Raw genomic sequence first — 144,179 nt, 5'->3', positions numbered from 1 at the left:
AATTCCCATCAAACTGGTTCCACATAAAATTTTTACATATTTTTTGTCAGATGAATGAAAAATCAATGGATGTTCTGTTGCTCCCCATTTGCTTTGTTCTGCCTTTTTCATCATTGGTCCTAGATCTTTTGCTTCCCAATTTTTTCCTACATATAAAGACACATGTGGTACAGAATCTGTTACATTGAACCATTTTTCCACAAATCCACATTCAGGTATATTCAGAGCTGCTCCCTGTTTACCTATTATAATGTGCTGCAAAATTATTTACATTTTTTGTCCTTCAGTTTCTTCTTGCCATTTCTTTTCAATTTTTTCATCTCTTTCGGGATCATATATCATTGTACAATGAAATTCTGCTTTTGGTAACTGTGCTTCTGGAATCTGTGCCTCAATAAATTTTCCCCATTTATTAATTGTCTGTCTCACATCTTGTTCAATTTGTCCGATCCAATAAACATTTGCTTTTGGTTCTACAACTATCATTTGAGGTTCTATCCCTATTGTGTCTATATATACTCCTTCAGGGAAACACCAAATTTGTAGCCCCAATTTACACAATGCATCTCTTCCTAACAAATTAACAGGAGTCTGATTTGACACAAGAATGGGCATAGTTACACTTTTATTTTTTGTTTGTAGACACACTGGAGCTGTCATTGGAATTAGCTGCATTTGTCCCAAGAATCCTATTGTCTTTGCGATTTTCCAGACAAGGGGAGATGTGAAGCATAATTTGAATTTACACACGTATAAACAACTCCTGTGTCCACCTATTTCAATTTGAAGAATAGGTTCTTGATCAGCTTTAGTTGTTAAAATTGGAAGCTGACTCTCCCCTCTAGGATTCTCTGGGCACCCCTAATATCCTTGATTTGGACCTCCCCAAGGGTTTACTGGGCCCTGTGATGGACGCTGGGTGGGCTGCTGCCAACTCTCCCCCCTTCCACCCCTAGGTGGCTGTTGCCATGGATTGGTGGGACAGTCAGTTTTGTTATGTCCGAGTTGTCCACATCCCCAGCACAGTCCTGGATGACCAGTATAAGACTTGCCTCTTCCTCTCTGCCCTCTTTGTACTGGTTTTCTTTTCCATCCCATTGGCCCTGGCTGTTGAGCATAGACATTAACGATGGGTACAGGGATCTGGTGTGCATTTGGGGGGACTGCTGCAGGTGGGCTTAGCTGAATAACTGGTGGAGGAGCATTTACTGGAGACATCAATGTCATTTGGTCGGATTCTTCTTTCTTTATTGGAGCTTTGAATCTTTTTCTTGTTCTTTTTTGTCAGCTCTTCAAGTTGTAACGGAGTTAATTTTCTCTGTAGCTCTTTTTCTTGGGTCTTGAGCTTCTGTTCATTTTTTCTGAATTGCTCTACTGCATGAGATACATGGTCACTGAACTCTTTGTGTATTTTAGAGTTTAAGCCGACCACGTCCTCCAGCGTGCTCTTTACAGCTTGTGGCATGGCCTTGTGGCATGGCCCCAAGATGGCGCCGCTGTGTTCGGACGCCGTTCGGGTCGCTCCGCTGAGATTTTGCTTAAACTTACTTTTTTACCTACTTTTACTTTCTCTTTTTACACATTTCACGTCGGCACTGATCACCTACAACATAGAAACACTTTTGGACATTGGAAACCGCTACACCAACCTGCTTCAGGACACTTTATCCACGAATCCTGCGTGGCCTCTAGAGATTCTTCGGAACGCGGAGACGAACAATAACCCCCCGAGGCGACGGATCAAGAAACACCGCGGGAAGCGCGCTGGAATTCGAGTCAGACTCAGGAAAAGGGCTCACAGTCCTCCTCTTCCAAGCATTCTCCTTGCTAATGTCCAATCCTTGGAGAATAAGATGGACGATCTTAGAGCCAGGATTAGTTTCCAACGGGACATAAGGGACTGCAACATCCTTTGTTTGTCAGAAACGTGGCTTTCGTCCTCGGTCCCGGACACTGCTGTAATGCCGAGTGATAACTTCTCTGTCTTTCGGACGGACAGAACAGCAGAGGCTGGTAAATCCAGGGGTGGAGGAGTATGTTTCATGATCAACAAGAAATGGTGTGATCCCAGGAATATCTCCATTCTGTCGCGTTCCTGCTCGCCTCATCTGGAACATCTTTCCATTATTTGCCGCCCATTTTATCTGCCCCGGGAGTTTTCATCGATCATTGTTACTGCTGTGTACATTCCACCACAGGCGGACACCGGCTTGGCTTTGTCTAAGCTTCACGATGTGCTCAGCGGCTACATTAACAAACATCCTGACGCTGCCTTTATCATCGCGGGGGACTTTAACAAAGCCAACCTCAAGCAGCTCATGCCGAACTTTTATCAACATGTATCCTGTCCAACTAGAGGACCAAACACACTGGATCATTGCTACACTCAGTTCAAGCATGCCTACAAAGCCCGCTCACTACCGGCTTTTGGCAAATCAGACCATGCCACAATTTTTCTAACACCGGGATACAAACAAAGGCTCGTTCAGGAACCTCCGGTGCAGAGAGTAGTGACGCGCTGGTCCTCCCACTCAGAGACTATGCTGCAGGCGGCGCTTGATGACGTCGAGTGGGACATGTTCCGGGCGAGTTCTTCTGACGTCAGCATTAAGGATGTAGCATTAAGTTTTGTAAACACGCTAACCGAGCAAGCTACAGAAACAATAACCATAAGGACATTCTCCAATCAGAAACCGTGGGTGGACAGAACAATCCGTGCCGCGGTTAACACACGCACTGCCGCTTACAATGAGGCTCTTCTGTCTGGGAATACGAGCGAGTACAAAGCATCGTGCTATGCTCTCCGACGCGCAGTAAGAGCCGCTAAACACAGATACAGAGAGAGAATTGAGTCTCATTTCCAGCTCAACGACTCTCGACGGATGTGGCAGGGACTGAGGACCATCTGTGACTTCGGAAACAAATCCTCCGCGGAGGTGAGAGCAGATCCGTTGCTGGCCGACGAGTTAAACATCTTCTACAGCCGCTTCGATGGCAGCGGCGGCGGCGCGTCAGGAAGCAGCAGGCAGAGCAGCGATGATCCTGTAATCACCGTATCGGAGGATGAGGTTCAGAGGGCGTTAAAGAGAGTGAACGTCAGGAAAGCAGCCGGTCCTGATGGGATAACCGGCCGTGTTCTGAGGTCCTGCGCCGATCAGCTCGCTGGTTTGTTCACTTCCATTTTTAATGAGTCCCTTGCTACCTCCGTGGTTCCCACTCCAATTAAAAAAATCCATTATTATCCCTGTGCCAAAGAACAATAAACCCTCTTGCCTGAATGACTATCGCCCAGTTGCCCTCACATCTATAGTCATGAAGGTTTTTGAGAGACTTGTAAAGAGCCACATCTGCTCCTCCATCCCTGATACTTTGGACCCTCTTCAGTTTGCCTATCGCCCAAATAGATCCACGGACGATGCCATTTCTCACGTTCTCCACTCTTCCCTCACACACTTGGACAGCAACAATGGGAATTATGTAAGGCTGCTATTCATTGACTATAGCTCAGCTTTCAACACTATAGTCCCCATCAAGCTGGCATCTAAACTCACAGACCTCGGCCTAAACTCCTCACTCTGTGACTGGATTCAAGACTTCCTCACCAGCAGACCTCAAGTGGTGAAAGTTGGCCAGTTCACCTCAAACTTCATCACTCTGAACATAGGAGCCCCACAGGGCTGTGTCCTGAGTCCCCTGCTCTACTCTCTCTACACACATGACTGCGTGTCCTCTCACAGCTCCACATCCATTGTCAAATTCGCTGATGACACTGTGGTTCTGGGCCTCATCTCCAACAACGATGAGACCGCATACTTGGATGAGGTAGAGAGACTCACATCATGGTGCCAGGACAACTGTCTCTCTCTGAATGTGGGGAAAACTAAAGAGCTGATCATGGACTTTAGGAAGAGACAGCAGCAGCCCTACTCTCCTCTCAGGATCAGTGGGACCCCTGTGGAGAGGGTGAGTAGCTTCAAGTACCTCGGTGTAAACATCTCCGAGAACCTGACTTGGACTACACACATCCAAACACAGGTTAAGAAAGCCAGGCAAAGACTGTACCATCTGCGTCAGCTGAGGAAATTCAGGGTCTCACCAGCAATCCTGAAAACTTTCTATTCAGGGACCATAGAAAGTGTATTGACTCAGTGCATCTCAGTGTGGTATGGAAACAGCTCCAATCAGGACTGCAAAGCACTACAGAGAGTTGTGCGCTTAGCTGAGCGCATCTCAGGGTCTGCTCTCCCCTCTCTGCAGGACATCTACCTCAAACGCTGCAAAAATAGAGCTGTCAAAATCATTAAGGACTCTAATCACCCTGGTAACCGACTATTCACTTTGCTTCCATCTGGTAAGCGCTTCCGTAGCCTGATGGCAAAAACTGAGAGACTTAGGAGGAGCTTCTTCCCCCAGGCCATCAGGCTCCTAAACTCTAACTCTGTGTCATAATATCACTTGACTCCATGTAATATCACCATATCAATAAGTTATTCATAATTTTTCTCTATGTAAATATCATATATCAATAAGCTATTCATAATTTTTCTCTACCTCATATTGCTGCTATTCAAATACCCTGTACAACATTTTGCACATTATTTTTTGCACATTCCTCTCATTACTATTTGTCAACAACATACTGACCTGCACATTTATATTTATATTTTTTTATCTTATCTTATCTTATTTTATCTTATCTTTTATTTTATTTTATGTTTGTACTTCTTCTTAATATTTGTATTCTTTATAATTGCACTGTCCTTGGAGCGGACCTGACCTACATTTCACTGCTGGTTATACTCTGTATAATTGTGTATGTGACAAATAAAACTCTTGAATCTTGAATCTTGAATCAATCACAGCATTTCTAAACAATGTTGAATGTTGCCATGAATGGGTCTCCTTCTGGATTCCCTTCAGTTTCTTGCTTCCATCTTTTCAGCTGTCTCTGGACATATATGGTTGGATTTTCTGTTTCCCCCAGATGTTCTCCCTTTAATGATTTAGGGTCTAGTCTGATCGGGTACTCAGCACGCAGTGCCTGCCACACTGCTGGACGGAATGCATCAAAAACAGTTCCATCCATATAGTGAGAATCCACAGCTCTGTTCAAATTAGATGCTTGAAGAATTTCTTCCATCTTTGCTCCTCCCATAATCTTTGCCAGAAGTGCTTTATTGTCCCCCACAGCTAAAAGTTTGCCCATAGTTTCTTCTTCGAACACCTTACTCCACTTTCCAGCCCCCTCATGGATGTCTGGAAGGCGAGTGACCAGCCCCTCAAGGTCCTGTGTGGCCCAGGGGACATACTGTCCCTGTGTACCCTTAATTAAAATTGGGAGTTGTGCGGCCAGTGGTATAAGTCTTCCTTTTTCTCTTCCTTGTTCCCATGTTCCTTTATCAAATGATGACTCCTCCCCTTCACTCACTTCCTCTCTGCTTTCTAATAGTTTACTTCTATCTTTCACCATTTTATGTGCATCTTAAATTCATTTTTCTGTTTGTTTAATTTTCCTTTCTATTTCTTCTTCTATAGCCTCTGCCTGTGCTTCAATCTCCTTATCTTCTCTCCTCATCTGCTCTAAAGTTTCCTCATTTCCTGTTTTCCCTTCATAGTTTGCTTTCATAATTTCTAATGCTATGTGTGCCTGTTTATAACAATCTAATGGTAAATATCCTTCATTCTTTTTATTTTGTTGCCTCTTTGGTCTTACATCTGTTTCTTTTTGTTCTTCAAATTCTACTTGTCCTTCCATTTGCATTTCTCCAGACACTTCTACAGTACCCTTAAGTATTGGGAACTGTCCCTCTGGGGGCAGATATGGGGGTGGTTTAGAAAACAACTCTTCTTTTTTCTTTGTCTCTTTGTCTGCCTCTTTTAGTATTTTTCTTGCCTGTTTTATACTTTAAAATGAGTCTTCTCCTTCCTTTTTGAACAAGGCTAGCACTTCCTTCTCTTTTTCCCTTTTTACTTCTCGTTTTTCTCTCTTTTTACTGTTGCCTTTAGTTTTATGATTTTTTATCAGAGTTTCCATTTCCTCACACAATGATACATCAAATGTCCCTTCCTTTGGCTATTTTGTCATCATTTTTTTGGTTCTCTGCTGCCATTTGTTTGAGAGCTTTACACAATGGATATTTTAATCCTAGTATTTCCACCGGAGTGGCTGCCATAATTTTTCCTATAATAAGAAAATCCTATATTTAAAGCTCAATATATATTTTATACAACAATTTAATTTATTATTATTTTTTGTTCAAATAATATATTCTCCACCCTACTTAAATTATTATTTGATCAATTTCTCCTATTTTCTTCAGTATCATGCACTTTTAGGCCTGGTATTATTATAACACTTGCACATTTTCAATATAGAGTGTGTTCATACTATAAATTCTAATTTTTAATTTGTATTTATTTATTTATTTTTTATCACTTAGTATCCAAAAGTGCCAATCAATCACTTAGACATTCTTTGTTTCTGTTCTAAAAATCCTTTTATCAACAATTCAAATTAGATGTTAATTATTACAATTTAATTATTTAACATAGAACATATACTTCTATTATATTCTACTATCTGAACAGCATTAGTCTCTTAAAATTTCCTAAATATTCTCCCTATCTTAATCCCACAACATATCCATTCAAATGTGTACGAAAATCTACAATGCCAATCTTGATCCAATCTTTATTGAAACAATTTTCCTAGACACATTCACTCCATCTAGTCCCTTATTCACATGGCTCATACACTCATCCTTTGTCCCTTTATTTATAGGGCTAATAAACTCATTCATCCCTCTCAGGTGCAGCACGAGCTGCGTCCAACACTCTGCCAGGCCCCACTTAAGGGACGGCAGCCCTTGCCCACCTGATACGGAATTTATTTATTGTCTCATACAACCACGGTCATTCACACAGACACTGACACAGACAGACACATTAAAACAGACTACACTACACTGAGTGACCTGTTGGCTCTACCCTTTCACTGACACACTTCCTCAACACAGTAAAAAAAAAAAAAAAACAGCAGGAATGTTTTTGCCTACCCGTACAGACCTCTATATATTTTATTACAAATAGAGCGGTATCCGCAGGACTTTGCGAGCTTCCCTATACTTTATCTGCTTAATGTTTATTTTTATCCTTCAAGGCCCTCTTAATAATAAACACAGATCATTGCATGCAATTAGTTATTCTGGAATCAAAACCCCTATTTCTTTTTGTTCTTTAAATTTGGAAGAGCAATTTTAAGTGTCCTTACCACTAAGAGCAGATCAGCAAACAACACAAACTTATTATATACGCATAAACTGCCTACCTTTTTTCTTTAGTGGACACCGTTTGTGCTGCTCGTCAAAGCCCACTCAAAGTGGTCGTCCACCTTTGTTGCTCCTTTCCAATCCTGTTCGTGATGCCAATTTGTCGTGTCCTCCACCTTCTCTAAAGAATCACTCTTGAAGTCTTGGGGTTTTGATGCCAGAATTTAGATTTTATTATTTATTATGATTTAGATTTATTTTATTACTGTGAAATTCGTAGTGGTTCCTTTTCTACACCACTTTTACTTTTTTTTTTTTATTGTTGAGCAGAATGTCAACACATTCAATACAAATTCAATTACAACAAATACAAAATAATTTAAAATGCTAGGCGGAGATTTAACAATATCACAGGAATACATTAAAGAATGCACAAACTTGCACAATTCGAACAGCTTTTTTGTTTCTTTGAGGGCAATATGGACTCAATATAATGTTTCACTTCATTTTTAAATGCTATAAAACATGGAATTTTTCCTGAAAATTTACATTTATGAATATGAAATTTGGCCATTAAAATAAAAAAAAGATATAAAAAAAAAAGTGTGGGTCTGTTTATCTCTAGAGTTTTCAACAATGCCTAAAAGAATATCTTTCCACTGTAAAGTAACATTTTCGTCAACATTGTCAGCAATAAAATCAAGTACATTTCGCCAAAAAAAAAAAGACACATAAGGGCAGTGCCAAAATAAATGAACAGCTGTCTCTGGCTTCTGTTTGCAAAAGCTACATCCTACATCTACATCTTTTTTAAATTTAGTTAAATCAAGTTTAGCAGGATATATTCTGTGAAGAAGTTTATAAGACATCTCCTTAACCTTTTGTTTGTTAAGAGATAGCGATTGGGCAGCAGCCAGACTTTTTTCAAGTCAACATCACTCACAAATTGATTCCAGTATACAATTGCATTTGGTTTCGAAGCAACATCCTTCTGGAAAAGGGCTCTTATTGATCTGTTGTAATTAATACAATGATAGGAAAAACATATTTTACCTATAGAGGAGTGATTGGGTGAGAGTTGAAAATTTAATATTTTTTGCTGTTTAAACAACATACAATTTTAGGAGAGACAGCACCAAAAACAGTTGTCAAATTCCTTTGGCGGTATGGGAACTTTATATTTTGCTAAGAATTCCTCATATGTAAAAAGAAGACCATCTGAATGGAGAGCTACAAACAGACTGCTACATCAGGGACTGTGGCAGCACAGCTGTCACACAGCCATCAAAGCACAGTACAAAAAAACAGAGAGTATATGTGCAAATCTGTTGATATCATAAAACTGCTAGCCAAACTAGGCCTGCCTTTCCGCGGTCACCGTGAAGATGCTGATGCAGAAACAAGGGGGAATTATTTGAGTTTATGCGATTTTTTCTCAAAATACGACCCTGATTTCAAATCCATGCAGTCTAAATATTTTAACTGCACAAGCAGAGATTTTCAGAATGAAATTATTGCATTATGTGCAGAGCTCGTTCGTGAAGAAATATCCAAGAAAGTACACGAGACAGGTTTTCTTGCTGTTATTGCTGATGAAGCGAAATCGTCAAAGACTGAGCAACTTTCTGTTTGCATAAGATACACTGATGGGCTTCAGATTAAGGAGCGGTTTATTTGCTTTGTTGACTGTTCCAATTCTTGTGATGCTGCAGGGATTGTTTCTGGTATTAAAGAAGGATTGCAGTCGTGTGGTTTGAAGGACATCCCCATAATTGCTCAGTCATACGATGGAGCCTCTGTTATGTCAGGGCATTTGAGTGGAGTTCAGCAGCGAATCAGAGAGGAATTCCCCTTTGCTGTGTATGTGCATTGCATGGCGCATACACAGGGACTAGATGGCTCGTTGAATCGTGTACAGTGAACAGAGACATTAAAACGTCTCTAAATGTGATTGACAAACTGTACTCTATGTTTGCAGAGCCAAGCAATCATTTCAGGTTTTTGATGATGCAGAAGACACTGGCTCTTAAACCAAAGGAGAAACGAAACACGTTGGGCATGCAAATACAGATGTGTTTATGCTGTCAAATCACAATATGCTGCATCATTCGCTGTTTGAAAGAGATGGAAGAAGAGGGAGAAAAGTGGTCTGTGGAGGCAAGTGGATTGTATCACCACATGATAAGTCTTCGCTTCATTACTTCCATAATTATTCTTGAGGAAGTTCTCAGAGTTGTCCATGTAACGCACAAAAGACTGCAAGGTGCAAGTACAACCATGGCTGATGCAGCCTCAGCAGTAAAGAGCCTGAGAACACATCTCCATCGTTGCAGAGAGGGGAGTTCATGGGAAGCAATGTGGATGCAGGTGAAAAGGTTTTGTGAGGATTTTACTGGTGCAGAGAGTTCCCCTCAAACTGGAGGAAAACGAAAAAGAACCTCACGAACACCTGCCGGGCTTTCGCAGTACTTAGTACCAACCACACTTGGCCAGCGTGATGAAAATGAGATGCACTGGAAATCAGAATCACAGACGTTTAGATGTCAGTTATATCTTCCCGTTTTAGACACTATGCTGGCTGAATTGGACAGGCGATTCTCAACTGATGCAATGGCCCTGAGCGTGGCCTGTGATGCCGTGTTCAGCTGTGACAAAAACGGCATCGGTCTTTTACTAAGCACGTATGCAAGCTTTAAGATCCACCCTCAGCTTGTGACAGCTGAAATGGACCTTCTTAAATGTGCGATCCCTTCGCCGATCACCCTTGAAAAACTTACAAATGAAGTGCGGAAGGATCAGTATCCAAACTTTTACCGACTCCTCCAGCTCGCTCTCACGCTGCCCGTTAGCTCTGCTGCATCAGAAAGAAGTTTCTCAGTGATGAGAAGAATCAGAAACTGGCTCCGATCTGCGATGTCTCAGGACAGATTTTCCGATCTTTCCATACTGCACATAGAATATGATTTGACTGCAAATTTATCAGGAGAGAAGATCGTGGACATCTACGCAAATCGGAAAAAGAGGCGGATTCTTCTACATTAGGTAAGATACACGTTTTTATTCCACTCTTTGTATAGCCAACCAGTCATTGTTGTAAATGTATTTTAAATGAAGAAGAAAATATATAGGATATAAATAATTGAAAATGTAGAAATATGGTATATACGGTGTGTAAAAAAATAAATAAAAATCAGAGCTCATGGTCTACCGGTAGGTGCCCCCCCAGGCAAAAATGTGAAACTCCGCCTATGGACGAGAGTCCAAACAGCTGATAAAAAAAATCTAAATCCAAGTCGTACTTGTTTTATAACTGTTTTGGATTGCTTTTGCTTGTAAACAGTGCTTGAACTATGCATATTTCTCTGCTGATTCAGACAACATTTGAAGTTTGAAGTTCTTAATGATGGATTTGTTTCTTTCAAACATGCAGCTTTTCGCTTCACAATATGTTAATTGATGGTGTCGTGTGGATTATTGTAATGTTTTTATCAGCTATTTGAATTCTGATGGTACCCATTCACTGCTGAGGATCCTTTGGTGAGCAAGTGATATAATGCTAAATTTCTCCAAATTTTCAGGTGAAAAAACTAACTCATCTGTTTCTTGGATGGCCTGAGCGTGAGTAAATTTTCATTTTTAGGTGAACTATTCCTTTAATGCTACTCCATACGTTCACATTCTAGAGATATATGTGCTTTCAACTTTGTGGGAACAGTTTGACAATACTCCATCAAGGCAATACTCCACCTGTGCACAAAGCGAAGTCAAAAAAAGAAAAAGGTTTATTGAGTCTGGTGTAGAAGAACTTGACTGACCTGCAACAAAGCTCAAACCTGAACCCCATTGAACAGCTTTGGGATTGCAACTAAATGTCTGAATGGGAGCAAATCCCTACAGCCATATTCTAACATATAATGGAAAACTTTCAGTGAAAATGCTCAACAAACATACTGTATATGGGATGTTGTTTGGATGGCCACATAGTTTTGGCCATATAGTGTCATTTTCAGGCATGTTTTTGTAGCATTTTGAGTGCTTGTTTGGAATGAAGTGGATCGATGCTACAGTAAATGGCAGTGATGTAAACATAACTGTGTGTTTAGATGAAAATTGTGCCAGGCTGTCATATTAAGAAAAAGAATGACTTCTGTTACCATAGGGTGGAACTTATCCAGGTCAGCTGACCACACTGGGCATGCAACAGCTGTACGATCTAGGAGTGAGGTTACGAAAGAAATACATACAAGAAGAGCCCTTCCTCACACCTTCTTTCAGTCCTAAAGAAGTTTAGTGAGTGCAGTTGATGATTCTTTATTTAAATATATCATTCTGCACCATTTATGCTACAGACAAGAATGGCACCCTAAACTTTGTCTCGAGGAGAACAACACTTTACAATAAGGTCCCATTTATTAAAATTAGTTAACTACTATATTAACATGAACTAACAACAAAAAATACTTCTAAAGCATTTTTAAATCTTAGTTTATGTTAATTTAACGTTTACTAATATGTGACCCTGGACCACAAAACCAGTCTTAAGTGTACATTTTTCAAAATAGAGATTTATACATAATCTGAAAGCTGAATAAATACGCTTTTGATGTATGGTTTGTTAGGATCGGACAATAATTGGCCGAGATACAACTTGAAAATCTAGAATCTGAGGGGGTAAAAAAATCTAAATATTGAGAAAAATAATATTGTTTATTATATTAACAATAAGGTTGTCCAAATGAAGTTCTTAGCAATGCATATTACTAATCAAAAATGAAGTTTTGATATATTTACAGTAAGAAATTTACAAAATATCTTCATGGAACATGATCTTTACTTAATATCCTAATGATTTTTGGCATAAATGAAAAATTTATCATTTTGACCCACACAATGTATTTTTGGCTTTTGCTACAAATATACCCCAGCGACTTAAGACTGGTTTTGACTCACCCTCATGTCATTCCAAACCCATAAGACTTTGGCTATTCTTTGACACACAAATTAAGTTAATCATATTAAGCAATTGTATCTCTTCAAAACTCTCTTCATTGTTCACCCAATAATGACAGAATTTTCATTTTTGGGTGAATTATCCCTTTAACTAACATAACTAATTGGACCTTATTGTAGTTACCGAAAAATCTAATAAATTATCCTTATATACATGAATATGTTTATGGCTCTGAATTGCATCATTAAGATGAAAGAGTAAGATGGAATATCTGCCACTGATTTACAGCATTCGCTCTACCAACATTGTCCGCACCATTGAGTCAGTTAAGTGTTTGGTGGCAGGACTGTTCCAACAGGAACAATCAGGTAAGGTGGCAGCTCAGCTACACTTCTTTGTGTGATTTGGTTGAGTAATAGTTGAGATGAGCATTACACACTCTGTGTTTGCCTTTCCGTGTTTGATTTTCTCTCACTCTAAGGTGTTGTGTACATCCTCACCGATAAGGCAGAGAAGGAAATCCTCTATCCCAACTATCATGGATGCAAGCTGCTCAAGCGGCTCATTGGGTAAAACCTATTTTGATAATTAAACTTGCTACTTTGATAATAATGATGGGTCACCCCCTTGAAAGGTCTGCATAAAGCAAAGTCCTAATCTCATCTGAACACCTCTGGTGTGACTTTAAATGCAGACCTTGACCCGAAAACTCATCACCAAACAACAATGATTTGTACATACACTATATGGAGAAAAGTATTGGGACACCCCCTTCTTTAGAACAGAAGAAGGCACTTCCAAAACTGTGGCAACAAAGATGGAAACATAATTAATGTATTTAAAAACTGTATTTCCATCTTAAAATGACTGTACCCATATACGAGTCATTGGTGTTTGGTGATTAGTTTTTGTCTAAAGGTTTGCATTTAAAGTCACACCAGAGGTGTTCAACTGGGATTAGGACTTTGCTTTATGCAGACCAGTCAAGTTCTTCCACACTGACTAAATCAATAATTTCTTCTTGAATCTTGCCTTATACACAGAGGCACTGTCATGTTAGACCTGAAAAGGATTCTGTCCAAACTGTTGCTATAAAATTAGAAGCACACAGTTCCCTAGAATATCATTATATGCTTGAACATTAAGAATTGTACTCATGGAAGTAGTCAAACCTGTTCATTAGAAGGGGGTGACCCAATACCTTTGTCAATATAGTGTATTATTAATAGTAATTAAAAACATTATTCAAATTCAAGAATTAGAAGGAGATGTATCAGCTCAGATGTTCCTAAATATTTAATCTTCTTTCCTTTTTCTATTTATTTTTTTTAATTGAGGTTTTGACATTATTCTTTGTTGCTTAAAAATATTCTAATAATATACTTTAATATCAGAAAACATTAAACCTTTGCTGTGGTGAAATACAGTAATGTTCAAATATTTGGGGTTGGTAAGTTGTTTTGTGTGTATGTGTGTTTTTGAAAGAAGTCTTATGCTCACCAAGGCTGCATTTATTTGAGCTGAAATACAGTAAAAACAGTAATATTGTAAGATATTATTATTGTTTTATATTTTAATATATTTTAAAATGTAATTTATTCATGTGATGACAAAGCTGAGTTTTCAGCAGCCATTACTCAAGTCGTCACTGTTACATGATCCGTGATATCCAGGAATCATTTGAATATGCTGATTTGGTGTTGAACAAACATTTGATATTATCATCACTGTTGAAACAGTTGTGCTGCTTAAGATCTTTGTGGAAACTGTGATACATTGTTTTTATAAATAAAAATAATCTATTTCTTTAAAATAGAAACATTTTGTATGTTATATGTCTTTTTTTGTCACTTTTGATCAATATAATGCATCCTTGCTGTATTAAAGTATTCTTCTTTTTTTTAACCAAACAATGATATCCTACCAGCCAATCTCATACTTTTAAACAGTAGTGTAAATGCCCAATAATGGCTTGTAATTTGTTCAACACCATGTATTTGTGTCTGACTTTTGTCAATCATATGTAGTCATCGTTGGGCAGAATCGTCCACAGTCCCTGACATTGCTGCAGACCTACAGAGCATCCAGAGAGGTTAGGGGTCGATCCTCATCAACATCTCGACTTCATACTAATTAGAGATGACATGGTGGCCAGAGAGGTAAAGTGCCTGATGCATTCTACAGTTATATTGGATCGGATTTGGCCTTGTTTATCAAATACAGTAGCATTATATTATTGATCCTAGGCCCATGGCCTGCCGCTTCCTACAGCTCTGGAGAACTGGAGGAGTATCGTGGAGCAGAGAGCAGTAGATATGATGCGTCACATCTATGAGCCCAGTAAGAGGTGAGGAGCCAGTGAATCCAGCAAAAAAAAAAGTCTTGAGAAGTTATGGTTGAAGCTTATGTTTTAAGGCCTCTGTAAATGTGTTCATGTGCTTTTGTTTGACCTCAGGCAGAATTTACAGATGTGCGTGGGGCCGCTTTTCCACATACTCCTAACCAACATAGAGGACAAAAGCCAAGGCGCAACCTCTAAACCTGACAGGTGTCTTCTTTTTGAACAACATGTCTATTGTTTTTTACTATCGTTTTCTACTTTCACGTCACTTGTTTTATTATTCAAAACCTGACTTCTTTGAAAGTCCATTTACGTTTTAAGACCACTGTGCACTTGTTATTTCCAGACAGTAAAAATTAGTTGCTTAACTTGAGAGGTGCTGCCCCACAGTGGTCAGACTCCAGGATCAAGTGCGTAAAAGTCCATTTGAGAACAAGATCTTTAGAGCTGCTATTTGTGTGTTTATTGATATAGAAAGTTGTTCCTGTACTCTGTGCATGACATCACACTGATGCCATGTCTCATGGCTTTGGGGGTTTTTGACATGAAATGGCCACCGTATGCAGCTGACATCACACTGGAGCTATACCAGCATCGTCAAACTAACCAGCATTACGTTAAAGTATCCTACATTGACCAGGTAACACACACACAGGAATCGGGGTGTAAAATGTAGCTCAGATGTTTGGGGTCAGTACAATTTTTAAATGTTTTTGGAAGAATTCTCTCTGCTAACAAAGGCTGCACTTATTTGATCAGAAATACAGTGAAGCGGTAATATTGTGGAATATTATTACAATTTAAATGAACGGTTTTCTATTTTAATATATTTTAAAATGTAGTCCATCTTGTGATGCAAAGCTGAATTTTCAACAGCCATTACTCCAGTCTTCAGTGTCACATGAGCCTTCTGAAATCATTCTAATAGGCTGGTTTGGTACATATTTCTTATTATTGTCAGTGTTGACAATAATAATTGAATAATTGAAACATTTTAATTGAATAATATTTAAAAAAAAAATTGTGGAAACACGTTTTTTTCAAATTACTTAATGAAAAGGAAGTTCAAAAGAACAGCATTTATTTTAAATGGAAATCTTTTGTGACATTGATCAAAAGTGACACAATTTACAATTTAATGCATCCTTGCTGAATATTAGCACTTTTTTTTTTTAACTATCCGTAATGTAACTAAATAGTGTTCATTTAGGGGGGAAAACATTTTGAGGCTCATCTACTCTGACTTCACTGAACATTAGCAGTAACTTCTTGTTTATCATTAAGTGTCTTTAAAGGGGCCCTATTATGCTCTTTTACAAAGTCTTGATTTTGTTTTGGTGGTGTACTAGAACATGCTCTCATGCTTGGTGTGCATTATTTTTCACATAATTTACATTACAATATTTTTCTCCCCAGCCTGGCACAAACGGCCAGTGTTGCCAACTGATTTTCAAGGGAAGTTGCTAAAGGAACGTCGATTTGTTGCTAAATGTTGCTAAATGACGTGATGTCATTGCGCGATGACATCATTACGTGATTACGACGCAAAATTGTGTCACTATATCAAATTTCAGCATAATATATATATATATATATGTTAATTTAGATTTGTTCATAAAATAATGTAACGTAATAACTTTTTAAATACAACATTGAATTACTGAACACTTACAGATTTTTGAATAATTACAATTTAAGTTTTTCTTTTATTATTAACTAGTAAACTAGTAAAACTACACATTCTGAACAATTATAGTTTTAAGCAGTGTATTATCAGTTAGTTAGCCTGCTACACTAAGAAAAGTCTGTAAAAATAGGGCACAATCTACTATGTTAATGTGAAGGAATTTTCCTTATTGATTTTTCAGTTTTTTTTAAGGTAATTTTAAATGATGCATTGTATTTTGTGTTTTTTTTTTTGTGTTATAGGGTTACAACGGATAATGAATTATGGATAATGGATAATGTCCTGGAAAATTACTAACTTTTCCATTTTTCTAGATATTTTTCTTACAATGTAGGCTACTAACTGATCAACAATCACAGGTACAAGCTACTAACAAGGTGTATCAAATGAACAATTATTCAATTATTATTAAATTGAACAATTGCAAATGACAGCTAACTTAATTCATGTGATGTGTGTACTGCTAAGCATCTTTGGTTTCCTCTTGAGTAATTTAGATGAAAAATGTGTGCATTTTTATCGTTTGAGTCGCTTATCAAAAGTTGCTAAAAGTTGCCAAATTAATTTTAAAAATAGCTAAATTTGTTGCTAGGTGCTTTTGGAAAAAAAGTTGCTAGGGTAGTGTGAAAAGTTGCTAAATTTAGCAACAAAATTGCTATGTTGGTAACACTGCAAAGGCTCGATTAGTTCCGGGTTGCCTTCCAAAAAACGAAATGTGTTTTGATTGGTTAACTGTCCCAGTGCGTTGTGTTTGGCGAACATCTTAGACAGTAGTGCTTCGTCCCAATGTACCTACTTATACTACGCCCTTAAAGTATGTACTCTTTTGGTGAAGAAAATGTACACACTTTTGAGTGTGTAGTAGAAGAGTAGGCAAGCTTTGGGACATACTATCACGTCACACAACTGCGTCTTTAACGGACCGCTCTGTTGCACCTATTACATGCACCCTGTCACCATAAACTGGCCTGTCAATCATCTTGTCACAGTTAACATCCTCCACATTTCATTTCATTTCACTTCCTACCATATTAGAGAGAAAAGAAGTAGCTCGTTGATCTGCCAGTCGCGGGTCTTTCATGTGGAGAACTCTGCTCATATTTTCTGCAGAATGATGCATTTAAAAGTTAACGACCAAATGGATGTTTATAAAAGTTCACATTGCGATTACAGATTAAATATAACACGGATAACAATAAATAAATATTTTTTACCAGGTTAAATGTTGATTATTACGGATCCACACTTCAAAAATCGACCTGAAATAGTAGACAGAGTTATACAAATAGTATACAACAGAGTTGTATGACTTTTCAACATACTATGCTTTGGGACACACTTATTGTAATCTCACATACTATTTAGGATGGATAGTATGAACATTGGGACGCAGGGTAGGTGTGTTCGACTTGCAGAATGATCAGTGTATGACATCAAAGTACAGCGAGAGCGATAAGAGAGCAGATTGATCCTTATGCTTTCGAATCGCTCTTGCTGTACTTTTATGTCATACACTAATCATTCTGCGCAGCGCTGCTTCAAGTCGAATACAGTGTTTCAGTATTGCCCTGCCCCTTGCCAAAGCAGCAAGTTCATCAATATTGCCATATCAATTCAAACCTCGAGAATATTGAGGTCTGCGCAGAACCTTTGCACGTTCAGATATTGCAAGACATATTAAAGTGGTAACATTATTGTTGTTTTTTTGGCTAAATTACATTTTAGATAGGATGTCAACAACAGCTTAAAAATAACTGCATTTACTATGTACAGATAAGTGCAACGGTAATATGTATTATGTTCTTTAATTCTAACATGAATTGCAGTGAAACTGTTACACAGTTGAATTTATTTACACCATAGTCCCACAGATTTACACTATTTGTGGCGGCATATATATGCAAATTCATTCTCTGCCAGCAGGAGGCGCTGTTGGAGTGGGATAGATCGAGGTTTCCCTGGTAACACTGTACACAAAACAGATCTCCGCTCACAAACGCTGCTTTATCATTACATGCAAGATGAAATGAAAATGACTTCCAAAATGTTCTGAAAACAGTCGGTTTCCATCAGAAATACGGTGATATAAAAACACCCGCACTTGGTTCTGATTTTGAAACATGCAGTGCTCAACCCATAGACTGTAAAAAAAGATTGACGATGCGTCTCCGCTTCCTTCCACTATAGAAAAGTGAAGCCAAAACATCTCAGTATGGCCGCTGCCATCGTGAGTAAATGACGTCATTTGGAGCCTGAGTCTGCACAGTAGAGATTCGTTTGGAGCCCGAGTCTGCGCAGTAGAGATTCGTTTGGAGCCAGAGTCTGCGCAGTAGAGATTCGTTTGGAGCCAGAGTCTGCGCAGTAGAGATTCGTTTGGAGCCAGAGTCTGCGCAGTAGAGATTCGTTTGGAGCCAGAGTCTGCGCAGTAGAGATTCGTTTGGAGCCCGAGTCTGAGTCGTGAGGTGCAGCCGCGGAATCAAACTCCCGCCCAAACTCCCACTGACCCAATCAACCATAACGACACGCCATGTTTTTATAGCATCAAATTACTAGCTACCACAAAAACAAACAATTTAACATATATCAGCGTGATAACAACTACCTTAAATGACCAAAACCATATTTTGGAAAATTGTATTGGAAGTGTAATTTTTTTTGTTATTACTCAAGTCCCATTCCAAGCATTTTCAAGCAACCAAGCATTCTCCCCAACCCCCAACCATTCGAATTTCCGTAGGCGGGATTTATTTTTGTGATATCACAAATTCAGGAAAACAACTTTGTAGTTCAAATGAGCCGTTCGTTGTATTTCTTGAAAAGGGGTTTTTAAAAATTTAAATATCTCCCTTTGGAGTGGACTTTGAGATTTGTAACTTTGTAGATCTTTTTATGCCCAAACATACACACTACACACTGACTAAAATTCAAAAAGTGAAAAAGCATAATAGGACCCCTTTAATTTCCTTCTTAATTTCTTTAATCTTTTTCTGACATCTGCCCATATTTGAAGCTGTTATTGTTTATACCTACAGGATCAAAAAATCCCAGGCTGCAGTGACGTCTACTGCCCACTGCAGGAGTTTAAGGAGGCACTGGCTGTTTGTGTTTACGCTCTACCTGATGAACGTTACTATGCCCTCTGTGACAGTGTTGATGACCATCCCAAACTCTGACCTCTCATTAGCTCTCAACTCAACCTTGCCCCAGAAAACGCACAGATGTTTTGCACCAACCTGGTCTCTAGAGCTCAGGTCTCTCCTACAACATGGATTCAAGTGTTCATATTAACAAAAGAGCAATATCAGAAGTCTTATGTTTAAATTGTCAGGTCCTTTCCTATTGTTTAAGGAAACACGGCACAAACATTTTCTCATTTATGCCAGTAAACAAATTCTTTCACAGATTGACATTATTAAGCACGCATACAATTCACAGTAAAATTATTGATAATGTGTGTGAATTTGTGCACAACTATGGGAGTAAAGGTCTCTGCACACTGAGTCCGAAATTTTCGCATGCGTTTTTTCGCATTCGCAATCTTAAAAATTCGTCACGCACAGAGACCTTGCACACTGAGTCCGATGCGTTTTAATTAATCCGTTGCGAAAAAAAAAAAATAAAAAATAAAAAATAAAAAAATCGCAAAACTATACAAAATGTCTTTAAGTAGTGAGGATGATTTTGTTGTCCTCTCTCTTTTTAAAAAAAGAAAAAGAAAATATTGGGTCCATCCAATCCTTAGATTGCGCAGAGAGGAAGGTTCCACCTCCTTATCAAAGAGCTGCGGGATTATCTCGAAAGATTCAAAGTTTATTTCAGGATGTCAATGCCTCAGGTTGATACTTTGCTAGCGATACTGAATCCACATAATAAAAAGAAGAGCACCAATGAAGACCACCAATTTCCGTGAACCAATTTATCCTGAACAGAGACTGTCTGAGGTATGGACACACACACACACACCGAACTGCGGCATCGGAAAGGTGCGCGCCAGGCATAAAAAATAGGCTACAGCAGTTCTTTATATTCTGTATTCCGCAATTTGTTTGTCATAAAATGCTCTGTGCTGCAAGACGAAGTGTATTCATTTGTCTGACACTATTTTGGATTTTGGCTTTCGCTTGTACGGTGGCTCTGAATGGTCAAAACACCTTCTCAAAGCATCTCAAAATGCTTTATACGGATGCGAAAAACGCAAAAAATCGAACCCGATCCGAATTTTTTTTTGACGGACGAAAATTTCGGAGGCAGTGTGCAAACGTGATTGACAAAACGTGAGGTCGTATTTAATTTTCAACGTGCGAAAATTTTGGACGAAAAATTCGGACTCAGTGTGCAATGGCCTTTAGTGTGGAATATCTTCATTAGGTGCCTTCATTTCAGAGTATCAAGTCATCTGAAATGGCTACAGATTTTGCTGAAACCTCAATTTTAACAATATTTTATGTTGTTTTAACATTGAATTAAGTGCTGTTAAATTTAATATGCAAGCAGAAATGGTGAAAATTTTCTTACACATTCACAGCTGATATGCACATTAAATTAAGTTACGATAAAATATGTGTTTTAATTGTATTCTACATTTTATAGTTTATTTTTTACTTTGAACATTCAGTAGTGTAACAAGCCAAAATACCACAGTACACAGATAGACATGAAGCAAAGTGTAAATTTTAAAATGCAAAATTTATTTATATGGCTATTTGGTCTTTCTACATTTTCAACTTTGTGTTTTCAGACAAAACACCTCAACATTTAAAACTTCTTCATATAAGTCCATTGCATTTTATGTTAAAGAAGGATATGCATAAAAAGTCAGACAAGGAATTATCAAAAGAGGAGGGCGAAAAAAAAAGAAAAAAAAAAAAATCACATTAGATATTTTGGGATTCCCTTATTTGAAAGACAGTCACTGTCTCATTTTGAAAAGCCAAATATTTTCACAAAATGGTATATACCAAAAATAATGGTATTTCACCAATGTAGGTTAACCATTTTGTGATTTTTAGAATAACCCTGACCTGAACCTTCATTTTAAAATTCCTGACTAATTTCTGTAATAGTCTTCTAAAACATTGCCAGACCACAAAACATTAAGGGCAGTCCACCGGCTCTACTCCAACAATCATTCAAGTACATCCCAGTCCATCGCATCTTTCTTAGGTTTCAAAACAAAGCGAACATTAAGTGCACTCAAGATTATGTCATTTATAAAAAATAATCATAATAACAATAGTAATAACAACTGCAGTAATTACATTAGTAGTAACAAATTTAAAGCATTCTACACAATTCTCATTATACATATATCACCTTAAACCACCAGGCTCCGCCCCCTGAGAAATACACCATGGGTTCAAGTTATGGTTCAACACATCTGTATCAATTGCTAAGCAACTTCAGCTTAGTTACTTAAATAACAACAATTATTGTGAGGAAAAAGACAATTTAAACCATTATAACATTATTTACATTAATAAATTGAACCTCATTGTCATACATCACAGATCCTTTGTATTTACAGCGTTAATATTTAAAGAAACAAAGCTTTGCTCCTCTTCATTTAATCCTGTGGCTTTTTATCTAAAATTTAAGATAATACATTTAAATTATCATGGGAATAAATTCAAACACAAATGAAAATATTAAGACATCTCTGGATTACAGACTGACCTCACTGAGCAGCGATGCACTGGCGGCATTTATAGATTTTAGGATTATGTGTCCTTATATGATTCCTCACATTTCTCTGTCTGAAGAAAGTTTTGCTGCACAACTGCAAAAGAGAGAATTAAATATGAAAACCAGATATAGAAGTACAAAGCCGAAGTGGGAAAATAACTTTTATAAAGCAGAGAGACTGAAATGGAGTGACCAAGGAGAAATGGGATTGAGAAATTCTGCAGATTCAAACCCACGCTGCTCTATCAATATGCTGGACGTGCGCATACTTTTTTACAATAAGGACAATAAACTTTGTTCAGTATACAGGCATATTGCAGGGAAGGGAAGGGAGCACCTCCAGGACCTCAGGAGACATTATACATACCGGGCAGGGCCAGTGTTTGCCTTCAATGTGCCTGATCCGGTGCATAATAAGAGCATCACAGTCCCTATAGGAGGCTCTGCACTGCAGGCAAGCATGTGGTCCACTGGAGACCTGCCTGTGAGGACCTTTCTGTTGTTTCAGACGTGCACGTCGGATGGATTCCAGTAGGACGGAACGCCGACTGCTCAGAGGAAGCAGCTTATTTACATTCTACAAATGGCAAAAAAAAAGATAAATATTCTATCTTTTTCAAGTGTCATTTTCTGTTTATTACTAGTTTAAATTTAGTATCATTCTTTCCAACTATTGACATTCGAGTACTACTTCCCTAAACCAGACTCCATAAAAGTTTACAAAACAACAGTTATGTAACATGCCTTTGTCATAACAATAAATATCAGCATCTGCTAGCATAAGAAAATGTATCACCTTCGTCTTTGTAGGTTCTTTTTTGACTTTACAGCTCCTCTTGCTGACCTGGGGGTGTCTAGAAACTCGGCTAACCTTTGACCCTTGGAACACTCCTGTTTCATCCCTCTCAGTCTTCACTTGAAGAGCAGTTCTTTGGGAAAAGGGTGAGTGCCTGTTGCCAATTCCAGCCCAGTGAGGCCCATTTAGACCTGTCCGGTCTGGCATTATCCTGGCCCTCACCCGATCTCTTTTCACCATGCCAGGTGATGAATCACAATGGGAACTATTTCCACGAGTTAGGTAAATGTCCACACTCTCCTCCTCCCGTTTAATGCCACTTGGTGACCGACAGAAGCCAAAAAGGAAGCCTTGATCCAACAGTTTGATGGGTGGTTTGGTCTGACGCTTACCCAGGTCCGAGGAGTCGCTGGTTGGGAATGGCTGGGTTAGGGGCAAGGGGTCAGCTGGCTCTTCCTTTATAGTTTTGTAAAGGGGATGACTGTGAAGTTGCTGATGGTTGGAAGTATCCCAGTTCACAATGGCATACGGAATTTCAGGACTCTCTTTTCTGTTGCCGCGTTCCTTCATTTTTCTATTCTCCTTCACCTGTGTTCCTCTTTCAGTTCTGATGTGCTTTGCATGTGGCATTCCTGTAGCATGGTTGCATTTTGTTTTGCTTTCTATTTGTTTTGAGCTCTTAGGTTTCTCTATTGGGGGGCGCCCAGGTTTGTGCCGCTTTGTGTGCTGCAACTTTGTTGTGGATACCCTTACTGTGCGATCTGCTGTTGGGCGACCCCTACGTCCTGTTGCTTTAGGAGAAGTTCCCTGGGGGTTGTAGGCAGTATTGCGACGATGAATAGGTTGCAGGATGGCACTTTCCGAAGATTCCTGTTTTATCCTGGGCATAGTGCTTTTTGAAGGGGAAGAGGCATTATGTGCTGGTACTCTAACTCGTCGTGCAGGGTGGGAAGGTGCTTTATCTTCATTTCTGTGATGGCGTCTGAGCGGTCGATCTGTTGCACTGGACTCTGTCTGCAGCGATGACCTACTACGAGTAGCTCTTGCAATTGGCTGCCCAGCTTGCTCTGCAGGATCATGTCTTTTCCTTTTGGACCTTTCTTGGTTCCAAGGTTCTACTTTCACTGGTCTGTTCAGCAAGTCCATTCTGCTCATGTCACAGAGGGATAGAGTAGGATTAACAGTGGCAAGCACCCCTAAACTAGTTCCAAAACTCAATTGGACGCCCTGTGCACGAGGTTTACGTCGGGCTGTGAGTGAATAATCACTGACTTTTAACTTTCTAAGTCGTTTTTTCTGCCCCCAGCCAGATAGTTCCTCTGGACCAGGTACCAGGGATTTCCTCTGCAAACCAAGGAAGCTAAGAAGACGGTATTTCTCCTGGGCACTTGGGCTGTGCACCTCATCCTGAGGGACTGTGTTACATACTTCCTCCTCCATATCCTTGTACTTTACCTTTACTGAGGTAACACGGGTCAAAGAATTTGCCTGAGATTGGGACGGAGTCACTGAGAATTCACACTGGGGCTTGTATGACCGGTAGGAAGAGGACTTCCTCTTTCTCTTGGTGGAAAGGTCAATTTTAGGCAGGAGTCTGCGCAAAGCAAGAGCAGCACCAGGTGAGGAACGAAGCAGACGGCGTGATGGAGAGGAAGAACGAGTAGAGGTACAAGGAGATGTTGAGATGACTGAAGACGTGGGGTGGGAGGATGATTTTCTCTTGCAGGATGGAGATTTGAAGTCCATGAGCTTCATTCTGCGATTTGGGCTGCATGGAAAGCCATTTTCCTCCAGCTGAAAACTGGAGGGGACTTGGCATTGCAACTGAGGGTTTGAGGTTTCTGATTCATCTGTGACCTCATCAACAATGTGCTCTCTGTGCGGTGCTTGAATGTTCCAGGAAGACCCAGAGCCTTCTCCTTCCTCATCCTCTCTTCTCCTCTTGAGTCCCACTTTCCCTCCTGAAGTTGAGGAGTGGTCCTTCCTGAAAGGTCCAGGAATTGAATTATTTGATTCCCCAGGAGAACTGTGCATTCTGGAACGTAACTGACAAGTCTCTCGTTCGTTTTTGATAGCAGAGCAAGCCTCAAGGGCAGGCCACATGCGTAAATGGCGGGCCATGGCACAAACCTCTGTCAAGATGTCCAAATTCAGATTGAGGGTGGAAGTGTATGAGAACTCAAGTAAAGCAAGCAAGCTCTGCTCACTGAAACCTAAATGAGAAACCATAAATGATAAGTGATTAATGCCCTGAAGGATAAAATACAAGATATAAATGTGCTGTCATAGGATAATGACTGTCTAAAGGTTGAGGATCTGCTGGAACACAAATGTGGGAGGCTCATTCTTAAAATGTATTCTTTTTTTTTTATGACTCCAGTCCTGAAAATTACAATTTTAACTTTCCTTAATAATCTAGGGTTTCTATGACCGTGGAAACCCTGTAACAAGTAAACTAAATAAAAAAGTTAAAATATGCTCAATTTCAATAATGCCCTTTTTAAATCGATGTGTAAACAAACAAACACTGATTTTGAAACTGGTTTATTTTGAATATATACTGTACCATACCTGTGAGGTCAACATGTGACTGGGGATCAGCGGCTGAGTCCATTTCAGTAAATAACTCCTGGAAGTACTCGCTCACCGCTGCAAGGACTGCTTTGTGGGCGACGAAAGACTGACCACCACCAGTTTTCAGTGTGATATCACAGAAGAGCCCTGCTTCCCGTTGGCTATTGAGCTTATTTAAGACTTGATGACTATGTGATTCCACAATCCTGGAGATAAGTCCCACATCAGAACACTGGAGATAGAGACAAAGTGAAAGTAAGAGATCAATTCCAAACAAGCAAGCAATCCTGACTGAGATGTGGATTAATATGTTTGAAAACCCAATCTTACCACTGATCTCTCAGACTGACTACGTTGACATTCCTCACAGCCAAAGACATAGTCTCTGACTTGAAAATACATTCCTAAAATAAAGAATAGAACAAAATAATTACAGAAAAGGATCTGTCTATGCAAAAAAGAAAGTCAGTGCTCTCAGACCACTCCTAATTACACAAGTAGATCAGTTCTGTGTGTAACTTCTGTGTGGGCATCACCCATTCTCTTTCACTTTCACATTACAGACTACATTGATTAAGACTGCAAACTATGCAGCTGACAGCTAACACAGAATCTCATTTAGCAGCAGGTGAATTTTGTGCTCAGCAATGAAAATAATAGCACAATTTTGAACAGAGCTCGGACATGCTCATCTCATGAGTTAACACTCCAGCTGAATGAGAAATTTGCCAAAGTACCAACGCCGGTACCAAATCGGTACAGAAATTTACCAGCATTTCCCCCTAGCATTTTAAACACTGTTGAGCAGATTCTTAAACACATCTGATTGGCCATTCTGTTCTCGTGCTCAACAGTGTCTGTGATTGGCTACAATGATCATCTCTTCAAAAACATGTTGTAAATGCACCTTTCACACTCTTCAACGAGCGCTTACACAGATACACACAGGAGTGTTTGAAACAGGTGTCTTATAACCAGATCCCTAATATATCCGCTGTTACCTAACCCTATGCCAAAGGAAAAAGAGGTTAAGCATGGTAAACACATTTTTACTTAATTTTAAAGGCCTGTAGCAAACTTGGGTTTACTTAAAAACATAAATTAGGGTCTGAGGCTAAAATGACTGAAAATGCAACATGGTTTATGCAGCATTTTATATTCCAACTGAAACAGAGGGGAAATGGCAAATAAACATAAGATTGAATGGATTGAATACTGGCATTAATTTGAAATCTTGCTTCTTTATACAAATTTGATCCTCATATCATATACATTCATAAATTTCACTCTCAGTTTAATAAATCAACGTTGCTAATGACCTCACAAAATTAATCAGTCATCAGCATTTTTAATCCACAAATTTGATCTACAACTATCTTGAATTAGACTTCAGCATTTTATCCTCATTAGAAGTACTTGTTATTCTAATTTGTTACAAGTTCTCTGAGCAAACTCTTAGTTTTTGTGGCACAGAAAAATACCCCAATAAACCGTATTGAGAAATCTATCATGGTGCAATTCAGTGAAAACATGACAGCACACCGAAAACTCGTATTATTACTTTTATTACTCCCATCACAACAAGTCCTGATTTACCAATGTGAGAGTGAAGCAACACATATGCCATCCTGCAAACTATTCTCAAAGGACTGTGGAGCGGTGTAGATTAGAGGTTAAAGATCTAAATTAAAGTTTGTGGGTTTGATACCCAGAAGGGATAATCCATGAACTTTTATTACCAGTCAGGTGACAGATCACAAGACACATAACCTATTCCAGAGGGACAGTCCCTAAAAAAATTGCATTGTACATTGAGCCGAATACTCAATGGTCATGAATCATTATGGTCAGCAATCTACAAGTTTAGGTATTTGGTAAGTTTTATAATTTGGCTATAAATGTGGAGCAATCTCTGCACGTCTTCCAGAAAATCTCAAATGCATAAATGGTTATATTAAGCTTGCTTAAATATACATTTCATAAACCATTATTTATAATACAATTATAAATAGTACCACTGTTTAATAACTAATTAAAACTCATTCAATTTCACGATGATTTGATTCAAAGTTCATACATAAAACTAAATCAAAAGAGACACTTAAACATAATGCATCAGTTGTAAAAACATGTCATAAAAATAATAATACTGTAAGATAAAATGACAAACCTTCCCACCAATAGTGCTCTGCCACCAGTCTGTATGTGTCCTCGAAGGTGTGGTGCGACTTGCCTGGTCCTTTTTCGTGGAAAGTGGCTATGGACTGGAGTCGCTTATCCTCAGCCAGCACCTCCCGGTACTGGACGAAACCCTTCTCCAACTTTCTACGGTAAAGAGAGCCGCCGATGACCTCGAAGAAGGCAGAAGACGCGACGGACGAGCTGCCGCCATTCAAATACCTCTCGCGTTCAGTGCGAAAGGTGTCATCAGTGTCATACCGAGCACTGTAGGTGCATTCACTTGCCATTTTGACCAGGTTTCTTTCTCAAGACGCTTCTACTTTCAGTGCAGCTTGGTTATAATCGTTTCTCCTTGTGTAAAAAGCAGAACTTTTTAACTGCGCTTCATCCACCGACATTGAGACGTTTCTGCAGTCAGAGATGCGTCTATGAAGTTTTACCATCGGTTGAAGATTCGCAGCAAATATGGATATTTAAGTAGCAAGCGTAATTAATAATATTACGAATAAATAAGATAGTCTCTCTTAACAGGTCTCAAACATCCAGGTTGCTGTTTTGAAGAAGAATTTGACTATTAGCTGAAATATTTTACAGTAAAGTCCATCATCTTTGGTGCTTAAGGTGTACCAGGCATTTTCATCACATACTATCAAACGTAAAAGACAGCAAATCCACGAGACACTGAATTCACGACAGAGGTGCAACTTCCACTATCAAAAGCCATAAATTAATCCCGACCACTGATAATAATTAAAATAAATTATGACAAAAAAATTGGAGACATGGACGGTAAGTTTCTCAACAGCCTGGTTGTCCTGGGAAACCGAACTAGACGCAATCACACAGAAATTCTCTCACTCTGTCAAACATGCAGTGGCTGCCATCCATTAATATGATATTATTATTATTTCGCCGGGTACTTTAGGGCCTCTTTCTTCAGATGTAACGGCACTTGAGTCAACAATGTGTCACGAAACGCCAACTAAGTCATAATCGGAGATACGAGCGCTCAAACGTCTCGGCGGGCGGCGGTAACAATCGCACGGAAGGGTCTTCCTCTCGCGCGTGCAACTTGTGATTTCTTGAACTCGGTCTAAACACGCCGCGGCTAATCTGTCGCGCAACCTATGCGCGATACGCGGGGGTCTCCCCGAAACACATCGAAACGGAACGGCGGCCTCCGAAATCAGCAGTATCATCCGCGGGTTCCCCTTAACGTGCTCCGCGTCCGATCGTGTAACGTTAAAACCAGTCAGATGATCAAATAATCCAATTTTTAACTCGTAGTCCTCTGTTGGTTGCCATTCGTCAACCTAACTTCACCTCGACGCCCAGTTGCCTCACCCCCTCCCTTCCTCGATGCCAATTGGTTGGATCTTTAAAGAACAGCGACTGCAGACAACGCCATTGGCCCTTGAAGCTGTCACTCAGCGGGCTGTTTTCCCTACATGAAGATAGGTTGTTGACGTCAGCGTTACCTTACTTAGTGTCAAGTTTATCAACATGAAAAAGGACAACAGTGCGAAAATATTGTTTTGCTTCGACTCGTTTTAATTTGAGCCCCTCATATGAAGATACACATTCTCGTGTTTGTCTGCACGATTAATGTGTCTATAGATTTTGTCCCAGTTAAGGTTATTATTTATTAATGCATTGTGCAATGTATGCATGGTTGCTAAAATCTGTTCTCATTTTTGTATATTTCACTAAATGAATAAAGAGGAAAATACTCAAATAAACGTATATTTTCAACGCAGTGCTGAACTGTGTACCTTTTATTATTAAAGTATTATAAAAACAACACAATTAGGAATTATTTTAGAGGAAACAAATATTGTTTTATTGTATGAATGCAACTGTAATTTTCACTTTAAACAATGTCATATTTATATTATTGAATTGGACATGGGAAACAGCACACTTGACTTAATTATAGTATTTTTGCCTGTGTTTGTCTGATGTTACACCAGTTATTTTAATGACATCTTTAGTGCTGCATATATGTAATTGACACTGGTATGCAAAGAAACAGGCCCATATTACTTTTTACATGATTCAACATAACTGTCCAATGAGGCATGTCAATGCAGTCATTGATCATTCCCTTACTCAAGACTCTATAGCATTATTCAACTAATTTCCCTGCATGATGCGCTGAAACTTCCTATTTCCCTTAAATATTGGCAAGTGTATATTACATTTTTGGGAAATGGTGTTGTTTAGTGAAGTGCAAACTGTGGTAATTTGTTTTTGGTTTCTTCTATGTAGAGTAGCAAACAAAGAACAAGAAAATATATACTGTGGTGAAATATCTTAAAAACAAACATAAGATGACATTCTATTATGTCTTCAATAGCAACCCTCACAAATAACGAAACAGTACTTGGAGATATTGAAAGAGAAGGAACCGGCATCTTATGCAATGTAATGGTAATCGACTGTCAAGAATCAGTGCAGGATTACTGGTAAAGAAGAGTAATATCTAAACAACAATAGCTTTCATGAAGTCACGCTGTCTCATTACAGAACAGCCTGTCATTTGAACATTGTTGTTATATACTGAAACATCATCAGCTTCGGGTTGTCAAACTCATTTATTATCCTTCTTCTAATCATTGGGAACATAAAGGGAAACAATAAAATATTGCTCTACCAGATCCACAATGCAAGGCGCCATGAAAGTGCCACATATATCTGCCACTGGAAGAACATACCAGCCTGCTAATGTGCTTTGACATGGTTATGTTACATGTATACTCCTCCATTTGTTGATAATGATAGGATGACTCAACCAACCACATGACACGGCTCAGTTTGTTATTGGCTCTGCCATGCATGAAGTTTCCACATACTGTTGTGGACCTTCCATGATAGATTTGGTTGCTCATCTAGTTCTGTCAAGGTTTAATAAGAGTGCACGGTTAGTCTACACTACCTAGACATCATCACTGTAAAAAAAAAATCCACTGTAAAATAACAGTAATCTACTGGCAGCTGTGGTTGCCAGCACTGTACCGTTAATTTACAGCTCTTCATTTTTACAGTATGTTACCGGTATTATACCATGTGGTAACTCATTTCATTTCAAACCAATTGCTTTAAACCATTCAAGTTTTAAAAAAGCTAGTGTTTATATGGTGTTAGTACAGTGAACTTATTTCATTTGAGTCCATTAAGAAGAAATGTTTTTTAATATAAAACCGCAAATATTAAAGTGTAATAACAAAGCAACCAAAACATGGCTTTTACTCACATCTTTGTAGATTGTCATTAACTAGCAACAGCACATATTTATATAGTAAAATACTTAGTAAAGAGACTGTCATTGTAGCAGCAACTCCACAATTACTGTCTTTAAATAGAGCAGCAGAACATCAGTGTTTGTGGCTCATCATTGACTGAAGCACGGGCTCTACTCTCCAGCACAATGGTGACCCAATAAAACTACATTAAACTAACAGATCTCTCTTGTACAAAAACAGATTAATACACATTAATAAATATTTAGTCTCCTTATCAGTACATGACTTTGCATAACTTTTTTTTCTATAAACATTCACTAATATTTTGGTGAAATTAACTTGAAATTAACATTTGTTAAATCTGACTTATGTTTTACAGTATATTGCTATTTTTTCCTTGAATTAACTGTAATCTGGCAGATCTGGTTGCCAGCATGTTACTGTTTTTCTGTTTATTACTGTTAAATTACACTTCATGCTGGTTTTTCTTCATCTTACATCTTTAACCCTTTAAACCCCACAACAAAATCCTGTTTTAAATGAACACTTATAATGTGTCCACAGTACAGAGTAACACTGAATCAGTGCTGAAGTTAATAAGATAATTCTGTGATTAATTGATGATTGTGCATTAGTGATGAACACCTGCTGTTAACAAGCAGAATCACTGAATGAAAGAGAAACACAAGAACTGCAACTGACTTCAGCCATAGCTTTAGATGAAATCAAATGAAATAAAAGTCATTAAATCTCTCAAAATCTGATTAAACAACTCCTAAAACAGCATCACCAGCTGCACTTATTACCAGACTGACTTTGTTTCTGTCAGATGTCTACAGAAGATCTTATTGAGAGTTACAGAGGTTTAGATTTTTTTTTTTCACTACCATGATGGCGATAAGTGTTTACTTTAGTTGGGCTCTTGAACCTTGACTTTTTAACATTAACTTTTCTTTGGCTACTGTAACAATGTGTTTTTGAAACATGTTTGTTATAGCAAAAAATCTAGTATTGTTGTTTATAGATTGATAAGTACAATCATCCTCTTGCTCCTGATTCACTGATTTTATCCGGTGTCTCTTTTCTTACTGGATGTTGTTACGAGAGCAAAAGAACAACCAGTCAGTTATGAATGACATCACATATTAAAAAAACAAACAAACTTTGTTGTAATTTAGAAATATACATCAAGAATCAGCATATGAATCACAACAATGGTGACTATCCACAAAATAAATAAACATCAACTCTAAACATCACAGAACACTACTTAAACTCAACACAAAAACAAAAATAAAAGCATAGTAAGAATTCAAGAAAATAAGTGGACAATTCAGCAGCAAAATTCATAAAAGGGTGAGTTTTGTCCTCATTGCTGAGATTCATATGCTGGTTCTTGATGTCTCTCTTTGAGTGTAAATAACAATAGTTCAAAATATTTTAAACTCAAACTGTTTTCAAATCCTTCTGGTTGTCACAACACTGATCAATCTCATACTCTAAATCACTGGGAAAATCAAACAATATAACTCACATCTTTGTAGATTGTCATTAACTAGCAACAGCACATTACAGATGTCTGTAACGTAAGATGCCTACGACAGCTGATCTTCCTTGCTGTGACAAACCATGTGTCCCCCCATGTTCGAGAAACTGCAATTGCCTAGATGGAAATCTGGTGCAGTCCATGAGGATGAGATGCGCTGTAGTATTTAAAACAGCTGGTGGCTACAGAAGATACCGACTGCTATTTGTAATATATTTTAATATACCCCCATCCCATTTAAAAAAATAAATAAATGGCAACTTGGGGAAAAATCTTAATTCAACATTTGTAAAAAATGGTTTAAATGCATTTAGGAACAAATAATGTTACACAGAATACTGAAGTGGGTTCTGAACAGGGAAATACAAAAATTAAGTGTAAAACAAGTTACTGCATTTTTCCTTAAAGCTCCTTTTGCAGTTATGTTTAAGAAAATGATCTGTTCCATTTAACTTGTTTGAAACTTAAATAATATGAGTTTAATAAATCAATAATACAGGATAAGTTCCGTTAACAAGCTTGTGTAGTACAAAATCAAAATCTGTTAAGGACAATAAAAAGTAATTTGTATAACATAACATCCTACAATATTTTTATGGAATTTTTTCCAATCATGATATGCTATAAAACTCAGTTTCAATCAGTCTGAATACAGCAAAAACCATCCAATCCAGGCAAGTCATGATTTAACACTTTTTTTTTTTTTTTTTTTTAGAATCACAAAATGTTCAAGCAAATCTTTACAAAACCATCCATTACATACATTTTTACTTCAAAAACCTCCCCATTCTTAAGGAAAATTCAAACAGATGGTACTAAAGTAAAACATTTCTGTCTATAAGATAAAAAAGGAATTTGTGTCATGAGGGGGTAGGTTGTTCTGGAGAATAATTACATGTATTTTTTTCCCTCTTCAAACAGAAAACAGACAAACACTGAAAATGAAAGCGAAGATGAGTTTTTGAAACATAACCTGCAAGTTCATAACTCCATATGTCCATGGGATCAGGTGTTTAAGGTACTGGTTTATGAGTGTACTTTATCTCTGAGGATGTGAGTGCTAATAAAGAGGGACAAAGAACCACAGTCAGTGTTTATGGCTCCTGGGGGTTGACGCTGGGTTTTGTGTCCACTTTGTGCTCACTGCTCTGGGCAGAACCATTGGGAACACCAGTCTTGGACCTCTTGGATTCAGGAGGTTTGCACACTGGGTCACTGGGAGGAGATGGTCTCTCTATAATAAACAAATATTTATAAATATTTATAGACAACGTGCACAAATATACAAACATATAATTCACATGCTTCTTACACAAAAATTATCCCAAGTAATGATAGCAAAATATGCGCAAATAAGATTAAATAAGGTCCTCGAGGCAACTCAAAATGAGACGGAAAAACTAATGCTCTTCTAAAATGGAATTTTTATATAAAAAAAAAAATTGTATATGCATATTTAAGCAAATACTTAAATTTTTTTTTTTTTTTTTTAAATATCTTTACATACAAAGCAAAACCTAAAAGAAAGAAACAAATGGGTCTACTAACCGTGCTTGGCTTTCTCAGTGGAAGATGGGGTGACAAAAAGAATGGAGGATTTGGATACAATTGGAGTCAGTGAAATTCGTCTGAAAGAAAAGGACATATTTGATCTGTAGTGCACATTTTTTTTACTGCTCAGATCATGGATTAAGCTGTAACACTAAATCTACATAAATTCAGGGATACATGTATGGGGTGCCATTACAGTCAAACCAAGAAACTCTATTAAAGTTGCATAATTACTGACAATTTTGTTGTCACAAACACTACTGTTCAAAAGTTTGTCTGAAAAAGTTTTTTTTTTTTTTTTAATGCTCACCAAGGCTGCATTTGTTCATTTAAAAAAAATGCAGTAAACAGTAATATTGTGAAATATTATTAAAATTTAAAACTAGCCTTTTCTGTTTTAATGTATTTGAAAATGTAATTTATTCCTGTGGTATCAGAGCTGACTTTTCAGCAGACGTTATTCCAGTCTTCAGTGTCACATGATTCTTCAGAAATCATTCAGATATGAAGATTTGGTGTTGAAGAAACATTTAGTCTTATCAAAGGTAAACAGTTTTACTGCTTAATATTTTTGTGGAAACTGTGGTATATTGTTTCAGGATTCTTTGAACAGAAAATTCAAAAAAATATAATATAATAAAATCTTTTGAAACATGCGTCCTTACTGAACAGAAATATTCATTTGTTTAAACAAAAAAAAAAAAAAAAAAAAAAAATGTACTGACCCAAAATTAGTATTAGCATTTGGTTAAAAAAAAAAAAAAAACATGTAACATCAGATCATACTACAGAGGTGTCGCCAAACCTAGGAGTTGGTCCTTTTGGAGTTGAGGTATTTTTGGAATTGAGGGGTCCAAGAGGAGTGCTGGGGGCTGTAAGAGGTGTCAGGGGTCCTCTGCTGGATCCAGGGGTGGAGGGAGCAGATTTGGGTGTGTTGGGGGCAGTTGCAGGTGATTTGGGGGCAGTTGCTGGTGATTTGGGGGTGCTGGGTTTGCCCCAGCCCTCCAGGGTATTGAGTGTGATCCTTCTGGGCTGAGGTTTAGTTTGCAGTGCTTGAGGTGTGCGTTTCTCTTCTGGAACAGATACGCTGGGGGTCTTGGAGGACGCAGGGCCAGCAGATCCCTCTTTCTCCTTTTCCTGTGCAGCTGTGTTGGCTTGACGAGGGACCGGGGAAGCAGTCCTGCCATTGGCTGAGGGTCTCTTGCCTTTCTTCTCATTAGCAGAGGATGGGGTCACCATCTCCAGTGGAGGTCGCTCCTTCAGTGGAGTGCCCAGCTCACCTTCCTCAAATGACACGAAGGAACAGTAGCCATCAGTGGATGAGACAGCCAAGACAGAGCCATCACAAGACCTGTAGAACAATGTTCATAACAGCAAATGTGTTAGTCAATAATTGTTATTCCCAAAATTATTCTAGACTCTTGATATCTGCATTTTCTATAACCTGAACAATAAGACTGGTTGGTCAATTGCCAAGGATTTCATCACAGATAAAAGTTAATCTCAACAGGCTCAAGTGTTTCAGGCTACCCTCTTCTGTATGCATTTGTGACTCACGATAAAAGACAGGGTTTGGTTGCATTGGCTACATAGAAATTATTGTGAATTTCCCAAAAGCAGAAACAATGGCCATGATTTAAGTAAAACACATAAAAAACGAGATGGGGTGAGGGGGATTCACTTAATCATTCCACCAAAATGAGTAAAACCAAAGAATATAGTTCTGATATGCAGCAGAGTCTGGCAGGGGTCAAAGCCTAAAAAATTAAATAAAAAATTCAACAGCACCAATATCACAAGTTTCAAGAAAGAAATCCTCTTCTGTCATCCAAAAACAAATTCCAGCATATTCAGTTCAACTTCAACAATCAAGTATGAAAACCAATTCTAGTACACCCCAAAAACCAAATCAAGACTTCGTAAAAAAGGTCCCCTTTATGGTTCTGCCGAGGCCATTTCAGTCCCCTGACATGAACCACAAGAAAACCTAAGCGGAGAGTGTAACAACATGGAATTGGGAAACTGAAGGATCTGGAGATTCTGTAAGAAGGGGTGTCTGATCTCTTGTCAGGTGTTCTCCAAAATCATCAGGCATTATAGAAGACTCAGAGTTGTTATTTTATCAAAAGGAGGTTGCAGAAAGTATTGAATAAAATGGTGCCATTAATTGTGGCCAATGTGCATCATTAAAAAAATCTAAATGAGATTTTAAAATAATATAAAATTTAAATATGTAAAAATATATAACATTTAATAAAATTATTTTATTATTGACAGATTTATAAACAAATACTGAGTCTTATTTATAAATAAGACTCAGCTTATTTTCACATTTTTATGTTACCAAATACACTTGGTCATTTCAGGCATGCAACATTCGGACGCATTTTGTGGACAGAAGAACCTTCCTCCTATCACCATGTAGAACAAACCACAACTTAAGTCATAAAAACAATACACAAAACAAGTCTGTGAAACCTACCAGCTGAGATCACTCAGCGTGTGATAGTGGATGTTGGACACGTATCCAAACGGCAGCGTCTGTTGTGTATCGTAAAAGAAGATTGAGTCTTCTGATGCAATCGCAAAGACCAGCCGATATGGCAAATTAAACGTGTTTGACACTGGCTTCAGTGAACCATCTGTGGAACATAAAAGAACAGTACTGTCTTTCCAATGCATGCATGTGACATAAGTAGAACAATAGTTTGGGAAGGGTATTTGTGTGTACCTTCAGCTCTTTTTGTCCTCAGCTCATAGTACACGGGGCTGCAGCGCACAGCCAGTGTGGCTTTAGATGGACAGGGCAGATGAGCAATGGGCCTGATACACAAACACATATCAAACACTAAGCATGGTTACACAAATCTAGATTGTGTTGGCAGTTGGGCCAAGTGTTGAAAACTAGATCCATTTATCAAAAAATACAGGAGTCCCAAAATTGTATGGTTTATTTATACCACCGTTCTGTAAGACTTTATAAATGTTTTTGAAACAATCTTGTAATGTTCAGCAAGAATGCAGTTATTTCAGTAAAAATGCATAGTAATATTGTGAGATATTACTACAATTTAAAATATCTATTTTCTATTTGGATATTTACAATTTCAGTTCAATCCTGTGATAGCAATGCTGAATTTTCCGCAGCCATTACTCCAGTCTTCAGCGTGTCATGACACTTCAGAAATCATTCTACTGGTCTACTGGACTAATATATTGTGGAAACCGTGGTACATTTTGATCAATTTAATGCATATTTGCTGAAGAACCCCATGCATTAATCATTTGATTGGCAGTGTATATGCGATTATGCATAGCTTTACAACTTAACATACACATGTATAAAGATTACGCTTTCGGGGGAAATAAAAGTCATCAAATAAAACACAAACCTCTTAAAGCTTTTTCTAGAGAATACGTATGTTGTGTTTGTAATATTCTCTCCAGCCTCGACACACCCAGCTAAAAAAAAAGGGGTAAATAAAAATATTCTTTATTAAGGAATGTACATGTCAATGGACACCAGGCCAAAAAACACACTGTGAATGTTGAATAACGTTCTTAAAAAGTTTGTTATAATAACCACTCTCACATAAATTGCATAAGCATACACAGTATACACATGTAAAAAAGAAGAAAAATGTGTACCTGGTGCAAGGAGGAATGACCCATCTGGTGTGAATGTGAGACGTCTGAAGAACGATCTCATGCTGTCATCGTGGAACATTCTGTAGTTCTTCACCTGCACAAAGGAGAGTAATTTATACCACAACAATTAAAAAAATAATTAAAACTTAGAATCTACTTACTAAAAAAAAGTAAAAACAACAACACACTGTTATTGATGTAGATAATCCCTTAATGAATAGCAGCTTTATAAAAATAAAAAAAATAAAAAAAAGACCAGCTGATTATAACAGTGGCACTCACCTCTCCATCTGCAGCGGCGGCTGAAGTCATCTTACTCACACAGTAAGCTTTTTTCCTGTTGTGAGCATTGTACACACGCATCACCCTAAGAAACAGAGATTTTACATGCTATCAGTATGCAAAACCATGTAAAAGTTTTATTCTAAAATCCTCATTATAAAACTCGTCTATGATAATCTGTAACGGCTTGAAATTAAGCAATTAAAATCACACACTAACCTGTCGCAGCTTAATGTGCTGATGTACTGTCCAAGTGGGTCCCATGTTACTCCTTGCACATAACTCTTATGATCATTAAAAATGCACATCTTTTGACCTGCAAACAAAGCAGGCACTGAATTCAATAACCACAAAACACCCAATAAGTTTCTGCTCAGTTATGACAGTGAATGTTGAAAAAAAAAAAACAATTCACTGTCAATTTATCCTGACACATATCACTTCTATAAAAACAAAAATACGTATGGAATTCCTTAGTCCTGCTTGAGGTTTCATACCCTTGTTGACATCCCACATGATGGCAGTGTTGTCCACAGAGCCCGAAACCATGAAATTCCCATCGCTGGTCCATGAGATATCATATACATCCTCAATATGTCCCCTAACAAACAAAGGCAACAACATGAGCATTTAAGATTCTACAAAAGTAAATGACTTAAAGTTGCAATGAAATGCAATTAGTGGCAGATATTTTCTTTAATATTCTGACATACATAAAAATAAAACAATAATAATAATAAAAAAAATAAAGGCCGGGGACTTGGTTTATGCATTGGTTATTGATTGGATGGAGGCAGATCGAGTGTGAGCTTGCAGAAAAAGGCAAGATTTAAGCGGACTAAATAATTGAAAAAGTCTAGCATACATTAACAGAGAGAAGTCTGTCATTTCACAAGAAGACTTTGACATTTTGACTAAAAATTACAAATCTTGAAATAACAAACAGACAATAAAGTCATTAATATCATTCATTTAATATCATGGGTCATGGGTAATATCACTTGGCAGTATGTCACTTCACTCATTTAGAAAACAGATCATGTGAATTTTCATTTCATGCCATTTTTAATGTAAAAGACAGCGAAAGGGGATATTTTAAGAAATAAAAAATAAATAAGACCTCAGCGTTTTGACGACGCTCCAGCTCTCTTTATTGAGCTGATCATCTTCGTCTTCTTGAAAGGTCAGGGTTTGTTCAGGCTCCTTATTGTCATTCAGTTTCCAAAGCAAGACCGCAGCATCTTGAGAAAAATACATTTAATTAAATCGTTTAAAAGCACTATAAGCAATTTCAACAAACTTACCCGGGTAATGATCTGACTTTAAACTCACCATCCCCTCCAGAAGCCAAGACCTCAGCGGTGGGTGAGAACCGCACTACGTTCACTGCTTTAGTGTGTCGTGCCAAGTTAGACAAAAACTCAACAACCGCTTTCCCATCAGGCCCTTTATCCACACGCCACATCTAAAAGAGAGCAGCTCTCATTTTATAATCTGTAATATATCATAAGTGTTAACTTAAAGAGCTAACTATGATGTATTAAGTGAAGGCAGAGGATCTCTTAACGTTACCCGTACTGTGGTGTCCACCCCAGCTGTAGCGAGCCGCTGTATCTTTCCCTCACCGCTCTGCTGGAAATCTAGACTGTACACCGGCTCCTTATTATGCCAGGCAATCTCACAGGTTACCACCTTCATCCTGACACCTGATGGACAAGGATAGAAAGAAATACAGATATTGTGATCATGCATTAAGATGAAGGCAGGAATATGAGGGAAATGAGGAGGGAAAAAAAAACTGACACTGGCAAAAGAAAAGAAGAAAAAAACACTTATCTTCACAAAAGTAAAACACTTTTGTCACGTTACTGAAACAGTGGATCTGAAAGCATTGCTATGATTCTATAGTAAACAACACTAACACTGAAGACATAATAGGCTTAAAAGTACATCATTCATGAACATAAAAACAAACTATTCAAAACTAACGTAGTAATAAACGTTCTCGTAAACAATGACATTAATGTGGAACAAAGAACTATTACCTTGGATTATAAACGAATATTACAGCGTAATACGGACCTACTCATCTAACACACGAGTACTTATATAACAGCATGTAATCTTAATCAATAACAGATGAAGTCACAATTCGTTTAATTAAAAACTTACCAGTTACCTCGATAAGCAAACTTGCAAAAGTTGTAACAATTGTTCAACACAGTTTCTCTGTGTATCTCTCCCGCTTTCACCCAAACAGACGCCTTTCCCGCGCAGCTTTCCGAGAATAAGCACTTCCGGTTTCGAGGGCTGCCAGATCCTACAACAAAAATCCGACGTTGGCCTCTCACTGCGTCCCAATGTGCATACTATCCACCCTATCTGCCCTAAATAGTCATGTTTATAGTATATTAAAATTACTAATATAACATATAATTTAAGATGGATAGTATGCACATTGGGACGAGACTTTTTCCCATTCTTCTTTTAGTTTTATGGCGGATTAAATCTATAACTTTCCTGTAGCTCAAATATTAGAGCATGGCGCTAGCAACGCCAAGGTCATGGGTTCGATTCCCAGGGAAAGCAAGAGCTGATGAAATGTAAATACTGTAACTTGAATGCAGTGTAAGTCGCTTTGTATAAAAGCGTCTGCTAAATGCATAAATGTAACTTGTTAGGCGCATACCGCCACCTACTGTACCGGAGTAAGAAGCATGGCCTATGATTCGATTATAAGCTATTACTTTACATACAGTGGGGAAAATAAGTATTCAACACTTGAACTAAATGTTTATTAAACACATTTCCAGTGCAGCAATTCACATGAAATTTTGACCAGATGGTGGTATTAACTCAAGAAATCTACATAGAAAAAAAATATTCAATATTACAATCCATAAAAAAATGTTGTGTTATAAAGTGAAATGACACAGGCAAGTTTTTCCAGTTGAGAGGTTAGTTTACTCAAATATTTTAATTCTGTCTTTTACTAATCCTCATTTAATTTCAAACCCTTAAGACTTTGGTTCATCTTCAAAACAAAAGTGAAGATATTTTTTTAGAGATTTCTGTCCCTCCACTGAATCTTTGATGATTTGATTGTCTTCTGATATGAACACTTTATACTTCCAGAAACGTTGGGGTATTTTGTTATATGCAATAAGAACTAGAATTTGTAATTTTGGTTATTCTTTTTAACAATTATTTAACTGATAAAAGTTCAAAGAAAAGTCTTCCAGTGTTTTCAATTACCAATCATCATGGACTTACTCTCCTCTTCATGATGCACTATGTTTTCAATAGGAGACAGATCTGAACAGCAGGCAGGCCAGTCATGCACATCCACTCTGTGTCTACAAAGCCATGCTGTTGTTGCACATGCAAAATAAGTTAAAAATATGAAAAAATATGAAAAAAAATAAAAAATTCTTGCACGAATAATCATGGACTTCCTGGGTCGTTTTGATGGCTGCATATCTCTGTGGAATCCCAATATATGCCTCCATGTCAATTGTACTGTCGCACATATGCAAGTCAGCTGTGGGCTTGCATGTACCTTGATGTACCACAATACAGATGTTGGCTTTTGGACCTGTCACTGATAAAAGTCTATATGGTACCTTACGTCTTTAGTGCAGAAAAAATAATGTATTTTTTCCCCAAAAAAAATCAATCGGAAATGTGGACTCATATGACCACAGCACATATCTGTTCTCTCTCCCTGTCTGCCTCCATCTCTTCTTTGTCCATCAGTCCCAGCTCTTCTAAGTCTTTCTGTCCCTCCGTCTCGCCTCTCTCCACTCTCTCACTCTCTCCTCTGTCTTCCTGAGCTTCATTTCCTGCATGTCCCTCCTCTCAGTCGGTCCTATTTCATGCTGCTCCCCCATCCTCTCTGGTCTTCGTCATCTATTTCTCTTTCTGCCTCATCTTCGATCACATGCTTTGATAAGAAATAAAATAAAACAAAACAAGACATTTAAGATGCAATATATGGTTCAAAATGTTAGTAAACAAAGAAATATAAAAAGTTAAGACAAAAGATACAAGTAGAACAGAATTACCCACCACCAGCAATCTAGATTGTGTGAAAAATGATCTGTACTGACATTTAAATCTGATCCATCTGGATCAGTACACAATACAGGATCAATCTTGAAGCGCATATTGCAGGTTAGAGACCCAGTGAGGCCATGTATAAAAAACAATAATGAAGGAACTACATTTTCTTTCAAATATACTTATAAATACGCTACTGAGGTTTCTGGAGTTGTTTTTGAGAGAAAATTTTACTTCTGCATCTGAAAAAGTCAAACCTTAAGTGACATAAAGGGAGGGAGAGCGGTCAATTTAAACAATAGGAAAACTACAGCTGTGTGGATCACAATGACAGGTGCATGACGCCACTGTTTTTCTTTCTTTTTTTATTATTCTAAAGTGAAAAGAATGAATAGCAATTTTATTTCTTTGTGCAGATACAAAGGACTCTTAGCAAAGTTAATTTGTAGTCGAGTTTGTGATCATCAGAATCAATGGCACGGATAAACTTTAATTATTATTAGAATAATCCTGGCGTGTCCTTGCTCTCTTGGCCACATAGCAGGCTCATAATTGTATGGCTGTGGTCTGTCATACGAGTATGAATAAAAATTAAAACTTTCCCCAGTGTCTGAACTGTCATTGTGATCCACTGTTTTCCTATTGTTTAAATTGACCGCTTTCCCTTTCAGATGCAGAAGTAAAATTGTCTCAGAAAAAACGACTCTAGAAGCCTCAGTAACATGTTTATGAGTATATTTTAAAGAAAATCTAGATCCTACATTATTTTTCTATACATTGACTCACTGGGTCTCTAACCAGCAATATGCTCTTTACTAGAGAGTCAAGAATGAACTGATGTTGTGATGTGACCTACCTTCTAACAAACCTTCAAATAGCCACACTATCTTCTCCAGAACCGCATGCACAGCTCAAATGGGGACTGGAACTGGGCCACCCACTTTTTATTTTCCGGTCTGTACTTTCCCCATAGCATGAGGGGAAAGTACCTAAGGGCCTTCAGTTTCTCCACCTTAACATGGAAAAGCATATAAGCAAACAGAGATTTCCAAGGCAAGGTTACAAAGTCAAGAAAGGCATTATTATTATTATTATACAAGCGGTCTTTAAAAAAAAGAGAATGGTCAGTACACAAGAGCAACTCCAGGAATTTCCTTTCTGGGGTAACTGAGGCATATGCAAATAAGAAATCAAACTTTCTCTCTGAAAGATTCTGTTCAGCCCCCTATATCAGTAGCAGCCAGTGATTTACACCTACTCCACTGCATGACCAGTGAACCAAAAGAAAAACCTCTTAGTGTGAAGTTGCCTTCAATAATGGGCCTGAATGGATTCAAGTTGTAGGCCGGGCTAAAATCAGTGTATTGTTTTGATATTTATACATAGGCTAGCTCATTATTATTTGAAATATTGCAAATGCAGTTGGGTTGATGGTATCATGACACATAACTACATGTTGTTGCTTCCCTGCACAATGTAATGTAAATAAAACTCTATATTTATGTAATGTTGACAGGAACCTGCAATGCCTGACCAAAAGAGAAAGACAAAATGTTTATTACCAGCAGGGCACTGTTGTCAAAGATTTTTGCCTGATTGTGGGACCTTTTGACATTTTGTGCCCATTCCTTGGCTTTGGTCCGGAATGCTTTCATACGGGCCGTCTGCCTGGACTTCATGTCCAGCAGCTTCCCACACTGAGTAAGGGAGAGAGACAGAGAGAGCAAGAGGGAGATGGTATGACAAAAAAAAGGTTCTAAACTGTGATCAAGTCCAGTTGATCAAGTATTGAAGATATTCTAGCCTTCTATTAAGGGCCTAAATAATAACTTGGATACCAAGTGAATGCAATTAATTGAACAGACAGACTATGCAGCTGAGTCAACGCACCGGCATGTTTTAATAATATTAAAGGCATGATGCTAGAAACCAATTTAGTTATGTATCCATATTTTAAAGGGAAATCCGAATGTCCATTATCTGGCCACAGACATTATACCTTCAGTTGTCATTATTGCATGCACTAGTGGAGATGTTGCCATTTTCCTGAATTGTGAAATCAAAATATGGATAATCTCAATGAATTGAGTTAACCACAGTTGAGAACCACTGCAATAGAACAATGTACTGTCTGTAATAGACAGATTCAATGTCAAATGTGCAGCCTTGTAAGAGGATGTTATTTAAAGGAACCAACAGTCAAACATTCAAAGAAAAAACGACGCAAATCGCCCACGAATGTTGCTTTCACACCAAGTGCAAAATGATTGCTCGCCTTCTGCCAATTCACGCCTGCATGCAAGGTGGCGCCGACCAACAATGCATTTTTTCTTCATGTAACGTATGTATCTCGTGTGGGTTACATCTTCCGCTGCTCAATAGACAACATTAAATTAAGATAAATAACTTTTGTTTCTTTATCAGAAACACAAAATATCCATAGCATAAACGTACCTATTAAACTCACCAAAATCTGCATTGAGACATTTTTAGAGCGCCAGATATTGGTTTCAGTACAAAAAGTTATGTTAAAATAAAATACTAATCTCTCACACAAAAATATTTTATTTTAAATGACTAAATATATTTTTTTAATTTCAATTGCTGCCAACCACAACCCCGTGGACAGGAAGTAGGTGGGGAGGCATGACTTGGTCATCGGGTTCCTTAGGGGGGCGAGAAGGCTAAATCCTCCACTGCCCCCCTCTATACCCTCTTGGGACCTGTCTCTAGTGCTCAGAGCACTACAACAGGGCCCTTTCGAGCCTTTGCAGACAGTTGAGCTGGAGTCTCTTTCATTGAAGACTCTGCTCCTGCTGGCATTGACCTCCATCAAGAGGGTAGGGGACCTGCACGCATTGTCGGTCGACGATTCGTGCTTAGAGTTTGGGCCGGCTGACTCCCAGGTAATCCTGAGGCCCCGGCCTGGCTATGTGCCCAAGGTTCTCACTACTCCCTTCAGGGACCAGGTGGTGAACCTGCAAGCGCTGCCCTCGGAGGAGGCAGACCCATTCCTAGCTTTGCTTTGTCCCGTCCGAGCGTTGAGATGCTACGTGGACAGGACGCAAAGCTTCAGGACCTCAGACCAGCTCTTTGTCTGTCATGGAGGCCGGCAGAAGGAGAATGCCGTCTCCAAGAAGAGGATGGCCCACTGGATAGTGGACGCCATCACCCTGGCTTATCAGGCACAGGGTGTGCCCTGCCCGTTCAGGTTGAGAGCCCACTCTACTAGAAGTGTTGCATCTTCCTAGGCGTTGGCTCGTGGCGCCTCGCTGGCAGATATTTGTAGAGCTGCGGGCTGGGCGACCCCTAACACGTTCACAAGATTCTATAGTCTTTGTGTGGAACCCACTCCTCCTGTGTTCTCACCTCAAACGGTTAGAAGCACTGAGAGGCCCGGTTTTGGGTCGGCTTGCTAAAACTGCTCCAGAGAGTCCGTACTGTAGACCCTGTCGAGCTCCTCCGTCCCTCAGCAGCTAGACGTGGCGGGGCGTCCTGCGCCAGGCCCTCACTCGATGAATCCGTGAGAACCGGTAGAGGGCTGGGTTCCATATGTGAGACCTAATTGGATCCCATATGTGTAAAGCCCACGGTATAGCCTCAGAGCCCGTGTTTCCCAGGCAGACATTCTGCCATTATCCAAGAGGCTACAATCACCTTTAATCTTCCATATGCACCTAAACGGTTGTTCATATGCGTAAGTGCTTCTGAACCTCCTTCGGGAAGGGTGGGCTTCCGCAGCGTCCAGTTCCAAGTGGAACGGGCACGTTTTCCCAGTGTTATCCAGTCTAACTGAGTGGGTAGTGCCATAGCAACAGTAACTGGTCTTCTGTGGTAAACCCTGACCTGCGCCAAAAAATAGGGGCGCAGGAGGCTTCCACAGGACACTGAAAGGGGCAGTATCCGTGGCCCTTTGATAGGGATCCCAATTCGTCGGTCACCGACGTGACTCAGAGTGACCGACTGATAGAGAACGTCTCGGTTATGTATGTAACGTCACATCACATCACATACATCACATCCCGTCCCGTCGCCACGGCTGCTGTACCACCGCTGAGCGGCCGGGTCACCGGCTCGGCTCCTCAGCGAAAACCTGAATATGCGCTGCACCTGCTGCCTACGTATACTCACGCTGTGATCAGCAACAGCTGGATGCAATAATTGCATGCCAATGTGCATTGGCTCGTTTAGTTACATTCGAAGTGGATTGGTCTCTCTAAGCGAGATCCCAATTCGTCGGTCACCGACATGACGTTTTTTTTTGCAGGTTACCCTTTCTATATAGGCAGCTTTACTACAAATACCATGGTATTTATTTAGTAAAGCCATGGTTCATTTTCATATAGGATATTAATGTTTAGATTATATTTTGGTTCATATATAGCTGAATCACAATAAAGCTCACCAGCACTTAAACTAGTTTGATTATAGTAGCCTATTTGTATAATTAGTTTAGCCTTCTCCTTTCAGTAGGTTGTCTATGTGTAGTTTTATACTTGTTTATACTTTTACCGCAGAGGTAGCCTACAACATTGTTCTCCACTGTAGGTTATGTCTCAACATATATAGCAGAATGACAATAAATATTACTTGACCTAACATAAAAATAAAATTCAAAATGCTTTAATTTTTGGTACACAATATTGTCGCTATCCACAATACATTTGCATTTTAGTATTACAATATATTGTGACGCGATATATTGTTATACCCCTGCATTGTTTTGAATGTTGAACAATTGTATCAATATACATGTATATTCTATATCCCGCGATCCAACAGAGGATAGGAAGTACGGAGAATGGATCAGTTTTTATAGGGAAAGCCTGCCTAATTAAATGTTTAACCATGTCACCTCTGATCTTTTAAACTAATCAATCATGTTAACAACTTTACAGCACTTGTTGTGAATTTCACTGACACTGTAGTAGGGTCGCTTTTTGAAAACCTCAAATGGTTAATTATAGAGATAGTAAGACAGAAACTCACCTGTTCCCCACTCACTCATATTGGTCTGAAAAGGTAAAGAGGTGTTTCGGGTCTCGGGAGACTAGCGTAAATTGACCGACAGTGCCATCTGCTGTTTTTGGAAAAGAAAGTTGCTCAATTGTATTTGTGAGAAAATCTGTCTGCGCATGTGAGAAGATCAAGCCAAGTCTCCTCATAAAAAGGCAAATGAGTCTCACAGTTGTAGCACACAATACATATATTTGTCTATATCTCTGCATTTTCTCTCAAATAGAGTTATGTGCACTGCCCTCCAAAAGTTTGGAAACACCCCTGGCAAAGTGTGGTCTTGGACGATATCAGCATAAATCCTTATAATTTTTTGGTGAAAATACATTAAAGTAACTTCACATTATCATTGAAGACCAGCAATAAAACATAATAATGGCAATATATACATGTCAAATTCAGACATGCCCCTTTGCCAGCTGTGATGCCTGCTTACTGGTTTAAACTTGGCCCAGGTTTTTAAAAGATTTTTGGGTCAGCACAACTTAAATACTGTAGCTTCAACAACTGATTGCCAATTCAAAGTCAATGTTTGAATAAACTGACAGCTCGGATGCCCAGATTATGCAGAGCTGTAATAGCTGCTAATGCTGGATATTTTGATGAATCGAAAATTTAAGTTTTTTCTATGTATAAACTGTTTATGTAATAAAATATGTTTTCGTAGTTTGTGTTGTCCCTTATCAGTGCAAAATTATCACAAATTAAAAAGGATTCATGCCAATAAAAATCCCACTTTTCTAGGGCGTTTCCAAACTTTTGGAGGGCAGTGTATATGCAAATCACTTTGTGTTTGTTTGAAAGTCAAGTTTTTTTTTGCAAAGCAATTGGCTGTTTCATAAAAGACGCTAAAAAAAAGCGGGGATTAAAGTACAAAACCTGACTTGAAATAACCTAACAAATCAATCGGGACTAAAGCGGTTTCATAAACGATAATTTAAATTCACGCAATCTCACTAATTCGATCCAGGTTCAATTAGTCAGGATAATTTGATGTGCACGCTTATTTTTAAGCAGCCCTTAATGTTGATCGTGGATCAAATCGATCCACCATGGTAAACAGCGAATATTTGTGCTGTTTAATGCATTTGAGACGTTGTGTTTTCCTCAGTTCATAACTGATACGTCGCAGGTATATTTTTAATCTGCAAATGTTAGAAAGTCATGCAAATATATCAATTTTTCTGTCAGGAGTGGGCGAGTCTTACGCAAGCGAACGAGCGCTGCTGCGCGCATGCGCGCTACACAGACGGAGCAGAATAGAATAATAGCGCAAGAATTCAGAATAAAATATACCTTCTGCTAAAATATTTGTTGTTGGACATTAAATGTGACACACAGAATTTGAATCCAACATATACATTAAAACATGTATTTTTATGATAGCAGTAACTGTAAATCAAATATAAGTTGGCTAATGTGCATATTAGCTCAAATGAATTAAATGTGTGTTCCTCTTATCAGTTAAAATGTAGTCTGATTTCTATTATTTATTTAAATGTTTAATTCAGTGATTTTGACTTTTGATTTAGTGTTTTTAATGCTTTAATGCTTTAAAGAGCCATTTTAGATTGTAATGCTTTAATGTTCTAATAACCATAAAAGGTATAGCTGTCATAAAATCTGAGAGAAAGGCTGTATGGCTAGAAACTGCTGATCAACTGAATGTGCAAGTAGCAACTATGTTAAAATGTCATTAAGTCAAGTCAAGTGAAAGTGAAAGTGACGTGACATACGGCCAAATATGGTGACCCATAATCGGAATTCGTGCTCTGCATTTATCCCATCCAAAGTGCAAACACACACCCGGAGTAGTGGTCAGCCATTTATGCTGCAGCACCCGGGGAGCAGTTGGGGGTTCGGTGCCTTGCTCAAGGGCACCTCAGTCGTGGTATTGAGGGTGGAGAGAGCGCTGTACATTCACTCCCCCCACCTACAATCCCTGCCGGCCCAAGACTCAAACCCGCAACCTTTGGATTATGAATCCGAATCTCTAACCATTAGGCCATGACAGAAGTCAAGTCACCTTTATTTATATAGCACTTTTAATAATATAGATTGTGTCAAAGCACTTAACAGTATACAATTGGAGGATAGAGTGTCAGTAATGTATAAAAATAAGATTAAACACTCAATTTTCAGTTAAGGCATTTCATTATTGAGTTCAGAGATTTTATTGTCTAGATCAGTTTAGTTTAAATTACGGAAGTTCTAAGCGGCCATGCATTATTCTAAGTTTTCTGTCTTGTTTTCTCGTGATCACGACTTAATTTTCTCGTGATCTCGACATTACGAAAGTTGTTTTGTCGTTATCACGACTTAATTTTCTCTGTGTATTCGGCATGAGAAAATGCTATAGAAGCAGCATCATCGCAGCATCATGGATGATCGTATTCGCTTTTACTTTGATCAGGGACTCACTCAAACTGAAATAGCTCTGTGTCTGTCAGTGATTGACGACTTACACATAAGTGTTGGACACTTGAGAAGGAGGCTGTCGGGTCTGCAACTTTATCACCGAAGACAATATAGCGACCCTGATTTTCTCACGATAGCTACAATTACGTCGTGAGAAACCGGTTTTTACGTTGAGATCAACAACTTTCGTTATGTCGAGATAACGACAAAACAACTTTCGTTATGTCGAGATCACGAGAAAACTAAGTCATGATAACGACAAAACAACTCATTATGTCGTGATCACGAGAAAACAAGACAGAAAAATTATAATAATGCATGGCCGCTTAGAACTTCCGTATTAAATAGTAGCCTATCTGCAAAATCAAATTGATGATAATCACTAGAAATTAAGTGTCCCCAACTGAGCAAGCCAGAGGCGACAGCGGCAAGGAACCAAAACTCCCTCTGTGACAGAATGGAGAAAAAAAACCTTGGGAGAAACCAAGCTCAGTTGGGGGGCCAGGGGGCTGTTCCATAAAAGACGCTAAGAAAAGCGGGGATTAAAGTCCAAAACCTGACTTGAAATAACCTAACAAATCAATCGGGACTAAAGCGGTTCCATAAACGACAATTCAAGTTCACGCAATCTGACTAATGCTATCCAGGTTCAGTGAGTCAGGATAATGTGACGTACACGCTTATTCTGAAGCAGCCCTTAATGTCGATCATGGATCAAATCGATCCACCATAGCAAACAGCGAATATTTGTGCTGTTTAACGCATTTGAAACATTGTGTTTTCCTCAGTGCATAACTGATACGTCACAGGTATATTTTTTACATCTGTAAATGTCAGAAAGCCATGCAAATATATCCATTTAGCTGTCAGGAGTGGGCGAGGGTTATGCGAGAGAACGAGCGCTGCGGCGCGCATGCGCGCTACACAGACAGAGCAGAATAGAATACTAGCGCAAGAATTCTGAATAAAATATACATTCTGCTAAAATATTTGTTGTTGTACATTAAATGTGACACATAGAATTTTACTACATATAAGTGTATTTTTATGATAGCAGCAACTGTTAATCACTAGCTCAAATGAGTTAAATGTGTGTTCCTCTTATCAGTTAAAATGTACTCTGATTTCTATTATAAATTTACATTTTTAATTCAGTGATTTTAACTTTTGATTGTGTTTTTATGCTTTAATGCTTTAAAGAGACATTTTAGATTGTAATGTTTTAATGTTCTAATAACCATAAAAGGTACAGCTGTCATAAATTCAGAGAGAAAGCCTGCATGGCTAGAAACTTCTGATCAACTGCATGCACAAGTAGCAACTATGTTAAAATGTCATTCGCCTACATTTTGGGCACAATACATTAAATACAGTTGGTTGTAGCCTATTTTTATTTATTTGATTATTTAAGGTGTATTTTCTGTATACTTTTATTTTTGGACCGATAATAAATTAAACTGACTGTATGTGAGAGAGTCAGTGGTAATATGGATGCGTTCCTATTGGTCAGAGTTAGAGGAGCTCATCTTAGCCTGACAGTTAGCCTGCTCCGGACCAGGGGGCTGTTCCATAAACCAAGATTAGAGTATAAGCCAGGCTTATTTCGGTTAGTCAGGCTTATTTTTGGTAGATTCGGTTTCATAAATCAAACTTAAAAAAGTTCAAACTCAGTTACCCCGGCAACTTATGCTGGCAAACTAACCTGGTCCGGAGCAGGCTAACTGTCAGGCTAAGCTGAGCTCCTCTAACTCTGACCAATAGGAACGCATCCATATTACCACTGACTCTCTCACATACAGTCAGTTTAATTTATTATCGGTCCAAAAATAAAAGTATACAGAAAATACACCTTAAATAATCAAATAAATAAAAAATAGGCTACAACCAACTGTATTTAATGTATTGTGCCCAAATATGTAGGCGAATAACATTTTAACATAGTTAAATCAGAAGTTGATCAGAAGTTTCTAGCCATGCAGCCTTTCTCTCTGAATTTATGACAGCTGTACCTTTTATGGTTATTAGAACATTAAAACATTACAATCTAAAATGGCTCTTTAAAGCATTAAAGCATAAAAACACAATCAAAAGTTAAAATCACTGAATTAAAAATGTAAATTTATAATAGAAATCAGAGTACATTTTAACTGATAAGAGGAACACACATTTAACTCATTTGAGCTAGTGATTAACAGTTGCTGCTATCATAAAAATACACTTATATGTAGTAAAATTCTATGTCACATTTAATGTCCAACAACAAATATTTTAGCAGAATGTATATTTTATTCAGAATTCTTGCGCTAGTATTCTATTCTGCTCTGTCTGTGTAGCGCGCATGCGCGCCGCAGCGCTCGTTCTCTCGCATAAGCCCCGCCCACTCCTGACAGCTAAATGGATATATTTGCATGGCTTTCTGACATTTACAGATGTAAAAAATATACCTGTGACGTATCAGTTATGCACTGAGGAAAACACAATGTTTCAAATGCGTTAAACAGCACAAATATTCGCTGTTTGCTAGGGTGGATCGATTTGATCCATGATCGACATTAAGGGCTGCTTCAGAATAAGCGTGTACGTCACATTATCCTGACTCACTGAACCTGGATAGCATTAGTCAGATTGCGTGAACTTGAATTGTGCTTTATGGAACCGCTTTAGTCCCGATTGATTTGTTAGGTTATTTCAAGTCAGGTTTTGGACTTTAATCCCCGCTTTTCTTAGCGTCTTTTATGGAACAGCCCCCTGTTCTCCTCTGGCCAGGAGATAATTGTTTATTTATTGTTTACTTAATGTTTTAATTAAAATTTTGAATATATAAATGTATTTATTTCTATTTTATATTGTTGTAATTTCTAACAATAATAGTATTATGTAGTTATTAAAAACTATAGGTATTTAATTATATTTTTTGTTATTTTTTTTTATTTTTATTTTTATTGCATTTAAAGTCGAGGTCTTCACTAGGGATATGTCCTCGGGGCTCATCCAGGTGTCCCGGCCTCCGCTGATGATCAGGGAGACATCATCTCCCGGCGCCGATCCACCATCTGATCCGGACACGGACTGAGAAACAGAATAAGAAAGAAACAGACAAATATTAGCGTAGATGCCATTCTTCTTACGATGTAACGAGTACATTGTGTGTTATGGAGAGTGTTCCCGGTTCCGGTTGATCTAATTAATGCAGCCTAACAATCCTTTAATGGATTTGAATAATAGAAGCGTATTAGTGTGTTATGTGTAAGCCAGGTTAAAGAAATGTGTCTTTAATCTGGATTTAAACTGACAGAGTGTGTCTGCCTCCCGAACAGCATTAGGTAGATTGTTCCAGAGATTGGGCGCTAAATAGGAAAAGGATCTGCCGCCCGCAGTCGATTTTGATATTCTAGGTATTATCAAACAGCCAGAGTTTTGAGAACGCAGCAGACGTGGACGACTATAATGTGATAAGAGCTCGCTCAGGTACTGAGGAGCTAAGCCATTCAGGGCTTTATAAGTAGTTAACAAGATTTTAAAATCTATACGATGTTTGATAGGGAGCCAGTGCAGTGTTGACAGAACCGGGCTAATATGGTCATACTTCCTGGTTCTGGTAAGAACGCTAGCTGCTGCATTTCGAACCAGCTGTAGTTTGTTGATCAAGCGTGCAGAACAACCACCCAATAAAGCATTACAACAGTCTAACCTTGAGGTAATAAATGCATGAATTAGCATTTCTGCATTTGACGTTAAGAGCATAGGTCACAATTTAGATGTGTTTTTGAGATGGAAAAACGCAGTTTTACAGATGCTATAAACATGGCTTTCAAATGAAAGATTGCTATCAAACAGCACACCTAGGTTCCTAACTGATGATGAAGAATCGACAGAGCTGCCGTCAACTGTTAGATAGTGTTCTAGGTTATTACATGTGGGGTTTTTAGGTCCGATAAATAACACTTCTGTTTTTTCAGAATTTAGCAGTAAGAAATTACTCGTCATCCAGTTTTTTATATCGACTATGCATTCCGTTAGTTTCTCAATTTGGTGTGTTTCACCGGGCTGCGAAGAAATATAGAGCTGAGTATTATCAGCATAACAGTGAAAGCTAACACCATTTCTCCTGATAATATCTCCCAAGGGTAACATGTAAAGCGTGAACAGTAACGGCCCTAGTACTGAGCCTTGAGGTACTCCGTGCTGCACTGTACTGTGATCGATATGATACCTCTTCATTTACTGCTACGAATTGATGGCGGTCAGATAAGTACGATTTGAACCATGCTAAGGCACTTCCACTAATGCCAACAAAGTGTTCTAGTCTTTTCAAAAGAATGTTTTGGTCGATAGTGTCGAACGCAGCGCTAAGATCCAGTAGCACTAATAAAGAGATACAACCACGATCAGATGATAGAAGCCATTAGCCTACATTTTGGGCACAATACATTGAATACAGTTGGTTGTAGCCTATTTTTTAATTTATTTGATTATTTAAGGTGTATTTTCTGTATAATTTTATTTCTGAACTAATAATAAAGTCAACTAATTGTATGTGAGAGAGTCTAAATATTTTTCATAAGTGTTTTAATTTTCTCTTGTTTTATGACTATTCTGGAGAAGACGAGTCTGCTGGGGAAGGACTTAAAAAATACATAAGTAAGTACATAACTTACATAACTTAATAAGCAAGCAAGTTAATAGACAGATTTTGGTGGAATTCATTGTGCTGTTGTTGTTAACAAGCATGGTTTATTTGATCTGCCTTTGGATTGTAGGTGTCCTGGGGCCTGTTCCATAAAAGACGCTAAAAAAAAGCGGGGATTAAAGTCCAAAACCTGACTTGAAATAACCTAACAAATCAATCGGGACTAAAGCGGTTTCATAAAGGACAATTCAAGTTCATGCAATCTGACTAATGCTATCCAGGTTCAATGAGTCAGGATAATGTGAAGTACACGCTTATTCTGAAGCAGCCCTTAATGTTGATCATGGATCAAATCGATCCACCATGGCAAACAGCGAATATTTGTGCTGTTTAATGCATTTGAAACATTGTGTTTTCCTCAGTGCATAACTGACACGTCACAGGTATATTTTTCCTCTGTAAATGTCAGAAAGTCATGCAAATATATCCATTTAGCTGTCAGGAGTGGGCGGGGCTTACGCGAGTGAACGATCGCTGCGGCGCGCATGCGCGCTACACAGACGGAGCAGGATAGAGTAATAGCGCAAGAATTCTGAATAAAATATACATTTAGCTAAAAAATATTTGTTGTTGGACATTAAATGTGACACATAGAATTTTAATCCTACATTTAAGTGTATTTTTTATGATAGCAGTAAGTAACTGTTAATCAAATGTAAGCTGTCTAATACAGCAATAGCTCAAATGAGTTAAATGTGTGTTCCTCTTATTTAAAATGCAGCTTACAAAACATTCTTTTATTTTATTTTTTCCTGTAAATATTTTTTTTACACACAAAACAAATTGTTCTCTACATTACGGAAAGTACTTTTTTACAACTATTTACAAGATATAAGTTTACAACTATAAGTTTAGGTTTAACATCAGAAAACAACATCAATTTTAAGCCCAGCCCTGTCTCCATATCGGGCGTATTACAGAAAGATCCTAACTTTAAAATCTTATCTTATCTGTTTGGTAACCATGGTAATTTCAGTTAGGACCACATTTAGGACAAAAGCTATTACTGAACAGCATTTCCTAAGTGCGTTATCTTATCTTAACTATACAGAGAGAAAAGGGGTATTACAGAAATCTCCTAACTTGACAAAAAAACCCTAAAAACTGTCTTAACTTTAGGACAACCCCATAGCTGTTCTAACTTCAAAATTATTTGAAAGCTAATGGAAAAAAAATGCTTACAACTGTGCTGTCCGACAATGGTATTACATTTATTAATAGTTGAAAATGAAGAACGAAGATGTTTAATGGTAGAAAGACTCTTGGAGGACCTCGAAGATGTTATATTTTGATGACAAAACACTTATAATTAATTACAGACTGCCACACAACATATTACAGTTAGCACAGGAACTGCAACCAGCATTATAGAGACCAACAAAAGCCATGGATTAATTCTGCCATGGATTAATTAAGCCATGGATTAATTCTGATATAAAGACTCTCCTTAAAGAGAAGAAGAGGGTTTTTAGATCAGGAAATAAGGAGGAGATGAAAACTGTGCAGAGGGAACTGAGAAAGAAGATCAGGGAAGGAAAGGCATGCTATAAGAAAAAGATGGAGGATCAGCTGCAGCAGAATAATGTTAGTGGTGTGTGGAAGGGGCTCAAAACCATCACTGGTCATAAGGAGTAGCTCTCAGGCGGAGGGCGACCTGAAGTGGGTAAATGATATGAATCTATTTTTTAATAGATTTGATCAGCTATCCAACCCCCCTGCTGCAACCACCCATCTACTCTTCTACAGCAAGCTGCTCCAGCCCAGCCTCTCTCTGCGTGGATCTCAGCTCTCAGTCTACCAGTCCCCACTCCACCCACTGCATACTGCCCCTTACAGAAGCCCAGGTGAGAATGGAGCTCAGGAAGATCAAGGTGAGGAAGGCTGCAGGCCCAGACGGCATTAGCTCCAGGCTGCTTAAAACCTGTGCAGACCAGCTGTGCGGCATATTGTTGTACATGTTTAATCTGAGCCTGAAGCTGGGCAAGGTGCCACAATTGTGGAAGACATCTTGCGTGGTACCTGTACCAAAGACGTCGCGCCCAAAAGATTTTGGGGACTACAGACCAGTAGCACTGACCTCGCACCTGATGAAGACATTTGAGAGGCTGGTGCTTACTCATCTCCGACCTCTAGTGAGTCCATCAATGGATCCACTTCAGTTTGCCTATCAGCCTGGCACTGGATTGCCTATCCTCCTAAATAGGGCTCTTTCACACTTGGAAAAGGCTGGGAGCACAGTGAGAGTCATGTTTTTTGACTTCTCTAGTGCTTTTAACACCATCCAACCTGTGCTTCTGAGGGATAAGATGGAGTACATGGGAGTGGACCATCATCTGGCTTTCTGGATTTTGGATTACCTCACAAACCGACCACAGTATGTGAGGATTCGTGACTGTGAGTCTGAAATGATTGTCTGCAATACTGGAGCACCGCAGGGAACGGTCTTGGCTCCATTTCTCTTTACACTCTATACTGCAGACTTCATGTTCAGCTCAGCAACCTGTCACCTGCAGAAGTTCTCTGACGACTCTGCCATCGTCAGCTTGATCACAGAGGATGATGATAAGGAGTACAGAGGACTGAGTCAGAATTTTGTGGATTGGTGCCAGCAGAACTGCCTCCAGCTAAATGCGGTGAAGACAAAAGAACTGGTGGTGGACTTCCGCAGGCACAAACACACTTCTTTCTCACCAGTGAACATTCAGGGAAAGGATATTGAGAGAGTGGACTCATATAAATACCTGGGTGTTCATCTGAACAGCAGACTGGATTGGAAAGACAACACAGACGCTATCTATAAAAAAGGACAGAGTAGACTCTTTTTGTTGAGGAGATTAAGGTCTTTTGGAGTTCAGGGAGCCCTATTAAAGACCTTTTTTGACTCAGTCGTGGCGTCAGCCATATTCTATGGAGTAGTCTGTTGGAGCAGTAGCATCTCTATTGCAGACAGGAAGAGATTGGACAAACTGATTAAGAAGGCCAGCTCAGTTCTGGGGATTTCTCTGGATACTGTACAGGAGGTGGGAGAAAGGAGGATGGTAGCTAAGTTATCATCATTGCTGGAGAATGAGTCTCACGTCCTGCATGAAACAGTTACATCTCTGAGCAGCTCCTTCAGCGATAGACTATTAAGGTCTCTGCACACTGAGTCCGAAATTTTCGCATACGTTTTTTCGCATTCGCAATCTTAAAAATTCGTCACGCACAGAGACCTTGCACACTGAGTCCGATGCGTTTTAATTAATCCGTTGCGAAAAAATTCGCAAAACTATACAAAATGTCTTCAAGCAGTGAGGATGATTTTGTTGTCCTCTCTCTTTTAAAAAAAACAAAAAGAAAAAGGAAATATTGGGTCCATCCAATCCTTAGATTGCGCAGAGAGGAAGGAGAGTTCCACCTCCTTATCAAAGAGCAGCGGGATTATCTCGAGAGATTCAAAGTTTATTTCAGGATGTCAGTGCCTCAGTTTGATACTTTGCTAGCGATACTGAATCCACATATTAAAAAGAAGACCACCAATTTCCGTGAACCAATTTATCCTGAACAGAGACTGTCTGAGGTATGGATACACCCACACACACACACCCCGAACTGCTGCATCGGAAAGGTGCGCGCCAGGCATAAAAAAATAGGCTACAGCAGTTCTTTATATTCTGTATCTTTGTATTCCGCAATTTGTTTGTCATAAAGTGCGCTGTGCTGCAAGACGAAATGTATTAATTTGTCTGATACTATTTTGGATTTTGGCTTTCGCTTGTATGGTGGCTCTGAATTGTCAAAACACCTTCTCAAAGCATCTCAAAATGCTTTATACGGATGCGAAAAACGCAAAAAATCGAACCCGATCCGAATTTTTTTTTGACGGGCGAAAATTTTGGAGGCAGTGTGCAAACGTGATTGACAAAACGTGAGGTCGTATTTATTTTTCAACGTGCGAAAATTTCGGACGAAAAATTCGGACTCAGTGTGCAATGGCCTTTACATCCAAAGTGTCTGAAGGAGCGATATCGAAGGTCTTTTCTCCCTGCTGCTATTAGACTGTACAATCAGAGCTGCTCCCGGTGAATCAGTCTCCATATTCCATACAGATATATACTGTTATATAATGTTATAATATCTGAAATTGTATAATAATTACAATATTTTACATTTGATATTACAATACTATCTTACAATACCAGTTTTTTGTCTTAGATTTGGGTGTAATAGCAACTGTGCAATAACACCATTTGAGACTACACCATTATCTTCATTATATCATTATTTCATTGCAACAGAACTGTGCAATAATAATATTTTAAACTGTGTAATGTTGGTAATAATGACTTTTTAACCTGTGCAATATTACCTCTGTGCAACTTGTTGAAATTAGTGCAATTTGTTTGTTCGGAAGTGAAATTATTGTTTCTGTTTTTATTTTTTCTCTTGTATTTATGCACTGTATTTTCCTTATTTTTTATTTTTATTTGAACAATTTCTTCTTGCTGCTGTAACAAAGAAATTTCCCCGTTGTGGGACGAATAAAGGGATATCTTATCTTATCTTATCTTATCTTATCTTATCTTATCTTATCTTATCTTATCTTATCTTATCTTATCTTATCTTAAAAGTGTCACGGAGCATTACTGGTTGTAGTGCAAGTGATTAATGCCTTACGTTTTTTTGCAAAAGACGATTTTCAAAGTGAATTAACTTTTGTTTACCTCATCAGCAGCTCTGGCAGTGTTAGTTGCTTGGTAACAGACCTGAGAGTGGATTGTCCAGCTTAATTATGCCATTTAAGATTTCCTAACTAAGAGATAAGATACTATTTTGTAAGATAGGATAAGAATCCCAAATCAAGTTAAGATTTGCTTCTGTAATACGAATTTGCGAAAAAATCCTAATTTAACATATCATATCTTAAGTTAAGACCTAAGATAAGAAACTTTCTGTAATACGCCCACAGGAGTCTTCAGGAGCTGAAACTCTTGGTGGTAAATGGCCAGCACCTCCTCAGCGACTCGGAGGACAATGCGGTGGACAGTGGAACAAGGCATGTCCAACACTCTGGAGACCACTTTGTATTATGTACAACTGGCCAGACACAAAAGAAACAATACGGTCTGGATTATAGCACCCCATCCAATGTCATCGTTCACTTCTCAGAAGATCCAGCAGCACCATCAGGGCCTCCCTGCTCAGCCCAAAACCATTAAAAACCTGTCCAGCACTGGCACATTCATCGTTATTCTGCAGTACAGGGATCTGTCTGATTTAGGGAAATAAGGAAAAGCGAAATTGTTTAGAGCTATGACAAAGTAATTAGTAGAAGAAATATTTAGGTACTTTAGTAAACTACTTGTAGTAAAACCACATTACCACAATACCAAAAAACAGTCATATTTAAAGTGAGTGAAAAGTGAAGTGAAATACTGCCAAGTATGGTGACCCATACTCGGAATTCGTGCTCTGCATTTAACCCATCCAACGTGCACACACACAGCAGTGAACACACAGACACACACACCGTGAACACACACCCGGAGCAGTGGGCAGCCATTTATGCTGCGGCACCCAGGGAGCAGTTGGGGGTTCGGTGCCTTGCTCAAGGGCACCTCAGTCGTGGTATTGAGGGTGGAGAGAGCGCTGGACATTCACTCCCCCCACCTACAATCCCTGCCGGCCCCAGACTCGAACCCGCAACCTTTGGATTACGAGTCCGACTCTCTAACCATTAGGCCACGACTTCCCCCATTTAAAACCTTAGTTGAAGGAGTAGTTTACCCAAAAATGAAAATTCCAAACCTGGAACAACTTGAGGGTGAGTAAATGATTAAAGCATTTTCATTTTTGGGTAAACTACTCCTTCAACTAAGGTTTTAAATTAAAAGTAATTAAAAGTATTATCTTACATCTATATACTATACAAGTGGGGCAGTCGTGGCCTAATGGATAGAGAGTTGGACTTGTAACCCGAAGGTCATGGGTTTGAGTCTAAGGTCCGGCAGGAATTGTAGGTGGGAGAGTGAATGTCCAGCGCTCTCTCCACCCTCAATACCATGACTGAGGTGAGACCCTTGAACAAGGCACCGAACCCCCAACTGCTCCCGGGCGCCGCAGCATTGGCTGCCCACTGCTCCGGGTGTATGTTCACTACTGTGTGTACACTTGGATGGGTTAAATGCAGAAATTCTGAGTATGGGTCACCATACTTGGCCACACACCACTTCCCCCCTTCCCTTAAGGTATTGAGAGTAAAAGTAAAGGTATACAGTATTGTTCTGAAAAAGAATTGCATTAATATTACATTTACATATTTAGCAGACCCTTTTATCCAAAGCGACTTACATTGCATTCAAGTTACAGTTTTTACATTTTATCAGCTCTTGCTTTCCCTGGGAATCAAACCCATGATCTTGGCGTTGCTAGCGCCATGCTCTACCATTTGAGCTACAGGAAAGCCTGCTTCACTGTAACTGCTGTATATTACTGCTGCACTACTGTGTATGTAGCATTTTACTTCTGAATATGTTCAAGGTTATTACATTTAAAGTTGTCTACTTTATACTGTTGGGTAGTTTAATCTACAACAATGCATCATGTTGTAAAGGACCATATTTTTATAGTGTTGATGTCCTGTGAGAAAAAAAAAGAAAACTTGGTATTTCACATTTGTATGAGAATACTTAATGAATTTCCTTACAGTCCACCACTGATTATTTTGACAATGAAAATAACAACATCTATTGTCAGAATGTTAACAAATTGTTGCTAACTATATCAAAGGCTGCATCTGAAGGATTTAGGGAAATAAGGAAAAGGAAATAAGGAACCGGTCATACAGAGCACTGTTCAGCTGTGACAGCTGCCACTGAACATTGAGCTGTACAATGCTTACCGTATTGACCTGAATATAAGACAATGTTTTTTTTTTCTTGGAAATACATCTGTAAAAACGCGGTCGTCTTATATTCAGGGTCTAGACCAGGGATAGGCAACTTCGGTCCTTTGACATGTCAATAATACATCCACAACAGGTGGCGCCAAAAACGCATAAACCATGAAATATGTAATGTAATGTGTGCTGTAAAGATCGCGAGTGAAAACAAAAGAAAAAGAAAAGCTTACAGCGGCATGAGTCGTGACTGTCATGTTAGCCTGATGGGAACAAACTTCCTCTGTAAGTGATTTTAAAACATAAGACAGTACCAGATTTGACGACTGCAATAAGATTTCACTTCTACTGCTAATAAAATTTTGGTAGGCTACTATGAGATGGATAGCCTGAATGTTATATAATTCAGATGGGCTACCTGTTATTTTTATGGTATATCAAAAAGTGTATATTTTTAATTGTCGTTGTTGGTACATTTTTAACCAGTATTTACCATACTTTCAAAACAAAAATGAAAATAGGAAAAATATGCAATATGAAAATAATATAAGAAAAAATGTGTTTTACAGAGAGAGAGAGAGAGAAAAAAAGAAAGGTTTTCAAAAAGACTTTTTCCAAAAGGTAGGCTACATCTGGAAAAAGGGGGGTCGTCTTATATTCGGGTCAATAGGGTACTTGGCCTCGGTCTTGGCTAATCACCGTCATGGCATAAAACATAAAAACAAAAAAAGAGCAATTCTGGCTCCACCGATCCTTTCAGGATGGAAGCTCTCCTCTGGCACCGTTGCTATGCGACAGGAGCGGCAATCGGGAACACCTGGTGGAAATCCTGCGAAGGATCCTAAATGAGTGGGTGCTTCTCAATATCCCTCCTCGCTTCCTCACTCCTCCGTCCTCCATCCTATGACCCGGAAACCGATCGAGCTTAGCCATCTTGAAGGACATCTCAATTCTCTAATTGCACCGTAAGGAGGCGAGGAACGAGGAGTGAGGAGCCTTCCAAAGGAGCTATGAGCGAGGATACACAGGTGTATCCTATGCGGAAGTCTTTTTCATCGAAAAACCTGACGCACGTGTAAATGCTCCTCCCCCTTCTCATCTGTTGTTATAATTTTTAATTTATATTTTACCTTTGCAATTTAAATAAACCATACATGTCATATATTTCAACAGGGCATCTTGCTTTATTAATGTTTATTTTGAAAGTCTTAAAAAACAAACTTTAACAACATAAGGGCAGATCCATTTTGCGCAGCTGATGACGCTCTAAAGTGATGCTAAAGGGAGCGAGGATATATAATTTCACTTGATTCAATTCCTCCATCCTCGCGTCTTTTATGTGCATCCTTCCCTCGTATCCTGAAGGGGTGGAGCTAAGATGCGAGGAAAGGACGTAAGGAAAGGAAACGAGGATGCACAAATAAGAATTGAGAAGCACCCAGTGTCTCGTGCACATCGGAGGGTCCTTCGTGCACTTCGGAGGCGTGGCCTTCCAAGTCCGTGGACTTCGAAGTGTGTACACTTAACTTTGGGACACAGCTATTGGGACACAGCACGTCCATGGCCGTTTCTCAAAAGGAAGGCTGAATCCTTCGGAGGTCGCATTTGTAGGCTGCATACGTCATAAAGAAGATCTCATTTTAGAATATTAACAGTTATAAATTTGACCATTATTCTTAGTTACGCGTAAATTGCTGTAATATGCTTATGACTCGCGAATATAATGCTTAGTTAACTGAAATAAACCAGGCTTGATGACGTATGCAGCCTGCAAATGCAACCTCCGGAGGATGCAGCCTTCCGTTTGAGAAACGGCCTACACCTACATCTATGCGTTAAACATCAAGGAAGAAGAAGAAGAAAATGCCCCTGAACTACAGGTGGCGATAATGAGTTGTCTACACAAACGACGTAGTGGATGGTGACGAAGAAGACAGAGTTGAGCGCTCGTTTGTTGTTTAGTACCATGAGTAATAAACGCAGCGTTTACACTTTTGAGGATTATACATGTTCGCCCGATCCAGTATTCACAGTGGAGAGGGAATGTCTGGAGCCATGTCCGGCACCGATAGTACTAGATAACGGCTCGTTCCAGTGTCGCGCGGGTTGGGCGTGTGGGGTTTCTCAGTTGGATCAGCCGCGGCTCGTGTTCAGGTCTGTAGTGGCGCGCAGCAGAGGAGCCGCTCGCAGTGACGCGCACGTGGGAAATGACATCCCAAACCTGGAACCGCTGCGCTGGACTTTCAAGAGCGCGTTTGACCGCAACTTGGTGGTAAACTTTGACATACAGGAGCTCATCTTTGATTACGCCTTCATGCACCTCGGAATAAGCACCCAGGTAATCTGTCTGTCCATACGCGATTTGCAAAATATAGAAAGCGTTTTGTGTATATGCATACATCCACACATGCACGTTTGTGTACTATGATGAGAGATGAGACTATGAGGTGGATGAAGGATTTGCAGAGATAAACAGTTGGAGATGTTTTTGTCAAGTAGGTTTTTTTTTTGTACATCACAAACAGTTACAATACTTCTGAGCCAGGTCTTCAGCCTCTTGCGATGAAACTTTATGCCCCAGCATATGGAGGACCAAACCTACCGAAATAAATAAATACATAAATAAATGTAATAATAGGAAAATAAATAAATAAATAAATGACTTGATAAAATAGACTTGGTCGGCATTGCTGGGAACGCTCACAAAATCGTCATATCCGTTTATGCCGTGGGGGAAACAAACCATTCGAATTAATGCGCGGAGACCGGGGGCGGACTGGCCATCGGGAGCACCGGGAGAATTCCCTGTGGCCTTGCAGCCAATTTGGCCCGCTGCTCTACATGTTTTTGTTTTTGTTGCCTTCCGAATGTACTAACGTGATTATTTCCGAATCCGCCATTCAATAATAAATTATGGCACCATGGTTTAATTAATAAACCTTGGCAACCACAAATTAACAATGGTTTTACACCATATAGTTCACCATGGTATTTGTAGTAAAACTCTGGTTATGCAATTGGTAATCATTCTGCCAAAAAAAAAAAAGACATTGTTACTTTTACCATAGGCCTAATAGTACCATGGTTAATTTTCCTTATAGGACAAGACATGACCCATGATAATGCAAAAACATGTTCAGTGTTAATATTTTTTTCTATAAATATATATATATATATATATATATATATATATATATATATATATATGTATATGTGTGTGTATATATATACAGGATGTAGCTATTATTGTACCAATTAAGTAAGATAAAACAATAACATATGGTCCTAATGTAATATTTTTTCCTAAAATAAAAGTATACTATGTGCAAACAAATTATAATGATGAGGTTGTTTTGCAACAAGGTGGAGATGTGTTGAGGAAACAAAATAGTGAAAAAAGTAAACATACACATAAGGGACAGAGAGATGTCAGGGAAAATTAAGGGAATAAAAAGGAAAATGGAAGTTCAATATGAAGGTAAATTTGGTGCAAAACAACTGAGCGTCCGTGACAGCAGAATTTGTAGAAGTAGAGAATAGCCACACATGTGTATCAGTAAACTTGAAGCCACAGACAAAAGTCGCAAACTTGTAGATTTTTTTTCTCTCTCCCACAAACACAACACAATAGTTACACCTTCTCGAATCCTTCATTGCAGATACACAAATCAAGAAACTCGTACGCTCACATGTTTTGCTATTATTGCTGCAGTGAATATGGTGCAAAACACATTCACACACCTGCATCAAAAAATGTGAAGTCGCGGACTAATTTTATGCATCTGCAAATCAGTATGTGAATTCTTGCAATGAGATTTGCACACTTGTAGAATGTTTTCTTACATATATATATTTTATTTTTTTTTCTTGGATGCTTTTTCGAACACAAACGCAAGTACATAACGACAACGGCTTGAATCTGCTGCTACGAGTCTTAACACTGTTTTTCACCTGCAAATCTGCATATCTGTGTGACAAATGCAGCAAAAGTGATTTGTGCATCTGTAGAGGCAACAGCGAGCACTCTTTAGAGATCAGAGGATTTTGTCTAGCTAGTTTGGGCACCTATCAGCAGGGAGGAAAAAAAAAACTTCCGGAGCGGAGAGCGGCAAACAATAAAGGTTTTTTTCTTTCTTTTTCTGAAATCACTCACCGTTATACTGTACAGTATATTTGTTTATAGATTAAATATTAAATGAGTTTAGCTCCAACCCTGATAAAAACTCACCTACCTGTAGCCTTCTTGTAGTCCTAATCAGTGTTGTGGGGCAGTCGTGGCCTAATGGATAGAGAGTTGGACTTGTAACCCGAAGGTTGTGGGTTCGAGTCTCAGGTCCGGCAGGGATTGTAGGTGGGGGAGTGAATAACCAACACTCTCTCCACCCTCAATACCACGACTGAGGTGAGACCCTTGAGTAAGGCACCAAAACCCCCAACTGCTCCCTGGGCGCCGCAGCATTGGCTGCCCACTGCTCCGAGTGTATGTTCACTACTGTGTGTACACTTGGATGGGTTAAATGCAGACCACAAATTCCGAGTATGGGTCACCATACTTGGCCCCACACCTCTTCCCTTTCCTTTCCCTATGTTACTTTTTGCAGTAACTAGTAGTGTAACTAATTACTAATAAGATTTCAGTAATGATATTATTTTTTTTTCTTATAATATTACAGTTACTATCCATAAAACAGCATAGTTACTTAGTTACTTTTGATGCCTCAACCCCGCTGGTTTAAAATCAAACAATCAAATAATTCCTGGATTTATTTTCATAATTTTCACGACCCGCACATGCATGCGTGATGTGATGGAAAAGCTTGCATTCAGCAGATGGAAATATTGCATTATATTGATTTTGTCGGGAAAAAAAGATGATCTGAATACTGTTGTGTAAATTTTGGCTTTACTTTACTCTGGCATGGCGCCGATGATGCCAGCTATTGTGCGTTGCTCTTCAGTTTTCGTATTGTTTTTGTTTGTTTTTCCTGTTTTTTGTTTTTCAAGTAAGATCAGTTTTACCAGGGATGATCTGCTGAACATTCGGCAGAACACACCACAAAATCTTCTACCGGTTTTTGATTTTTCGGACGTTTTGCTGGACATTGTAGTTGGCGGAGCCGTAGCTCTGGTCAAACGCTACAGGAGGTGCAGACGGGGGAAGAGAGCCGGAGCGCTCGTGAAACTTCGTCAGCGCGGATTTCGAACGGCGTTGCCTAGCATCCATGTGGCGAATCTCCGCTCTCTACCCAACAAAACGGACGAACTCCTTCTGCTCTCCCGGACAAACAAGGATTTTTCTAACTCTGCTGCTTTTTGTTTCACGGAAACCTGGCTGAATGGCAACATATCGGACAGCGTGCCTCATCTGCCTAATTATCAGCTGATCAGAGCAGATCGGGACACGGAATCAACGGGGAAACCGCACGGCGGTGGGACGTGCTTTTACATCAATGAGAGGTGGTGTACAGATGTAACTGTGTTAAAGAAGATATGCTGTTCAGATCTAGAAATGATCTTCATTAACTGAAAGCCGTTCTATTCGCCGCGGGAGTTCTACTCGTTCATTCTCGTGAGTGTCTACATTCCACCGCAAGCGCACGTGAGCACAGCTTTACAGAAACTCACTGATCTGATCACAGAGAGTGAGCAACAACACCCGGACTCTGTTTTAATCATTCTCGGGGACTTTAATAAAGCAAATCTCTCCGGGGACTTTAATAAAGCAAATCTCTCCCGTGAACTGCCAAAATACAGACAGCACATCACATGTCCCACCAGAGACAGTAATATATTGGATCACTGTTACACAACAATAAAGGAGGCATATCACTCTGTTCCACGAGCAGCTTTAGGACTCTCTGATCACTGTTTGGTTCATCTTATTCCGTCCTACAGGCAGAAACTTAAATCTGCAAAGCCTGTATTAAGATCTGTTAAAAGATGGACTAACGAAACAGAGTGGGATCTACAAGCCTGTTTCGACCTGACTGATTGGACTGTTTTTGAAGCTGCTGCAAATGATCTGGACGAGCTCACAGAGACTGTAACATCTTATATCAGTTTCTGTGAGGACATGTGCATTCCTACCAGGACTCATCTATTCTACAACAATGACAAACCATGGTTCACTGCCAAACTCAGACAGCTCCGTCAGGCCAAAGAAGATGCTCACAGAAAGGGGGATAAAGTCTTGTACAAACAGGCCAAATACACACTGGAAAAGGAGATCAGAATGGCAAAGAGGAATTATTCTGACAAGCTCAGGAACAAATTCTCTTCCAGTGATCCTGCTTCAGTGTGGATAGGAATGAAGGATATCACCAGCTACAAGACACCATCCCCCAGCACTCTGGAGAATCAACACCTGGCAGACGACTTAAACAAGTTCTTTTGTCGTTTTGAACGATCACCCCACACCCGCCCAGAACACCTCTTCACACAACCATTCACACCTCCAGCAACCCCTCTCTCCCCACACCTACAATTCAAATCAGTGAAGATGATGTGTGCCAGGTCTTCAGGAAGAACAAAAGGAAAGCACCTGGTCCAGACGGTGTGTCACCAGCCTGCCTAAAAATCTGTGCTGATCAGCTGGCCCCCATCTTCACACAGATCTTCAATAGATCACTGGAGCTGTGTGAAGTCCCCTCATGCTTCAAACGCTCCACCATCATCCCCGTCCCAAAGAAACCCAAAATTACTGGACCTAATGACTACAGACCTGTGGCTCTAACGTCTGTAGCCATGAAATAATTTGAAAGACTGGTTTTGTCTTATCTCAAGGACATCACTGGACCCTTACTGGACCCCCTGCAGTTTGCCTACAGAGCAAACAGGTCTGTAGATGATGCAGTCAACATGGGACTGCACTTCATCCTGCAACATCTGGACAGAATGTCAGGGACAGGGACTTATGTGAGGATCCTGTTTGTGGACTTCAGCTCCGCTTTTAAAACCATCATCACGGAAACCCTTCAAAATAAACTAACCCAGCTCTCCGTCCCCACCTCCATCTGCCAGTGGATCAACAGCTTCCTGACAGACAGACAGCAGTTAGTAAAGCTTGGTAATTTCACATCCAGCACTCGAACCATCAGCACTGGAGCTCCTCAGGGCTGCGTTCTCTCCCCATTGCTCTTCTCCCTCTACACCAACGACTGCACATCTAAGGACCCCTCTGTCAAGCTCCTGAAGTTTGCAGACGACACCACACTGATCGGCCTCATCCAGGACGGTGACGAGTCTGCTTACAGACAGGAGGTTGAGGAGCTATCTGTCTGGTGCAGTCTTAACAACCTGGAGCTTAACACGCTCAAAACTGTGGAGATGATTGTGGACTTCAGGAGAAACCCCCCTGCACTCCCCCCACTCACCATCATGAACAGCACTGTGACTGCAGTGGAGTCATTCAGATTCCTGGGCACCACCATCTCTCAGGACCTGAAGTGGGACATTCACATTGACTCCATTGGCAGGAAGGCCCAGCAGAGGTTGTACTTTCTTCGCCAGCTGAGGAAGTTCAACCTGCCACAGGACTTACTGAAACAGTTCTACTCCGCCATCATCGAATCCATCCTCTGCACCTCAATAACTGTCTGGTTCAGCTCAGCTACCAAATCTGACCTCAGAAGACTACGGAGGGTAGTCCGGACTGCTGAGCGAATCATTGGTACAACCCTCCCCACTCTCCAAGAACTGTACTCATCCAGAATGAGCAAAAGGGCTGGCAAAATCACTCTGGACCCCTCACATCCAGCACACAACCTCTTTGAACTGTTACCGTCTGGTCGACGCTACAGAGCTCTGTGCACCAGAATGACCAGACACAGGAACAGTTTCTTCCCTCAGTCAATACATCTCATGAACACTCAATAATAAACGTGGAACACACAACTAATACATTATCCATTCACCACACTCACTTATTTTATTTTTATTTTTCTCATTTCTAATTTGCACATACTTGATCTGTACATACATAGTTGTCTATATTATATATTGTTTTTTTTGTTTGTTTTTTTTTGCTGCTTTGTACATTGGTTATTGGCTATTTTTTGTTATTTTGTTTTTATTACCTGTGTCCTGTCCTGTTACTGTCTTTCTGTTGCACTGTGGAGCTTCTGTCACTACAACAAATTCCTTGTATGTGTAAACATACTTGGCCAATAAAGCTCATTCTGATTCTGATTCTGGCATTACATCCCTCTGATCAGCATTTGGTACATTATATTACTGTAATTAAAAATCTTCTGAAAAATCAAACAGTTTCTTACAAACTTATGTCATTTGATAAAATACATAATGAAATGTATAAGTAATGGAGAACTTACAATTAGCTTAAAGCTACACATGACAATTAATGAGATTGATAGTAACATTCAAGTAGAAGTGTTGTATTAATCACTATTGAGTGTTTGTAATAACTTCTGACTGCGATCCAATGTGGACTTTGGTCAAATGATGAGGCAGAAATATGTTATTAGTAACATTCTAGAAGAATTTTATGCGGACGATACACAGTTACAACTTCTGTTGGGCTTGAAGAAACAGTAATGTAACTAGTAGTGCAACTAATTACTGTTGCCAGGAAGTAATAAGTAAAGTAAAAATATTACGTTTGAAAGGAGTAACTAGTAATGAGTAATATATTACATTCTTTGAGTAACTAGCCCAACACTGGTCCTAATTAAGTTATCTGGTAGAGGTGTGTTTGATTAGAGTTAAAGCTAAACTGCAGGACAGTGCCCTCCAGTACCAAGTTTGCCCATCCCTGCTTCAACTCACAAAGAGGCTTCATAAAAGTTAAACCCGTTAATTACATAGATTATTATGAGAGTGTCATTTACAAGATGATTAAATATATTTGTTAAAATATTTAAAAAATTATAAACAAATGTACAGTATAACAGTGAGTGATTTCAGAAAAATAAAGAAAATGTACCTTTATTGGTATTTGCTGCTGTCTGCTCCAGAAGATGCTCGCAGTTTTTATGATTATTATTTTATTACCCCCTGCTCGTTCGGGTGCCAACGGATAGGCACCTAAACTACACTGTAAAGAGATTGCTGTAAATTTTACAGTAGATGGACATATTACAGTATTCTCATTTAAAATATTATTCCTGTATTGTCAATATTAGTACTGTTCAGTTTATTTTCATTTTTTACCTGTATAAAACAATCTAATTGCAGTACAACAATATATGACATATTATTTTTACAACCCCATAAAGATCACAATAACACATCAGCATTTGTCTTTATAATATTTTTTAATTGTTGAACTTGTTCTTTTTAAAAATACAAATTACAAATCTTCATCTCTAGCATGCGCTAGCTGAAAAAGGGCATCACCAGCATGGCAAAACAACGGAAGTTCTAAGCGGCCATGCATTATTATAATTTTTCTCGTGATCACGACTTAATTTTCTCGTGATCTCGACATAACAAAAGTTGTTTTGTCGTTATCACGACTTAATTTTCTCTGTGTATTCGGCATGAGAAAATGCTATAGAAGCAGCATCATCGCAGCATCATGGATGATCGTATTCGCTTTTACTTTGATCAGGGACTCACTCAAACTGAAATAATAAAAATAAAAATATGGTATAAGTACCATCCCAAATACTGAAGGTGTTGTGTGTGTGTGACCGACTACATTGATCCATGATAGAATACTTGTCATGCATATTCATACTCGGACATTTTAGCTCTGTGTCTGTCAGTGATTGACGACTTACACATAAGTGTTCGACACTTGAGAAGGAGGCTGTCGGGTCTGCTAATTTATCGTCGAAGACAATATAGCGACCCTGATTTTCTCACGATAGCTACAATTACGTCGTGAGAAAACGGTTTTTAGGTTGAGATCAACAACTTTCATTATGTCCAGATAACCACAAAACAAATTTTGTTATGTCGAGATCATGAGAAAATTAAGTCGTGATAACGACAAAACAACTTTCGTTATGTCGAGATCACAAGAAAATTAAGTCGTGATCACGAGAAAACAAGACAGAAAAATTATAATAATGCATGGCCGCTTAGAACTTCCGTACAAAACAGATTTCACAGAAATAAAATACAGTAAAAATTTGTTTGAGGTGTGGTGTTAAATTTCAGTAATTTTGGCAAAGTTGACAAGCTCTCTGATGAGAAACACCACGAGGGGATTCAGGCTGATGCTTTGTCTTTGCGCACTCTTTCCAGAATTCCATCGGATCTGTGACTCTGAATGGCATTTGGTGCCACCAGGTTTGACTCTCAGAATGAACCTGCAAGCAAAAGGAGAAAAAAAAAATCAAAAGTGTTTACAGAATTTGCCCTAACTGCCAGATTTTGTGCTTTATGCACTTTGAGATTAATTAAAAATACGATATACTCTCTGAATGCACCTACAAGGAAGGTGCATAATTAGTAGATAATCCATCACAAATCAATGAATTTATAATCCATTTCTCATAATGCATTCCTGTAGATCAAACAGTAGATCAAAGTCAAGTCACCATTATTTTATATAGCACTTTTTACAAAGCAAATTGTGTCAAAGCATCTTTACAGTATTAAACAGGGAAATAGTGTGTCGTTCTCCTCTGGCCAGACGAACCAGCAGGTTGTTCCATGCTGCAGCAGAGTCAGATTGTGCAAAGGACTCATCTGGTTCCTGTGGTCTTGTCCCGATGGCCGTCTTGGAGACAGGGTCTTCACTGGGGATTGTGGTGGCTTCTGCCAGTGCTATGAGGAATCATTCTCAGAGTCTTGGGGTTTTGATGCCAGAATTTAGATTTTATTATCAGAGACAATAAAACCGAGAGACCCTGCAGTGAATCTCCCGAATCTGTGTTCGTACCCTCTTAAATACATTTTCTTATACAGCCACACCTTATAGACACAAATACACTTTGACAGACACAGACAATGACGCATACAATAAAACAGACTACACTTACACTCTTCCTGAGTGACCTGTCAGATACTTCCTCTTTCACTGATACACTTCCTCAACACAGTAAAAAAGTAAAACCCAGCAGGAATTTTTGCCTACTCCTTCAGACCTCTGTAATTTATTACAAACCGAGCGGTATCCGCAGGACTTTGCGCGCATCTCTTTTCTTTATCTGTTTAACATTTATTGTTATCCTTCAAGGCCCACTTAACAATAAACACAGACCATTGCATGCAATGTATATCTGCTCAACGTTTATGTCATCCATCAAGGCCCTCTTGACAGTAAACACAGATTTTTGCATGCACATTCTGCCCTTATTCACTGCTATCCATCAAAGGCCCTCTTAACAGTAAAACAGATCTGTGCATGCAATTATTTCTTCTGGAATCAAAACCCCCTTTCTTTTCTTTTTGTTCTTTAAATTTTGAAGAGCAATTTTTAAGAGTTGTTACCACCAAGGGCTAACTGGCAAATAACACAAACTAATTATATAAGGATAAACTGCCTACCTTTTTATTGGCCAATTAATTTGTGTTGCTTGTCAAGTAAGCCCAACATGGTCTTTCACCCTCTGCTCCTTTCCAATCCTGTTTGTGATGCCAATTTGTGGTGGCTTCTGCCAGTGCTATGAGGAATCATTCTCAGAGTCTTGGGGTTTTGATGCCAGAATTTAGATTTTATTATCAGAGACTATAAAACCGAGAGACCCTGCAGTGAATCTCCCGAATCTGTGTTCGTACCCTCTTAAATACAGGTTTTTCCCTAAGGCGTGTTCAATACATTTCCTATATTGTTATTGTTTCTAGGAGACAGTCTCCATCTGTTTCCTAGAGCAGACAATAGGCCCCAATTTATGTTACGTTAAAGGAAGAGACCCTATCGTGTCAAAACAGGATGTGCAGCTTTACCTTAAACTGTACGTCTGCACATTCCATTCTTCTGCAGGCCTCTACACATGCAGGCAGATACAATTTTATAGTAGTAGCATAACTTGATACATAAATGGCAATATTCACATTGATTACATATGAATAATTTGTATTTTGATTAATAAAACTCTTCTACAGGATCAGTCTATGGGGCTCTAGGTGTCCTGGCTGTAGAGGTCATCTCTAGGTGCTGATCCACCATCTGATCTGGATACAGTCTGGATCTGGGTGGCTACGGTGACCTCGGAATAAGAAAGAAACAGACTAATATTAGCGTAGATGCCATTCTTCTAACAATGTAACAAGTACATCAGGTGTTTTGGGAAGTATTCCCGTTTCTGGTTGACCTAATTAATGCAGCCTAACAATCCTTTAACGGATTTGAATTATAGAAATGCGATAGTGTAAAACAGATTTAAACTAGATTTAAACTGACAGAGTGTGTTTGCTTTCCGAACAGTGTTAGGTAGATTGTTCCAGAGCGCTAAATAGGAAAACGATCTCCTGCCCGCAGTTGACTTTGATTTTCTAGGTATTATCAAATGGCCAGAGATTTGAGATTGCAGCGGACGTGAAGGACTATAATGCGATAAGAGCTCACTCAAATATTGAGGTGCCAAACCATTCAGGGCTTTATAGGTAATTAGCAAGATCTTAAAATGTATACCATGTTTAATAGGGAGCTAGTGCAGTGTTGACAGAACCGGGCTAATGTGGTCATACTTCCTGGTTCTAGTAAGAACTCAAACTCCAGCTGGTTCAAAATGCAGCAGCTAGTTTATTAAAAGTGCAGAGCAACCAACCAATAAAGCATTACAATAATCTAGCCTCGAGGTCATGAATGCATGAATTAATGTTTCTGCATTTGACATTGAGAGCATAGATCGTAATTTAGATATATTTTTAAGATGGAAAAATGCAGTTTTACAAATGCTAGAAAAATGTTTTTCGAAGGAAAGATTGCTATCAAAAGTATGCCTAGGTTCCTAACTGATGACGAAGAACTTATAGAGCAGCCATCAAGTATTAGACAGTGATCTAGGTTATTACATGCAAAAGTTTTTGGTCCAATAATTAACACCTGTTTTTCAGAATTTAGCAGTAAGAAATTGCTAATCATCCAGTTTTTGATATCAACTATACATGTCGCGAAGAAATATAGAGCTGGGTATCATCAGCATAACAGTGAAAGCTAACACCATGTTTCCTAATGATATCTCCCAAGGGTAACATGTAAAGCGTGAAAAGTAGCCAAGTACTGAGCCTTGAGGTACTCCATACTGCACTTGTGATTGGTATGAACTATCAAAAGTTCAGAATTCAGACTAATCGGCGCTCAAAACTCTTCTTCTTGAGACGGACACGCTCCAAACCCTCCTCTTGAGAAAAAAAAAAAAAAAAAAAAACTTGATACGCAGCCTAGAGCCTTGTGCAGGACAGTTTTCTTAAGCCCGCTCCCGCCGAGTTTCTGACCATTACCACCTGCTCCCACAACGTGTGTGCCCCGCTCCCGCAAACATTCTAATGTTGTATATAATTTTCGCACATCAGGGAGTCGCTATCAAATCGCATTTGAATGAGCTCTCGCTTTTCACTTTCAATTGCTTGATCACACACACTTCTGTGTAAAGTGAGCACATCTTACAGTTTGTGCATAATTATTAGGCACATTGATATTCTGATCATTTATTTATTTTTTTCCAATCACATTTTACCAATTCCAAACCACATCAATCTTAATAACTACTATTAATTTTGTGTTTATTTATATATAAGTGATATATTGTCCATGAAGGCTGGAAGTGAAAAACTCCTTATATTCATGTGTGCAAAATTATTAAAGGCAGGTTTTCTTTTACATATAAAATGGACCAAAAAATTGATTTAACTCAGACTGAAAAGTCAAAAATTATTAAAAACTAATGCAATACAGAAATTGCAAAGTTAAGGCATGACCTTTATCAGCGAAATGCTCATTGGGTCAGAAAAAAAAAGCAGGTGGCGAAGAAAAGACTCATGTTAACTGCAGAAGAATTAAGAATTAATGTGAAGAATTAGGTGCAAAACCATCAGAAAATGGGATTTACAATAAAAAGTAATTTACAAAATAATTTTGACTTGAGTTTTATTAGTGAGTGACGTCTCTACTGAGAGAGTGTGCAAATTCTTAAAAATGAGAATACGTTGCCGCAGTGGATATTCCAAATCATAGCAACCAAAGCGTCTCCGAAAAACGCTGAGCCACCAAAATGTTCTCAAGCGCCACCAGCTGGCCATTTTCAGAAGAGCGTCTGACATTTTTTTCAGCTGGCTTAAAAACTCTTTGGTGGACACGTTATTGAATATTTATTGTTATTAGTCTTTTTTGCAATTAATGCCAAACCTGAGAAAGTAGACCAAAATATTCCACTGCGTTCCTGGACATGCTGTAATTCATAGGCGGGGATTATGCTAATTGTGTATGAGCGTGTACTATTTATGAATGATTGGAATTCATTAACATACAAGTTTAACTATCATATCTGAAGTTTACGAAGCGTTTGTGAATCCGGAGGAGAGATTTTGGGAAGGTCTGTTTTACCCGCAAATTACTCAGAACATTTCCCCTACTTTGATAATTAAACAGCACTTTAATTTTTTATTTATTTTTATTTTTTTAATCTTTGTTAACCTGCAGTCTGTATTTTAGTCAATGTGAAGTTAAATGCATATAATATGTAATTGAGAGTATTAGAAGCAATTTTAACTAGTATTTCCAGTGTAGACTAGCAGTAGTTAACCAGCTAGTCTTCCACATCCCTAGTTAGAGCAGCCCATACAATATTTATTCTTTGTACATAATTGTCATAAAGTAATAGTAATGTGGGGGAAAAAAAATTACTATAAAGCTAGCACAGGTTAGCATTAGCCCATATTTATTAAAGAAAAAAAAAGTAAATTAATTAATTGTCTGTCTATTTCAGATGAGTTAAACAGTTCAATGTTGTATTATTACTGGGGGTGTAGCTATACAGGGGTGTAAAGCAACTAATTCCAAATACTCTTGTTACTGTAACAAAGTAGTTTTTCTCAGAAGTTTTACTTTTTGAAGTAGTTTACAGATGCTGTTCTTGTGCATGAATACATTTTAAGTGATGCACCTGTACTTTAACTCTGCTATTTCATTCAGTTTGTGGTTGATGCATGCTTTCTTTTTTTAAATGTTATTTTTATCCATCAATGTGATTGGAGTAGAGGTGTGCGATATGACGATTTTAGATAAAAATGTCTCTAAGATCTGCTTTTGAAGAAATATCGTAGTATCGTGCTACAGCACACATTGTCAAATACAGTTCTGGCGCCTCCGTCTCTATATACTGTACAACACGACATACAGCAGTAGAGTTACTCTGACAGGACACTGCACTTATTCACGATCGCAAAAGTACATTATTTGCATACAAGCCTTGCTGGTTAAATGTTTAATTCGCGCGCTGGTCTGACCTGTGCTTTTTCTGAGCCAATACACCTGAAGCACACGCACTAAAAAGCTAACAGCGCCTGATTATTCAAAGTTATCTTTTGCACTAATACTGTCAAAACACACAAGGTTTACATACAGATTCAGTTGGTTATCTCTAAAATGAAAGTAAATAGTTAAGAGAGAAATGGATGCGTGCCTGTATATTAGATACGTGCAGGTCTTAAAGGGACAGGACACTAAACATGCTGTCGACTGTCATTAAAGGGATAGTTCACCCTAAAATTTTATTTCTGTCATTATTTACTCACTGACATGTTGTCCCAAACCTCTATTAATTTCTTGTGCTGAACCCAAAATAAGATATTTTGAAGAATGAGGGTAACCAAACAGTTGCTGGTCCACATTGACTTTGATAGCAGGAAAGAAAAATCCTATGGAAGTCACTGTGGACCAGCAACTGTTTGGTTTTCCACCTTCTTCAAAATAGCATTTATGTTCAGCAGAAGAAACGCATTCAGGTTTAAAACAACTTTTGAGTAAATGATGGTATAAAAATAAAACATTATGACAGAATTGACAGACAGATGACAGAATATTTATTTTGGGGGGAACTATTCATTTTATTCAACTATTCATGTTCACAACGTTAACAAAACAAAACGCAAAGAGAAAAATCACTCACTATTCTTGACTGAAAAACTTTAGTACAGTTGCTTTAGGAATCAGGAATTTATTTTTATATTTGTTCATTCATTCATCTTCAAAGCTCCACTTTGACCTAAGTATCTGCCATGTCTTTTTTTTTTTTTTTGTTACCTTGAAAGGCTTTGTCTTTCTAGTTTGGCTGTAATGCTCAGACAAATTGTAAAACCAAAATAGTAAAACCAACATGTCAGAATCGTGATAAAACCGTGAATCGTGATATTTCTATAAAAAAATCGCGATATGATATTTTTTCCATATCGCCCACCCCTATTGGAAAGGAAAGAGTAATTGGTCTTGTGACTCAAGTCAAATCACAAATAGAAAACTTTAACTGAAGAAGGTGGCACCAACTGCTGCATTTTATCATAAGTAATTTTTTTTTTTTAAAGTTGGCAGTCAAAATTAAATCTGTTCAGAAATGACACGCTTCACCTTTGTGCCCTTAGGGTCACGTGGATCACCCTGTGGTCATCACAGAGCCACCCTCTAACCCACTTCACTGCAGACAGATGATGTCTGAGCTGCTCTTTGAGTGTTACGGAGTGCCACGGGTGGCGTATGGTGTGGACAGTCTATTCAGCTTCTATTATAACAATCTCAGTGATGGAGCAGATCTGCCCTCTACGGGACTTGTCGTGTCATCAGGATATCACTGCTCCCACGTGCTGCCCATCATCAATGGCAGGTATCACAACCCATCACTGTCTTAACTTTCAAATTCTGTCAGTTTAAATGTGTCCCAATTGGGAAGATGAACTGTACAGGGAAGGGAGTGAGGAAGAGCTGGTATTCTCCCCAATCATGTCACCAGTCAAGGCATTTGCAGAGCTTTAACAACACTTTTCAGCCAAATTTACAATTAAAAGGGAACATTACATGCTACTTCAACTTCCTTTTTTTCCCCCAGATAAGATGGTGACAGTTGTAAAATGTTTCTTCGTTCCCAACTCTGAGTGGCTGGCAAGTGTGCAGTAGAACCTTTTAATGCACAGGTCCAAGTCAGTCTAATCACCATTTTATATTAAGTCGAAGCTTTCATTGAGGCACACACTAACACAGGGGTTTTCAACCCAGGGGGGCGCCAGCACCTGTCAAGGGGGGCGCGAGCATCAATTAATTCAGAGACATTGCCTTGAAGATTTATGAATACGAGCTTTCAAATCTTCAGCCATCCGCTAGGGGGCAATCTGACTCCCGCTGACAGTGAGAATGGTGTAAAATGATTTACGGTTAGTCATGTCAGAAATCCAACCACGGATTGGCATGTTGTTATCTCAGAAACAGGCTCAGCCATCACACTGAATCAGGTAAGCTGGTTATATGTTTATGTTTCTTAATGCTATGCACTGGAATCGCAGCAAACAATATGTGAATGATGTTCGCACACTTTGGGCTCGCGGGGCGGGGGGTTGAGGGGGGCGCGAGTGAAATTAGACAAACTTGGGGGGGCGCATGTCCTAAAAGGTTGAAAACCCCTGCACTAACACATTGCACTGCGCACACAGAAACATCTAGGAGCACAGAAACTTGTTGTCAGCACTGCCCCGTGACTTTTATTAAAGGGGTCATATGACGTTGCTAAAAAGAACATTATTTGGTGTAATGCAATGTGTTTGTGGTTTAAGGTTAAAAAACACATTTTCCACATACTGTTCATTATTGTGGCTCCTCTATGCCCCACCTTTCTGAAACGCGTAGATTTTTACAAAGCTCATCGTTCTGAGAAGTGAGGCCTGCTCTGATTGGCCAGCTATCCAGTGCGTTGTGATGCCGTGTCCCGGTGTGATGACACAAAAACAATAAATCCCATTATAAACTAAGTATTTGTTGCATCCAGTAGGGACATAATTACTGATTATAATGAGTTATACTGTCTTTTAACGCGTCACGTTGCGTCACGCTGCGTAAACATTACCATGTCTGCATTTGTGATCGGAGAAACGACAAATAACAAGCACTACTCTACACTGCTCAAAACTTGTTTGAATAGTCAGTATCAGAAACATACCTACAGGCTGTGAGTCATAAGTGTCAGACTGTCCTTGCAAAATTGGAATTGCCCCACTTTATAGAAACAGCCTGTGTGCAAGCCAGCATTGTAGGCTAACGTTACTCTTCAAGGTTCAGGAAATAATCCTCCGTAAAATGCACTGCACAGTGCACACATTCTAATATTTGGGTTGAACTGTTCTGGAACAGTGTTGTAAATACAACTTAGCCACTGATTTCTAGTTGTGTCCCCTTTTGGAAGCCCAAACAAAGTACTTTCACAACGAAACACAGCGTCTCGGTACATGGCACCGGTGGCAGCAACAATACTACAGCAAGAATAGTTCGGCCTTCTTTCATTGCATATACATTTGGGCGGTGTTTTGCAAATCTTCCCACACCGTAACATAGACATGTGGGGGCGTATTTAAATGAGCCGTCTTAGGTGGGCGTGGCACAGTCTTAACTTTCATATAGAATATCTCTTTGGTTTTGAGACTTCAGGGATCTTATCTATGCACAAACAGCTTGTAACACTCCAAAGAGAAAGGACAACTTGAAATCGCATGATATGACCCCTTTAATATAATTTTATTAATATAATGCTAGATCTCTGCTGTGTGTCATGTGGTTCTTTGCCTCCACGTCATGCATTAAAATCATTTAATGCACAGCTAGCCATAGATTACATAAATGACAAAAGAATTGTTTTGTATTGTTAGTGAACCGTTAGTTTTAGGGATGTCCTGAGCCAATCAAGCATTTTTCTCCTAAGCCCGATCCTTATTTTATGTCAGCTGTCATGTTGGTGACATGCAGTTGGTGGCAGTATTCGCCTTCCAGTAGATTTGCCAACCACTATTAAAAGGAAAAGATGCTCAAATGTGTGTGTTCAGCCACCATTAAAACCAAAGGAAGAAGAAATGTGTATCATTTATCGTTTACTTTTATCTGCCGTCAGACTATCTGAGATGCCATTGCCATAAAGCATTGCTATGAGTTGCGTCTTGCTTTGGATATGACTGGCATTCTGACACTGCATGCTTCATGTTTTCTAACCATATCTCCACTTTTTTTACCGTTGTAGCAATTTTTCTGCTTATTGTATTTATAAAATACAAAAAAAATTACATCAGTAGTCCCATATTCTACAAATGTCTTTATACAGTAAAAAAATAAATACATAGAGAAAGTGTATATTGCACACACACACACATTACTTTTACTCTCTGCATAGCTCTGCATACATTGGATTGATTTTAATGTCTTTAATGTACTTGAATTGTGCATCAAACACTAGGAATATACAAGTATTAGCTAGGGCTGGATCAGAATATTTGAATATTCGTTCGGTGGGTTGGCATTCGATTTTTAAATTTTGAGATTCAAATATTCTTTTTTTTTTATTCTTTTAAAAAATATTTTATCTCGAACAACTGGCATCCCCTGCGAAACGGTTCTCATTCGCGCTTGAATATGAATCGTCCATGAGTGAACGTCATATTTCAGTTCATCTGGAAGAGAAGATAAAAATGCCGAAGACCTCAGCTGTGTGGGAGCACTTTAAATTGAGTGAGGAGAAGACAAAGGCAGCGTGCCAAATATGCGATTTGAAACTGGCCTACCACAACAGCACATCAAGTTTGAGTTCTGTAAGTAGTACGCCTGTAGTATATTGTTGGTGTAAAAAAACTAGCTGCTTTTATCCGCCATGCTAATCAGTAATTTTACATCAATTTTACATTTAACATATTAAAATGATTAAAACTCTTATTTTTTAATTAATGATCCATTTATTCCATGTTTTAATTTTAATAGTAAAATTTTGTTTGCCAAAATAGTTTTATTTTCAATAATTTAAAAGAAAAATGAAATTAATGTTTTATGCCTTCATTTGAAAACCAGATACAGAACAGAATTTCTGAGGAAAAAGAAAACATTTCATAAGGCTGTTTTAAGAATAAATTTGAATAAACTAAGTAGTTTTTATGCATTCAAATAATTAGACATACTACAACATAGAATTTAATAACAATAAAACATATTGTGAAAGAAAATAAAACATCCACTTATGAAAGTGGATAAAGATTTGAAATTTCTTGAAGTCTTTAACAACCTAGAATAAATGAATAGAAATGATGATTCTGTCTGAGCTATGCGTTTTAAAACGAGCACGCACTAGTGTAAACCGAAAACTATTTGAGCTTTATTAAAATTATTTGTACTGATTTATTGTGTTGGCTATATTTTGTTCCTTTGTGCAGTGGCTCAGGAGATGAGTCTTCGAGTCTGTATACATGTCAACAAGCTGAAAAAAATAAAACCAAAGTTTTTTGAGAATGTAATCTTGTTAAAACTATTTTCATAAAATTGGTATCGAAAAAAAGTATCGTTCAGGAACCGCTATCGAACTCAAGGTATCGGTATCGATATCGAACATTTTTGAACGATACCCAGCCCTAATCACCAGTGCAGTATCTGTTCTCGGAGCATATAAGCCCTGCCCACGTGAAGTGCGCTGCTTCCGGCTTGCGCTGTTCTGTAGTTTATTAAATGTTTATTAGTTCTGAACATGTCACGTGTCCATATTGCACCAAAATGCGACACTGCACTCTCTTGGGTCCGCAGCAACACACCTGCCACGTGTGAAGTCGATTGGATGAACGTTTCTTGACATAATAAAAATGTAAACAGACAGACAGACACACAGAGATTCCTGCCTTTATTAGAGAGAAGAATATGTTCAGCCCCCTCCCGCTGAAGCTTCGAATATTCGGTGTTGATTACTACCGAAGCTTCGAAACTCAAAAAATGGTATTCGAACCAGCCTTAGTATTAACCTAGATCGGGACTTGGTGTGGGCAGATACTCAATATTCAATGACTCGGATTGGATCGGGGCACAAAAAACCTGATCGGACATCCCTAGTTGGTTTATTTAAGTATATATTTATTTTTATTTTATTATTATTATTTTAATTTATTTATTTGTTAAATGTAGCAAGAAAGTGAGGTGAGACAGATAAGACTATGGCGGAAGATTTATTTTCAAAACGAAATGCAAAAGCACCTGTTTGGCAATATTTTGGATTTTGAAAAGCCTGTTGACTTTTTTCCGTTTATCTAAGGTGATTTTGGAAGCTTTTTTTAAACATCTGTTTCTTATTTAATTGGTTCCACAGTGTTTGCTGCTTTTCAGTTTTGTGTAAGTTATTTATTTTATATTAGGCATAGCCTGTAGAATGGTGTATTTTGATGTGTTTTGTTAATAAAAGTTCTATGATTTACAGTGCCCTCCATAAGTATTGGAACAGTAAAGACAAAATTCAATTGCAAAAGACAATTTGCAAATATGATTAAAAGATGAATATGAGACAAAACTACAGAATGTCACATTTTATTATTAGCCGTTTCAACATATGTTTTACCAAATAAAAAGAACAGCACTTTTAGAGTTCATCCCATGTGAGCATAAGTATTGGGACAGTTGAACATAAGGCAGATATAAAAGATTAAAAGCTATTATTTAGTTGTAGATCCTTTGCACACAATCACAGCAGTGAGTCTGTGACCCATAGACATCACCAGACTCTTCATTCATCCTTTGAAATGCTTTTCCCAGCTTTTAATGTAGCCAATTCCAATTGTTGCTTGTTTTGGGGAGTTTCTGCCTTTCCTCTCCTCTCCAGCTGGTGAAATTCATGTTCAATCGGATTTAAATCTGGAGATTGACTTGGGCAATCTAAGACTTTCCATTTCTTTGCCCTTATAAATTCCTTGACTGAACTGGCAGGGTGTTTTGGGTCATTGTCCTGATGCAATATGAAGCACTTCCCAATGAATCTGGTGGCATTTTCTTGAATATTGGTAGGCAGGAGGGTTTTGTACTAGGGATGTAACGATTACCGGTTTGACGATAAATCATGATAAAATTCCCCGCGGTTAGTATTACCGTTTCATATTTTAATTATCATTAAAACCGTATTCGATTACCGTGATTTAAACAACTCGCGATAAATAAATACTGTCCAGCATAAAGCAGAGTTTTCAGTAACAGTCTCACGTGCGCACAGCAGCACAGTAGTTTCGTTCTGAGTGAAAACAGGGCGGAAAAGCTGGGAGGTTTTAAAAGAGTGCTTAGGGAATTATACAAATTAATATATCAATGAATTAATCATATGAATGTACCTCTGAAGGTTCGGACTGTCTTCAGAAACAATTCGATGGCATTTTGTTTTCATCTTAGCTCCATGTAATACCTAAAGGAAGTGTTCGCGGAGTTCACAGGAATCAGCTGTAATTCAGCTTTTCCGTATAAAGCGCCACCTGCTGCCAGAGAGTGGATTTACAGACACTTATTTACATTCAGTCTGTGTGCAGTTTCTGTCTGGCCAAAAAATTGACCAAATTTGCATGACCTGCTGTAAATTTTAACCGGTTGATGAAAAACAAACTTATGTACATTTAAACAATTCAGATATGCTATATTGAATTATTTATGGAGCAGATAAAATACATATAATCATTTATTAATTATCATTTTAATTTAACCCTTTTCTTTAAAGGCTGAAATGTGTGGTCTACCTTTTATGTTAAACTTTTTCAAAGCTTTATTTGAACATTTACATTATTTATTTGAACATGCTATTAAACTGGTGTCAGTCAAATTGTCATTTAAAATCCAGACCTCACTGGTAATGTTATTGTTTTAGTGATTATGCAAACAAAAAGTCATTTTATTTGCTGTTTGTTGATTTTTAAGTATGAAACTTGGTGAAGTGATTTATGTTTCGGTACTTTTTGAACATCTCCAGCACATTTTAACAATACCGTGATAATACTGATAACCGTGATAATTTTGGTCACTATAATCGTGATTAGAAATTTTCATACCGTTACATCCCTATTTTGTACCCTTCCAAATTCATTCTGCTACAGTACATTCTGCTATCATACATTAAGTAATCAGGAAAGGTTAGAGGGCCTGTTCCAGAGGCAGCCATGCATGCCCATGCCATGACACCACCTCCACCATTCTTTACATTTTTGCTTTCCCGTCACTTAAATAAAGGTTCATCTTTGTCTCATCGGTCCATAAACACAGTTCCAAAACTCTTCTTGCTCACCTTTGTGCTTTTTTACAAACTCTAATCTTGCCTTTCTATTTTTGGTGCTGGTTAGAGGTTTGCATCTTGCTGTGTAGCATCTGTAATTCTGTGTCAAAGTCTCCTGAAGACAGTAGATTGTCAGAGCATCACCCCAGCTTTCTGGAATTTGTTGGTGATTTTACAAACACGGATTTTAGGATTCATTTTCACAGCTTTTATGATTTGTCTGTCATCAACTACTGTTGTTTTCTCAGCCGATCAGGTAGTTGTTGGTTGCTGTTGTCGCTGGTGGTTTCCAAACTCTTGATTTCTCCATGCCCTTTGTTTTTGCTAGAGCTCTAATGGACTTCCTCTTTTCTTTTAGCATCCAAATTGCTTGCTTTTCTCTCAAAGTCAGCTCCCTCATCTTCATCCTGGTTTGTGTGTGTCATCATCGAATGCAAGATTCAGAATACAGAAGTAATCAGAATCAGAATCAGAATGAGCTTTATTGGCCAAGTATGTTTACACATACAAGGAATTTGTTGTAGTGACAGAAGCTCCACAGTGCAACAGAAAGACAGAAACAGGACAGGACACAGATAATAAAAGAATAACAACAAATAGGCAATGTACAAAGCAGCAAAAACACAATATATATGTAATGGATATAACTGATACGACACATTCCCTGCATTTAATATCTGAAGAATTAATGCAACAGGACACAGCTGATCACTTAGACATGTGAGGCAACTGTTCCAATACTTATGCTCACATCAGATAGAGGGATGAAAGTCTAAATGTGCTGAACTTCTTAGCTGGTAAAACATCTACAGGTACATCTAAAAAAAAATTAATATTGTGAAAATGGTAAATATTTTTTGTCACTCATTTCAGAAAGTGAAACCCATATATTATATAGATTCATTACGCATAGAGTGAAATATTTCAAGCCTTTATTTCTTGAAATTTTAATGATTATGGCTTACAGATAATGAAAACCCAGAATTCAGTGTCTCAGAAAATTAGAATATTACATAAAATCAATTAAAAAAAGGATATTTTAAACCGAAATGTCAAGCTTCTGAAAAGTATGTTCATTTCTATGCACGCAATACTTGGTTGCGCATGAATTACTGCATCAATGCGGCGTGGCATGGAGGCAATCAGCCTGTGGCATTGCTCAGGTGTTATGGAAGCCCGGGTAGCGGCCTTCAGGTCATCTGCATTGTTGGGTCTGGTGTCTCTCATCTTCCTCTTGACAATACCCCATAGATTTTCGATGTGGGTTCAGGTCAGGCGAGTTTGCTGGCCAATCAAGCACAGTAACACCATGGTCATTGAACTAGCTTTTGGCACCTTTGGCAGTGTGGGCAGATGCCAAGTCCTGCTGGAAAATTATATCAGCATCTCCATAAAGCTTGTCAGCAGAAGGAAGCATGAACTGCTCTAAAATTTCCTGGTAGATGGCTGCGTTGACTGTGGACTTCAGAAAACACAGTGGACCAACACCAGCAGAAGACATGGCAGCCCAAATCATCATTGACTGTGGAAACTTCACACTGGACTTTAAGCAACATGGATTCTTTGCCTCTCCACTCTTCCTCCAGACTCTGGGACCTTGATTTCCAAATGATATGCAAAATTTACTTTCATCTGAAATAGTGTTGTCAAAAATATAGATATTTCGATAAATATCGATACTGAAATATCTGAACGGTACCAATATTAATTTCCCGAAGTATCGATACACCGATACTAGCCGAGCTGTCACATTCACTTCTCTCCAAAGGCGCGTGGACAAGCACCACACGTGACCGCACTCGTCTCCTTAGCTCTGGTTAAATAGCAAAAGTGAAGTGAATAGAAAGATGACTGCTCTGGTTGTTAAAGAACACAGCAGGAGCGCTATCTGTAGGGATCTATGATCTCCGTGATGCAGAGAACGCGCACGGAATCCAGTCATAAAAACGGAATTTACAGTTTAACGCGGAATGTCACGGAATTTGTCAAAGTTTGGATGAATTAATCAAAAGTAGGTCATTACACTTAAATCAAATCGCGATATGGACTAGTATCTGTAAATATTAAGCTGCAAAAGTCGATTTAAATATGAATCCTGCATGTTCTGCGCGTCTCTGTGTGAATGTGCTGCACGTGCGGTTGTGTTTACTAATGTGGCGCTCGCGATGATTTCAGCGTTTGCAGTCTCAATGAGGACATAAATACATCAACAATATCTCCAGAACTGATCTGAAAGGCACTTTACGAGCATTTTACCATTTAATTTGAGTAAAACTAGTGTCATATCATACACACACAGAACTTTAGAAGTATTCACGGCAACCCGTCAAAATAAAAGATCGATTTAACTTAGCCTATTAAAGACTGTGTGCCAGAAATAGGCTATATTACTATTATTTAGTAGAATGTACATAATACTACTACTTATTACTACTGTTAATTTTTTTTAAAGAAATAATCACAAAATATTTTTATTTTAATAGTAAATCCCCTTCATTTGCCAAAAATGTAAATGTTTAATTTTCATTAATTCAAATATAAATGAATTAAAATTGTTTTATGCCTTCATCTGATATCCAGTAAAATTTAAATACACAACACAGAATTTCTGAGGGGGAAAACACAGTTCATAAGGCTACTGTAAGAATAAATAAAAATTGTTTGTATGCATTCAAATAGCCTAATAGACATGCTAAAACACAGAATTTGGTAACAATAAAACATAAGGTGAGAAAAAAATAAAACATTTCATACGGCCCTAAACGTGTCATTTTTGTTACACTTTTAATAAATTAAATGTTAAATTGTATAATTTTCATGATTTTAATGAATTAGACATGCTTTTAGATTAATAGCATTTAATTTGATCATTAAAAAAAAAAAAAAGTCCAGAAAATTTCAAACGGAAAAAAACGGAATCCAGAAAAATTTAAAATGGAAAAAATGTAATGTAGAAAAATATTTTACGGAATTTGGGGAAAAATAAAACGGATTTCATAGGGCCCTATATCTGGAAATATTTTGGTTATGAAGCAAATGAGAATATCAACAAATAGAACTTTGGATTTTAATTAGTACATGTATTAGTAAACGTTAGTTTCAATTAACATTTAACTAAGATTAATAAATAAATCAACAAATGCAGTACCTCAAGACATTTTTTTGTTCATGTAAAATATACCGCATGTTCTCGACTTGTTACATTTATCTTTAAATTAAAAAAATTACCCCCTTAATATTGTGGCAGTTTTTTTCTCCATGGTATCGAAAATGGTATCGAGTATCGATATTTTTCAAGGTATCGTATCAAAGTTAGAAATTCCAGTATCGTGACAACACTAATCTGAAAAGAGGACTTTGGACCACTGAGCAACAGTCCAGTTCTTTTTCTCCACAGCCCAGGTAAGACGCTTCTGACGTTGTCTCTGGTTCAGAAGTGGCTTGATAGCCCTTTTCCTGAAGACATCTGAGCGTGGTGACTCTTGATGCACTGACTCCAGCTTCAGTCCACTCCTTGTGAAGCTCTCACAAGTGTTTGAATCAGCTTTGCTTGATAGTATTCTCAAGCTTGCGGTCATCCCTGTTGCTTGTGCATCTTTTCCTACCCAAATTCTTCCTTCCAGTCAACTTTGCATTTAATATGCTTTCATACAGCACTCTGTAAACAGCCACACATTTCAGTAATGACCCTCTGTGACTTACCCTCTTTTTGGGAGAATTAGACGAATTGTTAATTTTGTTATGATAGTATGTCCATTTAGCAGTGGAGACATTAGCAGAGATGGAAGGAATTTATATGGTATCTTCTTGTTTAATGGATATTCATTTATTGGTATCATTACTACCATATTGTCGTATTTACTCTTGCATATCTGTTGTCGATAAATTTAATTTAATCTTATTACGATTGTGTCTTCTTTGTGTTGATGATCCAAGGCTCTACTAGCTATCTAAACCACCAATCTTTCAGATAAATCAGTTGACCAACTCTCTCCAGTTTGTGAATCTCAAATTGTTGAACAGCTTGTGGGAAGCACTCCCAAATGAACAGTCCTTGACTGGTGTGCTGAACTAAGCGAGGTGAGAATTGGTCATCTGATATACTCGCACCTTTAGTGACGTGTGACCCAAAAATCACAATGTCTTTGGTGACATGAGTCTCATTTACTACACAAGCATACATGCATAAATAAATAAGAGTAATTAAGCTTTAAATCCCCCCCCCATTTATTAGAATCATGCTTTTTTTTTTTTACTTTTAATTTTTAAATATTTATACTTTGCTAATTTCCTTTAAACCACTGTTTTCCCATTTGTCAGCAATACGTAGGAAGTGAAAGTTGTTTAAAATACAACAAAATTTAGTATGTAAAAATTAACATAAAAATGAACACATTTTTTTAAATATATTTTAATAAGTACAGTATTTTAATATTTTAATCAGAATAAGTATATTGTTTCATTTTTGCATCGGTTTCATAAATACATCTGTTACTGGCAATGGTTTGTTACTCTGAATGACGATTTGCCAAAAAGATATAATATTGCCATTGCAATTTAAATGTTTTAAATGCATATCATTTGCATATGGATGATTTGAATTGCAGGCTGGATGCTTTGAATTGTAAGCGTGTGAATTTGGGTGGAGGTCAGGCCGCGGCATACCTTCAGAGACTGCTGCAGCTGAAATACCCTGCAAACCAGACTGCCATCACACTGAGCCGCATGGAGGAGCTACTGCATCAGCACAGCTATGTTGCACTAGACTACCAGCACGGTAAACCAGCACTCTTGGAATTTTGTCATTAATTGCAAGGAAACTATTTCAGCAATTTAGAGGAAAACGTGTTTGGTCTGATGATACTAAAATTGAGCCTTTTGAAAAATGTTAAAAGAAAAAAATGCCTTTGCAAATGTTTACATACAACTGTTTTTTTTTTTTTTTTTTTTTAAGTATTACATCAATGTGATTTAATTGTAAATACATTTTAATTTTAGTTTCAGCTTTCAGTATGAAACTAACAAATTTTTTTGGTTTTGTTGCATCATTACTTTAAAGGTGCCATAGAATGGACAACTGTATTTACCTTGGCCTAGCTGAATAATAACAGTTCTGTACATGGAAATAACATACCGTGAGCCTCAAACTCCATTGTTTCCTCCTCCTCATGTAAATCTCGTGAATGCAAAAGACCACTGAAAAATAGGCGAATCAGAACATAACACCGACTGTGACGTTGCAGTCAGGATCACTAATATGTACGCCCCCAACATTTGCATATACCCGCCCATGTTCTAGGCCACCCAAACCTACACAGCCGAATCATCAGAAGTTCTGCAGGTATTGTGAAGAAACAAGTGAGGACAACAGCGACAATGGCAGATCATGGAAATAAATGTTATGTTCCAGGCTGTGCAGGGGATGTGATGTGCAGGGATGGGTTGGTGTCTGTATTGAAAAGTAAATAACGCGTTCTAATAAAATAACACGAGCCAGTAAAGGGACATGGTTAGCTGCTAGCGGTAGCCTGTTACATTACAGTACATAAGATTTCACTTACCACATAAAGAGTAAGGAGAGATGACTGAGGATGATGGTGGATAATTTACAGATCCTGAGCACCACTGACAAGCATCTGATCTTGTAAAATATGTGTTAAATACTGCCGCTGTAGTTTACACAGAGCACGTGCGATTGCAAATCTCAAAAGTGAAAGTAAAAAGCGATAGTGCATTCGACATATTAATAGTGGCTCCCTGATGCCCGCATTTTATATACAGTATAAATACCCAACGATATAACTGCGGGAGAAAGTATTGAAATATTTATTTTCCTCCCTGTTTCCTTCCTGCTGTGTGAGCTACTGGAAATGAGCCGCACTGTGAAACAGCCAAGCAGAGCAGAGCTCAACATTATTATTCGTGACCCTTCCAAATAAGGTAACAGACCATTTAATTCTAGGGATAAATCCTAGGGTTGTAAATGTACATGTAAAACCGTTTCTGGAGATTTTTTTGCCCTTACCTAAGCCACACACCTTCTATGTAGATATTTGAGAACAATATAAAATATTGTATCAATTCATTCTATTTTATTTTATTTATTTAGTAATTTAGCAGACGCTTTTATCCAAAGCGACTTACAAATGAGGATATAAGAAGCAAACAAAACCAACAAAAGAGCGACAACGTGCAAGTGCTATTACAAGTCTTAGTTAGCCTAACGTAGTACAGATAAATATTATTATTAATTTTTATTTATTAATTTTTTTTTTTTTTTAATAAAAAGACATAGATAAAATAAAATTAGAATAGAGAGTGCTAGAGTTAGAGGGTCAAGTAAGGATGGAACAGATGAGTTTTTAGCCGTTTCTTGAAGATGGGTAAGGATTCGGCTACACGGATTGAATTGGGCAGGTCATTCCACCAGATGGGAACAGTTAATGAAAAAGTCCATGAAAGTGTTTTTGTGTGTCTTTGGGATGGTACAATAATGCGTCGTTCACTTGAAGAACGCAAGCTTCTAGAGGGCATATAAGTCTGAATTAATGAATTTAGATAAAGGGGTGCAGAGCCAGTGGTGGTTCTGTAGGCAAACATTAATGCCTTGAATTTAATGCGAGCAGCTATTGGTAGCCAGTGCAAATTGATGAACAGAGGCGTGACGTGCGTTCTTTTCGGCTCATTAAAGATTAATCTTGCAGCGGCATTTTGGATTAATTGTAGAGGTTTAATAGAATTGGCTGGAAGACCTGCCAAGAGAGCATTGCAATAGTCAAGTCTGGACAGAACAAGAGCCTGAACAAGGAGTTCTGTTGCATGTTCCGAGAGAAAAGGCCTGATCTTCTTAATATTGTATAATGCAAATCTGCAGGACTGGGCAGTTTTAGCAATGTGGTCTGAGAAATTTAGCTTATCATCAATCACAACTCCAAGGTTTCTGGCTGTTTTTGAAGGAGTTATGGTAGATGAGCCTAACTGGAAGGTGAGATTGTGATGAAGCGATGGGTTAGCTGAAACTACAAGCAGTTCTGTCTTAGCTAGGTTGAGTTGAAGGTGATGGTCCATCATCCAGCAAGAAATGTCTGTTAGACACGCTGAGATGCGAGCAGCTATCGTCGGATCATCAGGATGGAATGAGAGGTAGAGTTGAGTGTCATCAGCATAGCAGTGATATGAAAAGCCATGTTTCTGAATGACAGAACCTAGTGATGCCATGTAGACAGAAAAGAGAATTGGTCCAAGAACTGAGCCCTGAGGCACCCCAGTAGTTAGATGTTGCGACTTGGATACCTCACCTCTCCAAGATACTTTGAAGGACCTATCAGAGAGGTAAGACTCAAACCACTGGAGTGTGGTTCCTGAGATGCCCTTTCTCAATAGGGTTGACAAGAGGATCTGATGGTTGACCGTATCAAAAGCAGCAGACAGATCCAGCAAGATAAGTAATGACGATTTGGAAGCCGCTTTTGCAAGTCTTAGGGCTTCAACAACAGAAAGCAAGGCAGTTTCGGTCGAATGTCCACTTCTGAAGCCAGATTGGTTACTGTCCAGGAGGTTGTTCTGTGTGAGAAAGACAGAGACTTGGTTGAACACAACTCGTTCAAGTATTTTTACAATGAAAGGAAGAAGGGAAACCGGTCTATAGTTCCCTAAAAGAGTTGGGTTAAGAGTGGGTTTTTTAAGAAGTGGACAAGCCTGTTTAAATGCTGAGGGAAAAATTCCAGTGTGAAGGGATGTATTAACGATGTGAGTGAGTGCAGGTACAACTGCAGGAGAAATGACTTGAAGGAGATGAGATGGAATGGGATCAAGCGGACAGGTAGTAGGATGACTGGAAAGGATGAGTTTAGAGACCTCTGCCTCAGAGAGTGGAGAGAAGGATGTGAACGAGTGTATGTTTGCTGGAAAGATATGTTTGATAGATTGTGGTGTGGAAAATTGTGCAGTGAGGTTTGTAATTTTATTAATGAAGAATGTGGCAAAGTCGTCAACTGTTAGAGATGATGGAGGAGGAGGACAAAGGAGGGAGGAAAATGTTTTAAAGAGCATGCGAGAGTTAGGTGAATTGTTAATTTTGTCATGATAGTATGTCCTTTTAGCAGTGGAAACATTAGCAGAGAAGTCAGAGAGGAGTGATCGATATAAATTAAAGTCAGAAGGATTTCGTGATTTGCGCCATACCCTTTCTGCGGCCCTGAGTTTAGAACGATGTTCGCGGAGAAAATCAGATAGCCAAGGGGCAGAAGGGGTGGTACGGGCTTGACGTCAGAGTGGAACAGAAAGTATCAGTAGCACTGTTAGCATCAAGAGAGGATAACTGTTTAGGGGGAGGAAGTGAAGATGAAACCATAGCAGATAGCCGGGAGGGTGAGAGTGAACGCAAGTTACGTCGAAAAGTGACATGTGGAGGGGTATGTGATGTGTCAGGAATCATGTTGAGGTTAAGAGTGAGGAGGAAGTGATCTGAGGTGTGTAGTGGAGTAACCAGCACATGATCAGTGGAGCAGTGTCGTGTGTAAATAAAGTCCAGTTGGTTGCCTGATTTGTGAGTAGCCGTAGTTAGCACTCTCTTGAGATCAAAAGACGCAAGCAGAGTGTGGAAGTCTGCAGCCTGAGGTTTATCTAGGTGGATGTTGAAGTCTCCAAGTAAGACAAAGGGAGTACCATCCTCAGGAAAAGTTGAGAGCAATAAATCTAATTCATCCACAAAGTTACCTAGTAATCCTGGAGGACGATAAACAACTACAAAATGGATTTTTAGAGGGTAGGTAATAGTAACCGAATGTGATTCAAAAGAGCTGTTGATACTCAGAGAAGGTAAAGGAGTAAATGTCCAATTATTAGAGATGAGCAGACCAGTACCTCCACCTCTTCCAGTCAAACGGGGGGTGTGGGAAAAGGAGAAATTATTGGAGAGTGCTGCAGGTGTAACATTGTCTTCTGGTTTGATCCAGGTCTCTGTCAGGGCCATGAGGTTTAAACTTGAATGACTAGTATTGGAAGTAATGAAATCAGCTTTGTTGACAGCAGACTGACAATTCCAGAGACCAATAGAAAAAGAAAGTAATGTATTCGCAGACATAGGCAAAGTGCGCAGTTTGATAGGATTGCGCTGTCTACAGTGTGTGATGCGTGGCTTGCGAGTGGTAGTGATAGTATTGATCTGGAAACACATAGTATGAATAGGTTATAAAAACTAAAACAGAAGTGAAACAAGTAGTAGGAATAATATAGGATAATTAAAAGTCGATACTTATGTCCTCTGCCGGTGTCCCTGCCTGGTGGAGTCGTACGGTAGAGTCGATGGTCTTTACACTAGGAGGGCTTTACACGAGGGCTGCCGCGACCGCTGCCGCGGTATAATAACCTATTTTATACCCCTTCTAACAAATCACTATTACAATTCAGCTGAACCCACTTTTCTGTTTATCACTAAAAATGGCCAAGCAAGTGCACACACTGACAAGATACGCGATACAGTACGAGACCAAACGCGATTTCAGCAAGGCTCAACACAGTAAACAAAATAAGCGTTTCCTAGCAACGGCAAATGCGCTAAACACTGAGACAAGTAAATACACTTACGAGTTGTTTTTAACTTCCGCTGATAGACTGCTTCTCTTAAAGACCATTTCTTTACACTGTCTTTTGCTGGTGCTTGAACCCACTTTCCTGTTTATCACTAAAAATGGCCAAGCAAGTGCACACACTGACAAGATACGCGATACAGTACGAGACCAAACGCGATTTCAGCAAGGCTCAACAAAGTAAACTTCTATAACTTCTCAGTAAATTCTATGGCACCTTTAAGTGCACTCTACTAATGCATTCCTACTTTCATAAATTGTGAGACAGAGCTGGAGAAGTGGCGAAGTCCTAACTTTTATGAGAGGGAAGTTCACCGTGTGCAGCTGCCATTTTCAGGGCGGGCAGCTGGCGTTTGCGTGAGCGTCGAGGAGAAAAATGAGAGGAAAGCGCAACAGCTCCGCCGACTACAAGAAATCAACAGTCGCCGCAGAGAAGAAAAATTGCAGGAAGACAAGAAACGACTGGAAACGCTTCTGTCTGTGCAGGTATACGCGTTTACATACAGAGAGGTGAAGCACTCTTGTATGCACACAGTAATAGTCAAGTTTCCATCAGGAGCTGCTGGAGGATGGCTCTCTGGAACGATTTCACAGGAGTCTGGTGGAGCTCAACATGGACTCAGCTGAGGAGCTTCAATCTTACATCCATAAACTCAGTATGAGCGTGGAGCAGCACAGGCTCATGAAGGCTGAGGTTTGTGAATGCAGACATACTACTTAGTGATTCGTTAATAACGCGTTAACGCAAGTTCATTTTAACGGCACTAATTTTATTAACGCAGCGCGCATTTTCTGTTTGACCCGTGGCCTAACTGAAGTCAGAGAAATGTATATGCACAGTGTTGCCAACTTAGCGAATTTGCAGACCTGTTAAGCGACTTTTTTTCCCCCTCTTCAAAAAACAAATCTTTAGGGTTTGCCCAAACCTTATTTAGTTTTTGAGACTCGCTGGTACTGGCGCGTGAGGTCTTGCTGTCCCAGCACGAACACACACCTCTCTCTCTCTCTCTCTCTCTCTCTCTCTCTCTCTCTCTCTCTCTCTCTCTGTGCATCTGCTCGGTTCAATGAGCGGTGGAGAGTAGCAGCGCTTTCAGTTAAACACAGATATTTTGTTGCTTCTCTATTTTTACATGCAAATATAGCCGAAATCACAGCACAGCTATTGTCATTATCTTATGTGTATTTGATTTCATCAGACGGTGGCTCAATTATCAGGATTTTAGTGCAGATTAACATCTTGGAAACAAGAGCTGTTTTAATGGATCACGTTTCAGTCACTATATTCATTCCGTTGTCTGACAACAGAAACAGTAAAATATATCAATGAATACAGTTTTATTGACAATTTAGCTGCATCAAAATACAGTATGTGGGCACAGAGAGGCAAAACAAATCTAATAATAAATATTAAATGTACATTTTGCATGTTCAGAAGAAGTGAACTGCCCGTTTGTGCAAAAATGTAAACGTGTAAGTAAATTGCTCCGTGCAAAGAAAGAGAAGTAATCGGAACCTGGAATTTATTTTTTCATGTGTCTAATACACATGAACAAGTTCTTTGAAAAACATCTATGACCTTTGAAACATGTCTAGTCTTCATGCTCTGTTGACTATGGTTTCAATAATAATAAACATACATTTGCATAAAGCACCCATATTTGCCCATGCCCATGTTGATTAGAGTATTAAAAATTTGAAAAGTATTAATTTAAGGTACATTTAGAACAAATAAAAATGTGTGATTAAGTTGCGATTAATCACAAGTTAACTCATGACAATCATGCGATTTTAATCGCAATTAAAAATTGTAATTGATTGACAGCCCTAGTTTCTGGCCTTGTGATCTCATAGTGTTGTCTTTGATTTATTTGAATGATATAATGGGGGAAATAATCATGTTTTGCAAATATGATTTCTTTTTGTGCAAAACTTGTTGTTCGTCATGTTGTTGAAACAGACTGCAGAGGTGGAGCAACCTGCAGAAGATGGGAGTGAAATGGTACCAGATTTAAATCAGGACAATGATGAGCCCGGCAAAACTACCAGTGCCATCCAGGTAATCTTAAAGTAAAGTCAAGGAATGACATCATTTAGAATTGTTCATTGTATTCGTATTCTTATATCATCTGGTCTCGATTTTGCTCTCTTTTTCTACTTTGTGTTAGCCATTGTTTAACAAGGCAGAGTATCATCAGCTGTTCGTGGGCACAGAGCGTCTGCGTGTGCCAGAGATCTTATTCCAGCCATCTCTGATTGGAGAGGAGCAGATGGGCCTGATGGAGACAATGCAATTTGTTCTGGAACAGTGAGCAATTATTAACCCCAGAAATTATATATCAGTGTATTTACACTTGGGCAGATGAATGTGTCTCAGCAAAACACTTTTAAATCCAATCTGATTCACATGCTATACGCAAATATAACAAGTGTTTTCTCTGTTATCAGCATTACATTTTCAAAATGAAAGACTTTGGCAAAACGTTAGATTAGGGAACAATTCACTATTAACTAGTTGCTTATTAGCATGCATATTGATTAGGGATGTAACGGTACGCATACCGAACCGAAACGGTTCACGGGGAAAATTCCAAATGGAAGTGATCATCCCTATCCCCTTGGAGTGGGGACTTTGGAGTGAACGGGGCACATGCGTGCTATTATGTAGCCGTTTGGAATGCACTCGGTAAAGGGAGAGATGTAATTTCCTCATTATCTTCAGCTGGGATGTTCCCGTGACAACGCAGCATGGTGTGCTTCAGCAAATTCGCTGACGGACACCTGCATTAAAAAATATACATTTTATATTTTAAAAAGTTTTATACATATTAGTTTTTATATATTATATAGCAAAAAACTTTAAAAAACGTTTTAAAATATAACATGCATGTTCATTTGCAACAGTTATGTTAACAACACTAAAAAGTCATTTATGCTATGCCATTAAAACAGCGACATCTGCTGACATGCTGCGTTGTCACTGGAACATCCAAGCTGCAGTTAATGAGGAAATTACATCTCTCCTTTTGCCAAGTGCATTCCAAACGACTACATGATGGCATGCACGTGCCCTGTTCACTCCAAAGTACCCACACAAAGGGGATAGGGATGATTACTTCCATTTGGAATTTGCTATGTGAACCGGTTCGGTACGCGTACCATTACACCCCTAATGTTGACTGTTTATTAGTACTTATAAAAGACATATGTAACCCTTGACCACAAAACCAGTCATAAGTTGCACAGGTATATTTGTAGCAATAGCCAACAATACATTGTATGGGTCAAAATTATCGATTTTTCTTTTATGCCAAAAATCATTAGGGTATTAAGTAAAGATCATGTTCCATGAAGATATTTTGTAAATTGCCTACCGTAAATTTATCAAACTGTAATTTTTTATTAGTAATATGCATTGCTGAAAACTTCATTTGGACAACTTTAATGGCGATTTTCTCAATATTTAGATTTTTTTGCAACCTCAGATTCCAGATTTTCAAGTAGTTATATCTCGGCTAAATATTTTCCTATAAACAATATTTTTATACTTATATATACTTTATATATATATATATATATATATATATATATATATATATATATATATATATATATATATATATATACTTATATCTCAGTATACAATAGTTACAAGTTCAGTTTGAATCCAAACTAAAACACTGAAAGTGAGGCAGTGCTCTGATTTCAGTGTTGTGTGTGTGTGTATCTTTGTAGGTACCCGCCTGAACTGCAGGAAGCACTTGTGAAGAATGTGTTTTTGACTGGAGGAAACCTGCAGTACCCTGGACTAAAAGAGAGAGTACAGAGAGACCTGCTCGCAATCAGACCCTTCCAGTCACAGTTTAAGGTCAGATTTTCACAGTCACGACTACTTGAATTATTCTGTGTGTGATCCAAATAAGCATAGTTACCTAGATTATGGGGGAGACACATCTTTACCCTGCTTATCCCTTCATTCAGTAAAAATATGAAAATTTAAAAGGCCCGTTGGCTTCGAAAAGCATCTCCTTTGTTCAGTTTCAAAGGATGTTTTACCTGTTGTTATAATAATAATAATAATAATAATAATAAGTGGCCATTCTACTAAAATTTGCATTATGACACAAATACATGGGATCATAAAGGGTGATTTGAGTATGTATCTCCCATCTGTTAGGTGTCTCTGGCGAGACGGCCGGCTCTGGATGCTTGGTTTGGGGCATGTGAATGGGCATTAACGAACCCTGCTGAAGCTCAGGGCTGGATCAGCCGTCATGATTATGAGGAGAACGGAGGGGAATATCTTCGAGAGCACTGTGCCTCAAACATCTTCATACCCATGAAGCTCAATAAACCATCATTAGCCATAAAACAAACACTCATGGGAAAATGCTTGACGGACACAAGCCTTCCTGACACCACCAGCAATGACAAGGACAATGACATTTCCCTGTCCTAGTTTTAAATGTGTTGTCCTGATTGATGGAGACTTCTAACAGTTTGGACCTTTGATACTGTATGGCATATCTGTAGCCATCAATGCCTGTTTATACAGTTGACATGTATATTTGACAATGTTATTGGTGATCAACATTTTCTAGAATAAATGTGTTTGACAATGTGTGTGTCTGTTTTAATCGGTGTATAAAGGATGAGAATTTCACATTTACAAACACCCCATGTGTACAATGATATATACTGCTGTATTTTTGATGTTGTGGGCCTATATTTCTGCTGGAGGTCCTGGACATCTTGTTATCTAACATGGCGTTATGGATTCTATAAAATACCAACAGATAAAAAATCAATAAGTGACTGACTCTATTAGAAATCTTATAATGGGCCATGTTTGGATCTTTCAAAAGTACAATAATCCAAACACAAACCTCAAAAACAACACAAAAATTAGTCACTGAGCACAAAACCAAGCTTCTGCAATGGCCATTCCAGTCCTCTGACCTGAACCCTGTAGAAAAAAAGTGAGGTGAAAAGAGAAGAAGCACCAACATGGAGCTGGGAAGGGTCTAAAGGGTCTGGAGTGATTCTGGATGAAGGAATGGTCTCTGATCTCTTGTCAGGTGTTCTCTAACCTCATCAGGCATTATAGGAGAAAATTTAGAGTTGTTAAACTGGCAAATGGAGGTTTCAAAAAGTATTGAATAAAAGGGTGCCGTTAATTGTGGCCGATGTGTATTAGAGAAAAACATTTATTTCATATTGATATTTCCCCCCATTTTACATCTCATCATCCAATGAAAGGTTAGATTTTTGTGAATTTTTAAAATAAAAGATCAAAAGGATTAACAATGCAGATTAATTTTCACAGCCACCTTAGATCATATTTAACAAGGGTGCCAATATTTTTGGCCATGACTGTACATAGTGTGTTTTCAAATTCACACTGTTTCTACAAGTTTCAACATTGTTTTGCTTTGATTTAATGTGTAATCTATTGAAGAGCTGTTGCAAAACCCTCAGTGTGTCCTGTGCTGTATGCAGATGGAGATAAATATACACTTATGATGTTGAAAACGTTTTTAGAACAGTTTTTGAAAGTACTTGCTCTATAATGTAATTGTTATATGTAAATGTTGTATATGCTGCCTCAATTATGTACAACCTTTTATGTTGTCTGATTACTTATTACTGATAAAAAATCTCAAACTCTGCATCACCACCCTTTTGATCTCATGCCCAGCAAACTGAGAATGGACCAGTTGTGTAATTGATATGTTGAGATTTGTTATTTTATAACTGCAGTGTCACAGTGCCATAATTTGATTTCTAAGGGCAAGGAATATGAATGAATGAATGAACCAACCAACCGTCTAGCCTTGGGTCAGCCTTGGGTTTTAAGTTCCTGTAGTTAAAAAAAACAAACTGCATTTTAAGTTTTAATTATGGTCACTAATTATCTTACAAAAAAGATATCATTTTATTACTTAAGCAGATTATGAGGCTTTTATATTAGACAAATATTATTTCCTGAATCTGTTTCACAGAGCTCAAAACTATTTAATGGATAGATGTATTGAGACATGTTTAACAGATAAATGTGATATATCACTGTCATATAATTCGCTTTATATTCCTCTCCTTTCAGTTAAGCACTTAAACACAATATTACACTATATATAACACTAACATTATTATCTAGTATTATTATCTATTTACACCTAATATTATTATCTAGCTACTAATTACATTTAATACAGAAATTTACTCTGCAGCTATTTTTTTGCCCTGATAGCAGCAATTGCACAGCTACAGAATATCAATATTTTCTTAAATTAAACTGGCACATAAGCAGTATTTATTTTTGCCAGCTCTATTGATTATGTTACATAATCCCTTTGTACAGTCACCATCAAGAAGTCTTACATTTAAATGCATGTAGTTAGTTTTGGACAACTATGAATTGTTGTCTATGCATTACTTACATGCATATGCATGTCTATGCATTACTTCGTTTACAACTTAAATTTTCAATCTTTTAATGGATGGGTTGGAGCAGATGGAGAAGGATACAAGATCCAAGTAACCAGGATACAAGTCCTGACAGACACACACACACGTTGATTTATGAGGACTCTCCATAGGCGTAATGTGTTTTCTACTTTACAAACTGTATTTTCTAACCCCCATACACCAACCCTACACCTAAACCTACACCTCACAGAAAACTTTCTGCTTTTTTATATCTTCAAAAAAATTTACTATATTTTTATGCCTTTTGAATTAAACCACCTTCACATTGTAATACCTATGTCATACCCATGTCATTCTACAAATTTGTGTCTTCCTAAACTACCTAAACCGTTGCACACATACACACTTGAACAAATCAAATTGTGCGCACACTTCAAACTTTTATGTGTTCAGAGGTGATGTTGGCACAGTGCTGGATCACTGTGTAGAGCATAAGTCTGTTTGTGAACATGTCAAAGAGTGATCAGTAACCAGGTAGAGAAAGATGTAGAAGGTGCTACACCTCCCCATATAACCAATCAATGCATTCTGAGCTCTATATAAGAGCTTGTCTTAGAGAGACACATTTTTATTCTCCAAAGGTCCTGATGACACAAAAGTCTGCATAGTAAAAGGGCAAAAATTAGCAGTGGAAAATCAAAAGGATTAAAGGATATCTTTGAAAAATACAGCTGCTGCAAGGTACAAAAAAAAATGGAATTCTGTATATTTTTCCTCCTATCTGCGTGTGAAGAGGTTTAATTTTGTTTCCACTTTTTTGCAGATTGACGAGAACTGCAATCATGGCACCTATTTTACTGAACAGCATGGGAAATGAACACAGCGATTACATTCAGTAAGAAAACTGTATTTTAATCAAACCATCCTTCTTTAAAAGATCAAAGAATATGCAATAAAGTAAAGTAAAGTCGTGACGTATTGTCAAGTATGGTGACCCATACTCGAAATTGGTGCTCTGCGTTTAACCCATCCAAGTGCACACACACAGCAGTGAGTAGTGAACAAATCCACACACACACACACACCGTGAACACACACCCGGAGCAGTGGGCAGCCATGCTGCAGCGCCCGGGGAGCAATTGGGGGTTCGGTGCCTTGCTCAAGGGCACCTCAGTCGTGGTATTGAGGGTGGAGAGAGCGCTGGACACTCACTCCCCCCACCTACAATTCCTGCCGGCCGGGGGCTCGAACTCGCAACCTTTCGATTACTAGTCCGACTCTCTAACCATTAGGCCACGACTTCCCCCAACTTTAACTTATGCCGATTTTTCACTCACAAAGAATGGAGAGATCTGTAATTTTCATCATAGGTACACCTCAACTGTGAGAGAAAGAATCTTAAAAAAAAAAAAATCCAGAAAATCACATTGTAATACTTATTTCATGCAATAAAATGGAAGTTAATTATTTAAAAATCATACAATGTGATTTTGTGTGTATACACACACACACAAACACACATAAATTTATAACACCATGATCTTAATTTTGTTAATACGCCCATAAGTTAAAGTTAATACGCCCATAAGTTAAAGTTAATACGCCCATAAGTTAAAGTTAATACGATCAGATAAAATAAGGGTTTAAGTAGCACATTTTAAGTAGTACGTTTTAAGTTGAAAATGTCAGGTCGATGGTTGTGTAAAGATTTAGTAGAGTTCTGTCTTATGTCTTGGGAGATACTGGGTTCAGTTCAGTTCTCATATCTCTTATAGTCAGGATGCTGAGAAAATGAGATTGAAGTTACTTTAATGACTTTTTAATGAATGAAATGAATAATTAATAAAAAATTCTAAAGCTGAGAAAACATTCACTGAAGTCATTTGTTTTTAGCTTCATTGTTGCCTTTTGAGTAACACACTAGTCGGTATCAATAACAGATGTGATGTGTCACAGACAGGTGGAGTATGTGAAGAACCCTCATCTGAACAGCATGGAAGAGGACATCTTGTACCACTTCAACTTGGGCACCAAGACCCATGACCTGCCCCAGATGTTTGGGGATGTGAAGGTTTGTAAGTCCTGACCAGACAAGAGCTAGACAGCAGATTTAAGGTTACATTAACTTTGATTACACTTTAAGCAAGATAAGAATATGAAGTGAAGTGACATTCAGCCAAGTATGGTGACTCATACTCGGAATTCGTGCTCTGCATTTAACCCATCCAACGTGCACACACACAGCAGTGAACACACACACACACCGTGAACATACACCTGGAGCAGTGGGCAGCCATTTTATGCTGCGGCGCCCGGGGAGCAGTTGGGGGTTCGGTGCCTTGCTCAAGGGCACCTCAGACGTGGTATTGAGGGTGGAGAGAGCGCTGGACATTCACTCCCCCCACCTACAATCCCTGCCGGCCGGGGACTCGAACCCGCAACCTTTGGATTACAAGTCCGACTCTCTAACCATTAGGCCACGACTTCCCAAAGGAATATAGGAATAGGAATATAGGAATGCATAGAGCACAGGTTCTCAATTCTGGTTCTGGCTGCTCTTCAAATGTTGTATGTCTCGCTTATCTGACACACCAGATTTGGATCAACAGCTCCATGAACTGAGCTGTGTTCTGATTGACATGCTCACTACACCCTAATCCCTGAGTACAGTGTGAATAAACATAATTTGGTTATATTAGACGTGTACTTTACACAGGACCAAAAGGAAGAGCCACTGGTATAAAGGATGATTGATAAAGATCATGGTGTTATAAATTTATGTGTGTTTGTGTGTGTGTGTATACACACAAAATCACATTGTATGATTTTTAAATAATTAACTTCCATTTTATTGCATGAAATAAGTATTACAATGTGATTTTCTGGATTTTTTTTTTTTTAAGATTCTTTCTCTCACAGTTGAGGTGTACCTATGATGAAAATTACAGATCTCTCCATTCTTTGTGAGTGAAAAATCGGCAGTGTATCAAATACTTATTTGCCCCACTGTACATATTCAACATGTGCATATATTTACACTAACCACTTAAAAAGACTAGTCAGGCTAACACAGTGGTTCTCAAAAATGTTTTGGTCGCGCCCCCCTTTAAACCTATAAAAAAATCTGGTGCCCCCCCGAATCCCCATCCAACCTCAGATTACCAAATTATTTCAATAAACTTTATGAATAATTAATGCTTTTTTAATTTAAAAAACTACAGCGGCGAAAAAAACACCTGCAACACTTAAAAATATTATTATTATTCTCTCTGTCATTTTTTAAATTCATTTTTACTTATTTATCAAAGTTTTTTTTGTTGTTGTTTTTTTGTTTTGTGGGTTTCATGCTGTTCGCTAAGGCATAGGACACACACAGGCCTTTCCTTTCACCAACGAAATTAACACTGTATCTACACCGGACGCAAGCAGCAAATACAGTAGAACCCATTAATCAGGGACACTATTTACACTCAACCCGGTCTCATCCCAACTCGTCAGATATTGACGCTTGGTTTTGGCGTCGCTTTTTGACGCTCAAGGTACACCTTTAGTGTCGATATGCTAACGCGCTATTGGGAATTTTATCGTCATAATAAGGTTGCCATTATTGCATATATGTAGGGGTGTGATTTTTCAATGTAAACAGTCAAAATAGTTTTATTTATATGACTTACCCAACCCCTAAACCTACCATCTGTGAACAAAACGCAAGATATAGGAGGCAGATGCAACTACTGTCATAATTTATTTTAAAATGATTAATATACGCTAAGTGTTTCCTATTTAAAAAAATGGAGGACCCTTCACGTCGAAAAGTGACGCCAAAACTAAGCATCAATATGTGACGAGTTGGGATGAGACTATGTTATTACACTGGATGCGGCGCGGCACGACACGACAAATCCCCGATGGTAAACTGATGCCTTATTCTATTCGACAACTGTAGCGTCCTGGTGTAGACATGGTGAGTGAAGCCGAGAGCAAGATATGTCAAATTTTCTGCATTTAGCTTTTGAATGACCAGCACCTGCCTGGACCTGTGCGACTTCATCTATGGCTTTTCTTTTCCCTTTCACTAACCGATCCATCTCCCATTCTAAGTTACGCCCTTTGGCTATTTACTGTTTTATTTCTTTTCTTTTTCTACTGATGCCCCCCCCCCCCCCCTGCAGTACTCGTGCGCCCCCCCCTGGCGACACTTTGAGAACCACTGGGCTAACATGACACATGTGAAATCAGGGAATGGTGTGTTATAGATAGTTTGATCTAAAAAACAAACAAACTTGGTAACAATTTCTATGAAGCCCATATTTATAATACATTATAAGGGTATTCTTAAGGCATTATAATGAATGCATAATGTATTAGAAAAAAACTTATAATATGTTATATCATCTTATAAATTATTATAACAATAATTATAATACATTATAATGCTTACGCATTTGTGATTATAACTTTTAAGATTATGATTATTTATAACACACAATGAACACCATATTAATTCTACTTTTGCATTTATAATGGACTATATATCTTGACATTGTTTATTTAAGGTCTGCACAGTATCTTACTACATCTTGTAAGTGGTTAGGTGTGGAGAGTTATTTGAGTGTTCCCTGTGAGGCTAATATTAATTTTGATGTGAGCTAGTTAATAATTTCAACTGAAAAAAATGCAATGCTTATATGTTAGGTTACATTTTATTTTGATGGTCCCCTTAGTCTACTGACTATAAGCAACTTTGCAACTACATGTCAACTAACTCTCATTAGAGTATTAGTAGGCTTAGGTTAAGGTTAGGGTAGGCAGAATGTTGACGTGCTTGCAAAGTTACTTATAATCAGTTTGTTTGTTGGGGAACCATCAAAATAAAGTGTTAGCATATATTTAGCAGACATACTACTAATACTCTAATGACTGCTAGTTGACATGTAGTTGCAGAGGTACTTATCAACAGCTGTCTAAAGGGTACCATCAAAATAATCAAACTGATATTACAATAAAAATAATTCAAAGCAAATGTGTCATATTACACATTCATCTGATCTGATGTCTGATCTTATGGCTGTTTGAGAAAAAAAAATATTATTATTATTATTACTATACTTATAAGTGGTCTTTGTTTGCTTTAAGTAAAGTAGCATAAGAAAGATGGCAAGATATTAGACTTATAATACATTATAACTATGAGAAATATAATCCATTGTAACTTAAGTGGATGCAACATGTTCACTGTGTGTTATAAATCATCATACTCTTAAAAGCTATAACCATGGGGGACTTTCAGTGGCAAGTAGAACAGGCGACGAATGCACATGAACAGCGAATTGAGGCCCTGGAGCAGCTGTGTTCAAAGTTGACTGTGGAGTCGGCATAGATGTACGCAAAACAAAAAAGAAAAAGTGGAGCAAGGACAGTTTACCAGGTTCGTCGAGACGCTGCTTCCAAAGCCCTTGGGAGAGGAGCATTTTCAAACACCGGTATGGGTGGATCGGGCGCACCGCAGTTTAAAACCAGCGACTAACGGCAGGCCAAGAGCAATCATTGCCAGGCTTCATCATTATCAAACCAAGGAGCTCGTCTTGCGTTTAGCCAGGCAGAACCAACCATTGATCTACATCCATTGATCCAGACCTGACAACGGATACCCTGAAAAAACGGCAGATGTTCAACAGCATCAGAGAGAAGTGTAGAGCTATGAAGATACGTGTGGTTTTCTTTTTCCGGCAAGATTCATCACTGCAACGTTCACACAACGTCCTGAGGCTGCGAGCGAATTTCTGAGCGACAAGGTGGTTAACTAGTCTGGTGGCAGTCAAACACCTTGAAAAAGTTTTGAATCATCGATGTGTTCAGTTTTTTTGGATGATCCATAATGCAGGTGAGTGATAAACTCAACCTTTACATGTTATCAGATTGATTTCTTCCAGATACTGTGGTGAGACTTTATGTTTTCAATAAGATCTTATTAATAGTTCAGAGGGAGGTTAGAAGGAGCATGCTTTTTGTTTTGTTTTTCGCTTTCATTGGATTAACGTCACAAGATGGGAACCTACATTAATAATACTTTAATGTTAGGTTTAAGCAAAGTATTTGGAATGTATTTGAGTTCTATGAGGGACTATGTGTGATGCCCCAATTGTTGGTTCTTCACAATTGTTGACACTAATATTGTTTCTGCATGTGTAAATGCATTAAGGGAATGGTGGTTCCACTAGACCAATAGAGGGCGCTATGAGATTGCAGTGTGGTTACAGAAGGTGAATATGCTTTGATGTGTTCATCTATCAGTTCCTACAATGTTTAGTTTACTTTAGAAATGCAGGTGAGCAATCTAAAATGAGTAAAACATTCAGAGAATGTCATATTTGAATATGTATTTGATACAGTTGAATCGAGGGGAAACTCAGAGTCATGTGACACCGAATAGCATGTGAATATGCAAACGAGTAACGCAGCGATTGGCTGATAGACAGATCTTCATGGAAATGCTGTGTATTCACAAGAAAGAGACTGAAATAGTGGACATTTGCATACAAAAGCTATTTATTGTTACATAATGCATTTTTTTTGACATTTGTGTTTGATTCTAATGTGAACATCTTGGGAAAAAATATATATCCCAGCAAGACGAGAGCTGATCACACGCACAGCTTTGTCCTGTCTTTATTACACCATTCCACAGATTGCTGGGAACGCTTAAATGTCAGCTGATGCAGAGGTTCTGTACCCGCTACAGTTCTTGGTGGCTCGTCCGGGATCAGCGCCACCTGCTGGAGGAGTGGAGCTCATCCGAAAGAATCCGAAGACCAGCTTGCTGTGGATCCCTGCATGGAATCCTTGTTGTTGTTTGATTGTCGTTAACGTTGGCTCAGTGGGCGGTACGATGGCAAACGAGAGAAGAAATCTGTTGAGAGAGATCAGGAAAGCACTCTGTGAACTGCCTGCTGATGAACTCTTCCTTATCGCTAAAAACATCGAACAAATCGATGAGGGGGAAGAATCACAAGTACAACTGGGGGATAAAGAGGGTGGGTTTTTGTGCTGTAAGAGCCTAATGGGAAGGGAAGATAAGGGGATGTCTCTGATGCTGATGTCTGTGTCACCTCTGGCTTGCTCAGTTGGGGACACTTAATTTCTAGTGATTATCATCAATTTGATTTCGCAGATACTATTTAAACTAAACTGATCTAGACAATGACATTTCTGAATTCAATAATGAATGAATGAATGAATGAATGATGCATTTATATAGCGCTTTATTGTGTATTGCTGTACACCCAAAGCACTTTACAATCATGTGGGGGGGTCTCACCTCAACCACCACCAGTGTGCAGCATCCACTTGGATGATGCGACGGCAGCCACACTACAACGGTGCCAGTGCGCTCACCACACACCAGCTACAGGTGGAGAGGGGAGAGAGTCATAGAGCCAATCAAGTGTATGGGGATTATTAGGAGGCCATGATAGACAAGGACCAGTGGAGGGAATTTGGCCAGGACACCGGGGTTACACCCCTACTCTTTACGAGAAGTGCCATGGGATTTTTAATGACCACAGAGAGTCAGAACCTCGGTTTAACGTCTCATCCGAAAGATGGTGCTTTTTCGCAGTATAGTGTCCCCGTCACTATACCGGGGCGTTAGGACCCACACAGACCACAGGGTGAGCACCCCCTGCTGGCCTCACTAACACCTCTTCCAACAGCAACCTAGTTTTCGCCGGAGGTCTCCCATCCAGGTACTGACCAGGCTCAACCCTGCTTAGCTTCAGTGGGCAACCGGTCTTTGGCTGACAAAACACATGACAGGAGTACAGGGCAAGCTCAGGGTCATCCTGATCGCACAACACCTGACACAAACACAACTACTAGTCATACCCACACATACACAGCAGACACTGAATATCAACAGATGTTAAAGATGTACAAGGAGCTTGACAGAAAGATTCAAGTTACGAATCCCTACGCCATGTCCCCATCATCCAGAACTCTCCCCGTTCATTTTCAGACTTACCCTACTCCAGGCATTACAGAGGACCAGATGTTCAGGAGGGAACTTCCATATCTCTTACGGAGGGAGTTTAGAGTCCATGGAGGTCAGATTGGTGACTCCACCTCTGAGATTAGCTTCAACGATTTATGCAGACAAATTGAAGAGGGGCTACATGAACACTTTAGTGAGAGTGAAATCATCAGAGGGGTGCTAAAAATAACTAAACCTGGTCAATTCAAGGAGATGTTAATGGGAAAAGAGGATTTGACAGTGCAAGAGTTGAAAGGACTGCTGCAGTCTCACTTAGGTGATAAGAGTAGCACTGAGCTGTTCCAAAATTTGATGTGTGCATGTCAAGGGGAAAATGAAAATCCGCAGCAATTTCTTTAGTGTATCATTGGCCTTAAACAAAAGATCCAGTGTGCTTCCAAACACAGCACTGCTGAAATAAGGTATGATGCTAAGACCATTCAAGAAGTATTTCTCCATACAGTTTGCCAGGGTTTGGGACCCAAACACAGTGAGCTTCGTCGTGAGTTTAAACAACTTGTCACTGCTGGAGACGTAACCGATGACATGCTTCTGAGGCAGCTTGTAAAGGTTACAGATGAGGAAGAGGAGAGAGAGTGTCGGCTGCAGTCACTTCCACGACCTAAAGTCACTCGTGCTCGAAACGCCCAGATTGAAGAGGTTTCAGAAATTAAGGCTGCAGCTGCAACTACGGAACAGGCTGATAAAGAGATTTGCAAACTTATCACCCAAGTAGAAGCACTAACAAATGTAGTCAATTCACTGCAACAGGCCAAGGACAAAGAACAGCAATGTCAATGTGTGGCTAAAGCACCTGAAAAGAGGAGAAGACCAGGTTGTCCCAACTGTATCAAGGAAGCAAAAGAGCAGACCTGCAGCCACTGTTTCTTTAGTGGTGAGGAGGGTCACCGGGCTGTTGGCTGCCTGAACACACAAAAAAGATCAACGCCCAACGTCAGGCCAAAGAGTACACCACAGACAGCAGTCCCCAACAGTCAGAGTCGTCCTGCCGTAACTATACAGTTAATGCTGGGTCATGGAATCACATGGGTAGAACTGCAAGGAAACTACAGACAAGACAACCTGAGGACTCAGGAGAAAAGACTGTTCAGTTTGTTGGGAAGAAGTGTCTACTGGAAGGAGAAATTAGAGGTCATCAATTAAGCATGCTTCTCGACACTGGAGCACAGGTTAGCATTATCGATCAAGATTGGAGGAAAACGTACCTGCCAACACATGATGTTCGGCCCTTATCTTAAATAGTGGGACCCAGTGCTGGTCTGGAAGTCTTCGCGATCAATGGGGAAACAATTCCATTTAGCGGGTGGGTCGAAGCCACAATAAGCTTATCAGGACATGATGGGACTCGCTAGTCCATCCAAGTCCCCTTTCTGGTCAGTCAGTTACAGTTGGAGAAGCCTCTGTTCGGGTTTAATGTGATCTCAGAGCTAATTACAGGACCAAGAGATAGAGAAGGCATTCTTACCACCTTGCATTCCCTGATGAGTAGCACCAGAAATACACAAGATGACCTGGTTGAAGTGTCAGTTGGCTTCATCCGTGCAGATAAAGTATATGCAGACACAGCTCTGGTGAGGGTAGGGCCGCAAGGTGTCACTATTCGGCCTGGTCAGGTCACCAATGTAAAATGTAGGGTACCGCCTAACTTAAAAAATGTTGACCCTACAGTCCTGTTTGAGCCGAGTGACCTCACCTCTAGCACATCTTGACCTTGGAGAAGGACTGATTGAGGTTCACAAAAGGGGACAGTCATATATAAGAGTCCCAGTTGGGAATCACACCAAGCATGATGTGACGATTCCAAAAAGAACTATACTTGGGGAAATAGCAGCCATTGCTAAGATTATCCAGACAGACCAAGTTGAATCAAACAACCCACAGGAGACTACTTCATCCCAGCCAGCACAGCCAGAGGACGGCGACATACTGTGGCATCCTCCTGTAGATCTGAGTCACCTGAAATCAAGTGATCAAACAGTTGTGAGACAACAACTTTATGAAGAGTCGGCTGTGTTTGCGCGTAACGAAAATGCCATTGGGAACATCCGCAGCCTACAGATGGCACTGAGTTTAAAGGATGATATCCCTATGCAGAAAGTCTACAATTCTATACCCAAGCCACTCTTAAAAGAAGTAAAAGAGTATGTTCAGGACTTGCTTGCAAAGGGTTGGATAGTAAAATCTAGTTCACCTTATGCTGCCCCAGTAGTGTGCGTCTGAAAAAAAGATGGTACACTACGACTATGTATAGACTACCGACAGCTTAATAGGAAGACCGTTCCCCATTGTCATCCTCTGTCAAGAATCCAGGATCTCATGAACACCTTGGGAGGTTACCGCTGGTTCTCCATACTCGACCAGGGAAAGGCTTATCACCAGGGGTTTATACCCGAAGGGTCGAGGCACTTGACAGCATTTGTGACCCCTTGGGGCCTATTCGAATTGGTAAGGGTACCCTTTGGCCTATCAAATGCCCCCGCTGCTTTTCAGCGGAGTATGGAAGAAATGTTAGAGTCTATCCACGATGAGTGTTGCCTGCCCTACCTGGATGATGTTCTGTGCTTTGCCAAATCCTTTGAAGAGCATGTAGAGAAAATGTGCGTTGTGTTCAGAATTCTTCGGCAGCATGGAGTCAAGCTGCGTCCAGTGAAGTGTGAGTTGTTTAAGCAAGAGGTACGGTACCTGGGTCGTCTTGTGTTGGCAGATGGAGTAAGAGTGGATCCAAAAGATCTGGAGGCTGTGAGGGTACTCCGTGACAAAACACCTCAGAACGTTGGAGAAGTTCACCGTCTTGTAGGCTTCCTCAGTTACTACAGAGGTTACATTAAAGATTTTGCTAGGTTAGCTAAACCTGTTTATGAGCTGCTTCAGGCTAACACAGCAGAAACTCCATCACAAGTAGGAAGGAAGAAGGAAAGAAAGAGGAGTACACAGCTGCCATCTCGACATCCGGTTGTGTGGGAAGACAAACACCAGCAGAGCTTGGACATACTCATTGATATGCTTACCAACCCGCCTGTGCTTGCATACCCTGACTTCGATGCCCCGTTTGTACTGCACACTGATGCTTCGGAGCACCTTTGGAGGGGCAGGTGCTCAAAGTATAAAAGAGGTACATGGAACACGGCTTTTAATAGGGCTGTGCTCCTTGCTGTTATGTGTATCAAAATGGATGCTTCTGTATTGATACAGCAGCAAATGCCATGACGCAGGTTTGAAAAAGAGAAACAGAACAGAAAAGACTATTTTAAGTTTAAATTTTAAAGACATTTTTTGCACCTCTTAGTTACTCTGGAATTATATTATTATTATTGCTGTTGTTGTTATTATTGAGTTTACAGGCTATGGTGGTTTTGCTGTTGTAAACACTACTGTTATTGTTGTAGAAAAAAATATTCCTGTCTTATTTAAAATAGAATTCTATTCTAATCCTGTTCTGAATTTATAAATTTTTTGAATGATAATGATTATAAAAACAGGATTGATAAGTATAATTCGGAGGACGAGAAAATCAGTATAAGCCTGTTTTACCAGTGTTGTGATTTAATATTTAATATTAATTTTAATAAAATGTAAATTCGTCCCCTGCACTTTATTCGAGCTCGAGCAGGTGTTTTCACATAGAGGTTTCTAGGTTTAAATCTAGATTTAAATTAAAAGAGACATAACCTGACGTTTTATTCGTATCCAAAATGATGAGATGTGAATATCAGGAGAGCTGAGCACTCTCGTGCAGTGCATGTTTCATTCATACTCGAAGTCAGAGGGCGCTCTCGTGCAGAAACTTTGGACATGCAGGAAATCCCTAATATGGACAAATTCACACAGCTATCGCTGTAGCTGAGCTGAATAAAAAGCGTGAAGACAATAAACACACGATTGCGAAAATATGTGGTTTGTGTTTGTTTTTCAAGTTATCTTCAGGTAATAAATAAACTATATGAAAAATGCGGTACTGATTAACATATCATTTAGTATAGAAACTATATAATATATTTCCTGAATTATTATCTGATAAAAATGGGAAAAGGTTGTTCGTAGTAGCCTTTATAAACCAATCATAAAATTGTCATTAGGAAAACATTGAACAAAAATATTGTAGCCCCTTGCTGCAGCTAACCGTGCATCCACAGGCTACACACAGCAATATAAACAACAGCTGTGCATGATCTCTTCACACCGTTCTCATAAAATAATAGCAATTCAATAATATAAGTTTACAAGCACACCACTCCGCTGAGAACACCACTTACCGGCAGCTGCGGACGTTATTGAAGGCATCCTAAAGGTGTCTAAACGTGAGGGATCGTCCCGGATGAGATCGTCAGGTGAAAGGTCATCATGTGGATAAAGTAATTTACGGCTAAACTATTATTAATTAATTTTACTAATAGTTAGATTGGGCAGGTCTTCAAAAAAGGGCATTTAATTACAAAAAAAATAAAAAATTGCCTTGATAAAAGGGCACTTTGGGCATCAAGGGGAAAAGGGGCACCTACCGCACCTCCCTCTGCACGTGTCTGCTTATGAATATCCATAAGATTATATAACATAAGTTTTTTTTTTATAATGCATTATGCATACATTATAATGCCTTAAGAATACCCTTATAATGTATTATAAATATGGGCTTCATAGAAAGTGTTACCAAAAACTTTTGAGCGGAAAGTGATTCCTTTTGCTACAATTGTCTTTCCGTAGTTTGTTTGTGTTGGCGGAAGCCCCAATCGGATGAGATCTTTTGCCCAGTTTATCCATGAGCAGCTGGAGCTTCCCAGCAACATGACAGACATCAGCGATATCTGTGAGGGAACGGACCGGTATTCCATGTATAAAGTGGGACCTGTGCTGTCCATTAGTGTGAGTATCTCAAATATGGATTAGGTTTGTGTTTAAATGAGAGTTTATTCATAATAAATGCCTGTAAACTGATTTGAACATTATGTATGAAGATCATGTGATGTGGGGTTATGTAAAATCTGCACTGAAAATGAATTCTGAGTCAGCAATATTGCTAATAGTGCTAAAAGTGCTAATAAAAAGTAAGGTGGGGGAAATGATTAGAGGCGTTTAAGACGAGCTGTAAGTTATGCTTTTACTTAAGAAATTCCTTAACCCTACAAACTACATTTAACACATAATGCACCATTTGTGCCATAGCCCACAGACATGAATAATGCTGCAAATCATGCAAATGATTGAGAATAGCTGTATTGTTACTTTTCTAAGGAGGTGAAAAAAAAACATAATGTGGATAGAACTGGTGGTCAGACTCATATATGCATAGGCTATATATTTACATTATTAAATGATTTGATGAAACTTGATATTATTATAAATATATTATATATTAATATATTTTCTTAAAAAAAAAAAAAACTGCTACGTGTACTGCGTTAGGACCTGTCATAGCACTTGCATGTTGTTGCTCTTTTGTTGGTTTTGATTGCTTCTATTGTCCTCATTTGTAAATCGCTTTGGATAAAAGCGTCTGCTAAATGACTAAATGTAAATGTACATGCAATTATTGGCTGAATCATGTCTTACATCATATCATTTAATCTGTTGTGTACTTTTTTTCACTAGCATCTTATGCAACTTATGTATTTTTTCGATGTCTCTGACAGCATGGCATGGGTGTTCCCTCCATTTCCATCATGTTGCATGAGCTCATTAAATTGCTCTATCATGCTCGTTGTCGTGATGTCATCATCTTTCGCATTGGCACATCAGGCGGAGTTGGTGAGCACTTCCTGCTTTATTGTATGACTGAATTATGAAGAGACATTAATCAGCCAATAATTCAAACTCTGAAGCATTGTATACCAGACCTTAATACTGCTGGATGGCAGGGGGCATAAAGTGTATGGGTTTGCTGCCCTATACACTGCAAAATAAAATAGTCTTTTCTTTGAACACACAGGTCTGTCTGCAGGCACTGTAGTGATCACAGATAAAGCTGTAGACTCATTCTTCAGGCCACAGTTTGAGCAAGTGGTCTTGGGAAAGGTAATCATCAGAAGCACAGAGCTAGATGTAGATGTGGCCCAAGAGCTGCTGCAGTATTCCTCAGAGCTTCCAGATATTCCCACTGTTATCGGAAACACAATGTGCACACATGACTTCTATGAAGGTAAAGTAATTGTTTTCTTTTTGTTTTTTTGGCCCATACTGGGTTTGGTCATACAAAACATGATAGAGGCATTCCTGCAGCTCAAACAGTAGAGCGTATCACTAGTGATGTGAGTGTCATGGGTTTGATTCCCAGTTAATGCATAAACTGGTCAAATGTGTACCTTGAATGCAATGTAAGTCAATTTGGAAAAAAGTGTCAAATGCATAAATGTTAAAATTTGTTTATGATGTGGTCCTGGATGTTGATTGGTCAATACAGTGCTCCAGTTGTGTTAAAATATAGCTGTGCTACATAGTATAAACTATATAACTGTAGCATTGCCATGCAATCTGTTCAACAACTATTGTAAATGACCAACTATTAACCTTAGTTGACATGTCAGACTTGCCTAACAATAGCTTTAACTCTTTGACTATTTTTAGATCAAGGACTCTTACACCTTATTAATCACAAGTATTAAAAAACGTCTCGGGTTACTCTTGTAACCCTTGTTCTCTGAATAGGGAACGAGACGCTGCGTAAGCTAAGACGCTTTAGGAAACGCCCCTGGCCGTGCCGATTGTCTGAAGCCCTTATAGAATCACGCCAATTCATTGACTGATGCCGTCTTCGACGTTCTTACGTCGCCTCCTTATACTGGCGAACACGCCATCTGCTCCTTAGATTTCTCTGCCGAAAAGGCCCCTGTCGGCAGCGTGACGAGCTTTTTCAGCAAACGCAGTGTCTCTTTCCCTATTCAGAGAACAAGGGTTACGCGAGTAACCCGAGACGTTCTCTTTCATAGGTTCACTCAACGCTGTGTAAGCTAAGATGCTTTGGGAACGATATACCAAACACGCCAAGCTAAAAATGCTGCCCTATCTGGCCCGTTTGTGAACCAGACAGCATACACGGCTGGTTCAAGCAGATAAAATCTGGGAACCCGGAGCCGTGTCAAGATCCACATTATAGAACCTGATAAAAGTGTGCGGAGAGGACCATCCTGCTGCTACACAAATATCCTCTAGGGGGACCCCTCTAAAAAGAGCTTGAGAGGAAGCCACGCTACTAGTAGAATGCGCCCGAACGCTGAGAGGTAAAGAAAGACCACGCACCTAATAAGCCAGTGAAATAGCATCCCACACCCAGTGAGAAATTCTGTGCTTCGATGTGGCAGACCCACAGCGGCCAGCACCAAAACATACCAACAACTGGGGAGATACCAACAACTGGCTGGAGCGGTCTACATAGATCTTCAAAGCTCGGACAGGACAGAGCATGTGAAGCCTTTCATCCTCGCCTGAAGCAAAGGGAGGAGGATGGAAAGAGGGAAGTGTGACCACCTGAGAGCGAAATGATGCGGATAAAACCTTGGGAACATAGCCAGGCCTAGGCCGTAAGGTCACCTTGACCAGACCCGGGGCGAAGTCCATACAAATCTCGCTGACAGAGAGAGCTTGCAAATCCCCAACTCTTTTTAAAGACGTTAGCGCCAACAAAAGAGTAACCTTGAGAGTCAGAATCCGTTCTGGAGCTGACTCTAAGGGCTCAAATGGGGCTACCATTAGACCCTCAAGGATGACAGATAAGTCCCAAGAAGGAACTCCAATGGGGCATACTGGTCTCAGATTCTGGACACCACGCATAAATGCAGAGACCATCCGATGTCTCCCCAGGGGAACCTCATCCAGCTCTCTCCGAGCGGCGATGGCCGCAAAATAAACCTTTAAGGTGGTAGCAGCTGCCCCTGCCGTACGTTTCTCTTGCAGGAACTTCAGCACTGAACCAATAGGGCAGCTAACTGGGTCCACTGCGTGGGCTAAACACCAAGACTCAAAGACCTTCCATTTGGAAGAGTACAGCTTCCTAGTGGAGGGGGCTCTGGCACTAGCGATAGTCTCCTGAACCTGAGCAGGAAGACCAGAAATCAAAACCCGTGGCCCTGCATGGGCCATACCCACAGCTTCCAGATCTCGGGTTGAGGGTGCCAGATCTTGCCCTGAAGCTGAGAGAGCAGGTCCTGCCTGATCGGAATCTCCCAAGGCGGCCGATACAGAAGAGGAATCAGCTCCGAGAACCAAACATGTATTGTATCCGGGCAGGAGCTAGACGGGCTTGCATTTGAACGGAATCCAAGTGAACTCCCAAAAACACAGTTTCCTGAGAAGGGGAGAGAACACTCTTCTTGGTGTTCATTCTGAGGCCAAGGGCACGAATGTGAAGGAGAACGACACCCCGTGACGGCTCACTGACTCCCTGGAGTGGCCCAGAATGAGCCAATCGCCCAGGTAGTTGAGAACACGAATGCCCTGGAGCCTCAAAGAGGCCAGAGCAGCATCCATGCACTTTGTGAACATCCTCGGTGCCAAAGCCAGGCCAAAGGGAAGAACCTTGTATTGAAAAAAAGAAAAAAAGGGGGGAAAGGGAAGTGGTGTGTGGCCAAGTATGGTGACCCATACTCGGAATTTGTGCTCTGCATTTAATCCATCCAAGTGTACACACAGTAGTGAACATACACCCGGAGCAGTGGGCAGCCAATCTGCGTCGTCTGCCCACTAAGCCTTCCCTCCAAAAGCGAGCCGAACGACCTGAATATGAAAATAGGCATCTTTCAGGTCAACAGTGACAAACCAGTCTCCCTCTCGAATATGAGACATAATAGTCTTCAATGTCAACATCTTGAACTTCCCTTTGTAAAGGGAGAGGGTCAGACAACGCAGGTCTAGAATAGGTCGTAGACCGCCGTCCCTCTTTGGCACAAGAAAATAGTGACTGAAAAAGCCTCATTCCAGGTCCGATTGAGGGACTTCCTCTATTGCCCCCTTGAGGAGGAGGGAGGACAGGTCCTGCTGTAGCACAGAAGCCTTTGAGGCGCTGAAGTGTGTAGTCAGATCGAACTGTGCGGAGAACCCAAGGCGATACCCCTGGTAGACGCTCCCATTCGTGAAAGAAATGCGATAGAGGAAGCAGAGTGTTGTAGTCTTGAAGACATACCTGTGTTAGGGTGACGAGAAGGTCTGAAGGGGGCGAAGTTGTCCACCAAGAAGGAAAGCTTTTGGCGTCCTCATTCAGGATGAGTGAGTCCACGGGGACTGATGTACCAGACTGAAAAGCGGCCGGTACGGGGCCTGTAGGCTGTGGGAGAGAATCGAATGTGTCTTCTATCATGGGAGCCATGGGTGATGAAGGAACAGGTAGTAGGGGGAGAAAGCCTGATGCGTCTCCCGACTGCCACACTGGAAGAGATTGAAGATGGCCGTTTGCTGCACACCGAAACCTGCTGGGCAGATATAACAGATTTGAGTGAGGAGAGTGTGTTAGAGGCGGGCAGAAACATTTGAACGGTCTGGCCCTGCCTAGTGAGGTTTCTGGGAAAACTCTCCTCAACCTGACTCGAGAGTCAGGAACGACTCGATGGAGCAATCCGCCTGCGAGGTCGCCAGTGGGGCAATGGTCGGCCATGGGCTCCCCAGAACGTGGTCGGAGGGGGATGAGCCAGGGAGCCAGGTCTCCGTCCTGGGCAAGGAGCGCTCTCTAGACAAGGAAGAAGAGGGGGTGTTAGAACGGTCCCCCGTCCTCCTGGGCATAAACTGCCTGAGAGCAGCTGACTGAGACTTGGCGGACCGAAACTTCTCCACTACAGAGCTGACTGCCTCTCCAAATAGTCCAGTTTGAGAAATGGGGGTTTCAAGGAGAAAAACTTTCTCCTTCTCACGAATCTCTGTGAGATTAAGCCATAGGTGGCGCTCTGCAGCTACCGAGCCTGCCATAGAGCGTCCTACAGCACGAGCAGTGTGTTTAGTGGCTCTCAGGGCCAAGTCCGTGGCTTTACGGAGCTCTTTGACTGCCTCTGGAGTCAGGCCGCCACCCTCATCCATCTCTTTGAGGACATCCGCCTGGTAGGCTTGAAGGATGGCCATAGTGTGGAGGGCCATGCCTGCCTGACCAGCTGCTTAAGGGCGGAAGTGGTCCTACATGGTTTGGTTGGAAGGAGGGGGCGGGACTTCCATGAAGGCGCCAAAGATGGCGAGAGGTGAGAGGCTAGCGTGTCCTCGATCATCGGAATGGCGGTATAGCCCTGCTCCACAGAACCCACTAGGTTGGTGAAGTCAGTGGCTGCCGCGTTAGTAAGGCGCGACGGGGAAAAAACGGATGACTCCCTCTCAAAAACCGCGAGCCTAGTGCGGAGGGTTTTGAGACGGAAGTTTTCACAGAATTTGCATTTCGAGATGCCGTAAACTGCCTCGCGCGCATGCGAGAAACCCATACATTTAACATACTTACTGTGCGGGTCGTCGCTCGCGATAATGTGAGAACACGGTGGCTGACAGCGACGATACTCCATGGCACTTCACCGCAAGGAGAACAGAGTTCCACTACTGCAGTCGCCGAAGTGCAAACGAAGAAATCCCAAGAGAAAACGATCGAAATCGGGCCAGAAAAATCGCAACAGAAGTGCTAATATGGCCGCTCCGTGAAGGCAGAGAAATCTGAGGAGCAGATGGCGTGTTCGCCAGTATAAGGAGGCGACGTAAGAACGTCGAAGACAGCATCCGCGCCATCAGCCAATAAATAGGCGTGATTCTATAAGGGCTTCAGACAATCGGCACGCCCAGGGGCGTTTCCCAAAGCATCTTAGCTTACGCAGCATTGAGTGAACCTATGAAAGAGAACAGACATCCTTTTGAAGACTGCACAATAAAAAGTTATTTCTTTCCATCACCACTTCTTTTTCCTGTTGTAGGTCAAGGGCGACTGGATGGAGCACTGTGCTCATTTTCCACTGAAGAAAAATTGGAATATCTGAGAAAAGCCAGCGAGGCAGGCGTCAGGAACATTGAGATGGAATCCACTGTCTTTGCTGCCATGTGTCGTGTCTGCAAGCTTAAAGGTAGTTAAGAAATTTACGTTTGTTTTCCTCATCACCACTATAACGGTACCAGAGGAAGCAGCTTTGCTTTATGGAAGAAAAAAATTCTAACAGACTTTTTTTCTTCTTTGAGTTAACTCTTTAAGCATATTCATGCTACAGCAGTAGCTTTATAAGCCTCATACCCTCCTTCAAGCAGCATGTAATTACCTCAAAAGTGATACTTAATTATCATGTCATTGATAATTGTCATTGCCATTGTCATTGGTGTCATCGATTTATTCATTTTTATTTTTTTTTTGCAGCTGCAGTGGTGTGTGTGACTCTGCTGAACCGGTTTGAGGGGGATCAAATTTCTACATCTCACGATGTTCTCCTGGAATATCAGCAGCGACCGCAGTGCCTTGTGGCTCATTTCATCAAGAAACGCCTTGGACTTATCTCATAAAATCCTGTAATGAACATCTGCAGTGTACATATTACTGTTCATAGTGTGTTTGTTGTTATTTAAAGATGACATTCACTTTCCTAAACCATTCTCAGCTGACTTCCTTGCATATCATCTCTAATGAGCACCTCACTTTACTAGTTACTAATACTAGTACTAAAACAGTTTGTATTTTAACTTGTAAATCAACAATATGACTTAAATTATATGTATGGTGAGTTTTCACACTGGCCTTTTACACTGTACCTTTAAAAATATACAAATATATATATTTTGTTTTATCTTAAGCATTATTTTTGAAGTAACATATTGTTGAGGGTAGCTTTGGTGTTTAAGTAAAAATAAACTAATCTAAATAAAGGTTTATGTTAAGTTTATGAAATGAGTCATGTGGGTTTGTACTTTAATTAACACGTGCTAATATTTATACAGTATAATAAATTCAAATTTTATCTTAGAAATGCTGGATTCTGTGTCTCAAGAGGTTTCTGGTGGCTTAGAACATTGTACTGCAGTTAATAAACCTCATACACCTTTTTATAACAGTGTTGTGGGTCATAGTCTCACTTCTTACCACAATATTCTTTTTAACGTATCTTAAAATAGGAGGCCTGTCAATAACACTGTCAAAAAGCACTAAAGCACTTTCCTGTCTGCATCTACTGTCCTATAAAAAAAAATATATATATATATATATATATATATATAGATATATATAAGCCCAAAATGGTTGTCTCTTTTCCATAAGCATGCTGGTCATATCATGAGGAATGAAATATTCCTTGATCTTCTGAGATAAAGACTTTGACGTATCAATCAATCAATCCTTCAAATATTGAATAAAGTATCCAAGGGAGTGTGGTTAAAAAAATATGTAGACTAATATGTAGACAGCAGACCTCAGGAGGACAAAGCATGACTCATTTATGTGAAAAGAAGATGACATTCATATAAGTATTGGTCAGGATCTGAAGAAGGCACCGGACTCCATGTCTCGTCTGGGTGGCTTTAGAGGTTGGAGCTCAGATACAATCTGTCTTGCATAAGGGGTGTTATGGAGACCTGCGGTTCTGAGCGCTTGTTCAATACGCACTCTGGGATCGGACGCAATCTAAAAGAAAGACAAAATTATAAGAGACTCTTTGAATTATTCATAGCATTATCGATTGATTACAAATCCATATACGTCACCAAAATCTAAGTTTAAACACATCAGCCTTTAAATTAAGATGATCAAGCAACAATCAGGGAAGTAAAGTAAATGGTTTCCTATAATAGTTCAATGTTTCTAGACTGTAATTTTTTAACCAGAGTAGCTGTTGACAGGTTGATATGGTTTAACATGAACAAGGTTAAAGTCAGTAACTTATCTCTGTTTTATGTTTATTTACAGGATGTACTGTTGAATCTCCATGTTATGAAACAAAAGTAAAAAAAAAAAGAAGCTGTTTCACTGTTTGGCCTTGGCCAGTGACTTTGTAAACGTCAGAGTTCCAAAATCACAGGTTAACCATTATTATTGGCAGAAACAAAATGGCCCATGTACATGAGCAGGCAGTCAGAAGACAGGGTTTGGCAAGCTTCAGAATTTAAGAATCAGCCCTTTCAAATCATGAATGTGAAATTGAACTGGGCACTCCCCTCGGGATGTTACCTGAATTAAACAAAAATGACTGTAAGAGAAACTAAAATTACAGTTCACAGAATTTCAACACAGTCATATAGAGGATGTGATCAGTCCAAAACAGGTTTCGCAGGAAAATAATTACATTATTAATTTTGAATAAATAAATGTATAAAGAATACATTTGTTCTCAACTGATAAGACATTAGCATCAGCAGTGGAATTATTTAATAAATTGATATTTAAAATAAGACTTAAATCATAAAATGTGAAAAAGGTGCTTTGTATGCCACAGTCCACCATTGCACCATAAAACTAATTAAATCCTAGGTCATCAACCCTGCTCTTGGGGACCTATTGTCTCACAAATTTTATTTCCAAGCTACTATATCATACCTGGCCTGTTATTTTTCAAGTGATCCTGAAGACCTTGTTTAGCTGGTTCATTTGTGTTTGATTAGGGTTTTAGTTAAACTGTGCAGGACAGCGGATCTCAAGGAACATGTTTGAAGACCTATGAATTAAATTATTTAATATAATGAACGTATGAAATACAAATTAGAGATGGCATTTGAAATATGATTAGGCATTCTCACTCATTAGTTTGAATGTTGTGCTCAGTGTTGACTATTGAAAGACTTCATGTGTGTTTGTGTGTTGTGAGGTGAATGTGTGAGTAGTACAGTATGTGCTGTGTACATGTGCTACTACCTGTTTATCAGTGTATGTATTTAGCTGGTACAGTGGTCTTTGTAAATTCTTCAGGCTGTTGATATACTCTCCATGCCACTGTGTTTCCCATCATCCGCTCTGGGTTGGCCTCAGCTACTTTACAGACCTGTAAATCAAACAAAATAAGCACAACTGGTTTTTAATGCTTTAAATTATGCTATACCCTTGATCTGAGCCCTTATTCAGATCATCAGGTGGAATTTGGAGTGTCTGGGCAATCGCTTGCATGTGTGTGTACCTGGTTGCATAAAGTCTGCAGTCTCTCTTTGTCTTTATATTCCTTTTGTTTTTGTTTTTCTTTAGCTTCATGCATCTGCAGTTTCTGCTGAAACTGTTCTTTCCGGAACTTCACCGTATGCAACACATACAACCAATGATAGAGGTAAAACAATTATATCTGACAACATTTTCCATTACATTTGTCAGCATTTTGACAATATTCAGTGTACAGTATTTCTCAATATTGTATTTTCTCTGAGAAGGCTCATTGGTTTTTTTCTTGGGGGGGGGGTCATCTTAGAGGATTCATGAACTATGAAAGTCACCTGTTGGAGAGAAAAAAATATCCGACGAAAAATATCCGTCCCCTCAGTTTGAAAACCGTACTCACAAATTCTTAAACTGTTCCCTCGGTTTAATAAATCGTACCCACGGATTAATAAACCATACCCACGAATTTCCAATCCGTGCGCTCAGATTTTGTAAACTGTGCCTTCATTTTTTTTTTTTTTAATCAGTTCCCACAAATTCATAATCCACCTGCACACTTTCACAATCCGTTCCCACAGGTTTGTAAACTTCACTCACAGACTCATTTTAGAAGAACATCAAGCTCCCAGGTAGCCTACGTGTTAATGAATCTTATTGTATATTGTTTTATTGTGTATTATTATGTGGAATACATCAAATACATACATACATACAAATACATGCTCTTCCTTCACTTAATATTGTATTTTGGTGCGTTAATCTATTAAATTACTTAGTATATGAGACCAAGATCCACACTCACAAAATAGACTTCTTTAAAGTCGAAATTAAGAGAATAAAGTCTAAATGTTTCGAGAATAAAGTCTAAATGTTTCGAGAATAAAGTCGAAATTATGAGAATAAAGTCAAAATTACGAGAATTAAATCGTAGCAATTAAAGTTATAATATTTTGAGAGTATAGCCTATATTGCGCATGCAAATGGCCCGGGCCGGATTGGGAGTAATGGGAGAAATTCCAAAGTCTCAGCTTTCAAATTCTGTCAGTTTAAAAACAAAAAAGTCTTTAAATAATGTGTTTTTCATGCTCTGTAATGTGGCGTGACAGATCGCTGTATTCGCCTCATTTTAAGCGTCATGTGAATCAATCATCTTTTCGATTACAATGAGATATTCGTTTCATTAAATTAAGCTATAGGCTACTGTTTTTAATGCCTTCAGATGTGCCTTTACGTTTATATCATGCTGTAACGGCTATATAGGAAAAAAACACATTTATAATTTGTATTTTGTGATAAAACTGACAGAATTGCAAAGATGAGCTGTTATATTAAAAGCAACACTGCACAAAATTATTGTGATTACTGGGTGGCTGGCATGCTACAAATAATGAATGGAAGACGTTACATATTATTTCCAGTCATTTACTGTATTATACCGTGGTTCCCTATCTGTTGGTCACTACGAGTTATGTAGTGACGATATTAGAGGATTCACTTGGGAGCCCCAATCATCTCTGACTTTAAGAGAAAACGCCAATGAATATTGGCTAGTGGATTTTGCATACCTGAGGCACTCCCCATGCATACGGGTATAAATAGGCGACAGGTGCATCCACTCATCAGATTTTTGCTTCGGAGCTGTGTGGATGAACGTGTTGATCTCCACAAAGCCATTCATCATCTGTCTGGAAGCTGTTCTGGTTGGCGTCACGGTGCGAACAGCGGTGTAGTGCACGAGGGTAGTACCAACCCGAGATTGATGCAGGAGCTGTGCTTGGCGACTGATCTCGCCCTATGGGTGACGAAAGTCACAGAACGGTCCCTCAGGAAGGCGATGTCTACACTTGTGGCCCAAGAGCGCCATCTATGGCTCAGCCTGGCTGAGATGAGCGATGTCAACAAAGTGCACTTTCTCGACGCTCCCGTCTCCCAGGCTGGACTGTTCGGCGACTGTCAAGGACTGTGCCCAGCAGTTCTCAGCAGTACAGAAGCAGACTGAGGCCATCCAACACATCTTGCACCATCTGCCACCGCTCCGTCGTGGGCCAGCCCCCAGTCTGCTCGTCGCCATGGGCGCCCTCCTGCGTCCCCGTGCTGAATCATCACTTAGGCCAGCGAGTTGAGCCTCTTGCAGGAGTGCGGTGTCCCCTATGTCCCAGCCGGCCCTGAAATCATCCAGTGAGGCGATAAAGCGGCCCTGACACGGGCAACCCAGAGATGTGGGAAGCTGCTCTTTCTCAGGGGACAGTGAGGACAGTGCCACTCCTTTCCCCGGAGGAGGGTCGGGTGGAGAATCATTTATTCTGTCAAAGAAAGAGCAATTCTACCAGGCAAGCTCTTGCCTTGGAGTTGAGTCTATTCACAATGTGGTGTTCTTCTCGCCCGAGAAGACCCCTGAAGATGCGCGATTGGAGTAGTGCTTTCTTTCCTGCAGGAAAGGTTGAAGCGTAGGCTGTCTATCGCAGCACATCACATTGCAGTGGATGTCCGGTCCCTGGGAAAGCACAATCTCATCGTCAGGTTCCCGAGGGGTGCCAGAAGGTTAAATCCTCCAAGGCCACCCCTGATGCCCTCCTAGGATCTCTCTATACCTGTATGATGTTTTATCCTATTGGTGATTAATGTAAAATCAACGCTAAATAGAAGACTATTTTATGAGTGCGGATCATGGTCTTATATACTATGAAGAATAAAGTTTAAACACAATGCAATGCATCCCACACATAAACAGGTGGTCTGGTTAAATCTGCTTAAAGACTGGGGATGGAGCCACAAATCCATGAGTACAGTTTACAAACCCGTGGGAATGGATTGCGAAAGCGTGCAGGCGGATTATGAATTTGTGAGTACGGATTAAAAAACTGAAGGTATGGTTTATCAAATCTGAGCGCACAGATTGGAAATTCATAGGTACAGTTTCTTAATCCATGGGCACAATTTGTTAAACCGAGGGAACAGTTTAAGAATTCATGAATACTATTCAATAATTGTATTCATATGTACCCCATATAATACATAGTAATCAATTATTTATTTATTATTTTTACTAAATTTACTAAATTTACTATTATTTAAATTTTTACTACATCACTGTAATACAAGGTGGTGAAACAACCCAGGAAGAAACTTCTGTTAAAATTTTTGACTGATGGCGCAAGTGTGTTAGACAGTTTGAACTGATAAACAAAAATAAAGAGCTTGAACATACCAGCTCTAACAACAATGACAAATAAACTTGTTAAATCATGCTTTCTTACACCATTTGCTAATGTGAACTGCAGGAAAAGGAAAGACAAACAGATAGTATTGAGGTCTTATTTTATCTTTCTTTATCTCTCTGCACATGTTCTTCTATCTTTCTCCTCAATTCTGCAAGCCTCTCCATATCTTTCTTTCTTTGCTCCTCTTGTTTCATCTGCTTCTCTGCATGGAACCTATTTATCTGAAAAAAAGAAAGAAAGTTTGTCATTTGTATTGGGGTTTTTTTCAGATGAAAAAATCATGTAGACATTTATATATGAATGTGTCAATGAAAAGAGTATTAAGATCTGTATAATTAGTTCCTTATCAGTCGGTCACTCGGAGTCACGTCGGGTGACCGACGAATTGGGATCTCGCTTAGAGAGACCAATCCACTTCGAGTGTAACTAAGCGAGCCAATGCACATTGGCATGCAATTATTGCATCCAGCTGCCACTCATCACAACGTGAGTATAAGTAGGCAGCAGGTGCAGCACATATTCAGCTTTTCGCTTCGGAGCCGAGCGCTCTAACGTTCTGCTCCTGACCTTCTGCGACGAGTGCCTGAACTGAGTCTACGCTCTCAAAGAAGCTCTCGTGCTGGCGGTACGGTGCTTCAGTGGCGGTGGTTCTTCCGTGTCGAGTGGGTTGCACACATCAGGTTGTACTCTCCCCTGTGCGCTTCAGCACACTAAAAGAGCGAATTCTGAAAGAGCATCTCATGGGTGGAATGTGTTTCTGGATGCGGTCGATACCTGGCGCCAAGTGATGGTCACGATCGCTGCTGGGGTCGACAATATAATTGGCCCGGTGGCCCGGACGTACTTTTAAAACCGTCAGGGCCACCAGATCGCTCCAACCACTAGCCCGGTGGGGCCAGTAAAAATAATGCCTCGATTAAAAAAAGTCTAATTTCACATTAATTACCTGTGGTTCTGTGTTTTGATTTCTGTTTAATCATCTCGGTAACCACCGCTAACACGTTACGTGATCCTGACAGCCTTACGCTCCGTCTGCACCGCCTTGCTCGCTCCCGCGGTTACGCGCGCAAACTGCACACTGCTGCTCAGCACCTACCTATAGCTACTATTAAGCTAGGCTACATGTTTCTGAAACCCACATCACCCGGCCAAACGCCGGGTAAAAAAGAGAAGGCAAGGAAGAGAAAATCACCAGAGGAATTGAGGGAAAGCGAAAGGGAATACGAAAAGAAAAGGCAGAGAAAGTTTCAGCCCCAGTGGCGAGACCGCTGGAATTGGCTGGGCTTAGGGTGTGCGATATGACAATTTTTGATTGTGGACGATAAAAATGTCTCCACGATCTGCTTTTGAAGAAATATTGTAGTATCGTGCTACAGCGCACATTCTGTCAAATACAGTTCTGGTGCCTCCGTCTCTATATACTGTACAACACGACATACAGCAGTAGAGTTACTCTGACAGGACACTGCACTTATTCGCGATCGCAAAAGTACATTATTTGCACACAAGCCTTGCTGGTTAAATGTTTCATTCGCGCGCTGGTCTGCGCTTTTTCTGAGCACATACACCTGAAGCACGCGCGCTAAAAAGCCTGTCTAACAGCTCCTGATTACTCAACTAACTTATTTTTTGCGCTAATACTGTCAAAACACACAAGGTTTACATACAGACTCAGTTGGTTATCTCTAAAATGAAAGTAAATAGTTAAGAGAGAAACGGATGCGTGCCTGTATATTAGATGCGTGCAGCTCTTAAAGGGACAGGACACTAAACATGCTGTCGACTGTCATTAAAGGGATAGTTCACCCTAAAATTTAATTTCTGTCATTATTTACTCACTCACATGTTGTCCCAAACCTCTATTAATTTCTTGTGCTGAACCCAAAATAAGATATCTTGAAGAATGAGGGTAACCAAACAGTTGCTGGTCCACATTGACTTTGATAGCAAGAAAGAAAAATCCTATGGAAGTCACTGAGGACCAGCAACTGTTTGGTTTTCCACCTTCTTCAAAATAGCATTTATGTTCAGCAGAAGAAAGAAACTCATTCAGGTTTAAAACAACTTGAGTAAATGATGGTATAAAAATAAAACATTATGACAGAATTGACAGACAGATGACAGAATATTTATTTTTGGGGGAACTATTCATTTAACGTTAACAAAACAACAAAACACAGAGAAAAATCACTCACTATTCTTGACTGAAAAACTTTAATACAGTTGCTTTAGGAATCAGTCTATCTAGTGTTTTATTTTTATATTTGTTCATTCAATTTCATTGAATGCTCTGCTAAATACACCTATTGTACCTGAAAATAAAGCACTGTTTGTTTTATTTGTATATTATGTGTATTTGTAATTTGTATCTTTGTTCTTATTAAAAAATAAGAAAGATAGAATGATGACAAAGATTTTTATCTTCGCCCACTTTGGCCTAAATATCTGTCATGTCTTTTTTTTGTTTTTTGTTACCTTGAAAGGCTTTGTCTTTCTAGTTTGGCTGTAATGCTCAGACAACTTGTAAAACCAACATGACAAAGAATCGTCATAAAATCGTGAATCGTGATATTTCTAAAAAAAAATCGTGATATGATATTTTTCCCATATCGCCCACCCCTAGCTGGGCTACGATCAAGAAAAAAAAGAGGTTTACTGTGAGCTCTGCAGATCAATGCCCACATATGCAGACAAGTAAGTTAGAGAAAAGTTAACGTGTATGAAACCTATGGTATGAACATAATATAATGAATTGCTGTGTGACTACGGAGAATGAATCCTATGCAATAGGTTTATTTGCACTTGTTTCATGTTTTTGCACAGTTTTGCTGCACTTTGCACTAAACCTACCTTAAAAAAAATAAATGTTATTCATGTTGTTAAAGCAAACAGTTCTTTTTCGTGATTATTGGGATCAATACCTGACCCGTTGACCTGGGCCAGTGAACTTCAAAAGACAAATTTCCCTTATTGTCTACCCCTGCGCTGCCTCTCGTGCCTGGCCATTAACCACACTGAGGCGGCTTTCGTGGACGAGTCATGCTCCCATTGCGGGAAAATGACCGTCGCGGAGTTGTGGACAAGACTCCATTTCCTGCAAAGGGGCGGGGTGCCCGTGCCTCTGCCTAGATCTAGAGCTCCCTCTAGCAGCAGGGGGGGGGCTACTTCTGGCAGTAGCCGGACTGGTCTTACGGTGACGGTGAGGAATTCCCCTCCGATGAACCAACCTCCTAGGGCTCCTCTTTCCTGTGGAGCTGCCGAGGGAACAGGCTGGACCCTCTCATGGGGTACCGCTTGTATCCTTTGGTGCTCCCCCCGACGATCGGATGTCAATCGCTGCATCGGAGGGTGAGCCAGACCTTTCTGGAGATGATGATTCTGCACCGCCGCCGCCTTCCGGCCGGAGATACCGAGATACATTTCCAGATTCGGATCTGGAAATGGTGGCTATGCTTGCCCGGGCTGCCGAGAGGGTCAGGCCCGAGTGGAAACCTCCACCGCGTCCCGAACCCTCAAGGTTGGATGATTGGTTTCTCAGGGCCCCACCTTTCTTCCCGGAGGTGCATGATAAGCTCACTGGGTCGTGCACGGCACCTTTCACTGCCCGAAACCATCCCGGTGGCTCGTCCTCCCTCACCACCCTTGACGGTGGGGCAGCGCGGGGGTATACGGATATCCCGCCGGTGGAGTGGTCGGTTGCGATGCAATTGTGTCCAAAAACCACTGACACCTGGTGTGGAAATCCATTGCTCCCCTCCCGGACCTGTAGGTACTCGTGGGCCCTGACCGGCAGTGCTTATGCTTACCCCGTGGTCAGACCTTTCATTTCTCAGGGCGGGAGTGCCCCTGGAACAGGTCGTTTACACGGATGCCTCCACCACCGGCTGGGGCGCCACATTCGACGGGCTTACAGTGTCGGGTGTTTGGACAGGCCCCCAACTGCACTGGCACATCAATTGCCTAGAGTTGCTAGCAGTACGCCTGGCCTTGATCCATGTGGTCTACACGGACAACACTGTGACCGTTGCGTACATCAACCGACAAGGTGGTCTACGCTCCCGTTGCATGTCACAACTCGCCCGCCACCTCCTCCTCTGGAGTCAGAAGCATCTGAGGTCGCTTTCTTTCCATTCACATTCCGGGCTTGCTCAACCGGACAACCGACAAGCTGTCACGAGCTGCGCTCCCCGGAGAGAGGAGACTCCATCCCCAGACGGTCCAGCTGATTTGGAGACGTTTCGGACCCGCTCAGGTAGACCTGTTTGCATCTCTAGAGACCTCTCATTGTCAGTTGTTTTACTCCCTGACCGAGGGAACACTCGGCATGGCACACAGCTGGCCACGGGGCCTTCGTTAGTATGCATTGCCCCCAGTGAGCCTTCTCGCACAGACACTGTGCAAGATCAGGGAGGACGAGGAGCAGGTCCTGCTCGTGGCACCATACTGACCCGCTCGGACTTGGTTCCCAGAACTGATGCTCCTCGTGACAGCCCCTCCTTGGCAGATTCCTGACTCTGGAAAAGACCTCTGGAAACTTCATATCTGGTCCCTGGACGGGATGCGGAGGTTCTAGGTGACCTACCCCAAGAGGTAGTTGACACCATCACTTCAGCGAGAGCGCCGTCTACGAGACATGCTTACGCCTTGAAGTGGAACCTGTTTGTCGAGTGGTGTTCTTCTCACCGAGAAGACCCCCGGAAGTGTACGATCAGAGTCGTGCTGTCCTTTTTGCAGCAGGGGTTGGAGCGAAGGCTGTCTCCCTCCACCCTTAAAGTCTATGTGGCTGAGATTGCTGCTAACCACGACCCCGCGGAAGGGAAGTCGGTAGGGAAGCATGACTTGGTCATCAGGTTCCTTAAAGGATTAGTTCACTTTTAAAAAAACTTTTGCTGATAATTTACTCACCCCCATGTCATCCAAGATGTCCATGTCTTTCTTTCTTCAGTCGAAAAGAAATTAAGGTTTTTGATGAAAACATTTCTCCATAAAATGGACTTCTTTGGGACCCAAACGGTTCAAGGTCCAAATGACAGTTTCAGTGCAGCTTCAAAGGGCTTTAAACGATACCAGACGATGAATAAGGGTGTTATCTAGCGAAACGATCGGTCATTTCAAAAATAAATAAAAAAGTTTAAGTTTTATAAGCACAAATGCTCGCCTTGCTCTGTTCTGTGATGCGCGTTCGTGACGTCACGTAATACGCAATTACGTAGAAAAGGTCACGGTTGAGGTAGGCGGAAGTACCGAGTCAGTAGGCTTTTTAATATTAAAACACCCAGGATACGCACACGAAATGGGCATTTTAAACGATAAACTGACACAAAGACATTTGAATATGTGTATATGGTCCTCCTTCCGCACATTTGTAAACACTGACTCGGTACTTCTGCTTAAGTCAACCGTGACCTTTTCAACGTCATTGCGTATTACGTGACGTCATGAACACGCATCACAGCAAGATTACACAGCAAGGCGAGCATTTGTGCTTATAAAACTTAAACTTTTTTTTTTTTAAATTTATTTTTGAAATGACAGATCGTTTCGCTAGATAACACCCTTATTCATCGTCTGGTATCGTTTAAAGCCCTTTGAAGCTGCACTGAAACTGTCATTTGGACCTTGAACCGTTTGGGTCCCAATGAAGTCCATTTTTATGGAGAAATGTTTTCATCAAAAACCTTAATTTCTTTTCGACTGAAGAAAGAAAGACATGGACATCTTGGATGATATGGGGGTGAGTAAATTATCAGCAAAAGTTTTTTTAAAAGTGAACTAATCCTTTAAGGGGGCAAGAAGGTTATATTCTCCACGGCCCCCCTCTATACCCTCTTGGGACCTGTCTCTAGTGCTCAGAGCACTACAGCAGGGCCCATTTGAGCCTTTGCAGACAGTTGAGCTGAAGTTTCTTTCAATGAAGACTCTGCTCCTGCTTGCATTGGCCTCCATCAAGAGGGTAGGGGACCTGCATGCATTTTCGGCCGACGATTCGTGCCTAGAGTTTGGGCCGGCCCGGATAATCCTGAGGCCCCGGTCTGGCTACGTGCCCAAGGTTCCCACTACTCCCTTCAGGGACCAGGTAGTGAACCTGCAAGCGCTGCCCTCGGAGGAGGCAGACCCAGCCCTAGCTTTGCTTTGTCCCGTCCGAGCATTGAGATGCTAAGTGGACAGGACGCGAAGCTTCAGGACCTCAGACCAGCTCTTTGTCTGTCACGGAGGCCGGCAGAAGGGGAATACCGTCTCTAAGCAGAGGATGGCCCACTGGATAGTGGACGCTTATCAAGCACAGGGTGTGCCCTGCCCGTTCAGTTTGAGAGCTCACTCTACTAGAAGTGTTTCATCCTCCTGGGCGCTGGCTCGTGGCGCCTCGCTGGCAGATATTTGTAGAGCTGCAGGCTGGGCGACCCCTAACACGTTCGGTAGATTCTATATACTTCGTGTGGAACCGGTCAAACGTGTAGAAGCACTGAGAGGCTCCGGTTTCGGGTCGGCTTGCTAAAACTGCTCCAGAGAGTCCGTACTGTAGACCCTGTTGAGCTCCTCCATCCTCTTGGCAGCCAGACGTGGAGGACCGTCTGGCGCCAGGCCCTCACTCGATGAATCCTGGGCTGGGGTCCATATGTAGAGACCTAAGTGGATCTCATATGTGTAAAGTCCACGGTATAGCCTCAGAGACATTATGCCATTATCCAAGAAGCTACAATTACCTCTAATCTTCCATATGCACCTAAACGGTTGTTCATATGTGTAAGTGCTTCTGAACCTCCTTCGGGAAGGGTGGGCTTCCGCAGCGTTCTGGTTCAAAGTGAACGGGTACGTTTCCCAGTGTTATCCAGTCTTACTGAGTGGGTAGTGCCATAGCAACATTAATTGGGCTTCTTGTGGTAAGCCCTGACCTGCTCCAAAAATCAGGGGCGCAGGAGGCTTCCACAGGACACTGGAAGGGGCAGTATCTGTGGCCCTTTGGTAGGGATCCCAATTCGTCGGTCACCCAATGTGACTCGGAGTGACCGACTGATAGGGAACGCCTCGGTTACGTATGTAACCTCACGTCCCGTCGCCACGGCTGCTGTACCACCGCTGACCAGCAAGGTAACCGGCTCGGCTCCTCAGCGAAAACCTGAATATGCGCTGCACCTGCTGCCTACTTATACTCACGCTGTGATCAGCGACAGCTGGATGCAATAATCGCATGCCAATGTGCATTAGCTCATTTAGTTAAACTCGAAGTGGATTGGTCTCTCTAAGCGAGATCCCAATTTGTCGGTCACCCGACGTGATGTTCCCTTCAGTGATCAGCGACAGCTGGATGCAATAATCGCATGCCAATGTGCATTAGCTCGTTTAGTTACACTCGAAGTGGATTGGGCTCTCTAAGCAAGATCCCAATTCGTCGGTCACCCGACGTGATGTTCCCTTCAGGGAACGAGGGTTACATACGTAACCAAGACGTTCCTTTTTCATAAGAATTATTAATCAGCGACACAACACAGCTCTGCATGATGTGAAGGGGAATAGGAAGAAGACAAGGTCACACACAGCAAATTCCCAACACGATCACACAGCCTCACATTTACCAAGCAAATGACCTGAAGACATAGCCCTGGGGTTCCCCTTACATTTTTCTAATGCTCAAACTGGAGTACAGTGGGCTTTCGGTGCACTAATCAATAATAATGTATTATCTCATATTGACATTAAACAAGTATTCAATAATGAAAACGGATGACAAAATTAAATTTAACTGTATCATTTTCTGTTGTCCATAATATGTCACATTACGGTTTGTGAATGGTAATTTCATGCTGACTTTAATTAATGATGACATCACGTGTTGTGCTGTCATGACAAGTTTTCCATCACCTGCTGTTTCAGTTGAGATCTTCTAGTCTTTTCTCTCAAAATAAGAGCAAGAGTTCATCAAGTAGAGAAGATTGATCTGATGAGTAAGTAATGTTTATGTTTTGCATTAGTTAACGTGTTATTGTGACATAAACTTGAACACATTACTAGTTGGGTTGTTCCCAAACTACAACACGATGAATGCTATACATCTAAGAAAGTTTAGACCATGTTTATTATTAATAATCTGTTCACAAATATATTTTAATAGCGTGCTAAACGATAACAATTAGTTATCAGATACAAAATATATTTTTTATAGTGCAAAGTTCATCCTTTTATAGTACAAAGTATGCACGAGTCTATGACTGCAGAATCATATCTTTTATACTATAAAATCATACATGATGTTCAGGATGGCTATATGACTACAAAATCATAGTTGGGTTTTCCCCAAACTATAATTCCTGACTAAAATGTTTGAAATCCAGTAAAACATTTTGAATATGATGGGCAATTCATTGTATTTAAATTTCTTACGGCGCGGTGATGTTTTCTTGCTCTATATAAAACAATGAAAGTAATATGAGAGTACATTGTAACATGATGAATGCTACGAGTCTAAGTATGTTTAGAACATGTTTATGATTAATAGCCTACTCTGTTCAAAAATAGATTTTAATAGCGTGCTAAACAATAATAATTAGTTTCTCAAAAATAAAATGTCTTTTTTTTACGATAATACAAAGCATGCATGAATCTATGGCTACAAAACCTATATATATATATATATATATATATATATATATATATATATATATATATATATATATATATATATATATATATATATATATATATATATATATACATACATATATATATATACACAGATGCTCCTGATATAAACATGATCACAAATGTTTTTTCTTTTTTTTGGTTATTTGTATTTTATTGAAGCAGACACCTGCACCACAGATTATGAATCCTGCTGACTTTCAGTCTCTTCCAACTGTTTTCCTCTGAGAGCGCTGCACCAACATCTGATTATGACTACTGATTATGTTTTTTTCTTCTTGAATCCATGGAAAGTAGCAGAAACACTTAAATAACACGTAAATATCAGGTATGATTTATTTGTTTCACTTGTTGAACAGAATCTGCTGCAGGAATGAGTCAAAGTCTCTCCACATCTCTGTGGTTAGATCAGTGTGCACAATAATGTGTCTTTTGACCTTCATTATGTATGTTTTGTTGTAAATAAAATACAAATAATTTTAAAAACCCATTTTTTCAATCTCCTCACATTCTCTCTTATGCCTCAAAGTCACAGTCACACTGATGGCCCATTAGCAGCCTTTAGAGGAGGGCCCTTTGTCTCTCAGGTGAGAATCACTTAATATCCAAGGCCATTACCACTCCCTCGCATATTGGCTTTCAATCACAAAACATGTCTTTAAAAATTTAAATCAATGTATTGTTTTCTGTGAGCAAATAAACAAGATGATTTTCACATAATTTTGAAGCAAAAATTCTAGGCTACAAGATCCAGTTCTCAATAGTCTTGTGAACAAATATTTTATATATATATATATATATATATATATATATATATATATATATATTAGGGATGCACCGAATCCAGATTTTTGGGGTTCGGCCGAATACCGAATCCACTGTTTAAGATTCGGCCGAATCCGAAACCGAATACCGAATCCTACTCGCATCCTTAGTTTTAACATCGGCGATGTTGTGTACTGCTTAGGGTCCTTGCCACCACGAGACAAATTGGCATTGCAAATTGAACATAAAGCTCGACTTGAATCGCCTTCTTTTGGTTGAAAGTACTGCCAAACAAAACTTTTTTTGCTTACGAGTTCCATTTTCAGATTCTTGCAGCCTACTACATTTGAACGGGTCCTATGTAAACACCTTCACGTAATCAACGGCCGTGTGACGTCGTAGTGCAAGTCTAGGGTTCGGTTTCGGTGGAAAATAAATCTAAGGTTCGGCCGAAACCGAACCCCGTCAAAAAGCCCAGGATTCGGCCGAATCCAAATCCGAATCCTGGATTCGGTGCATCCCTAATATATATATATATATATATATATATATATATATATATATATATATATATATATATATATATATATATATATATATATATATATAAAAACAAAAATTAAATAATAAAATAAAACAACAGACACATACTTAACATCTCAAAGTCCAGTCAAAAGGAGGGAGAAAAGGAAGGACAGAAAAAAGAAACCCACAGAAGTCACTCCTCCATACAGTCACGTATTTCAAAGAGAAAGCACTGCCAAGCATCAATGGTAGAAGGCTTGGCCCCATTGATTCATACAGTTGTACATTCACAAGAGACTATTTGCAGGAGGCTACGGATCCAATATGTTTTCCCACACATGCAGTGTAAACCAGTCCTGTATTATGGTCTTCTTCGCAGCTGTAAAGCCAGCAAACAACATTCTCTTTTGCATCGAACTTATACAGAGACCAGAATCATCATTAAGAAGACACTAACTTGGGTTAACTGACCAATCAATTTGCAGTAAGGATGATAAAACCAGGTTTACATGTGTCCATAGACTGATAATGATAGGACATTCCCAAAACATATGCAGAAAAGTACCTGATGATGTAGTATTACATGTATGGCAGTTGAAATTTGATTGTAGTTTCATTTAGAATCTTTTGTAAGGAGTTATGTATGCTCTATGAATGACTTTGAAGTGAATAAAAGGATGGGCCAGATTTTTAGATGTTAAACTGAGATTAGACCGCACCCTCTCCCAGTCGACAGATAAATTAAGGTCAGATAATTCCCTATTCCAAATAGTTTTAATAGAAAGAGGTTTTATACTGCAGTCAAGAATCTTATTATATATTAAGGAAGCAGATGGCCGACCAGCAGATGGTGCAATCCAGTCCCGCATAGGATGAGAGGAAATGGGAGAAGACCAAGGAACGCCATACGCTTTGAGAGCGGAACGTAATTGAAGAAAGACAAAATATGCGGATGCTGGTAGACAAAATTTGGTTCTTAACGTCTGAAATGAACATAGGCCTTGGTTATCATATATATCACCGTACGTGTTTACACTGTGGCGGGAGGAGCAAACGACAGACAGTGGGTGTGGCGTCAAGCCTCGGAGAGGTTTTTATTAAACAATAAAAGGTAAAAAAAAGTGTCCAAAGGGGGAAAAGTGTCCAAATAAACGGGGAATCTGGTGTCCTCGTTGTACTGCGGGGCTTGTGCAGGAGGGTAGTGTTCAGAAGGGAAGGGTCCAGGGAAGGGGCGGAGTCCGGTGGCCGCACGCGCTCCCCTCTCGGGGCCGGGAGCGAGTGGTGGCGGCGTCTCCTGCGCGGCTTCTACAACTCCTGGGTTCCCGGCGCTTCTGGGGGATTCGACAGCCCGGCATCCTGGCCCGTCAGCCATCTCACGGGTGCGGCAGTCCTCCTCGACGCACCCTTCCTGAACCCACGAGGACACCAGCGTGCATGCACGGGGAAGAGACCGGTCTCTCGAGGAGAGGCGCGCTCGGCATTTAAGCAGCGGCGGTGATGAGGCTCCAGTCACATCAGGTGCGCCTCATCACACGCCGCCAGCCGTGGCTATTCAGCGCCCCTCCTCTCTCGCACACCCACTCCCGTCGGGAGCCTGGTGAAGGGCGGCGAATACGGGACGGGGTGGTGATGATAGAAAGGGGGAGGCAGCCGACTCGTTACAACACCTAAAGAAGACCAAGAGGGTTGGACAAATGGGCGATTTCCGCATACAAAATTAAAATTGTGCCATAAAGGTGTACTATTACAAAATTTAAAGGGTCCTCCTATCAGACGTTCAACCGTTTTCCAGATTTTAATAGAGTTGGCCACAACCGGACCAAATTTATAATTATCCCCTTTTTTCCCTGTGCCAGTAAATAAAATATCTTGGAGTCTATTTGGTTTAACCTTGTCAGCTTCAATCACTCTCCAAGAAACTGTAGATTGAGGATCAACCCAAGTATGAAGAGCTTTAAGCTGGAACGACCAATAATACAGTTCAAAATTTGGTACAGCCAGTCCTCCTGCGCTATTAGGATGTTGTAATGTGGTAAGTTTAATTCTGGGGCATTTATCATTCCAGACAAATTTCGTAATTATGGAGTTGATCTCCTTAAAGTAACCTGGAGGGGGAGAAAGCGGTAGCATAGAGAAAAAAAACTTAAATCGAGGTAACAAATTCATCTTAACAGTGGAGATTCTTCCTTGGAGGGAAACGTTAAGATTCTTCCATCTTTGAATGTCATTCTTGACCTTAACTAAAATATTATTAAAATTGCCCCTGGCAATCTTATGAATGTTTTTATATATGGTAATGCCCAGATAGGTGAAAGATTCCTTAATAGGGATGGATGAGGGAATAGAAGAATTAACTTTAATATTGTTAATTGGCATTAAAGCAGATTTGCTCCAATTTATTTTATATCCTGATAAGCTACTAAAATTATCAAATTCCTTAATTATATTAGAGACTGAAATATCAAAGTGGTCTAAATATAGAATAATATCATCAGCGTATAACGAAATACTATGATTATGATCACGAATATTAATCGATATTCCAGATTTCCTGATGGCTTGTGCTAAGGGTTCAAGAGATAGACAAAACAATAAGGGGGAAAGCGGACAGCCCTGCCTCGTTCCCCGCTGTAAAGGGAATGGGCGGGAAATAATATTACCAGTTATGACTGATGCTGCAGGTGAGTGGTATAATGTCTTAATCATAGAAATGAAGTGTTCACCGAAGCCGAAACATTGCAAAACTGCCCACATATAATTCCACTCTAGCCTGTCAAAGGCTTTTTCTACATCAAGTGAAAAGACTGCACAAGGGGTTGGGTGGGAGTCCGCAAAGTCAAGAATATGAAGGAGTCGACGCATATTGTCAGATGCATTGCGTCCCTTGATGAAACCAGTTTGGTCCTCCTTGATCAGACTATGAATTACCTTCTCCATACGAGAAGCAAAAACTTTAGCATAAATTAGATCACATGAGATAAGCGAAATTGGTCTGTAGTTGGAACAATCTAATGGATCTTTCCCTTTTTTAAGAAGTAATGAAATCAGTGTTTTTTGATCTCTATGAAATACCGCATGTTCAATTGCAAAATTGAATGAATTAAGCATAAGTGTCCCTACCAAATCCCAAATTTCTAAATATAATTCCGGGGGGAGACCATCTAGGCCCGGTGATTTGCCCTTTTGAAGGCTTTTTAAAGAGACATGGAGTTCCTCCAAACTTAATGGGGCCTCCAAAGATTCTTTATCCATCTGTGAGATCCGAGGCAGTTCCAATTTATCTAAATACTGCTTACAAACTGGTTCATCAAAATCTGTTTCGGCTTTATATAGATTTGTGTAGAAACATTTAAATATTTCATTAATTGCCACAGGGTTTGTGGTGACCTGATCATCCGATGATTTTATTGCGCTAATATATGCCTTAGACTCGCATTCTTTCAACCTAAGAGCCAATAAATGACTAGGTGTCTCCGATTCAAAATAATATTTTTGCCTAGTCCTATGTAAAATAAATTCCGCCTTTGATTGTGAAAGCAAATCATATTCTTCTTTTAAAGAGGACAACTGTGTAGCCTGCTGCTCCGTAAAATGTTGTTTTTGTAGGTTTTGTAATGATTGGATTTTATTTTCTAATTGTGTAAACTGGCGGGTTTTCGCTTTGGCAAGAGTAGAAGAGAAAGATATACAGAAACCTCATATAGCACACTTAGTCGTCTCCCACAGTTTTTGAGGATCCACACCAGAGGGCATATTAATTTCAAGAAACTCCTTAATATATTCTTTTAAAGAAGTAATGAAAGTCTGATTACTTAATAATGATATGTTAGAGCGCCATATAGGGGACTTGGCTTTAACATCGGAAAGAGGAACACTGCACAACACAGCAGAATGATCAGATAATAAAATTGGTAATATAGAGATGGAGGAATCAGACGAAATTAAAGATGGGCTAAGAAATATGTAGTCTATCCTAGAGAAAGTCTTGTGTCTATTAGAGAACAAAGTGAAGTCCTTAGATTTAGTATTCTGAATTCTCCAAAGATCGATTACGTTAAGCTCAGTGATAAATTTATTCAGTAATTTAGAGGATGGATTAGCTGTTGTATCAGATTGAGATTTATCTAAAGCAGGATTTATGACAGCATTAAAATCCCCACCCACCACTAGAGGGCAATCAATCTGCTCAAGCAGAGTTTTGGAAATCTGTGAAAGGAATGCACTGTCTGTCTCATTGGGACCATAAATAGAGACCAAGGCTAACCTATTATTATATATTTTGCATCGGATAAAAACAAATCTATCCTTCTCATCACTACCAAGGTGTTCAATTGTTAAATTTAACTTCCGGTTAACAAGGATAAGCACCCCCTTAGTTTTATTTTGAGCGCAGAAAAAAGCTGCTAATTTGTAATACTTATTGTGGAAACGTGCCACGTCGGATTGCTTTAAATGTGTCTCTTGAATTAGGGCACAGGAAATAGATTTACGATGTAAATATTCTAACACACGAGTTTGTTTAACAGCAGAATTTAAACCATTCACAAGGAGAAATGTTTTCATCAAAAACCTTAATTTCTTTTCGACTGAAGAAAGAAAGACATGGACATCTTGGATGACATGGGGGTGAGTAAATTATCAGCAAAAGTTTTTTTTAAAAGTGAACTAATCCTTTAAAACTAGTTAGTTTGACAAAGTTAAAAAGAAGAAGAGGTGAGCGCGTTCGTTTATCTATAACAAAAAAGCATCGGACGCGTTAGTTAAAACAATAATACAGGTCCTTCTCAAAAAATTAGCATATTGTGATAAAGTTCATTATTTTCTGTAATGTACTGATAAACATTAGACTTTCATATATTTTAGATTCATTACACACAACTGAAGTAGTTCAAGCCTTTTATTGTTTTAATATTGATGATTTTGGCATACAGCTCATGAAAACCCAAAATTCCTATCTCAAAAAATTAGCATATTTAATCCGACCAATAAAAGAAAAGTGTTTTTAATACAAAAAAAGTCAACCTTCAAATAATTATGTTCAGTTATGCACTCAATACTTGGTCGGGAATCCTTTTGCAGAAATGACTGCTTCAATGCGGCGTGGCATGGAGGCAATCAGCCTGTGGCACTGCTGAGGTGTTATGGAGGCCCAGGATGCTTCGATAGCGGCCTTAAGCTCATCCAGAGTGTTGGGTCTTGCGTCTCTCAACTTTCTCTTCACAATATCCCACAGATTCTCTATGGGGTTCAGGTCAGGAGAGTTGGCAGGCCAATTGAGCACAGTAATACCATGGTCAGTAAACCATTTACCAGTGGTTTTGGCACTGTGAGCAGGTGCCAGGTCGTGCTGAAAAATGAAATCTTCATCTCCATAAAGCTTTTCAGCAGATAGAAGCATGAAGTGCTCCAAAATCTCCTGATAGCTAGCTGCATTGACCCTGCCCTTGATAAAACACAGTGGACCAACACCAGCAGCTGACATGGCACCCCAGACCATCACTGACTGTGGGTACTTGACACTGGACTTCAGGCATTTTGGCATTTCCCTCTCCCCAGTCTTCCTCCAGACTCTGGCACCTTGATTTCCGAATGACATGCAAAATTTGCTTTCATCCGAAAAAAGTACTTTGGACCACTGAGCAACAGTCCAGTGCTGCTTCTCTGTAGCCCAGGTCAGGCGCTTCTGCCGCTGTTTCTGGTTCAAAAGTGGCTTGACCTGGGGAATGCGGCACCTGTAGCCCATTTCCTCCACACGCCTGTACACGGTGGCTCTGGATGTTTCTACTCCAGACTCAGTCCACTGCTTCCGCAGGTCCCCCAAGGTCTGGATTGGTCCTTCTCCACAATCTTCCTCAGGGTCCGGTCACCTCTTCTCATTGTGCTGCGTTTTCTGCCACACTTTTTCCTTCCCACAGACTTCCCACTGAGGTGCCTTGATATAGCACTCTGGGAACAGCCTATTCGTTCAGAAATTTCTTTCTGTGTCTTACCCTCTTGCTTGAGGGTGTCAATGATGGCTTTCTGGACAGCAGTCAGGTCGGCAGTCTTACCCATGATTGCGGTTTTGAGTAATGAACCAGGCTGGGAGTTTTTAAAAGCCTCAGGAATCTTTTGCAGGTGTTTAGAGTTAATTAGTTGATTCAGATGATTAGGTTAATAGCTCGTTTAGAGAACCTTTTCATGATATGCTAATTTTTTGAGATTTTTTGAGGTTTTCATGAGCTATATGCCAAAATCATCAATATTAAAACAATAAAAGGCTTGAACTACTTCAGTTGTGTGTAATGAATCTAAAATATATGAAAGTCTAATGTTTATCAGTACATTACAGAAAATAATGAACTTTATCACAATATGCTAATTTTTTGAGAAGGACCTGTATATATTTATCAAAATCTATGTCATACTTTTAAAAAACGTTTGAGTTTATAACAGATACAAAGTTAAATAATATAGAATTGTTTTATCTTACCGTGATGTGAAATAAAAATATCAGACCGTTAAAACAAAAGTATAAGATATACTTGTAAAAGTCTTGTAACATTACAATTTAAAACTAGTTGTCACAACGGTAGAAAGGTTAAACAAATGTGTATCTTACGGCGATCGTTAAAACACCAGCATACGATACTTGTCGAAATCTATCTTGTAGTCTATCATTAGCTACACTGACAGAAAGTTAAAGAAAAAGCCCTGACCATCCGTCAGATAACCTCTCACTTCTGTGTCAAACTGAGAATGAGGTTATGAGCACTACGGTCAGGCCACACCTATATCACCGCCCCCTAACGCTGTAAGGAGAGACCAGCGTGAAGATTTAAAAGAATTAAACAAAGTAGCGTTTTTAGGTTATTTTTAATAAATCTTTAGCGTTTCTCAATTAATGAAACCATGCAGTATTCAACCTAAAGCTTTTCACTTTAAAGGTTACACAAGTTTTCTTCTAAACAAATGCCCGCAGGAAAAATGTTGTTTGTTTTGTTTTGTCTTATTTTATTTAAGTGTCATAAGTCCTTTATTTACCCTTTGATTTTTGTCAAGCTTAAGACTTCTGCCGTGCTATATACCCCAGACTTTTTTCGCTTTAAAAATTAGGTTACACAAGTTTTCTTTTAAACGTTCCCCTTTAAACCACAGGAAAATGTTGTTTTATTTTATTTTAGTTTAGTTATTCACACCTTTGACCTTTACTCTTTGATTTTGTAAATCTTAAAATTTCTAATGTGCTATGTCAGTTAAAATACACATATGCGAGAACAAATTGAAATGAAGTTAAATGTTTTAGCGGGATCTTTGGATTTTCAGCTGTAATTAGACGCCTAAACTTTCTACAACATCTTACAAAATGTAAATATTTTGTCTCACGCAGTGCGACGAAATGAGAAAGGCCGCTGCGCGTCTGGCCGTATGAGCAATGAACCGACCTTATCTGACCAAGAGGTCCGTTGTAAAATATCTAAAGTTTCTGGGGGTTCAACTCATTTGCAATCTAATGAGTTTTGAGGAGATCTGGCATCACAAACTTTGTTAGAACGTGAGGTAAAAAGTTCATTGATCAAAACAGATCATCTTTCTAGGATGTTCAGTGATCAAAGCATCTCTATCGCATCTATTTTATGACACCCACCTGCGAGTGTGCAAAGTTGAGAATTGAGTATTTATAATGAATTTATAATCTATTTGAATGTGGCTTTAAACTGATGCTCAGGATGAGATGAGATAGATAAAGAAGTTGATAACCACAAACTTAAATAAATAGGGAGGGCCAAGGTGATTGTTTTAATAAGATGGTCTGCGCTGTAGGAAAACGTTGTTTAATTTACTTCATTTTACTTAGTTTTGTTTTATTTTTTCATTCATATATTTTTCAACCCTCAACACAAACACTGTAAATGCAAACACACACGCACACAAACACAAACACTCAACACATCTACATATAAACATCCACATAAACAACCATACAGTTAAATATTTAGACTTTTATGATGTCTCATACAAACCTTTTATAAATACAAACTTTTAGAATCACACTGGGTATCTTTACAAGGTGATAAAAAGTAGTATGATTAAACAATGATATAACTTTTGTTTTAACAAATAAGCTTTTAGATCTTTCAAACCTAAAACCATGATCATCTAGAGCAAGGATTAGAAGCAGTCAAACGATCCTCTGAGTAACGCAAGACACTGATATTTCTTTATGAATTGGACCTAAATTAGATAGATAAAGAAGGTTGGAATTAGATAGATAAAGAAAACACACACACACACACACACACACACAAATCTGAGTATGCGCAATTTTAAATATGAGCAAAATCTTATATGTTACTTTTTGTTGTTATTTAAGAAATGTTTTCATTTTAATCTAGACAATGTGTACTGATAGTATGTGTACTGTAAAAGAACAAATATACATTTCACTTAAAACTTCTCAGTAAAATAATTACATCTACAGTTTTAAACATGTTTAAAAAGTTTTAAACACATTGCGTGTCACTAAAGTAAGTCATGATGTCTATTGTCTTTAAATTAAACTTTAGTTTTATTCTTCAATTTCTTTAAAATAGCCTGATGATAATGCACCCAAGTGGTTTTCTCACATGATAACTCTTTGGATGTCTTTGTGATACACATAATTTTTACTTCAGAAAAGTTTTCGAAATGTATGACTGAACTTTTCTCATTTGACAGACCTACATTTCAAATTATTTACCTGACGCGTTTAACAGCCAGAGGGAATACATGTTGTTTTCTAATGTTCATGGGAACCTTTATTGGTATAAATTTCTCACCTAGAACACAAAACTTGTACATTTTGACTATTTAACTCTTTTGTAGGTATCACGTCATTTGAAGTGGTTTACTAAAAGATTAAAGCACCAGCATCTGTATTTTCAGCATGAAAGAGATGTACAAGGATGTTTCAACTATTATCGTCATTTTCTTTTTGACCCTAATAAACGGGTAATGAATTTTCTATGGCAAGTGATACAATGTACAGTTC

General features: G+C 39.4%; 4 protein-coding genes and 1 pseudogene across 10 annotated transcripts; 3 read left to right on the top strand and 2 right to left on the bottom strand.

Moving 5' to 3' along the window:
• Window positions 1-9,545: 9,545 nt before the first annotated feature.
• LOC306877114 (lysophosphatidic acid phosphatase type 6-like) lies at window positions 9,546-19,420 on the top strand (annotated as a pseudogene). Its single transcript has 9 exons — window positions 9,546-10,112; window positions 11,428-11,558; window positions 12,508-12,587; window positions 12,701-12,788; window positions 14,247-14,378; window positions 14,466-14,566; window positions 14,675-14,767; window positions 15,035-15,200; window positions 19,280-19,420. The product of its transcript is annotated as a lysophosphatidic acid phosphatase type 6-like (transcript).
• A 1,376-nt stretch (window positions 19,421-20,796) lies between these two features.
• On the bottom strand, window positions 20,797-28,822 carry LOC306876627 (uncharacterized protein). 3 transcript variants are annotated; one of them, XM_079427948.1, is made up of 7 exons: window positions 27,533-28,822; window positions 25,630-25,703; window positions 25,297-25,531; window positions 22,726-24,938; window positions 22,297-22,506; window positions 21,921-22,023; window positions 20,797-21,830 (listed from the first exon to the last, which is right to left on the bottom strand). In XM_079427948.1, exons 1-6 carry the CDS (start codon window positions 27,765-27,767, stop codon window positions 21,922-21,924), a joined length of 3,069 nt encoding a protein of 1,022 aa, XP_079284074.1. In that variant the 5' UTR covers window positions 27,768-28,822; the 3' UTR covers window positions 20,797-21,830; window position 21,921. The 3 variants fall into 3 exon arrangements, with proteins under 3 accessions (XP_079284074.1, XP_079284073.1, XP_079284075.1); XM_079427947.1 differs by having other exon boundaries at window positions 27,470-28,813; XM_079427949.1 differs by lacking the exon at window positions 25,630-25,703 and having other exon boundaries at window positions 27,470-28,812.
• Window positions 28,823-32,468: 3,646 nt separating this feature from the next.
• Window positions 32,469-40,402, bottom strand: LOC306876629 (chromatin assembly factor 1 subunit B-like). 3 transcript variants are annotated; one of them, XM_079427951.1, is made up of 14 exons: window positions 39,922-40,402; window positions 39,322-39,455; window positions 39,082-39,214; window positions 38,870-38,990; window positions 38,247-38,350; window positions 37,969-38,065; window positions 37,750-37,834; window positions 37,468-37,561; window positions 37,212-37,281; window positions 36,551-36,642; window positions 36,302-36,461; window positions 34,625-35,170; window positions 33,817-33,896; window positions 32,469-33,502 (listed from the first exon to the last, which is right to left on the bottom strand). In XM_079427951.1, exons 2-14 carry the CDS (start codon window positions 39,445-39,447, stop codon window positions 33,363-33,365), a joined length of 1,848 nt encoding a protein of 615 aa, XP_079284077.1. In that variant the 5' UTR covers window positions 39,448-39,455; window positions 39,922-40,402; the 3' UTR covers window positions 32,469-33,362. The 3 variants fall into 3 exon arrangements, with proteins under 3 accessions (XP_079284077.1, XP_079284078.1, XP_079284079.1); XM_079427952.1 differs by having other exon boundaries at window positions 39,929-40,372; XM_079427953.1 differs by having other exon boundaries at window positions 39,328-39,455; window positions 39,922-40,031.
• Window positions 40,403-62,186: 21,784 nt separating this feature from the next.
• On the top strand, window positions 62,187-99,212 carry actr5 (actin related protein 5). Of its 2 annotated transcripts, none has more exons than XM_079427954.1 (9): window positions 62,187-63,147; window positions 77,301-77,539; window positions 88,564-88,733; window positions 93,815-94,032; window positions 94,103-94,240; window positions 95,504-95,602; window positions 95,712-95,851; window positions 97,279-97,411; window positions 97,721-99,212. In XM_079427954.1, exons 1-9 carry the CDS (start codon window positions 62,728-62,730, stop codon window positions 98,000-98,002), a joined length of 1,839 nt encoding a protein of 612 aa, XP_079284080.1. In that variant the 5' UTR covers window positions 62,187-62,727; the 3' UTR covers window positions 98,003-99,212. The 2 variants fall into 2 exon arrangements, with proteins under 2 accessions (XP_079284080.1, XP_079284081.1); XM_079427955.1 differs by having other exon boundaries at window positions 62,706-63,147; window positions 93,884-94,032; window positions 97,721-99,210.
• Window positions 99,213-100,801: 1,589 nt separating this feature from the next.
• Window positions 100,802-119,455, top strand: LOC306876635 (uridine phosphorylase 2-like; the record flags this gene model as incomplete). The annotated part of the gene is made up of 7 exons (XM_079427964.1): window positions 100,802-100,867; window positions 101,929-102,043; window positions 112,724-112,882; window positions 113,650-113,764; window positions 113,946-114,155; window positions 118,882-119,028; window positions 119,313-119,455. Exons 1-7 carry the CDS (start codon window positions 100,815-100,817, stop codon window positions 119,453-119,455), a joined length of 942 nt encoding a protein of 313 aa, XP_079284090.1. The 5' UTR covers window positions 100,802-100,814.
• Between the last annotated feature and the right edge of the window lie 24,724 nt (window positions 119,456-144,179).

This window comes from Barbus barbus (assembly GCF_936440315.1).
Source record: "Barbus barbus genome assembly, chromosome: 11".
NCBI lineage: Eukaryota > Metazoa > Chordata > Actinopteri > Cypriniformes > Cyprinidae > Barbus > Barbus barbus.
The sequence above is the reverse complement of the archived record's forward strand: the minus strand, read 5'-3'. Positions and strand labels throughout refer to the sequence as shown.

Excerpts from the sequence above, each read along its gene's own strand:
- LOC306876627 (XM_079427947.1), bottom strand. The coding sequence starts at position 27,767 with ATGGCAAGTGAATGCACCTACAGTGCTCGGTATGACACTGATGACACC. Across the intron at positions 25,704-27,469 it reads AGAGCACTATTGGTGGGAAG|GAATGTATTTTCAAGTCAGA; the intron begins GTTTGTCATTTT and ends TCTTTATTTTAG. Across the intron at positions 25,532-25,629 it reads GTCAGTCTGAGAGATCAGTG|TGTTCTGATGTGGGACTTAT; the intron begins GTAAGATTGGGT and ends CTCTATCTCCAG.
- LOC306876629 (XM_079427951.1), bottom strand. The coding sequence starts at position 39,447 with ATGAAGGTGGTAACCTGTGAGATTGCCTGGCATAATAAGGAGCCGGTG. Across the intron at positions 39,215-39,321 it reads GGGTGGACACCACAGTACGG|ATGTGGCGTGTGGATAAAGG; the intron begins GTAACGTTAAGA and ends GCTCTCTTTTAG. Across the intron at positions 37,282-37,467 it reads GTCATTCCTCCTTGCACCAG|CTGGGTGTGTCGAGGCTGGA; the intron begins GTACACATTTTT and ends CTTTTTTTTTAG.
- actr5 (XM_079427954.1), top strand. The coding sequence starts at position 62,728 with ATGGTGACGAAGAAGACAGAGTTGAGCGCTCGTTTGTTGTTTAGTACC. Across the intron at positions 77,540-88,563 it reads CTGCCCATCATCAATGGCAG|GCTGGATGCTTTGAATTGTA; the intron begins GTATCACAACCC and ends TTTGAATTGCAG. Across the intron at positions 88,734-93,814 it reads TGCACTAGACTACCAGCACG|AGCTGGAGAAGTGGCGAAGT; the intron begins GTAAACCAGCAC and ends ATTGTGAGACAG.